Below are 130,983 nucleotides of genomic sequence, written 5' to 3'. Positions count from 1 at the left end.
ATCTTCAGCTCCTAAAAAACTTTCAGAGGTTTGTATCACATTTTTCCTCCACACTGAAGGGAAAAAAAAAAATATGCACTAAAAATTGCTTTCTTAATGGGACAGTCAGTTGCTTAAAATAAAAAGATCATGTTTTCTCATTTGTTCCCTCAAGATAGGAGAGCACACCCTGGGTTTTATAAGCTTTTCTAAGATGTATTCAGGAAAAGACCTCTCTCCAAAAGGCATTTTTGACTAGTACAGTGTTAACAGTTACAGTGTTAACTATATATACAGTCTACTGTATATACAGAGATATAGACAGACAGCTAAAGAATTAAGAAATGGAGAAATTGGTTTGCTTTGGGCAGTTTAAGTGACAGAAACTGTTAGCAACAAGCAAACTCCAGTTGCTCCCCAGAACAGATTTTGCTTGTCAAAGTAATCTTTGTTCTTTCCACTGCATCAGAAGCAAGTGTGCTGTGCTATGAGGGGTATGCAAGCAAAGCAGGCCTTTTCCCCACTGCTTCCACACGCACTGGGCCGTCATTTCCTCATTTATGTCTAGATGCTCTTTCTGAAATAAGTTTCATTTGTCAGTGACTTCAGTACAGTTCAAGATCAGGAGCAGAGAAGACATGCATCAACATTCATCTTCTCAAAGACATAATCAAATATTAATCCATCTTCGAATCCTTTACCATGCATTTCAGAGTTTCCTATAATCTATGACCCATACACACCATAAAGCCATCACAGAGGGGAAGCTGGAAAAATCCCACTACCTTTCCAAATGGAAATCAGAAGATATATTTTTAGCTACATTAAGCCAGCTGCATGCAGCTCTGCACACTTATGTAATTCCAACATAAAAATAATCCATAATATTCCAAGGGAAAAAAATCCAATTCTTAGTCACATATATAAGTCCATCAAAACCCATTCCAGAAGTGTCTCAGTCTCCAAGAGCTTGAGGTGGAACAAAAGAGCGAGTCCTTTAAAACACCTTTGGAGCTTCCAGAGATGTTAAATCTAATTGCCCTTAGCACAGCACCTATCCACAAAGGTTTAAGTCATGGAAAATGTATTTTACTTTTATACAAGATATACTACACAAAGTTTATCATGGCATAGTAAAGTCAAATCTAACTCACCTCTTGCATTTTTCAGATATAAAAAAGTTAACCTTTGATGCTTCACCTGGATTAATTTGCCAGGCCAGAAAAAAAAAGTGTCTTTCCCTTACAGGAGAATTGTGCCATATAACATAATATTATATTCTCTGATATGATTTGACAAAATATATATTTGTGCACTTGAGTATATATGTATATAAATATCCATATTTATATTCATAGATATTTATAGCAGTGCATCCATGCTCCAAAGATGTTTATATATAAATTCTACTTTAGAGGATAAGCAGGAAATACCAATGAAGAGGAAGGAATGGACAAAGATTGTGTGCATTAGGAATAAGACAAAAACAGACCAGTATTATTAAATCCTTTCAAAACAATCAAATTATTAGAGCTAAAATTGAGCAAAACTTTTCCTGTAAACTGGTTGTTCATGTCAGAATAATGATTTGCTAAAACCAACCTTGCAGAATCACAGCTAGGGTAATGTTGGTAGCTACAAGTCTCCCAGAGGGCTTCATGGGGCTTTGGCAGCCCAGAGATTTTCCTGGGAGCCTGGGAAATCCTTGAAATTCAGATCAACCATCTGTTCCATTTCATTAAGACAAAATAAGGACTAGAACAGAAACCTTCCTGTTTTTCCAGGATGAATTTTCTTTACTTATCTTTCTACATGAATTTCTTCATTTTCTCATATCCATCCAAATCAACGATTCTGGAGTTTCCCCAAACTTTTCCTATTTTGACTGTCTGCAATGACTCCATTATGATCCGTGTTTTATAGTCTTGGGGGGAGACTGCACCTGGCCCAGAGAGCTGATCGTTTTAAAGACAAAGTATATGATGGTGCAGTTTGCAAACAGGAAACTCGGACAAAGGGACCAAGGGTGTATTTCTTCCTCCAAGAACTTTATTTCTTAGCTTAGGAATTTGATCTGCAAATACAGGTGCCCTAGGGAGAAGTCATGTTTATAAAGCAGCCAGAGACACAGTTCCCCCAGTTCAGTCCCCTGGTGCACTCAAGAGTCTAAAACCTTTTTGGAGGGAAGCGTCTACTTCGAAAGAGCCCAAGAAAACTTAAGCAGCCTAAAAAAGGATTTGCAATGGCACGTCTTCTCAACCAGCATCATGGAAAAGTCACGCTGCTCTGTATATAGCCTTCAGGATTGTGTCTGTAACACTTGAAATCCTGCCCAAGTCTGGCTTCGCTCGCATTAACAGGTACTCTGTGTGCTTCTGCATCTTTTCCTACAAGCAAATGTTGCAACTTTCCTATTGCGACAGCTGTAATAGACATTCACTTTACTCTGTTTTTCCTTAACAGATTCCTTTTATATCTAGTTGGGAATACACTCAAGTGCTAATGGCACTTGTTCAGCAATCCAGAGAAGGCACAGCTTCTCCTTTCTAACTACTTGTATTTCTTCATTTTGAAAGTTTGAACTTTGCTCAGAACCAAATGCCTGATATTTGACTTAGAATCATCTTTCTTAAGGAGGAAAGGCACCATTCAAATTATCTGCCAACACAAGATCAGCATCTACTTGGAGAAACGGGGGTTTAAGTCTGTCATTCTTTCCTCTTAATTCTGTTTAGGCAATAAAAGGAGTCCAGGTGCCACATAATTAAGTCACCTCTGACAGATGAGACAGATGATAGACCTGTATCCGTATGGTGCCACTTCTAGGTGGCTTCACATCTGGTAACCTCAAGGGATGTGGCTCACTCCCCAGGATAGTCACCCACAGCTGTCGGTGGTTGCTGATCAGTGAATACAGCTCCCATCTCCACTACCTGATAGAAAGTCCCAAGGGACTGAGCAGAATTGTTGCTATTAATGCTCCAAAATATTGATTCACAGGAAATATCTTCCTCTCTATAGGTGCCTCTTGCCTGATGTGAGGTTTTGAACTATGTCTACATTTCTGCTCAAGGTGAATCACTGAATCAAGGCAATCGTTCAGGAAGCAAAAATAATCAAAACTGCATCACTAACCACTTATAAATCCTTCAGTTCGTTCAGAAGGAGTGGACTTGAATAGTATAAGAAGAAATGGTATTAGTAAACCTTATGAAACCTACTGGTAAAGCAGAGCTAAGAGTTGCTGGGGAATTAAAGGAGCGTGGTGGCAGCCAAAGAATGTAGCAACTCCTTCAGCAAAGAGAGAGACAGACACACCACCACCCAGTCAGCTCTGACATAAGGGTTTTGAACAGGAGCCTTCAAAGTGTAATTACTAGGATCCTTTTTGTAAGTCAGGGCACAGCAAATACTCCATTTAAGGCTTCTGTGGAGTAGAACTCAAAATATCCAGCCTTGCAAATATCCTCACCAGCCAAGCACAGAGCTGAGACATGCAAAATGAGCGCCCGTCAGCTCTGTGCCAGCACAACAGAAGGCAGAAGTGCTTCAAGGAGCTTGTGACAGGTTCTCTGGATGCACCAATTTGAGACGGGCCAATCCATGCTTGAAATGTGCAAACTCTCACACTCCTTGGCATGACCGCGCAGCCAAGGCGCACATTTTTTAAAGGAATCAGAGAAAACACAACTAAAGGGACAGGAACGTAGAAGAATTTGGCAACGGAAAGCACATGCTTCCTATGCAAGAGATAGGACTTAGTTTGAAAGGGGGTTGAAGAAAACTTTATATATAGCAATGAAAGTTGCCAAATTCTATTTTATTGCAGGAACGGCAAAATTACAGGGGCAGTGGGGACATCTAAACAGACACACACAACAACTCCACTGGGGCTCATTCTGGGGAGTGAGGCAGCTTAAGTGGTATAAATACAAGCACTCTGGTTTAACTTCAGCAACTGCTGCTGGTAGACCCTATAGAAACCAGTCACAACTCATGTTACCCCACATTTGCCATTTATTGCTCCATGCCAATCCCTCCAAAGCCAACACAAGACTAGGGAAGAGAAAGAGGGCATCCAAAGATAATTAAGGGACCCCAGGAAAAAAAAAAAAAAAAAAAAAAAAAAAAAAAAAAAAAAAAAAAACAGCGCAGAGGCTTGGGATGCCAAAGTTTCTGGTAAGAAATAGAAAAATGTAAAATCTCCTTAATCAAGGTTCACGTTCATTCGGCTCACTCCTGGCTTGTAGGACAAGTTTTAGATGAACTTTGACAGAGAACAGTAACAGTGCAGAGAACTTAATCCGAGAGAAAATAAGGGATAGGCTGAAATACCAACGGAGTTACCTACCTAAAGAGAGAGGAAACTGGCACTGTTTCTTCTGGGGGGGTGTGGAGGGGCGTGTTGGGGGAGAGGGGGTGGAACAGGAGAGGGCAGGAAGTCAGAGAGTAAGACAAGGTCATACTTCAGTTAAAAAAATAAAATAAGGCACTTGCATTTCTCAGGGCTTCAGTCTTTTCCATAACAGTGTTAATTTTATTTTTCAACCTGAACTAGATTGCTACTCATTCATATCTTAGGGCCTCCTTGTAAAATTAACCTGGGAAAGCAAAACTATTGGACTAAAGATTTTTGGACTTGACTTTGGAACACTATGAAGAACCTTATGTTTCCTTGGAAATCCTCCCCTTCAACTGAACTGATCTTGCCCTACTTCCGCTAAGTACACGAGATTTGGGTCCCACTGGAGGGAGGCACAGAGTTTGCTTCCTATAAAGCAGAGTTTAGAGGCCAGCTGCACTCCTGAGGCTTCAACAACAGTCCTGCAGTCTCCAGCAAACCACATGCCAGAAACTAGGATCTATACAGGCTCACAAAGCCTGTAAAACATCTTGCGCGGAATGGGAAAAAAAAATGCCAGGGAACTTTGCCAAACATTTTGTGCTTATTTGCACCCATGCCAAGTGCTTTACTATCTCTTTCAGGGGACATCTGAAAGTTACCCAGCACCAGCCACTAGAAGAGGGAATGTATTGCCATGGGGTCATCCCCCTTGTCCACATCCTCAGAGAGGGACCTGGAGCAGATGTCTCCAGGTTCAGAGGGGCTATGGTAGCTTGAAATGTTTGCACAGAGATTAGGCTTCTAATGCCCTTGCAAAGAAAACTTTCACATGAAGCACAATTTACTTTCTCTTCTGTCACATCACTGATGATGCATACAGGAGTCCTGCCTCAGCTTCCCCAAACAAACAAGTCTCTGTATCACCTTTCACAGCTCTTTTGGGCCCTGAAGGGAAAACCACTTCTGAACTATAAGGTTTTCAAGATGCAACAAAAGGAGGAAAACAGGAAAACACAGGTATATTAACTCTCCTTACTTTGGAGGTGATGTGGGCTTCTGCAGTGGCAATACACAACTGTTCTCCATGGAGTTGGGAGAAAAACTTCTCCCTTGACCTGACACAAAACTGTGACTTCTGCAGAAGCAGCTTTCCTGGTGCAAGGTGCAGGAACACATTGCAACAGGATACAAGCACGAGGAAGCCCTGACCAGTTTTTCTTCCCTTTCCAAAGGGAGGAAGGCTGGAGAGAGCACGAGGTGAGGCCACATCTGGCTGGGTCATTCCCTACACTTCTTTAAAAGAGGTTTTATGCAGCAGAGAAAGGGCACCATCCAAGCCAAGGGCCCCAGGAGAGCACTAGGAGGGCATCCAAAAGCCATGAGGAGCTACACAGACATCCAAGTAGATATTAACTTGTTTGGAGGCACTCATAACATAGGAAGGCAATATCAACAAAAGAAAAGCTATGGGAAAAGGGAAAGACAAAGGGATACAGGATCCTCTGGGGTTCACACAGCCCAGTAATTAATCCCTTATTACAGTGAGCTTTTGTTATTCCTCCACATAATCATGCTTTTAACCAGCTTCAAGTCTCTCAGGCTGTTTGCTCATCATAAGGCACCATGTAAATATTCAGCTCAGGAGGAGAAACACATAACAACAACATACCTTAATATCTCAGTGTACACTTAGGCTCACTTAAAGAGCATAGGCAGAAATAACACAGCAGCCATCTCCCCAACTTGCAGATCAGTCCAAACCCATCCTCGCTAGGAGACAGCTTATTTTGACCTAGGCACAGCTGTGCCTCATCCCCAGCTGATGGGGATGGCTGATGGGTGCCAGGTGAGGACCTGATCCTCTGCCCTTGCTAGCGTCAAGGATTGCCCTGAGTGCAGGAAGATGTTGCTTGGTTTGGGAGCACCCTCTCGTCAGCATGTCCTAGCTTTTCCCCTTTGCCTCCTTGAGCCCTGGGCCAGGGAGGGTCCCTGCTGTGGGACTGCAGCCCGGCAGCTCGGGTGGCACCGTGGAGCGCGCCGGCACGCGATCCGGGACCGGAGTGTCTTGACACGGGGCTGACTTTTGTCAAAACCTATCAATAGGCCTCTGTTTCCCCACTGTTTTGAATCTCCTTACGTACAACATTGAAGTCTCGGATTTGTCAAAACATGCGAAGGTGCTGCCAGAGGCTGAGCAACTCATTTTAGTCCCTTTACAAAGCCATTTTGAGGGAAGAAACAACATGTCAGGGCGATGCCAACAACTGACTGTACCAACAAGGAGAGATTTGACGTACTTTTCTATGCTGCAAGTGACGGTTATAATAAAAGACAGCAGTGCATTAGCGAAAGATTTATGCTAGGATTTCAACAATGGAAAACACGAGCTTTGCTGTATTCCCATTCACATGGAGACAGGCAGCGAGGGCATGTCGTGTAGCAATATTTCCAGGAATGATGTTACAATTTAAGAGATGCTGATTTGCCGGTGCAGGAAGCTAATTCCTGGAAGCAGAAGAGACCTCCATTTTATTGCCTGCTTGGGGGAAGCGCTTTGCGGTGCAACCCCTCATCCCAGAGGCTTGCGGAGCGGCAGCTCTCCAGCTCCCAAAGGGAAGGAGGAAAAGGTGAGCCAGGAAGCCAGGCTGCCTCCGAGAGCTCCCGCTCCTCCGTGGCCCCCTCTGAAGCGCAGCAGCCGCCTTGGCATCGCCTTCAGAGCCCTCGATGCCAGGAAGCAGGAGCGCCAGCTAATTGAATTTGCTAATGATACATTCTCTCGAAAGCCTTCGCGCGGCTTGCACCCACCATTTTGCGCTTGCAATTAAAGCGCGAGCAGAAATGCCATGTGGTGTCATTTGACATTTAGATGTCAAAGGAACTGATTGACAGGGGGGGAAAAGGAAAGGAAAAAAAATGAACCGCGAAAGGCCCAGCTCGTGCCAAAGCCAGTGGGGAGTTTGCCAGCGGCGCGAGGAGGAGGAGGAGAAAGAGGAGAAGGAAGATCGGGATCCTCATGGGACCCATGGCAGGAGGGAAGATGGGGTGAGAGAGAACAGACAATTCCGCTCTGAGCTGCCGCTTCCTTGCCATCCTTGGCAGCCAGGATTTGGGGACGAGGGGTGGGATGGGGGAGGAAGGGGATGCCCAGCCCCTCTATGGGAATGATGTTGGGGGGCAGTGGCCACCCGGCCATTTCGCGTCTCACAAAAGCTTCTCACATCTCACTAGGGGTTTTATTTTCCGTCCTTGATCAGGAAAAAAAAAAAAAGAGAGTTTGAAAAAAATGGTAATTTCTGAGCTGATCGGGGGGGGCGGGGCAGGGGAACTCAGTAAGAGCAAATTATTGTTTTCATCATTTTGAAATGTTTTCCTTGTTTTTTGCCATATGCTATTCTTGTTGGTTTTAGCCTGAAGAATAAGGTCACATAAACTTCAAAATGCATTAGGATTTTTTACTTTTCATGTCAAAACCTGTGTAATTCTCAGAACTCCAAAAATTTTCTAGCCACAATCTTCTGGTGCTGGAGAGCAACTTCAAGGCAAAGCCCTGTCCTGCAAAAACCCTCCCAAGAGGTGTTTGGGAAAAAAGAGGAATTTTCCCGACAGGAATGGAGAAAAAAAAAAAAGAAAAAATAAAGAACTGCACACGCAGCTTCTCTCCAACCCAGTGCTGACCCTTCACATGGGATGGGGAAAGTATTGCAAGTCAAAGGAGATGTTTGGGGTCACCCGCTGCCAGGAGCTCTCTGGTCCATCATCCATCCATATGGTGCTGAGGGATGTGTAGGGACAAGAGAAGAAGAATATTAATAATACAGAGCAAAAAACATTCTCGCAGGCTCTTGCTTTCAGCCAGCGTGCCAAGTCCTTTGGTGAACTTTCTTGTTTTCCTCCTTCCTGCCTTCCCATCCAGGTTCGCAGATTTTGGTGGGCTCTGGATCAGCCCCTCATAGAGCCCTGCACTGTGCAAACAGCAGGAGCTGGCACTTGTGTGTGTTTTAATGGAATGGGCTAGGTATGTTCATGGAGTTAAAAATAAAGCTTTAGGCTTTTTTTTTTTCCTTCTCTTAAATGCAGGTGGGGCTATAAAACCCTGCTAGAATGAGTCAGAGAACCAGACTTGGCAAAGCTTCTCTTGCCACTTTAAAAACAGAGCACTAATTAAATCAAGTAACAACAAGGAAAAAAATATCTCTTTTTTTCCAATAACTAATCCAGCCTGAAATGAATTAAAAATATTTTACCTGGACTCTATTCATGTGCAGAATAAAGCAAAAAAACACAACTGAAAAAAAAAAAAATCCCTTGGCAGAAACGTAATGTGAATTGCTCTAGCTTGAAAGTAGAGACTCTACTTTTTTTAATGGTTTAGATAGATTTTATCATGAAGCTGGAAGCCAAGGAGAGGATCAGCCCTTTGCCTGGGCTGATCAGAACTCAAATGCAAAGACCCTGCGAGAGACTGATGCGGCCCCAACATCACCCCGCTGCGGTGGTGCTGAGCTGGTCCCTGGGCACATCGTCCCGGCACAGCTGGCTCTGGGGCTTTAGCAGCACTTACAGCACTTTTGTTCCTCCGCGCCCCTGTTTTCATACAAACATTCTGGAAAAATGCGATCCATTTTGAACTCACATCCATGCGGAAAAATGCTCGCCTTTCCAGTGCTCCACATTTCCTTGGCACTGCGCTTACAGATCATCTTCCAGATTTCCAGATCTTTTTTTTTTTTAAATCGTATGTTGTTTATAGAAAAAAAAAAAGAAATGGTAGTATCAGTGAGACACTTACTGCAAATTAGTGCGAAAACTACTTGGTAAAAATACCACTAATGTGGCAAGAAGTAATCTATATTTAAAAAGCAGCTAATTCCTCATGCACTCTCCTGCTTTGGTGGAATTAGCCAGTCCAGCCCGGCACGGGAGCCGCGGCACAAAGCTGCACAGCCCGTGGTACCCAGCTCATCGCAGGGCCGGGCACTGCATTCACTTGCCTATAAAATTCCTTGGGACTCGCTGTGCACGGCAGTATCAGTGTCACCTGAGACTTCCCAAGTCCCATCCATTGCATCTTTCTACCGAAGGCATCTTTTTACACTATTTCTTTTTCTTTTTCTTTTTTTTTTTCAGAGTGCTCATTTAAATTACATTTAATAAGATAGGCATGTCAGATTTTGTTTACAGAAGTTTACTGTTCAAGTCAGTAGGGAAAATAAAAATCTATCGACTGTGGCTTTTAAACAATAAGAACGCAGATTTTTTTTATTAGCTTTTTATTTCACTGCAGACAGAAACATCACTGACTATCACTGTTGTTTATTGTTGAAGGCACAGCTCCTACTGCCTTTCCACACGAAGAATATTCCCATGGCAATCAATGGAAGTTTAGCATAAAGAGCAAAATATACTCCATCATGTTGTCTCTCTATATAGTAAATGCTAATTTCTTGCCAACTATAAACTTGAAAATTTCTTGCTGTACATTGCAACACAAACTTATTCTCGGTGAGTAATTTGAATTTGCAAGATGTGTACATTCCCAGTGGAGAAAGATTTGTGCCTGTGTGTGTCTGTGTATGGAAGAAATGAAATGTTAACAACTTCTCCATCTATGTTTCTGTACTTGTTAGCTTTCCTCACTAGTTTTCTTTTGCCCTTCAGAGTGCTAATTGTGCCTGTAAAAGTCCAGGAAATTTGTGTCATAAATAGTTTCTGCCTATTATAGCCAATGAAACCCATATTGAGACAAATATACGGGACTGAATCTGAAGTTATTTCTCTGAAGTCAACGGGGTTGCTCTGCATTTTGAGCCTGATTTGGCAAAGCATGTGGTCTAAAGTTAGTCTTGGAGACAGGAATAAAATTAAGTACATGCCTACGTGCTTGTCTGGGGCTTTCTTTTTTTTTTAATTGGTTCCATACAGGGAGTAGAATTTAACTAAATACATTTAATACCATTTCCTTCTGATTTTCATCACTACAGATAATAGCTTATAGTAAGAGAAGTGTGCCATAATACCACAGATTTGCCTGAGTTCAGGCAAGTAGGAATTACTGATGCTGTGTTTGAATCAGCATATATAGCTAGTGATGCTGATCTCAATGGCCAGTTTATTGCCATCTGGCCATTAATTTCGCTGATAGGCTGAAATATAATATGCTTTTTCATATTAACTAATGAATTCTGTATCCAAGAACTAGAAAAATCCTTTGGTTTCTCAGGTGCTCAGGGGTGCTGCTCTTTGCCCATCCTCCTGCATTTTGGGTGCATTATCTCCTGGATGGGTGAATTTGACTCTCAAAATTAAATTGCCCATTTTTTTTTCAAATAGCGAGGAGCTCTGTGTGTGCCTGTGTGTATGTTTTTAAACAAGCGCACCTGTATAAAAAATGTCTATCCTCATTAGATCCATTTTTTCAATTAAATTCAAGTTTCTGTGTCCAAAAGGCATAAATCTGGGTATCGATTTAGTCATAAAATAATGAAACTCCCAGCAGTCTTCTAAACCCATTTTACTTGGATGAGTGTATAAGCTTTTAAAATATCAAGTTATTCCAGTATTTAATACACATAACTGCTTCCAGAGGTCTTAAGGCAATAAGGCATCTCTCCCCACTCCATTTGAATTGCAGCAGTTAGGGTTAGCCAGTGCCTTACTACTGTTTTTAAAGCTTTTGACTATTTTATTCAGTGTGAGTTGGATACTTTCTGAACAGGGGTATATACCCGAGAGCCAAAATCAATAACCTATCGAATCAAAGCTCTATAAAGTAGCAATGGGCTCTTGCTGTTTTCCTCCCATAAATACAGTTCATTCTAACTCAAAATTTATTGGCCTGTTCCAGCAAGTTAACTGGATAGTCAACATATACTTCCAAAACAAAAACCTTTTTAGGCAACAAAAAATGACCCATTCCTGCCAACACAAAGAACCAAACCCAATTTCACTTGCTTGTTTTCAGGGGACAACTCTGAATAGAGTAAGGACTAGCGTACCTCACTAAGTCAAACATACACCATATGCACTTCATTTCTGCAGCCTTATCAAACAAAGCTGCCCTGCATAATACAACAAACAGGCATCTGATAACTAGGAGCAATGTTGCAAATTCAGGGGTGCTGCAGTTTATTTGATGTGCTGATGCCAGCTTGCCTTTAGCACTAGAAAACTCAATTTGCTATCACATTATTCCAAGCTTTGTGCTGCTGCACCGCTGAAGCAACGGATCCTTCTGTGCTGGCTCTTTTCAAATAATTTCAAAGGACCGAAGCTATTAGGTTTCACTGCAATCACACAGTTGTGAAACCAAAGCAACGTAGGGATGAATCATGTTCCAAATACTTATATTTTGATTGCTAAGGAATCTACAGTCAAATTATTCCAACAAGTTTCTCACACAATCCTGATTCCTTTTCAGAGACTAGTTTCTGAAAATAGTCAGCAGGTAAAAATGCTACGTATGACCACATTCCAGTTCTGTTGTATATCCTAATTCCAAAGTAAAACCTGGAATTTTCACTCAAATTAGTGCATTTTAGTTCTGCCACATCTCTCCTCCCATACGTACAGTGAGCGAGTTGCAAGTTTTTTATTTTTTATTATTTTTTTTTCTGTGAATGGCACTCAGGTAGTGCCACTACAGCAAATATCCCAGAAACTAGTTTATGTATTGATATCCAAGAAAACAATTCTCTCATATTGCATTTCTTAAGCAGGGCCCTTATATCCTTGACTCTCTCCTGAAAAAAATCAGTAAGTTTGATTTCTTGAATTAGCTCTAAGAGCAATTCTTCAAAGCCAGTAATATCATCTGGAAAACATTACTTTCACCATTAAATTCATCTTTGCAGTTACTCAATGCAATGTCCAGTTTCAAAGGGCTGAACAGCTGCCAAGCAGGAGCACGACTTTCTCTTCATGAAGCCTCCTATTTTTACCCCTGCTTTCTGGTCACCCACGGGATGATCAGCTCAGTGCTCAGCGAAGTCCATTTTTAGTATAGTGGACAGGAGCGCTGCATGACAAACTGTGATGTCTGAGTTTCGTGTTATACCATCTGGCCTGCCATTGCCAGAGCTGCATATCGGAGTCCTGATGATGTATGTTTAAGCTTTGGCGCTATCATTTATCTTGTATCTTGTGGTTAAACAGATGCAAGCTGAATATAACAGAAAAGGAGACCTTGATGCAGGAGCTGTTGCAGAAAGTGATGCTCTTGAGCTGTCTACAGACTCCAAGATTAAGTGTGAAATCTGACAGGGAGGATATGTATTAAAAAATATGTGTTGACAGAATGATTTAACTAATATTTTAAAGGCAAAACATCAACTGCATTTCCACATCATTTATAATGTTAGTGAACAAGGTACTACAAAGCAGGCTATCCCCTCCTGTCACCATCATCTTATTCGCAACTTAATTTTACAGATCAGGAGCGTTTTAATAAAAGGAAGCTCTAGGGCCTGATTTTCAGCTGCTGTAAATCAACCTCACTGCGTGGATACCACCGGGGTACCCACGTTAATGAAGCGATGTTGATTTACATCAGCGCAGGATCTGGTTCCTAATTCTGATGCAAGCCCTTTTCATGGAGATAACTTAATGAATCATCAGGAAAACATCAACAGGTAAGACAAGCCCTCCAAAAGCTATTTACGCTCCATGGCTGAGGCTGTGGCACATCCATCAGTCCAGGAAGGAGGTGGCAAGAAGAGGGTCTGTCATGTGCCAAGAGGCTCTGCAGTGGTACTGGAGGTGGTATCACTGCAGTCCTGGTGGTGCTCAGTTCTTGGTCTCTTTTCTTCCATCCTGCTCTTTGTTATTGCTCAGACAGCTAAGAGCTGACACCTGAAAGAGAAAATACCCCCAGAGGAACAAGCTTGTTGCAAATAATGCAGCAAGTGGGAACTTCTTGGGGGAGCGACTGTAAGTGCAAGGGGAAAGAAGACATCATGAATTGAAGAAAATAAACAGATCGTAGAGATGCAAACAATCTGGGAAGCCTCAACTGAACAAATGTGGATTTTCTTGTTTTGAGTTCTGCAATACAGAACTAGGTACATCTCCCTCTTAGTCTGTCAGCACTGCTGTAAGTGGCTATGCCACTTCAAGTGGTGATATCCGTGGGTCACTCAATGCCAAAACCAGAGCAGGAGGAGCCACCACACCAGGGGTGATCAAGGCAGCACCCACCAAGTGCCATACACCCTGCTGCAGCGCCTGAGTTGAAAACTTTCAAACCATACTAAGTCATTAGCACTGTATTTTGTGAATGGAACGATACTTTTATTGCATGCATAATTAGCCTTTCGTATTAACAACTTCCTAGCAACTCTGTTGCTTAAAATAGGGACTTACAGTGCAAGCTTTTATCTTATATAATCCTTTAAAAAAAGATAGCTCAGACACCTTTTGGGGCTTTAAACATCAAACCTTCAGCTTGAGACCTGTCTTTATCAAAGGAACTAGCAGCTCTATCTAGGGTTTATGTTCTTTAGAGGAATTCCAAATTGCCTGTTTTTTATAGACTACCTATATAACAACCTCCTACAGTATTTAAATTTTTGTAATTTTCTACTCTTAATGTGATCTTCACATTTAAATGCACACAGAGTATTTTACATTTATCTATTTAATATCATAGTTATGTCTTTTTTTAAATGCCTGTTATTCAACAACTTATTAATGGTGAACTGTTTTTTTGGAGCAGAAACTATTTAAATTTTGTTAGTTTATGATGATTTCCTGTATCTTTTCAGCCAAGAAAAAAAAAGTCTTAATAGCCTAGAAGACCATAATCATAAAACCTGTTTGTCAATGCCAATGCCAAGTTACATATGGACTGAGTATGGCTCAAAGGAACGTCCTCTGGGTAGCAAAGAGTTTGTCAGGGAAGGATAAGGTGAGTGCAAGCTAGTTTTGGTGAGATTTAGCATCACACGCAACCCTGCAACCTCATTGTGCAGGTAAGTCACAATCAGGGACAACACTTTTGCACGTATTTTACTTCAAGGACAGAAATGTTCCCTGCATTTCAAGGGTGTCACTAGACTCTGCCCAGAGCAGAACCTTCAAAGCATGGAGCAGCAGGGAGATGATTTTTCTGACAGACTCCAACAAGCCAAGCAACAAAGAGAATCTGTCTGGGATGGAAATGCTGCTCCTTACGGCAGCACAGAACCAGGAACTTGGCTACAAGTTGCTGTTTTCCTCTCTTTGTTGTGTCCCACACTGCCAACTCTGGGCACCCTGTGCAAGGCAGATGTGTCCCCATCTCTTCTGATAGGCAGCTCAGCATCTTGCATTTGAAACTGGCTGTGCAGAGGGACAACTTGTCTCCCTGAATTTCCTCTCAGATCCCAAAATAGACCCCTGCTCTGGCCTGCCCTGCCATCTTGGGTCTCCTCTCCAACCACAACCAGACATCTCCTGCATGGAGGGAGGCCAGTTCCTTTTCCCCAAACAGCTTGCACAGAGGCCATGGAAGGCGTACTGAATATTTAGGCTTTTCCTTCAGTAGCTGGTTTATTCAGTATTTACTTCTCTTGCAAAGCCCATCTGTGGAGCACATTTCAGCTTCCACATCCTACCACATCTGGATCACACAATCTTCCTCTCTTGCATGCTCTCCGTCTTCTTCTTCCCCAAGTGTGCTGTGAGATGCAACATGAATGCAGGCCATCCTCCCCCTAGGTAGTGTTATCTAACCCCAAAACTTCAAGGAGCCCTTTTTCTCTTTGTTTTTTATCCAACAGGCATCCTTTGCAGAGGCTAATTTATATTTGAACAGCCGTGTGTATAGAGGTCTATGTAAGGCAACTCAGCCACCACAAAAGTTGGTATGTGCATTTCCTGTCTGTAATTAGAGGAGAAAGGGAAGGAAAGGAGGCACAGCTACGCCTGCCTCTGCACGAGCCAATTTGACTATTGCAAAGCTAATTAAATATGTCTCCTGTATATAAAATATATCAGCTGCAGATAACAGCATACCGTTAAATTCTTCATCTTATTAAAAGCTTGCATTAATGCTTTTCCAACATAAATTTTAGTTGTGGACAGGTACTATTTGTGGAGCCTGACAATAGGACTGACCTAGATTAGGCTGACAGTGCCAAAAGATATATCACCTCTAGCTGTCTGGGAGAAAAGAAGGATGAGGAATACATTCTCCATTATTGCCTAATGCTGATGTACTGGCATTATCTCCAGAAATGCAGTGTTGCTTCGCCTGCTGCTCTCTTGGTACAGTAGGTACTATCCCATGCTGAGGAGTCATATTCTGTGCTTGCCATCTCTTATTTCCCATCTTATAAGTCAAGTGCAGGGGGATTTAATGAGGCATTGGAAAACGTTTTTAAAGCCATTGATAAGTCCTCCAATAGTTTACAAAATTACAAGCGAAGTCAGATAATTCCAGGTGGTTAGGCTTATGCAATGGGTTCTCACAAGCTTTTAGGTCAGGGCTATCATCTTTGAAGAAGCAGAATAAAGTTGGCTTTGCTAACTCTCAGCCCTTGTAAACTGAAGAATCTGTAAGGCCTCTTGGACTCTTCTCCTGCTAGATCCTAACAGGCAAGGAACAGTAGCGGTTGGTTTAGAAACCACAGGGAGAATCACTACATAGGAAACAATTTATTTGCACAGATCTGATCAGAGAGGTTTTCAAGGCATCCTTGATCACAAAAGCACCAGCCAGCAGGTTCATAAAAAACCCTTTACTGTCACACAACTTCTGATGCACAAAGCAAGAAGATTACTGAGGAGCAGCAGTATTTCTTACATGCATTACTGAATATTCAAAGAATGTGAAAATAGCTTTAAGAGTCTAAGAAAATAGAAATTCCAAATATTAATAGGAACTCTGCCATTGATTTTAGCACAGAGCTTGCACTGACATTGCGAGATTGCTCAGTCTTAGACACTTGATTGACATGGTGATGGCTCATTCAAAGTGTATGCAAAGTCAGTGCAACTCTATTAGGCTTTTTTCTTGACTTCAGATTTTTTAACTTTTCCCATTGACATCCCAAGGGCCATTTTATTGACAGAATAATACTCTGTTACAGTGCTGGAGGATGAGAGACTTTCTTTTTTGTGAAGGGGGGACTCTTCCATTGCTACCCTCCTGGATCAAGATCTCAAGATACAGTGAATTACTGCAGAAGCGGAGCATTGTAAGAGAAATATATTCAGGAACTCAGCCATGGTTCAGAGTCTCTTGTCCATAAGTGCTGTGAGAGCTAGGGAAAGCTCTGGCTACAAAGCAGCACCTCTGAAAATTAGACCTTATCCTGCCACTGGCACTGGCAGGATAAGGCCAAGGATATACTCTGAAGCCAGAAGAAGGAAGACCTTGGAAGGATCTGAGGATCACATCCCCAGTAGATGAAGACGGCAGTAACTGCAATGGATTCAATATCAGAGAAAATTCAATAACCGTGAAGAAAATGACACGAATCTGTCAAAAATATCTTACAAATACGTATTCACCTATGCAGAGAAATGGGCAAGAGTCTCAGTTGCCCCAAATCCCTTTCATACTTATCTAGATTTATACCTATCATATGCCTTTTAAAATATTAGAATGATGTCAAACCGACTTCATGTCCATGAAAATCTTATCCTAAATTTTTACAGGGAAACTTTTACCCAGTGGTTTCACTGGCAGTGGAAATTCACTCCCTCATTTTGGAAGGTTTGCATAGACATGTGTCTAACCCAAGGAAGAAAAATGAAAATTGACAATAAATCATCATAATCTGCTTGATCAGCTGGAGCACAGAAATAAAAAAAAAAATGCTACTTCTTAAAAGAGCAGTCTGAATTATCTTGATTTGTCCATGAAATAAGTGACAACAACTTCTAGATAACACCACTTCTTATCCGCATATATAAATGTAAAGTCAAAGTTGAGTGAAAAAATATTACTGCCTTGAAAGATAAATATATTACTTATATTAGCTATAGCAGGAATATGTGCTACTGCGTAAATATTTAAATACAGATTGGGAAACTATATATTTTGAAGAAACCAGGAACAATAAATATTGGATTACAAATTCATATTTACAATCTCTTTTCTAGGAAAACTTGTGATTTTTGTTTCACTGAACTGCACTGAACTGAGGCGGAATAATGTGCCTATGTTGTACAAATGCTCAATTTGCACTCTATTTTCCAAGCTAACCTTTTCCCATTTTATTTTAACCACCAGAAAAGTGAAAATATTGCCCTAAAATATTTTCATTCAAATTCTGTAGATTAAATCATATGCTTTTAAACTTCGCTCAAGGAGCAAGATGGTTTTCCTACAGCACTTCAGCATAGCTAGTCTGGAGGAATGAAAGGCAATAGAGTTGCAGTAAGAGAGCAATACTATGTTGGAATAGATAAAAAGAAATACTACAGTATAGTCAACAATCAGACCTCACTGCTACAAGATCTCACTGCAAGAAGGATCTTGGGAAGCAAAAAGAATAAAAACTAAAAACGGAAGAAAAAATAAAAAGGAAAAAAATAAGAAAAAAGAAAACATTGCACCTAATTAAAACAGAAAGAGCTGGAAACATCTTGTATTTTGAGACGTACTCCAGCCTGTATCGAATGTAAGTTAGGAGGAGACATTTCATTTGTCCTGCTCTTTTATTTTGGCCTGCTATAAGTGTTACTGCATTTGACTCCCAGGTAACTCTTACTAGTAATCTCTACCTACAAAATTAGGTATCCATATCCTGGAGTCTCATATGAGATGATGATTCCTGCATATTGTATTAATTAAAAAGGACCAGGTTCTCCCTTTTTTGCTTCACTAAACTACCCTCAGGGGGCTATACATCAGAAACGAGCCTGGAAATGATAAACCAGGACAGTAATAACAAAATCAAGAATGAAAATGAGCTTGGCCAGTGCCACAATACTAACAAATTAAAGGATTTTTTGCATAAATTTGAGAGGGAGAGGAAATAAAATATTTAATGGCCTTGATAATAAAACCCCCAAAGAAGAAAACAGCCTAGTCATCCCATCACACAAACTTACATCCATAATTGTTCATTTTGAGTAAGACACAAGAGGTGATGGAAAATGCCATCAAAACTTGGAGAGTCATATCCAACCCCTGATGGAGGGAGGCGAGGATGCCATTCCTGGCAGGAGAAGAGGGCTCCATCACTCCATAGAGATGCTTGGTGCCTGGAATACTTAACCCACATGGATGAACCCCAGCTGGATTGGGAAGATCCCCTCCGCAGCAGTAGGGATGTGAAACTCCATCCTAGAGCAGTTGCTGCTACGAATTGCCTGTTGCTCTGTACTTCCGAAAATGACTGCAGGCTTTAGCTGCTCTTCTTGGGAGGATGCCCAAGAGGATTGATTATCAGAGAGCAAAGGCTTAGGCTTCCTGTGAATCAGGAGCTAATTAAATATCCTAAGGGAGAGGTGAAGGCATGCTTTTTTAAAAAAAAAAAAAAAGTGTTGGCTTTTAAATATGACAAGAAACAAAAAGACAATGACGACAACAACAACAACAACAACAAATAGTTTTGTACATAATCAGCAGAAAAATATCAGATTTCAGTGGGAAAGGAAAAGATGGATCTTCTTTCCCAATCCAAATAGATATTTTTTCACATTCTTCTCCCTTTCATTTTACAATCAGCTTTATGGACATAACTGTCACCCATTACTAGTCTATCAATGGTTGAACAAGAAGAGCATGCCACGTATAGTAAGTGCCTTAATCTAAAGGGAAGCGTAAATGACAACATAGTTCTAAGGGGCCCTAAGGTAAATTCAGTTTTCACTGAATTCTGAGCTTTAGCACCCACTTCTTATTTCCAGCAAGCTTACCTCTGCACCAGCAACTTGTCTTGTCCTAGTAAACTGTTGTTATCATGTCCACAGCAGTAAAACTTTGACATGTATTCTTCTCCAGGACTTGGCAGACTAACCATGAAGTTGCCAAATTCTGCCTTTCTCAGGGAGTTTTTATACTTGCTCATTAACATTTAGCTTAAAGGGCGATTTGCTGCCCACCTCTGTGTGGACAGCATTTTTCATAAATAATGCATAGTGTGTAATGAGGACAATAAAGGCCAAGGTAAAAAATGTGAAACATTTTAATGGGATGTCTTTATGAAAGCTTCCCATCACCTTCTCTAAATACTTTACTAATGATCTTCTAGCTTGGAGGGTTTTTTTTTTTTCCTTAGAAACAAGTTCTTAATGTACTACTAATATACTGCTAATTGTTGAAGTAGCAAAGTTCAGATGTGTTATTCTAGTTGTTCTCACTGAGCAAATGAGCTGAGGTCCCACACTAAATGCTTCAGTAGTGTGTAAGTGATATGTATATAGGGTCTTCTTCAGGTTTGCTCTGCCTAGGAGAACTTCAGCCTCTTATTGCAAGGGCGGATTCCAATTTTCAAGGGTGGAATATGAAATAATGAAGTGAAATAATAGCATTAACCAATACCTAATTAACACACAATCTATTACATTTCTAACTCCGCCATTAGGTTACTATTAAGGTATATTTAGTCAGCCTGTGTAAAACTGTGCATTATGGCACCTTTTCAGAGTCAGGCTATTCACAGGCCATTTGCAATTTTCATCTCTCTTCTCTCATTAATGTCCTAGACCTAACTCCATGAAGGTCTAGAGCAGGTTAGTGCAGAAGATTGACGATTACAGCCTAATGGGTTTCTTTCTTTGACCCTGCATGGAGGCAGCTGAGGAGTCAGAGCAGAAAAGCTCAGCAATGGGTCACCTGCTAGCCCCCAAGCTAAGTGGGAGCAGCATTTTGGGCAAGAAAAACAGGGATTGAAGGCAGAGCTCCATGGTTCCCCTAGGCACCAAAATGTTAAGTATATTTGGATATTCAGACAGGCAAACAGGACCAGTGAACACGGAAGGGCTGAGACCATAGGGTCAGCCCTGCATTTCAAATGGGATGGTGCTGGAGCCAGGGTCCAAGCAAAGTACAATCAGCCTATCAGCAAGAAATTTCCTCTCCTTAATTTATGGGCCACTTGCATTCACATTCAAATGCTTTCATTCATACCAATCCTGACGGCAGTTACAAAAATTATAGTCAGCATCTGAGTCCTTGGGAAGTCACCATCACCTCTGCATTCCTGCCAAGAGACCTGGCAGCGATGGTCCGTATAGTTAACTGCTAAGTTTAGTAAATTGCCCAAAACGCTGCCTAGCCCATAATATAAAGGAAAGATGTGATTTAATAAGAGTTTCAGGCTGGGCAGAACAGAGCTGCCTGTGTTACCTCAAGCTAGAAAAGGATGAGATTTCAGCAGACCTCCTCAGGATATTTTAATTTGTGCAAGTGCATTCAAAGCATGAAAGCAGACGGACAATATGTGAATTATGAACTAATTGGGGGAAGATGGAAATGAGAAGGTAAATTTCATTTACATTATCTCCCTTTTTACGCTTGCTAAGGTCTAAGGTAAAGGCTTGGTCTCTTTCTGGTCCATAAAATATGGATTGCTATTTTCAAACTACATCAACACTGCTAATAGCCATTCCCATTAGTCAGCCGTATAATAGCATTATGATGCTATGAAATATTGACATGATAAAACAATGTAAGCCAGAGGTTACTGACAGTGCACACTCTACTATTGACAAATAAATGTAGAATTTTTAATGCACTCCTTTTGCCACCTTTCTACCTGACTGACAGTATATATAAAAACATTTTTTTTCCAGATCCATCATTTGCTATTGCTAATGCCAGCTGATGGACAGAGACCCATTGAACTTACTGGGAGTATTCAAGCCAATGCTTTCCTCAGTGGAAAAAAGAATTCAAAAATCTGGCTAAAATGGAGCCAGCACTGAAGATTTTACATACTAGCTAGTGCAATTTGAAGGAGGTGAGACAGGGTCAGAGGGTGCCGAAACTACATATTTTGGAAACATGAGCACTCAGATACTGTCAAAGTAGGAATATATGGGCTGAGAGACAGACTTGCTTGCTCCAGCACCTCTCTTTTGTACTAACGTGCCTCAGGTGGAAGGGAGTTGTGGAGCCAACCCTGTTTCATCTCTTCTTCACCAACTAGCTGCAAAGTGATCTTTGCACAATGCATAAAATATACATAAACATCTATCCACCTACCTCTACTCTGTTAGACGTTTTAAATGTCAAAATTGTTTATAACACCCGTTTGACGCTGTGCTTTGCATCCCAAATCACGCTCGCTGTACACTTTATTTTGGATTAGACAAATTTCATGTGATACTTGATACAGTATAGAACAGAGGAGGAATCCTATCTTTTTCCAAAAATAATGATTACTGATCACCTATTAGAATATCTTCTGGGAACATTAAACTAAAAATTATACCTTTAATGGAAAACATATCTTTGTCCCAGAAGCCTTCATTTTTTTTTGCATTATTTTTAGTGCATTTTTCTCCCTCTCTAACAAAATACATCCCCACAGACTTCAGACCCAGCCATTTGCATTCCTCCAATGGCACCTCCACCTTTACAGCTCTATGTGCCATCATAAACTGTGTTAAAAACACTTATACTACATGATGGTGCTTAGTCCATTGGTGTTTTGTAGAGCTTTTGGACGTCTTCAGGCACTGAGACTAGAGGCCCTGAACTGCATGTGGAGTTTTAGCCCAGGAGGAGCCCAGAGAAGCATTTCTCCTGGCAATCTGCCCATCTCACACTCCAGTTTCCAAATAACTGCCCTAGGACTGAACTCCCCTTTCTCTTCCTCCTAGCCAATGTGTTTTAATTATCACTAATTTCCACTGCACATAGTGGAAATCACCATTGCATCCTCATTCTCCTGAAGGCCACACATCTCTTTATCTGTTTATGTAACCAGCTGTCTCTTCCTTTGATGGTTGCTGTTAGGGTTGCTACACACATTGTCCAGGCTGCATAAAACCCATCCCATGCATTGTGTTATTTTCACCACTGGGGTATCCAGCCCGATCCTGAGATGACAGGACCCTAGGAAGGGTCCATAACAAGCATAGGCTTTGATGTTGCCTTCCCACATTGCCTGTCACCTTGTGTCTGAGGCTGTACATTCTGTAGAAGCCTGCAAGGGCAGCCTGAGAAGTGCTGGTTTGGTGAAGGATCATTCCAGGAAGGTGAGCATTCCTGGTTTACATTATCTGCGGGGATCGAGCAGAGGACATGTGAGGTGATCTAATGGGTAGTGCTGAACTAAGGAGAACGCACTTGAGTCTGCACCTGTAGAGCTCTTGTGTGCGTTTAGCAACTTAGACTTCACACACAACGTCTGGATTGCCCAGTAAGTCCCATTGCCAGATGCTTTCCACTCAACCTGCCAACACTGATCAAACATGGGAAGGGAACTTCAAGCATGAAGTGCTGCTTTTGCCTATGGTGTGACAACCAATTTTCCTTGACCTTATTCGGGAGGCAGCTCTCCAGGAAGGGACTCAAACATAGGTAAGCCCACAAGACTGAATCCCACTGGATTTCAGAACACGTTTAAATCCTGTCATGAACTCAGATAAGCTACATGGAATACGCTCTCAGCACGTTGTTGGTTTCATTACTTACCTGAGCAATCTTTAGTAGCCTGGAAACAACAGAAACCCTTCCAGTTGGGTGTTGCATTGCTGAGGTGGTGGGCAAAACCCTGCAGTCAAAAGCATGTTGAGAAGTAAGTTTTCAGTTGTAACAGATGAATGAAGTAATATGCAAAGCAGCTGCTTGTCCTTACTATTTACCTTGGTTTAGAAGCCGATGGCAGCCCTCCAAGGAAACGAGTTTAAACTGAACACTGAACTCAATTTAATTAGTTTTAAGGTATTGACACTGCAGTGAGAACCATCAGACAAAACTTCAGTGCTTGATCAAACATGTGGCTTTATCTGTGTCCAATGTGAGGCTTTTGCTGCCTAAAACTGAAAACTTCTTATCACTTAATGGCTTGGCTCGAAAGAAAGCTAATTTGGGATGGTAAGTGGATTGACTGACCAATTTGTGTTTTAAGGCTAATCCACATGTGCTGTACTTCACAGTGCTCCTTGGTGAACTCCTCACCTTGCTCTGAAGCTTTCTATACGAGCTATCTTCCGTGACAAGTGCAGAGAGATGCAGTGAAGAGTTAAAAGTGAATCTCCTGCCTCTTTGAACTGTTTTCTCAGTACTGCGTGTACACAGATACACTTTTGATGTGTTAACTAGAAAATCTGACTGAAAAAGAACAAAGCAGCTGTCACTGAAAGGAAGACACTGACGAAGAACCACACAGCCTTTTATTGAAGAACTGTCAAGATTGATCCTACAGCACTCAGTTTGTCTGTAGTATTTATCAAAGACCTAGATCAGATGAAGGAAATTAAAAAAAAATAAAATTCTAACCACTGGACACTTATTAATGGTATCTGAAAATGCATTACATTTAAAACACCTATAAGAATGTATTTTGAACAGTTTGGGGTCTGAAATGTAAGCACACTGATGTTTCTCATAAGTCTTGAAAAATAATAATTTGTCGTTGCTCTAAGCAAACCTACTGAATTGCTCGCAAAGTTTTAAGTAGCAAACTTGATTAAATAAATAAACAAATGCATGAGAAGCTTGAAATCCCTTGCCTTTTAAAGAAGAGCATGCAACATTTTGCTTGTAAGTACTTACATACATATTGCAGCTGCATCACACGAGCTCCACTCAAGATCAGGACACTGATGTGCCAGGACCATCCCACACATCTGGGTGGGATACAAATGACCATGCGAGCAGAGAGATCAAGTCATTTGCCCAAGGTCACACAAAGGGGCTTTTGAACAGCCAAATCTGAAACCTTAAGAGGTTCAATCCACTACTACAAGGCCAGATAGCAAACAAACATCCTGGTCCTTTAGTGATGAAGTCCATGATATGATGATAGGAGCTAGGATGATGCATATATCACGGGACTGGCAATGATTACCAATAAAACAAGATAATTGTCCAAAAGCTTCTCTAGATTAATATCACAGATCACAGTCCTGTGTTTAGCTCCATGGGGGAACTAACACTCCCTGATGAGTAGCACAGCAAAACCTGTGGTTACTGTGTGGTATCTCTTGGCAAATGTTGACAGTTTAATGATGAGGACTCTGGAGATATGTCTGACACAGAGCCAACAAGACAAGTCTTTTCCAGCAGCATTTCTTTAAAAGTAACAAAAATACTGTCCTTGCTTCCAAAGAGGGAATTACTGTGCAAAGTGCTCTGAAGTACTGTGCAAATGTTGATTAACATTCAAATTCTCCCACACACATCTCCCTTCCCCCACGCACTCACATTGAGAAAGGAGGACGGATTAGATTCCCGGTGAGGGAAGGAAATGGAAGTTGCAGAAAGATGTGGGAACCGATGCATAAAGCCACTTCGTGACATTTCCCTTTGTGGAAAAGTACCAGTAAACAATAGAAATGATGGTGTGCTGCTCTGGAGCACTGGCCATTTCAAGTAGTGCTTGCATTTTCACTACCAAGGCTGCCAACATTTCCTCTTTCAGCGTTTGCTGCACCCAGACTTCCTTAACCAGAGCCACCTAAAGGTTTCTTTGCATTTGCCACCTCCCCAGAACTCCCTTCTAGAGCTCACCTTGCCTGGAACCAGGCCAAGCCAGCTCCTTGACATGCCTGACACCACTGGCCTTTGCTGCAAACCCAGACTATCCTGCCAAAAGCAGCTCTTTTTCCAGCATACTGAAACCACGTCCCTGAACAGGCTAGGGCATATGGCCAAAAAAGGCATCTATAGGGTACATCAAAGGACTGTCCACAGTGGGTTCATGTGCACTCTCTTTGCACCGGTAAATGAGATGCTTGCTAACAAGTTAGTAAGGTCTTCATAAGTAATTCATAGGATTCCAGCCAAACATAGTGGGCCCTTTCCGATGAGAAACAGCCCTGGAAGATGTGACAGTCAGCAAGGCAAAGTAGGGGTTAAAGAGTTGGAGCGGGAATAGACGTGTGTCTTAGTTTGACAGTCACATGCTAACTGGGGATGGCTGAACAGATGCTCTCTGAATACTAATGTCACTCATGGTGTTCTACTTTGGGCAGGCTTTCTCCAGGAGCGAAAACCGTGTGAGAAACGACTGAACTCTGAAGGAAGCTCATGGCTACTCCCCTGGGCAACTGGGAATCAGCCCAGCTGAGAGTCATCCCAGCGCACGTGGCCAAGCTAAAGGCCTTTGCTGAGAGCTGGTGTCAATGCTGTATGGCATCAACCACCACTTTGTACTACTCCTTGACAAGTGGGGAATTTCTATAAATAATGTCCAAGACTTTCTCTATAGTCTTGGGGGGATTAGGAAAATATATAGGACTTGGTATGTTTACTATTAAAGGATGTTTATCAATCCTTGGCTAGCATAATTTCACCGATTGAGGCACCAATGCTATATTCAGACCAACTCCGACTCACCAGTGCGCTTCTGAAGCACCTTTTGAAGCAGAAGGGTCTGTGTTATCAAAACCAGTGTGTAGTCAAAACCTCCAGCCACAGAATTCTTAGATGAAGGAAGTATGTTGCACTAATTGGACCTACGACACCGTAGAGCAATCTTTAACAAGACTTCCTTAAATTGTACTTGGAGAAAATTCGTATTTATACAAACTTTGGGTGGAAGACCCTGGAAATTTAAAATCACATTGGAGCTGTCCATTTTAAATCAAATACCTGCATTTTAATTTAGTTCTTACCCATGTAAACTTTCCCTGAAGACAGTAGGCAATTTGTCTGGCTGATTACTGAGATATGGGATCCTGGATGTACAGGCAGCAGCTTGCTCGTGTAGGATGCTCGCGATGGAGTAACACTGGTTTACGCCACAGAGAATCTGTCCCAGAGATTTTACTTTTTCTGAAAAACACTTCCCGCTGTGGCAGACATAACGCCATATCAAAGGCATTTGCTGCAATACATAATAAAGATATAGCTTTCATAATTTTCAATTACACTTCCTCTGCAATGATGTTAGTGAATCTCACCCAAAAGTAAGTTATTCAGTGCAGATGATATAGAAATCTTTTGATGTGTGTCAGTTTTCCATTTAAAGTTTTACCAAGATCTTCTTGGATAAGGGGCACTTTTTTCAAATGACATATTTTATATTTTGTTTCTGTCCCTCATTCAGCATGCTGTTTCTACTTTTTAATATATTTCTCTAACAAAACATTGAGTGGCCATTCAAATAGGTCTATTCAGAGGAAGTGCTCATTCATTCAACCAGAAATACTGATATATATGTTTTATTTAGTTTTTAAGAATACTTTTTTTTTTTTTTAATTTTCAGAACATTGAAAGCTGGAGCCAAATATGACATGGAAATCTTCTTTCAAGGCAGACTTGGAGGGAGAGGTACCATGGGCTGCACTGAGAATCCTTTTCTTTCATGTAAATAAATAGTTCATTTACAAGAGCTTTTTAAATGGAAAAACATATCCAATACACCAATACATTTAAACTCAATCATATGGTAAAATATAGCAAACTGAAAAGATGAATTCCAGAATGTTTTTATCTTTCTTTTCATAAAGTTACAGATACATTGGGATCTAATTCAAAAGAAATTAAATTAAATATCCCTCTAACTTCATAGCTGCGTTCGGTTTGCTCTATTTCGGATGTATAGAATAATTAATTGTTTTATTTTTCCATCTATTCCCTGTTTTCTGTGAAGTTACTAAGAATCCTTCCTGCATGACATGATCATTAAATGATGTCTTCAATCTATTTTTATACTGTACCAGCTTCTGCTTTTGTGCCTAGCTGTTTCATACATTCCTTAATACTTCCTCCAAACTGGCCAAGATTCACCAGTTGGCAGTGCTGCAAGGCAATTATTCTTGCTTGGAATAAGATTAGGTAACATGCATCTCTAACCATAACTACTTTTGTAAGCATGGAAGCAAAACAGGAATCTGGAGGAAGAAAATGAGCTTTGTGGATTGCAATGGAGAGATGCACCCAAACATGGAGAATAACCATCATTATCAATTGGAGGTTGAACAAAGAATAATGAAGATAGACCAAGAAGAGCCTTGAATATGAAAATCAGAAGCTTATTTGAGATAACAAAGAAAGGGAGGACAGACAAGAGGGCAGAGAAAATGATTTCTGTTGCACCATCCTGATAGCATACAGGAACAGAAAGTTCACGTTGGTCAAACACAGGCAAAGAATGTAGAAGCAATGAAGATAAAAGATTACAAAAGTCTGACAGAGATTTAGCATTTACTGACATACAGGAAAAGGCGTATATTAGATATGATATGAGGAAAGACAATTGTTCTTCCTTGTTTTTCTTCTGCAGTCTTAGAAAAATACTGTGTATATTCATATTCCCTAATTCTTTAAAAGTGCACGATCTATCTAGAACTCATGGCACATGTATATGCATATATACACACATGTGTGTGTATGACATACATGTATATACACACACACACATATACATATATATATATATATATATATGTACATATATATATATATGTACACCCATGGAAAATCCCAGGTTCCAGCATCTACCACTGGACATCTGAAAAATGTAGCGAAGTGTACTTGCTTGTGCTGGCATTTACCCAGTACTTGTTTTTGGCCAGTAGCTTGTTGTAAATAACCTAAAATCACAGGTCAAATGAAACCTCTGTTCTGTGCATCTTATATCCTAAAACCATTTTCTTGACACTCTAGAAAACCCCCTTGCAGATTTTTCCTCTTAGCCTGAGTTAGACTTCCTACTATTGCACAGACGCACATAAATTCTCGTCCTTTGCTAGCAATAATCTAACAGCAGAAATATGTGACACTATCTGAACAAATGCCATCAGAATATTTCCAGTGTGAAAATACACAGCTGCATCACATTGCTGGACTCCCATAAGCCTGACTGAAGTTTTACATCTGAAATTGAAGCTCAGCCTTTAGGATAAGAAGCCACAAAATTTACAGAGTTATAAAACTAGTGTATGGACCAGAACTACTGTGTAACAAACCAGTATTAAACAAAATTGTCTGATATGGCACCGCCCCTCAGAGATATTTCATAGAAAAGTAATAGAATAATCAAAGTTATGGAAAAACCCTTATGTGAAGAGTTGGAAATGTCAGGGATGGTTTATCTCAAACAAAAGAGCATATGAAAGAAGCAGATAATAGAATTGACTGGATCTTCTGGTCTCCTTGACTCAAGACTCGGGGGAACATTACAAGATGGGAAATCAAGAACTCATTCTTGTTTATGTTTTCCTTATTTGTTTAAATGCAGCAGAAAGCCCTTGAAGCCTACAACCTTCTAATGTCCCAAAAGCCGCTGGTCGTTTATATAAATGTCAATATCCAGAGATGTTTTAACTCTGCTCAGCAGCCATCTGTTAAACACAGTACAGGATGATCTTAGGCAGTCTTTGATCTTGAGATAGGAGACTAGTGTGGGAAGAAAAAAGCTTGTATATAAAGCTCATTGTTGTGTTTTACTTTATAAATGTTGCTGTTCCCAATCTTTTGGGGCTTGTACATCACCATCAGCCCGTAGACTTTGCTATCAATTTTTACCATAGCAATGGAGAACTCATTATATTGCCAAAATTCTTGTCTCCAGAGATCCACTGCAGACCATTTACCCTTGCTGTATGTGCAGAACCATAATAACTGGCAATGTGCTCCCTGTAGAGACTGCAAGTACATACAGTACTTGAAGGAATGACACCACAGCTCAAAAAACAACGGGACACCCCTTTTCACAAGCCAGCCTTTCTCTGTGTAAGCCAACGATCTATCAGAAACGTTATTCCTTACTAGCAGAACCACTCAAATCTGAAAGAAAATTTGTGATTCTCGTTCTTGATTTCCTTTCAACCTGTTTCTCTAAAACAATCTTCCCCTCAGGCAACGTGAGTCTCCAGCCTTTGTTTGGCTGAAGATGTAAATATTTGGGCACTCACAGATTTGATATATATATACATATTTGTTGGAACATTTACCACCTGCTATTCAAAGTTAAATCCATAGATTACAGAAAACAAGTTCCTTATCACTTTTTATCCAATGCAAAATTAAAGACAGCTGAGAGCCTACAAGCTTTTTCTTGCTTGTGAGTTAGTTCTAGCCTAATTACGCCTTTAAGGCTAAAATGGCAGCAGAACACCAGACCTCTGCAAAGGCCCATTATCCCAGCCAGAGCTCTGGAAACTTCTGTGCTCTTGAGGAGAAGCAGCAGACCAACAAAAACTCCTCACCTGTTTTCTCTCATCTGTTGGTGATGAAGGCCCATGTGGTTCTTGGAGGCAGGGAGGCCAGGTCTACCCAGGAAGCACTGTATGGTACCTTGTGAGCCCACTGCAAATCAGACTGTAGTGATGCATGTCACAAGGGTCTTCTCTCTTCCAGAGTTTTTTTTTTCTTTCTTTTTTTGCAGGTTTGTAAGATCCTTATACAGCCAACACTTAATATGAACAAACTCAAGTCTACCAAACCTACCTGGCATTCTCATCATTAGGAAAGGAAACACTGCCTGGAACAAGGACCAACTTGTCTATGACTATTTCTCCTCTCTTGAGGCATCTTATATTATATAGAAACTAGTTCAGATTAATCTAATACGAAGCTGGGCTTGATTCTTAGTACTACATACAGGTTCCTTTTGGTTATTTCACTTCTGTGAGTTTCAAAAATATACATGATTAAAATGTTCTCATTTAAAGACACTGGATTTCCTTCAGACATTTCGGAGTTTTCCAAGCCTCTAGTAAGCACTTTCAGCAAAGGAGTACCAGCATGATCTCCAAACCAGCACCCACTGCTCAAGTTTGGTCTACAAGCAGCAAACCAAACTGTTTAATGACAGCTCTCTACACACATATATATGTTCATTTCTGAAATATACCTAAGTATGTATATAGTATCTATATAATGCACACATAATGGAATATACAGCTTCCTCCAACCAAGAAGGTTTGGAAATCTGAGATGCAGAAGTACTGATAGCTGGTCATTAAACTGACTGTTTTGATCTGACTGTTATAGGAAATGAAAGGTATGCCTCTACTCCCTAATGAAAAGGATAGACAGATATTGAAGAACAGTAAGTTGGACTTTAATTACTGTTTTTGATGTTTGATCTATAACTCCCTAAAAGTTCTGTACAGGAGTAATATGGAAGCATCATAAAATTCCACTGGGATATAGATGAGGTCCAGTTTGCAAAAATATCCTCTTCATAAAGAAGCTTAGTGGCCTTCTTTGTTTGGCAAGCCATCATGAATTTATGATGCATTGCATTTGGAAGGCATCACAGTGCACAGCTGAGGCAAGTTACTGAAATGCAGGGAGAGTAAAAGCAAAATGTTCTGAGAGCGAGGGTGCATATGGGGATGTATTTGAAAAAAAAAATTATATATATATAAATATACACACACATTTGCTAGAGAAAATGTATATGTATTTATAAAAAATTCTAAACTTCTCACCAGTCAAAAGTTAGAAATGATGCAAAACGCATCTGCTTTGATGAGCCTGTTATAAATCTTACAGCCTGAAGCTTTTAACTGACCCTTTCCAGTTCATGAATATTTTAAGTGAACCCAGTTTAATTTAAAACAATCCTCGATCAATATATGCATTTATTTTGGCACTGTCCAAATTTCGGTTCTTTGCATTGTCAAAAGTTATATTGGGTGTCCCCAATTTGCCTTCAAATCCAGGGTCCATTTAAAGCTGGAGCCCAAATTAGAGAAAAAGTCTACATGAAACAAAACTTTAAAAAGGTCCATGGAACTTGGCCAAGCAAGACAATTTGACTAACTATATCTAGAGCAATCCCATGACACAAAATATTTGCTATTGCCCCAGTCTGACGCTCATACACACTCACATGCCTGGGGAATGGAACATTTCCACTTTGTAAGGGTATTCAGGGTGGGATATCAGCAACGAGGGGTTTTGGCATCCTTGGGAAGTCCAAACCACCTACAGTAAACACCTCTACCTTTTCACCCAATCACCAATCGTGAGAAGAGTTGACCTACAGGCATGTCCCTTCCTCAGGGAAAAGGAGTTTAACCTACCTCAGACCGATACTGTCCTGAATATCCTCTGGCATAAGTCCTCTGTATAACACCTTCCTTTCTCCATGCATGCAGAGAGAGTCAGAGACCGAGTACATCAAGCCTGACAAATTATTCTTTAGAGAATTTTAAGCATTTGACGCACTCATAAAATTTTGCAAGATTTCCATAGGTCTTGCAAACAAATAAAAAAAAAAAAAAGAAAAGAAAGCTACTTACTGAAATAACTCCAAACATATTATCCAGTTTAAAACTTAATGGAACAACTGTCCACTGTCCCACAAATCAGCGTTCTTAACATCTCATTCTCATGACAATGATATGTATTTATTAATAACCTCCCTTTAGAACTGATGTGAGCTTTGCTATGAGTCATAATTTTTAAGTACTTATGTTTTTTTCCTTCCTAATACTGTTCATTGTTTTTCAAAAGTTTTCTTGAAAGACGCTAAGATATACTCTATTATACTAAATATGCTTTTCATTTTAAAAGCTCTCTTTCAATAGATCTCCATCTACTGCAAAATTCATTTGGTGCCACTAACATAACGCAGATCCTATTAATCCAGACAATATGATTCTAAATGCTGTTAATGTTCAAAGTGGTGAAGACTGGAGTCATCCTGGTGCTCCCTGGCAGCAGCTCCCTGGGGTACTGGGAAAGACTTGAGAGCACAACACATCTCAGTGTCTCCCCGTGTGCACCAACATGGATTTACAAATATCCACTGCAAGGGCTGTCAAGGATCCCACTTCTGGGCATAATTTTGTGCCCAAAGAACATCCTGTACGTTATGAAGGTCAACTTATATCAGATTCCAGGTGCTATGATAAAGAGGAAAGCCTTAGTCATTTTAATGAATAACAGAAAATAAGATAAAACAGCATGACAACACCAACATTTTTGGTGTTGCAATGCATAAAAAGGCAAAAGCACCAACAAGTTTTACCCTGGAGATATATTTGGAGGGTTTATTCAAAGTATGGATTGCCTGCATAGCCATCCTCTAAGGAAATATACAGATAAACATCCAGCCTGTGACTTCATTAAGATGCTCTCTGACTCTATGGGAAGTCCATAACAATCTCTATAGAAAGAATGCAATCAATATGTTATCGAGAAGATAAGTCAGTGTCAACTCTAACGTTTAAATATTCATCTACTTGTACCAACATCTTGTCTGTTACTGAAACAACAGAAATATTCAAAGATTAACTCTACATAAAAGACTCAGTAATTTTTTCTCCAATTCCTTGTTTTTCTCTCTTCAGCGCTACGAACAGTTGTTAAGTAGAACAGGTTGGCATTTTTTCATCAAAATGTTACTTATTTGAAAAATGGGTCTTGGAACAAACCAAGACTTTTGCAGAAAATTTTCATTTTGGGGAAATTTTTCAGCTTGTTGTCAAGAAAAGTGAAAACTGAAAAGAACTCATTTTCCAGGATACACAATAGTTCTGAATATATAATCAAAAGAGCTAAAAGAACCAGACGGTATTTGTTTTAATCCAAAGAATTTGAAAGGAGAGAATATAAAAGGACTCATATTAACTGCAAGCACATTTATGAGGAGCTTCGGAAGAGAGAAGATTTCCCTCTTGATTCAGGACCGCAAGACTAACTCCAGAAAGTACCAGAAGAGAGAAGGAGAAAGGAAAACTTCCTGGCATTTGTGACCCACCAAAGCCATTTGTATGAGTCAGAAGAAACTTCCCAAAATTTCTGCAATGAAGAGATTTGGTTAAAATTAGAAACAAAGAAAACTTGATGTAAAAGACTAAGAAGCTTGTGAAATTCATGAACAGAAAGATGTTGAAGTTCTCTGAAGCTTGTATTCAGCATCACGGTCCTCGGAGGCTCCAAGTGTAAAGAAAATTTTTGCTACAAGAGACAAAAGTAAAATTGCTGAAACCATTGTAAAAGGGAGAAAATTGGTCTCCCATGCCAGCTCATTCGTCTTGGAAATCCTGCTGAAGAGTACTGATGTAGTTTCTTGCAAGATCATGAACAAATTTATGGGATATTTGGGGAAAAAATATATTTCGGTAGCGAACAAGTCCAGAAAAAGTCAATTTATTGCAACACAGGCATTATGTAGCATATCAAAAGTAATTCAACATTTCAAAAAAACTTATTTTCAGGTAAGCATTGAAGTAGAGCTGGCAACCCTTTCTGAGGTGGGATCCGAACATCAGAACTGGATGAGTGCTATGACAGTAAGAGATGCCACACAGACAAACCATGCTGTCATCAGGAGAGGTTTGTAACGAAATAGCGTTGTATTTGCCATTTTGCTATTTACCAAAAGCCTTGTTTTAATCAGGACTGTAATTAAAGTCCTTAATCATTCTGAACAGTTTCAAATGAATGGTTTCTCTCGTGCATTAACATATTATTTTTTCAACAACTGTATATGTGCATGATAGTGTCCACAGTCTGTCCGGACAGGGGAAGCAGCCTTTTGAAATACAAATCTACTTGCTGGTGTTTTAACACAAATCCGAAAGCTCTACTTCACATGTTTAAGAAGCTGTTACGAACTGTCAAGCAAAAAAATATGTGTCTTGTGAATTAATGAGGCTTCCTAAAGACACAGACTGTGTCTGCACAGAGCACACTCTGCTTGTGAATGGGGAGCAAATAGGGCATTGCAGAAAGCATTTGCAACTGTAGCATGGGACTTTGTCCTGAAGGGTATCTCCAGAAGAGGGTATGTTGTCCCCATGCTTAAACCAGCATGGACTGAATCAGTCCTCACCAAGCCTGGGTAGAGGGAGGAGCAGGAACAGAAATGGGATGGAGGGGCTATACCCTTCCCTTTTCCTGGATACTTTTTCAGACTATCCCTCGATTTAATGATGGAGCATATTTTTAGGTAAAGAAAGGGACTAAAGTAGACATGGCTCCTACTCACCCATGAACCAGAGTCTTCCAGTGTTCATTACCACCATGTCACCCAAATCAATTTTTGGCACCACAAACTTCATGGGCTGCAACTGAGCATGCAAGAGGAAGTCCCATGTCACCAGGGTGGCAGGTAAATGAAGGCTAAACTTGGGGGTTGGTATTGAGAGAGATTTCTATCTAGCCCATGTGCACCATCACCAAGTTCAGTGGATCTCTCTCTGCTCCATAGTAAATAGACAACGTGGGTAATGATTTACTGGTAAATGCTTACCATGGTTTGAGAGTTTTGAAGAATTTTGACCTATTCTCAGACTCTGCATTGTGATTCTCTAAAGAACAGCTGCTTTAAAGAGTTAACAGTGTGGGAATTAATACATAATCAGACTTATACTCACAGTGTAAAACCCATATGGTATTAGGCAAGGCTGAGAATGGTATCTCATTTTCCTTGCATTTTCCCTCCCTACAACTGTTTAACTTTCTCTCTTGAAGATCAAAAACTTCTTGTTCTCAGGTGCTAACTCTCCCTTCTGTCTCTCCATTTGCTGATTGGGAAAGCAGCAAGACCTTTCCAGATCTTCTTTCTTGCTAAAGGAATAGGAAAGGGGTGAAGAGGAAGGTGAACCTAGCCTAAGGTGAACAGGAATTAGTCACAAACCCTTTTTCTCTAGGGAAGCTGTTGATTTCTTTAAGAATAGGTTTAGAAAGAGAGTTTGGTGAACTTTCAGCAAAACATTGGCATGTTTCCTATGAAGAACCGACGGACTCATAGCACTAGAAGGGCAGTGTGCTGGAAAGGGAGAGTGAAGAGATTTGCACAGGGAAGCCTTGGAAGATGGACAGATTTCCAGAGCTGAGAAGTTCAGGACCTGGGCCTCACAGAAAGTAGAAATCCATGAGGATGTGTCCCTCATGGGACCTGGAAAGATCCGGTTTCCTTCATGTGTAGCAGACAGCTCCAACAGACATATCTCACGATGAGGTTTCCTCACCCGCTCTGCGCTCAAATTGTGAACGATACCTGATGCATTTGCTTCACGTATATGTTGAAACAGCTAAGGAAAACTCCCCTGTATGAAATGCTTTACTGACCTGCTGCTCTTGGCGTTGCACACGCACACATGCTTGAGGCATTTGTCACTCAGATGTCCTCCAAAAAGCAGAACGCGCACGTGCACTTCAGGGTCAGGGTGCAGACTGCCATCAAACGGGTATGGTGGTCACCAGACATCACCTGCAGCACCTGCACCTTCAGAGCTCAACACGTTTCATTCAGAGTGACCAAAAATGGGTGGATGAGCTAAAGGTATAAAGTCCCTCTTTGTCCCCAGAGCCCATGGTAACATTCAGTCCTATTTCCATGTCAAGCTTAAAGCTGCATTTTAACATATACATCGAGGAGACTGTATTAAAAAAAAAGATCTAATATTATGCTTTTGAATAGAGAATTTACCTAAGTAAATAATTATTTTTAAACCCAAGATTTAGGCAGCTTTAGTATTCCACATTATGCTAATGTTTGACAATTACTAAGTGTGGGTATCAGCCAGTATTTTTTTTTAAGTTTAATTTAAAGCAATTTGACATGGAAAGGTTATTACTTTAGTTGCCAATAAAAGCTGTACTTTTAACATAAGTGTACACCAAGCCCTAGGGTATGTGACTATTATCTTTTCTGCAATTATGTGGTGTTCTACATAAATGTTAAAAAAAAAAAAACTTAGAAATATCAAAAGTACTAACTTAGATACAATATAAAAGTTGAAGAGATAAAATGGGAAACTCAGCTCCTGCAGACACAACACAGGTTGAGGTTTCCTCCTAGAGGTAGTCCTGGGAATGGCGCCTTCGGGCTTTGCCCAAAAACAGCAATTCCGGCACTACCTTCCCCGCACAAACACCGTGGAGGCTGAATATTGATTTCTCTTCTAAATATTCCAGCTAAATACAGATGTTTCCATTTTTCAACTTCACCGTCATTTCCCAGAAAGGCATCTTCTTTCAAAAGGTTCTTTTTTTTTTTTTTTTTTGACTGTGAAAATAATTTGCAGGGAATAATTTACAGGGAAGAATCCTTCTTCAGCTTCAGGTTTTACCTGAAGGATCTGAAGGAAAATAGCAACAACTCGCCGCCCACTCGATGGCTGCACGATTGAAGAGACCCCTCAAGTGAGAGACCCCACAAGTGCCAGTGAGTGAGATACAAAACCCAGGGGAGCACCCAAATCGCTGCCCCAAATGAAATTGGTGCCTCTAAGACCAAAGTCCCCAGACCAATCTCCAATACCCTCTAGCCCCAAACTCCTGCCCTTGGTGGCATGAGCTAGCACCTCTCCTCCACCCTCAACGGCAGAGCCCAAGGGGTCATAGCTTGGAGCTAGACGAGTTCTATTCCAAACACTCACAGCTGCTTGGTTAAGAGACAGGCTAGATTGTTTTTCCCTTGTTTTTAAGACAGTCTGCTTTTCTTTTCTGTCTGGGTTTTGTTTATAAAGTTAATTTGGAGCTTGTGAAAGTCACAGTATGACCCTTGCCGACGGAAAAATCTTCTTCCCCAAAGCGGCGAGGCAGTGAAAGCTCAGGCCCCGCAAAGCCCTGCCAGCGCATCGCGGCGTTAACGTGCAAGTGTCCCGGGCCAGAAGTGAGTCCAGCCCCAGCAGCCTGCCCAGCCCTTCATCTTTCTACCGAGAAAGTGAGAACACTGGTTGTAGCTCCAGTGCCAATTGCAGCTCGTGTTTCAAATTAGCTCCAGTTTGTTATTTTACACTTTAGGTAGGAGCTGCAATGAACTGTTCACCAGTGACTGCATACAAGCCCCTCTAGGATGCCTTGGAAGAGCTCCTGATGAGTTCACCAATGTTTGCACATTAACCTCAGGAGGCAATGGCAGCCAGGGGGATATGAGAGCTGCGCCGAGCCCTCCAGAGCATGACACAAAATGATGCAAGTGTGGGAGCTAAGAGAGAAGAGGTTGTGCGAGCCCAGAAAAATAATAAAACATTTAAATCCGTAATTGTTTTTCTTGAAGATTTATCCAAAACTGAGCTTTCCGTAAGCTTGTGAGCTTGCAGAGCATTGTCAATAAATTAGATCATGCACACAAGGCTGTGATTTTAAGCCAAAAAGCTCTAGCCATGAGTCGCTTAACAGCAACACTCCCCAGAAAAACGGCTCGAGATGAAGCATGAGATAGGTATTAATTATCAATGGTCTAATAGAAAATTTAATGAAGACAAGTATCTTCTTGCACTTTATCCATGATAACGATGATAGCACGTCAGTGAGATGCATACCTTACAATGTGGCGGTGAATGTCAAGTCTGAAGCCATTATAGCAATTCACCACAATAATGGCCAGCCAATGCATGGGCTTGTAGCACTTAATCAAAGTAACGGCATTCATCCACAATTATTTATGTTATGGTAACAAAGAGCTGCCAAATGCAAAACAAATGACATGAGGATTTGCAAGTGGATTCCTTCCCGTAAATTCTCCTTAGGTTATGCTTAAGGGCCCTCAGGATGGAAGACTGTATAAATTCAGAGTTATCAACGGTGTTGTTATTGTGCCACATTTTACTGCCTATAAGCAATGAACTCGGTGGCTGAAATGAGTTCTGTAGTTAGGTTAGTATAACCTTATTGAGATCACTGGGATTGGTCCTGATGTGCACCTGAGAATGTTCTTCAAAATTTTACAGGAAAAAATAAAATTAAAAAAAGATCTTTGCTTGCTTCTGCCTATGGATCTGCCTGGAAACAAAGGCCCAGTTCTACCAACACTTATATATGCATTTTACTTAAAGTATATGAAAAGTCTCTATTCACTTCGATGGGCTTTGAATTAGAGCCATTATAATTACTAAATACGATTTTCTGTTAAATGCAGTACTTTTCTTTCAGGGGCATTAATGTGGGTGTTTGTATAAAAACACTGTCAAAACCTAAGAACAGCAGTAAATATAAAACGGCAACATTCAGGTTCAAATGCAATGAACTAATTTATTTTTTTTAACACTACATTCAACTGCTTTTCACCACTCACAGATGTCACTGAAACAACTTGAATTAAAAAAATAGCCTAAGAACAATACACCACACAGACCAGCTAATATTCACTGCTTTAAAAGTGCCCCCCGTTAAACTAAATAATAGTCAAATCTTACTGCAGTAAATGTGCCTTTATATCATTAAATATTAATTTAATAGAAATCTGAACACCTAGTGAAAAACATCAAAATGTTTTAAATGAAGGATGGCCCTCTTTTTTTCTTTTTCCCTTATATGAGTCTCCAAAGCAACATCTGAAAGAAGAAAATAACCACTTCATATTAGCCTGTCGTTTATCCACATGGGCCCAAATTGGTATATATAAACTCATAGAAACTCTATTAAATACTTTTCCAAAGTGAATTATGCAATGATACCTTTTTATATATAGCAGATAGCAATCACCATGCTGGGAAATGCTGGGCACCTGGTGGGAAGTTAAAGCAATTCAGCTTAGCTATTGAGACCTTTTCCTACCTACTCCCAAAAGCCTAGAAGGTTTTGGAGATCCTCTGGAGGAGAAAAGCGTGGTGATGACTCTCACCACAGGCTCTGCCCACCCTCGATGACAAGGTTGTGGCCCGTCATGTAATCCGAGGCTTCAGCAGCCAGGTAGACCACGGCAGCCTGCAGGTCTGTGGCCCGGGCCAGCCGTCCAGCGGGGATGTCCTCGAGCCAGCGCTGCAGCAACGGCCCCAGGTCCTTGGAGCGGATGAGCGGCGTGTCTACGATCCCCCTAGGAAGAGGGCACATGTTTTATCTTATGTTAGTTTATGTGCTTAGAGGAGTGATAATTAGGAAAGAAATCCCACAAATAACCTGAAGGGAGAGCCCCAAGCTGGAGCTCTTCTGTATCTGCTAAAAGTCACAAATTTGAGCAGTGATCCCCTTTTGCATGGCCTTACACCACTGCTAGACAGACAAGTTTTCTCTTAAAGTCAATACCCAAATATTGGGTACCCCTTGGCATATAGAGGTGCCCCTCTATCTTTAGTAGAGGGGCACCTCTACTTCAACCCTCAACCTATTTTTAGGTTGATAATGCACTATCCAATTTCCCTTTCCCAGAGGAAATGAGCACATCACAGGAACAAGCGCGACAAGAACCATTTTGGTGGCTGTGCTTGGGAACCTCTTCCTTCTCCCAGTCTCTTTTTCAATGCTTCACAGAACAACATTACACAGCATGTTTGAGTATGACTGCGCACTGAAAACTGCCAAACTTCCCATGTGTCAATAAAGCAGCAAAAACAAAAGCCAGCACCTTTAACAGCCCCAGGTTACCCCTGCAAAAAGTGCAAACAAACACCTCGACAAGTCACAACGCATTTACCTGTCTTACTGGGTTTGCCTAAGTGAGTGACTGCACCATTTATTAAGAATCTGCTAAGTTCACTTTCTTTAGGTGCACTAAAAATGAGTGATGCTATCGAAAGCACAGCACAGGACTAACATTTGGCTGGCTTTTATGACTTTAACCACGACTGATCTGTCATACTCCTCCCTAACAACATATTTGTATTTTGTGAAATGTATAATTTTTTGCAGCCCCTGAACAAATATATTTACATAACTGTGTCTAACGAGAAATTACATTTAACTTCTCAGAAATGACAATAACTAAAACCTGAACTGCCAATTCCACTTCATTAGTGTGGTAGAAATGCATTCCAAATGTTAATAAAAATTCCAACATGCTGATAAATTAGCGCTTCTAAGGAGCATGTGACACCTTGGTTAACATATTCAACCTCAATTATATTTCTCTTCAGCACCCTGTTATCTGGAACCTTTGCTGGCAATCAGAGGTGCTGTTTTTCAGCGGCCAATTTTCTAGATAATGTAGCTTATCAACACTGTGGGTAAACTTGCCAATGAAATCAGGCTGCACTGAACCACACACACGCTAATTGCATCTCTTTTTTATGCATATTTACAGACTGTCACTTCAAAGAAATCAGTGGCCCATTGAGGCAGCCAGTTAGCTGGAAGAATTGCCTCTTGCAAATGAAAATTAGCAAACAAGCTAGTGATAAATATGAAATGAACAAAGTATAAAAATACCCGTTTTGTTCTGAAACTTCATCGGCATCCCAATTTATACTTCCAAGGATTTTTTTTTTTTTTTTTTGAGGCATGCTGGATTCTGGGTATGAGATTTACCTTTTGTTTTAAATGAAGTCTGAAATCTTGTATTGACTGTGGGACAAAACGGAGCTAATTCAGACTTTCCCCCAAACATTTCTGTTTCCACTAATCGGGCAGGATTTAAATATCAGCTTTATTTTTTATTGTAATTATCAGTAAAAAACAAAGCAGTGCAGGAACACTGAGTGGCACAGCTTGCTCGCTCTCTGGCAATGCAGTGAAATCAAATGCTTTCTAGAAGAGGTCTGCAGACAGTTCACTTCTTTCCCCTAAGCACAGCCTCCTGCTCTTTTCCTCACTCGACCAAACTCCTTGAGAACTGTTTTCCCTCCCACACTTTTTTTTCCCCCGCCAGAGACACACATGCTTTGAGCAGCAGAAGTGAAATACATTGGACTACTTTTTCTCAAATGTCCTTCTCCATGCCTACAAAATCACTGGCAGAATCATTCTGGCTTTATGCTGTCCGAGATCAGAATAAGACCCATCCTGTGATCTTTTTACATATATGCTTTAATCCGAAGGGGAGCGTGGATTAGGAAATATGACGTGTTCTTCCAGAACAACAAGTAGAAATAATATAGGTTTTGCTAAAAAGAGGATTGTTTTTCATCTATTTGGAAACCTGAACCTTGTTCTAAACGTCGTCTATAAATCACAGGACAATACTGGTGGTGGACCTTTCCTTAATTTTCCTTCAGGTGATAAAAATATTGATGACTAACAATAAATTTCCTCACTTTTTTTTTTTTTTGCTCTATAAAGGAGGAAAAAAATATAGCGCAAAACTTAAAAGTTGCAAACACACATACTGATGGCACTATAAATATTAGGCATGTCATTGATACTACACATCTTCTGGGAAAGCTTCGGTGCCAAGTTGGGCAATTTAATGTTGTCGAACCCTTTTAGGCAGATTTTAGTTGGCTTCTAACCAGTTCCAGCAAAGACAACTGCCAATGCATTAATTCCCTACCTCATCTCGTATGCAGTGCTGAGCCTATCAGTACTTTCTGTTGCATGTCAATGTAATATCAAACTGCTGGTTCCTTAACATTAGATCTGAGCATCAATATTTCATTATTGATATACAGGACAATTTGCGCCATTAGGAAAAAAAAAAACAATTGCCTAAAACATTTCCACTTTGAGACACACATTAGGAAAAATATCACTTACCAGATACTTAACTGGAATTGTTACGTGCGCTCAATCCCCAAATGAGAGCAAAAAAAGATTCCATCTGTGCGTAACTTGATTTCTTTCAGATGAGTTATTAATTTGAATGAGTTAAGTACACTCCACTTAATCAGGAAGTGTTTAATCAAGAGATCCACTTAATTGGGACATCTCCCAAGGAATTAGATTTAAGTCCGAAGACGCTCGCCAGCAACGACTGCTGCTTAATGGGGATAGAAGCGCTGCTTAATTGGGACACCTTCAGGTGCACCCAGGTCCCTCAGGGAAGACTCCACTACCCTTTTTACTTTGCATGGTATCAGCAGCACAACCATCTACGAGGGTGATGGGCAAGGTGGGCACCTACAGTGGAATGCAACCCAGCCAAGATTTGATAGAAATCTGATTAAAGTGTCACATCAATAATAAGCAGGAGAGCATTTGGCCCTCAGAAAACACTAAACCAAAAAAAAAAATGGAGCTGTAGCGGGGAAATGGCCGTAGCACATGGCTTACCCTATTGGCAAGAGGAGCCCACAGGTTCGATTTCAGGAACGTAGTAAATCGTGCTAAGGGCTCTGCCGTAACATTTACGCGTTCATAACTTTTATGCATCGCTCTGCATAAGTTTTATGCACTCATTAAAAAATTAAGTTGATAAAAAGTGACCGGATAGGAAGAGGGAAAAAAAAGGCCAAAGGTTTGCATGGTGAAATAATGTGCGAGGCCAGGCTGGAGTATCTGCAGCCGGAGGGAGGAGTACATGGAGAGGGCCATAAAGCATTGAAGCAGCAGCGGGCTTTATGTATTTTATTTATCCAGGATCACTCTTAGGTACCACTATGCCCTATATCTACATCTGGGCACTCCATAAAATCCCCCAAAATCCCCTGCAGATGCCCCATGCTAGGACGAGACACGTTCTTGTCCTGTTCTGGAGACATGATGCAAGACTTCAAGGTCTTGGCGGAGTCCTGAAGATGGCCCAGACCTGCACTTCTTATTTTTTTAATTCAGGGCGGGATTGAAATGCATGTTCACATCCCACGCAGGGTAAATATTTAATCAGTGCAAGGAAGAGGCGGCGTTCGCTTTCGGTGCAGCCACTGCCCAGTTCCTTGCTTTGAAACCCTCCGCAGAGCTCCCGGCAGCCTCGGCCAAAGCTTTGAACTACTGGCAGGAAAAAGCTGCCTGCTTCCCACCACCCCTCACTCTGCATCCCAGCTGCATTAGTCAGAAGCACTATAGAAAGAGGGGCCCTTGAAAATAGTAAAATCCTTCATCCTCTGTGCGTCCTGTCAGGCTATTCATCCACATGCAAAAATCCCACTTCCTCTGGTAGGATTTGGGGCTCAGAACTGGAGGTTAAGGCAGTTATTTTGGCTTGGAAAGTATTCTTCTTTTGTTTCTCCATGCGCTGACTCCCAAAACATAACTTCATCAAATATATGTTTATAACTTATACAGCACAATGAGTTTTAATCATTCATTTCACATTTTAAAATTTTATTTACCCCTAAAAACACCCAATCATTTCTCACCTAAGTGCCTTCTAACCATGGTTGCTGTGAATGCAGCACTCCTGCACCAATTCCCTTCAGCAACACCAGCTCCTAAAAGCCAATGTAAAGTCCTACTTGTGTGAACACTAGTGCTGAGTTCTTAGCCTTGACATGGGGAAAACTCAACCAAGAAGTCAGATGACTTAAAGACCCTATGGATCACATAGGGCAGAGGCAGGAGTCACTGTTATAGTTAGCATTAAATAACTACAAGGAATGAAGAAGTGGAGAACAGAGCGAGAGGAAAAACAGTCCCTGGCCATTGAGTTTAGCAATTTTTGTTATTATTACTATTCGACTTTGTGGATTAAAATGTGTAATTTGTTTTTCCTAATTTGCTGTATATTATATCTTCATTATTACAGCTTTCAGCTTAGCTCCCGGGATAGGATCCTGCTCTTGTTGCTAACTCTGATTGACTCCAGTGGTGTGCTGGACGTGACTGCTTCAAATTAGTGCTCTCCACTTGGGCTTCTGCACTGTGCTCTCACGCACTGTTAATTGCCTAATAACATGCCCATGTGGTGCATGTGTGAGAGACACAGCGGGAGAAATGGTGCATGTGGCAAAAACTTTGCCCCACAAATTAATACCACAAAATAAAACACAGATTCTCCTCAAAATCAGGAAAACGTAATTTGTAACGTATACATATATATTTACAAAATTACACCTGGACTCCTGTGATTGTCAGAGCTGAGCCGTATCTCAATTACAGCAGTACAGCGTGGCTTGTAGAGTGCCTATATATTTGTCTCAAGTTAAAAAGGGAAAGAAGTATTGTCTATTAAGTGTCAAAAGCCTTTTCTTTAACCACAGAAGGCTTGGACAGACTAAGGAAATATTTCATCTGGAAGAGAAATGCTAAAAACTACCCTTCATGTTATTGGAAAACCTATTATCAAATGCTAAAACCTCTTCTTAAATCCCTGAGTATACACAGCAACAGAACACACTCGGCTCAAAGCGTTTAAACCTTTGTTAAGGAAAGACAACGTAAAAAGGGATGCAATCCACCTGCTAATTAGAAACTTTATTTTCCAAGATACTGCTCATTTGAGCTTTTTAGAACATTTTGCTTTCTTTGTAGTTCCAAAATGAGACTGTGCTCTACTTACGGGGAAATGCAGTTGACTCTTACTCCTCTGTCAATCCATTCGGTTCCTAACGTCTGTGTTAATTTTACGACCCCGGCTTTGGAGGTGTTGTAGGCAAGCTGCTTTTGCGGATGTGGAACTAGGAGGGAATCAGAAACAGAGAATTATTTAGTCTCCACAAATGAGTACATGCCTGGAAGCTCAAGTGCTGTGTGGCCAGTTCCCTATACTAAAACAAAGCATTTGCCATTTACCTCAAAGATTGTCAGGGAGCAACAAGAATTTAGCCACCTACCACATCACAAAACTCTAAATCTCTATTTTCTCATCTAATATTTTTGCCACAGCAACTGAGCAGCTGAAAAAAAAAAAGGTGAAAAAGAAAAGATAGAAATTAAAAAGCTCCAAATTTATATTTCTTTATAAGTAATATTATTTAATTATATATTTCTTTATAAGTAATATTATTTATATTTCTTTATATTTCTTTATAAGATAAATAAATAAAATACACATGCCAGCACGCGTGCATATATTATGTGTATAATATATGCACATTTATACATGATACTTATGTACATTATAATGCTAATATAATGTAATAGAATATAATGTGCATGCATAACAGGTTTATGTAACATATTATATTATATATAGCTCCCTGGAACAAATTATTCTACTTAATTTTTAAATTAGCCACAATCTGAAGCAAACACATCACATTATCTGCTCTGTGTTTGCGTGGATGTGAGCAAACGTGTGTCCCCTGGATCCAGAACACCCACCACAGCATTGCAAGTGCTGCCTGCAGCCTTCCCGGGAAGTTGTCTGGGGACTTGTCCCCAGGGGGTGTCCCTGTACCCAAAGGCACAGAAAGGGCGTTTGGGTCTGGGGCCACAGTAAGTATTTCTGCTTCTTGGCATGTGCCCGACAGGGAGACCTTGCGCTTGCTGCAAAGGGAACGTTTCCCAGGGCGTCCTCTGCACTGCTTTTCCCTTCAACACCTGAAGATCCTCATTCCTGTCGGGAAGGCTGCCTTGCCCTCGGCGCGTGTCTGTCACCCCGCAGATGTGACGCTCTGCGTGGGCTCTGCGAGGCGAGGGGAACACAGTTTCTTGATTAATTGCTCTGCATCAGCTCCACGTTATGGACAACTTTGGTAGTTAACCCTGCAACCTCCCCAAAGTAGTTCTTTGTTAAACTTTCCAAATATGTCTGTTTGTGATAAATCGTTCAGTATTTGCTAGGAGGATGAGAGTTTGGTGCCATCCTTGCCCTCCTAGCACAGCTGGGGAAAGCGTCAAGACGTTGCTAGGCGGGTGCTCCAACAGCATTTGCAGGAGTCCCTCCATGGAAGTGTCTTAGTCTTCTTAGAAACAGCTAAGCAAAATAATTCAGAAGATGCAATTTTCACCTCCTGAGTTATTTGGCCCCTCTTAACTGTAAAGACTCCAGAAGGAGCCAGAGGGTGTTTGGAAGCTCTAGGGCTGGAGAATCCGTTGCTGCTGAGCACCCAGTGCCTCATCCTCCTCCCTATCCTTCCAGCTGCACTCTGAAAGATGAAAAACAAACTCTCCGAACTTGCATAGGAAGCTTTGAGTAAAGTCACATCTCCAGAAGCATTACAAAAACTAAAGGAGTTTGCAAGGGTCCTGGAAAGGGAGGGAAGGAGAGCAGACACAAATGCTGCCAGCATCATCTGCATTACATTTTAAACACCTGACACGAGGTTTTTGCCATGGTGCATGAGGCTCCTAGCCTGACCTTGAAGCAGCTGTGTCATGTTAATGAGAGCAGATATGGGAGACCAGAGCACTTACAGCTAAAGATATTCACAGTGAAAACGAGAGATCTGAGTTACACCTGTACAAACCACACAGAGCCGCAGCCGTCTCATCGCCGCAGCAGTAGCGCGCGCCTGGAATCGTTCCAGCCAAATATCAGAATCAAAATGCACATATGCAAAATATAGGCAGCTTATCTTCAATTAATTAAAGCTGATTTGGAGCAGCGTATCTGAGAAATCACAAACAAATCTCTCTCTCCTGCTAAGAGACTCCTCTTTTTCCTGCCTCTCTCAGGAAGGACTCAACCTACCAAAGGGAAAAAAAAATATCCCCTAACTATTTCTAGAAACATTTCATACTATGCCAGTTGGCCAACATACTTAAATAACCAACCAACCAACATATTTATTTAACATTCAGCAGATGGACATGATATGAACATCGTGGTTTGCAGTTGTAGTTTTATAACTACTAGAGTTTCCCCATGCAAAGATGGAAACAGGTTCAGGAGGTAAACGCATCCCTGCCTCAGCTCCCAGCTGGACCGTGCCCAGGGGAGCTGCCCATGCTGATGCTCCAGTGCTCTTGGGGGTGTCTGTCCCAGGATCACCGGAATGGAGCATCCCGCTGGGCTCCCATCCCGCGGGCCCAGGAAAAATGCCCCTCTAGCAGCAGCATTCCCGGCCAGCAGCTCTCCACTGGGGCAAATTTCCAGTGCTCCATAGCTGTTTCTCCAGCTTGGAATACCTCCCCATAAATTCTGCTTTATTACACCGGTGTGGGCTACAGCAGAGCCCTGCTGTGCACAGCACAGCACCAGGCACGGGCAAATTTAATGCACTACATTCTTCCTTCAAATTACTTGTGTTTGGGCCGTTTTGTAACTCCACAAAGCTGGGTGGAGGGATGGCGCCTGCGTTGAGCCGTCAGTAAAACAGCTGGTACGGACACTTGAAAAAAGATTAACAACAACATTATAAATGCATTTCTTTTTTTGAAGAAACATTTAAAGTTACTGGGTAATAAACTGAGCAGAATGTCAGAGAATGTCAAACTGGGCACAGTAAAAATAAATGTTATTCCCAAGGAAAATAAAAGACCGCATATTTATGTAACATTCAGCAGATGGACATGATATTAATACAGGGGTTTTCAGTTGTACTTTTATAGCTACTAGATTTTCTTGCCTAACTTGGCAACCCGAGGCACCATTTGATTTTTGGATTTGGACAATACTGCAACAGATGTCCAGACCAATAAAATAAATTCCTAAAGGGCTATGCTTAATTTGTGTAATTGATCAATTTTTGCTGCACGGGCCTCAGCTCACCAGCATGTAGCTGCCTTCCAGATTAGCTCAGCAGCAGGGATTTCGCTCCATATGCTGCAATGGCTTATTGGTGCTTTCGACGGCGCTGCTGATTCAGCAGCCTTGCTGCAGGCACCTGTTGGCAGCGATGCCACAAGGAAACCTCGGGGCAGGACCAAAACAGAAGTTTTGGGGCCCTTTTTTGCATGACAAGGGCAGACTTTCCTATATTGCCCCCAAACAGGAGGGAGTGCAGCAGCACCTTGGCCAGGCGCTCCGAGGCGCCAAGAGGCCTCCGCCTTTTATATAAAAAGTAATAAGTGCTCTAAAACATCGAGGACGGATAAATGTTGAAAAATGATATCAATAAAAATTTTGTAGTACATTTCCTCTAATACAAAATGTCAGTGATTTACTCCTTCCCAATACAGGTTTAATTGATTCAAATGGCATCGGTAGTAATTAAAATATGGATTCTGAAGCACAACTGTTAGCTCTCATCACTCACCTATTAAACTTGCCATAGATGCTGTGTTAATTATCTTCCCATATCCTTGATTCAGCATAATGCGGCCTGCAGCCTGTGACAGAAATTAAAGGAAAGACCAGTGACCCTTTTTGTGATTGTGCTAATAATGACATGATAATAAATTAGTCTTCACTTTTCAGAAGAGTTTATGTGCGAACACTTTTTTTTTTTTTTTTTAAGCACTTGATATAAAAACTTGGTATAAAAATGGCTGATGCAGGAAAAAAATTCCATTGCCATTTCAGTCCTTCCTTGGGGTTGGAAACATTTTTCAAAAAAAATGCTAATGGTGGGAATGGCCCCCTAAAGATTTCTGCTTCTCGAGAAACATTGAATACTCATCCTTTAAAACTCCAGCCAATCCGAAATGTCTGAGTTTGGGCAATCAATAATTATCAGTTACTTTTGAAATCATTGATTAAAATCTGTAGCTTATAAAGAGCTAATCTCTCCTTAACTCCACCAAAACTAGGATTTTCTTGTGTGACTATTATTAAATCTTGGTAAATGCTTAGAAAACAGTTGAACTTGTGTAAAAACAAGTGTCACACTTACTTGACAGCACAAAAATAATCCTCGCAAGTTAACATTAAAAGTTTTGTCCCATTCCTCTAGCGAAGTGTCTTCGCTTGCAGAATTCATGTTGATTCCAGCATTGTTGCATGCGATATGGATTGTGCCCCAGCGAGCTACAATGGTGTCCACAACCCTTTGCACATCCTCAGGTTTGCTTACATCTGCTGCAAGGGCAATGCTTTTGATCCCTGCATTAAAACACAATTGATTAATTGGGTACAGAAATTCACAGAGAAAAGAAATCATGGTCTATTTTATAGTTCTTCAATGATTCACACACACGTGTATATATATCATTCTTTATTGGTTCACACGTATTTACACACATATATACACATTTATATATATAAAAATATATTTATTTATATGCCACCTTAATTCATAGCTCCACAAATAGTAGCAAATTGTGTATCTTATTCTAGTACATTTACTACTTTTTTTTTTTTTTAAGTTACTAACTGATGTGAGCTTTGCCTATTGGAGGCTAACATAAAGCCAGCACCTGCAAGGGGAGTTTGACGGTGCACAAGGACGAACCTTTGAACACTGCACCATCTTCTGTCCAAAGCTTCAACTGCAGCTTCCCACTACAGGAGTAATTCCAGCAGTTGGCCAGACACTGAGGGCAGTAAAGACCATCATGGGCATTGGTTTGTCAACTGGATAAAGGAAAGGACTCTTGCACTTGTTCTAGTGCGAAGGAAATGGCCACAAACTGAAGCACCAAAAGTTCTGCAGGAACTTAAGAAAAAACAGGTTGTCAAGAGAGGTTATGGAATCCCCTTCTCTAGAGACATTTAAAACACTCTTGGATGCAGCCCTGTGCCACGTGCTCTAGGTGACCCTGCATGTGCAGGGGGGTTGGACTAAATGATTTCTAAAAGTTCCTTCCAACCTTAATGATTCTATGATTCTGTGAAGTAAATACTTGTGAAAACTTTCCTCTCCTTCAGAGCTGCTTGGAGTTACCCAGACTTACACACTTTTGGCATTCAGAGTAATATAAGAAGATTTTGGGCTTACTTCTATTTAAATGGAAATGTTATTCTCCACTTAGCCTTCTTTCATATCATTCTAATTAAAGGTGGGGAGGAGGGTGAAAAACTGGCCTTGAACCTTCCTTGGGAGAAGAACTTCTCCCAGACTGAAGCTTTTGAGATGCAGGCTTTCATGGAAGCAATGCAGAGCAATAGAAGTCTAATGTATTTGGAAAAATAACAGGAAAGAAACTTCTAGATAGAGAAGCTCCTCTTGATGTCCGTTGCCTTCTGTAGCACATCAGAGTGCATGATACAAGGTGTTGCTGGTCTGGTCTCCTCACACCAGCCTGGGGGACTAATGGTCCCTTCTGGCCTTAAGTCATGCAGGGACTTCCTTGCTTCCCACAGCAGCAAAAAGGGCAAAAAAACAATGCAGCAACCTGTAGAAATGACTGCACATTTTTGCTGAAAAACAAGCATTCTTATTTTATCACAGGTTATGCTAAAAATATTTTGAAAGAATAAGAAAAGCCAGACAGTCCTTGTAGCTCCTCCTAATTGTTATCAAGACATGTAGACACAGGGAGCTGCTGCAATTTTTCTTATTCAATTTACAGACAAAATGGTTGCAGGCATGTAACTAATGGTAACTGAATGAGGCTCTTCACCTGCCCTCCAACTATCACCCCATTTATGGCTTCATCTTACACAACAGTTCATAAAAACAAGACAAAAGGCGCTGCGTGTGAGTATCTAGCAAAGAAGCAGTGAAGGCACTCTGGCTTCAAAACCAGAGCCCCACTTGACCTTAATCAATTCAGCTGATATCCCCACAGTCTGAAACAGGAAAAAAAAAAAAAAAAAAAAAAAAAAAAGGTGTCTCTCCACAGTCCTTCCAAACCATATGCTAAAAAGAATCGAAGAATAAACTTTGGAAAAATAGCTTTAAATCACTAGCATCACTCAGAGGTAACAAATCCAAGGCAATACCCTGCTGCTGCACGTGGCAGGACTCTGTCTTCAGGATCGTTTTTTGGTCTTCAGGGTAGTTTTGCAATGCTCGTGGAAGCAGACTGGGAAGAAAAAGGGGCAAGAGAGGGACCCAGGAGCTTTGTGTAGGAGAGGAGCAAGGAGAAGGGTCTGCCCTTCTGCAGCACAAATCTGCATGGCCCCTTGACACGAGGCCCCCTCTCTGGAGACAGTTCTCTCAATGGTCCCTCAATATGAAATAATAAATAGCACGTGGACAAGAAGATGACAGGTGACATTGCAGACAAGACATTTGCATAGTTTGCAGTGAGCATGCCCATTTTAAAAATCCCACCAGAATAAATTTCCCCTCAAGGTAAAGGCAGTAACTCCCCCTAAAGAGAGTGAAAGGCAACCCTTAGGATTTTTTGGTTATGTTTCATCATTTTTGGTTCTTCTGTCAGGATCTATTAGCTGCCACTGAAAAAGGTATTATTCACTTAGGATTCTAAAAACAAAGACCCCTGTGGTCAAGGGAGATACCCCCGAGCTGTCTAACAAAGATAAAGCTGAGATCACAAGGCTTCTGATCTTTAAAACTCATCATGAAATGATGGCTCTATCTCAAAGGACAAGAAAGCACTCTTTGGTATAGGAAGCAAAGTGGGTTTAAGAAAGCTACCTAAAATGTTTTGAAAAAAAGTATAAGGATAGGAATAACCAATAACACTGTATTTCCAATTTTGAGTAAGAGATGATTCACAACCCAAAGAGGCAGGGTGGGGGGGTGGCAGGAGGGAGGAGGACTGAAATCACAGCTCCTTTGTAATTACTATAGGTGGAAAAAATACGTATTAATACTACAATGATTGCTTTAATTTACCTACACGCTTTTTTCGAGAGTAAAGGCAACTGAGCCTTTTCATCAGACTGCATTTCCAAAAGACTACATTACTTCTTTGAAGACAAAATATTTCATGGAAACATATCGATTTCAACAAAAGTTTCCAAGAGAAGGCTTCTGAGGTCCACTAGTCACTCCGGTTACCTCTGCAGAGAAAGAGATTGAAAACCTGACCTTTTCAGATCCTTTCCAAAAAATTGGGCATTTGGATATGATTTCCTTTCACTAAAGCATTTCAAAGTTTGGGTTTTGTTCCAGTGAGGAATGACAATAAATTTGAAGCCTCAAAAAAACCTGTCAAGAGGTGGAGTAGATGTGCCCTGGCCAGCCGCACTGGTCAGGGAGACGGAGAATATTTGACCTTGAAGAATAAGGATGTGAAAAGACTGAGAAGTGAGATTTTTCTTTCTTTTGGACTGCAATAATATTTGCAATGCCTCGTGACCCTTACGACTGCATTTTGTAACCACCCCATCTCCTCAGGGCTTGCAGCCCACCAAAGAAGCGGAAATATAGGACATCCATTGAAGAATGGATGATCAAGCTCCTACTGAAAATGCCCTGGAGAAAAGTTAAGTTAGCTTTCTAATAGACTACTGGCATCCATCGTCTCATGGCTCTTTCAAGTAGCCCATTTCTTTCTGAATAGCTCTACTTGATATGCAGGATCTAACTGTAAAAAATGTCCAAAAGGCAAGTTAACTTGTAGGGCACAGCTATTGTGTGCCAAGACCATATGGCTTCAGTGAATAAGAAAATGAAAAGCTTCAGGGAAGGAGGAACTGGATGACTCAAGAATTTGTAATAAGAGTTGAAGACACTCTGTTCTTGGTCATTATTGGGGATCAGCCCAATAAAGCTTTTACTAATTAGACTAATATTCAGTACAAAGTGTCTCACAGCGTTTACCGGAAGTGGGATTGTATGGATTGAGATTTTTAATTTTTTTAAAATATTTTCTGAGGAGGCTTCAAATGGTACCAAAACCAGAACTGAACATTCCTTACCTCTTAGCCTGGAAACCAATTGAGGCAATAGAAATAAGTGAGCAGGGGATGGCTTTGCTGGAGAACATGGACTTCAACAGGAAAAGTCTGGCACTGGCTTGGGCAGAGAGGAAACTCCAGGTCTGCACCAGCAGACTGCAGGTCTGCACCACTACTCCTGCAGTCCCTTTCTGTAACCGTGGTAGACAAATACCACATCCAAATGGAAACTTGAAAATTTCCCGGATAGAGATCCATCTTTAGTGGCAATGAGGTATCGCACTAGTAGGGTTAATTGTAATCTCATGAGAGAGATTATTATATGAGTAACACTTCCTTTCTTTTCTCATTAAAATTATATTTCCAGTTTTCTTTTTTTCCCTTTACAGTTGCAATTTAGCATGACTCTTGGGGGAAATTCAATTTTATGTTACATTTTGTGGTTTTACTGCTAAAATCGAAACATCTTGTAGAGGTTTTTACTTCTTATCTGGGATTTTGTAATATCTATTACTATTTTGTTCCTATATCTGACCTTGCATGAATACTTGAAAGAACTATGGACAAGGCTTTCAAAAATGATTTCGTCTACCTCAGTTTGGGAGCACAGTGTTTAAATGTTCCTGACTCCCAGAAAAGGTTAGGAAGCATCCCCATAAAACACTAGTTCCTTTACAGTTTACAGGAGGGACTGTCACTGATTCTCCATCAGCTGCACCAGCACTGGCAGTGGTCACTTATCATGGTAAAAAGTCCCGAGTGCCCTGGCTGCTGCATAATCTCCTCTGAGGGACACCTCCTTTTCCATACATATATATATATATGTATATATATGTATATATACAGGATTTATTTACAAGAGCTAGCCCTCTCCTGTCCTCATCAGTCATGGCTCATTGCATGCTGTGTTTCTTTCGAGCACTCTTTGCAAGAAATTTTATTTAGATCAATTTGGCTCTCTGATTGAGTTCATATGCTACATAACACTAGCAGATGATGCAATATCAGTGACTGTTTGCTGAGGCAACACAAACATCAAAAGATGCTCTGTGACCATGGCATGTATTTGCTATTTGGAAATCCTTTGCTCTGACTTATTCTCTATCAGATCTTGCTGAAAGATAATTGCAGCAAGGAGAAAGGATCAAGTTTTGAGGTAGGAGATCAGCCGAACACTTACAACATTCATCACTTGTTCATGTACATTAGCAACCTGCAGATCAATGCACAGCTTACCTTTAAGGCTCAGTTCATATGCCACAGCTTCTGCCTTTGCAAGGACCAGATCCACAACAGCTACTTTAGCACCAGCTTCCCCCAATGCATGTGCAAAGGCTCTTCCAATTCCTTGCCCTCCTCCTGTCACGTAGGCCGCCTTCCCATCCAACCGCAGTCGATCAAGGATGCGACGCCTGTTATAACCCCAGAAGACATCATCCTTCACTACTTCTTTCTAAAACAAAAACATATACACATATATAAAATAAGGTACACATTTCAATAACACAATATCCCTTAAAGTTTATGCCTGTGAAGAAGAGGGGGTGGCATGCACAGGGAGCCGTATTCTTTTGACTCATTATTTAATGCAAAAAAACCAAGATTAATTCAGGCTGAAAAGCATCCTCATCCCCCATCAATATTACTCTTAACAGTGGCAAAGTGGAATGCAATGGAGCAAAACAGCTACGATTTGGGGAGAGTCGCTGAATACTCCACTTCCATGAGCATTAACAGAAGGTACTCCTGACCTAGCTTCCATTGACCTCTCTCGGAGAGGCACCAGATACTTCATCTCAGAAGACAACTAGTAAAATCTTGCAGATCCTGAACAATTTAGAAATAACTACCTATTTCGCCCTGCAGGCCAAATCCTGCCCTTGAGTTCGGCTGGCTCCAGGAAGACAGGGAGGCTAGGAGCAAGCTTCCAAAGGCAGGATTTGGCTCAAGCTGAGTGCAATCAAAATATCTTCACAAGGCTGGTGCGCAAATAAAGATAGCAGCCAATAACTTAAACCAAGCTGTCATCTGATCAGCTGCCATACATCATTTCCCCCCAAATGGAATCAAAATGGAAAATACAAGATGTCTATAGTATTGGTTTCAAAATGCCAGGAATTACCAGTGGGTGCAGCTTTGAGAACACTCAGAAACAGAAAAACACTCAAAAAGTTTGGGTCTGGCTTTAGAGGCTTGGACCATTAGAATTCTACATGGGAATTCCCTCTCACTGGAGTATGTCTATTGCAGGGAACAGGGTTCCTATCGAAAAAAGATAAAAGCAGCACCTTTCCCCAGGACAGGTGAAATCTAAAGCTTTGAGTACATGAAGCCCATAGAAACCAAACTCTTGCACGTTGGTATAAGTAGAGTCTCCCACTGTTTAAGAATTTGTCTTCCACTATGTACGGAAATCCAAAATAGACACTTTTAAAAAGATAAAGCCATCCAGAGAAGTTTGGAGCCTCTTGTGGCTAGTCTATAGCCCCATACTCTGCTTCCCAAGCTCAGCTTGGCTTTTCCTCAACTGTGTGGTCTCATCTATAGGGAGAGAAACAGTATATTACATACCTCTACTATAAAGCTGTCCAAGGCAAGCAAAAGAAAGCATTCACGATAATGAAAGCATTTTTCCAGTGTTAGCACTGATAAGCAGTTGCTGCAGTGGCCTGTCTGGATATAGTAATACTCTGCTCCATGAGCGTCACACAGAAAGGCGTCACGGCTTGACTTCGAACAAAAGCAGCATTGCTTCAGAAACATCATGCTGATTTGATGCAGATGGATCCAGGTTCTGCCACCTGCCCTACCTTGATATGAAAAGTCCCTGAGAGCACCAGGCAAAGACTCCAGCTAGGACTGTGCTCAAAGCCTTTGCAGAGAATCAGTATTTATTAGTCTGGACTAATGAGGATAATTTCGGTCATCCTGAAGCTCGCAAGTCCGTGCTGCATCAGACCACACAACAACAGAGGATGAATTTGGACCTTCCGCACCAAGTCCAGACACTGTTTTTTTTTATTGTCCTCAGCAGAGTCAAAGTTTAGCAGACATATTCACAGAAAGGAAATACAGACCTTAGATCCAATCACTATATCTGGAGGTGCAGGGCTCCTTCGAATGATGCTCAGTCCACTTCGCACAGGTAAAATAACCTGGAAACATAATACATACATACACAGGCTCTTCATTTGATTTTTTTACTTGATGGCTCATCCAAATTCCTCCACTGCTAATTGGAGTCCTTCCTTAGACCATGGTAGTTTTTCTTCTGCTCCTATTATTTGGCTGAAACTCCTTCCAGGCCCAAAATGTCAGGCATCTATATTTGTTCATATTCCTGTTTCAAACTCACTGGTCCCACTAATGCCAGGAAAAAATGAAAGTTTGTTTCTTGGTTTTCTAAATATATGTCAGCTTCTAGGATTTCTGGTGCATTGGGTTGCCACTTTCTGGCTAATGCTGCCATGAAGATACTCTGGTCTCATTCTTGGAGTTTAGCAAACAATAACAGTAACACTTCTATGTTCTTCAGCATGTGCTAGGACATTTTTCCTGCACCTGCCTGTGAATTCCACCTCCCAATCTATGATTCAATTATCACACTATAGTGAAAGCCCGGTAACATGCCAGTATTGGAGATTCAACACTGTTATCATTTAATTAAGAATTACATATGGAAAAACATACTGTTTTCATGCATTAGTGCCTAGCAGTAAAATTCAGGCCACAGAAAGTTATGTCATTTGTGTTTCCTTCTGCTATAGCTGAAAGGTGTTGTTTCTGACTTATAGTTGCATTGATTATATATAGAACAAACACAAAATCACAGGAGGAACCTTAGAGACTGTGTGCTTTCCTATGAGGGATGAATCAAAAGCTACTGGACATGAGCCTTGCACTCCCATGCCTCAGGAAAGTAGAGACCTTTCCTGAATCTAGCAGGTCATGCTTAGAGCTCAAGTAAGGGGAATTATGTACCCTGGACAATAGTGCCAACAAAAGAAAAATTTTAAAGGATACTTTGCAAAATCCATGGGTACTTAGAGTACCACTGGCACCGTAGCCAATTGCATTGCACTCACCTGCTGAACACGAGGATCTGAATTAATCACTGTATTTAATTTTCTGACAGCTAGTACATTTTCATCAGATATGTTCTCCAGGTAGACTTGTCCTTTTATGAGTGTATTCTCCACAAAGATCACCCCATCCATTCTCAGCAAGTGGTTATCCATGACAAAGCTGTAGTAGTTAACAGCATTCCTTTGATCAGCATCAATAAAAATTATATCAAAGTGCTCATCCTCAGCATGCAATTCCTGGAAAAAAAAAAAAAAAAGATGTTGGAAAAAATGCTAATCATTTACCTGCAATTTGAATGTCTTGGCCATTAAACCATTTCTTTTACAAAAACTCAAATCAGAAGAAGCCACTTTTAAAAAAAGTAAGAAAGATCCCTAGAATTACTTCTTGAGATCTTAGGAGCTTACTGTGCTTTAGAAAGAGTTCTTCAGCAATGATTGTGCCCAAATCTCAGGGTCTCTCAAAGAGGAGCCTGGATATGAAAGTGGATCATTTACCCCATTTGTGGTATTCAGAGACCCAGCAGAGACACCTGCGCATCTAGAACCAAACGGAATTGAACCATCAAGGCAAGGGGAAGGACATACATTCAATTCTTCAAGAAGATTTCTTTTTTGAAAAGAGTAATGATCAACAAATTCAGAGTAGCGATTGCTGCACGAATCTCTAGGAAATAAAGGCATAAGGCTGATCCTAGGAATTGCAAACTAGTGAGTCGCGCTTCAGTTGCAGGAGAATGGTTGAAATCCCAATTAATAATAGAATTATAAAGCACATAAAAGAACAGGTCACAATAGAGATAAAGCAGCACAGCTCCTGTGAAAGAAAATGGTGTTTCTTAATCTAAAAAAAAAAATGCTTTGGATGGCTCAGCAACAGAGAGGATAAAAGAGAACTGGCTGCTATCATCTAATTGGATTTTCAGAAATGTGGCACACCTTTTCCTCCAAGCAGGCTGCTGATGATAATGTATAAAAGTGTTGATGGATGACCAGATGGGAGCCTTTACAGCCTTCTCCTGTGGCAGTTAATGCACTCGCTGCCCAAGAGACTGCTATGGAATATTTCAGATTCCATCTGGGACTATTTAACTGCATCTGTGTGTGTTTCAGTGAAACAACAGGTCATCCACCTATCTTGGGCAAGCACAAATGCTTTCAAGACTTGGCATTTCGAGTGAAAAGAGAAACAATTACTTTTCCCAAAGCTCACTGCTTCTACTACAACTTCTAACACTTCTTGCGTCCAGATTTCTTTTGTGTTTGGAGACGTTTTGTACAATGAGTGATCCCCTGAGATGTGTAAGAGAAAACATCAATAACAAATAGCAGCAAAATATGAACAAAAATAATTTGTTTTCAGAACTGAGGTTCATACCTCCCAAAGAGAGATTTCAGAAGCCGTTCTAAAGCAGGGAACATGCATTTAAGAGGAAGGGGGATACAGAAGTTCATGTTCTGCTCTACTGTGAAAACCGGCTTCATTGTGGGTTTGCTAGTGGTTAGGAAATTAAGCATGCCTGAGCGCTTGGACAAACATGCCTAACTACAAATGACAGCACATGAGCTCTGCATTCATTAGTCTGCATTTATGACACTTTTTGAGATGATAGCATAATGAAAAGAGACATTAAGGCCAAATCTATGCTGGTTTGCAATAAATGTAACAAAAACTGGGATGCTTCTTTTCCTGAGATTCAACTTTTCATTTCATGAGCAGCAAGAAAATTTTATCATGGCTCCTTCTTGGGCTGCATTTGTGGAAGGCAACAGGAACATTTCTGCTACTGTGCAAAAGCATCTTATACCACATTGGTGCTCAAGCACTCTATCAAGTTCAGATAGCTCATGAAGGGACAGAACAGGGAAGCTAGGAGAAAACTGCTAAGAAAGGGATATGAGAAGTCTCATTCTCCAGAGCTAGGAGCCAAAGGCAATTTCAACTAATTACCATGACTTATCACTACTTTCTGACTTATAACCTTCCCGGGTGGAGGAGGTGAGGGGTAGATGTTCAGAAGCAGATGTGGCCATCTCTGAACATATGTTCCTACTGCTCCATGGTATGGCTCCCTAATGAAAAAGAATCTCACTTTGTGCATCGGCTTCATTAGGTCCATATGGGGTTGTGTAACTCTTTGGATATTAGTTGGACTTCTCCTTTCAGTCCTCTCTACACACTGTCTACCTGTTGACAGTTTCTCTACTTCTTATCTATCTCCTGTTACAGATAAACCACCTGTTAATAAAATAACATTCAGCCCAGGACAGCACCGGTGTCGTGCATTTTGCCTTTCCACCATGTGTGTGTGTGCAAGGCTTCTTTTTGGAAGGCATTTCTCTTCAGCCAATTTATCAAGTCCTCAATGGCCAAGCATGAAGGTCACTTGGGTGCCTTTCATTTCCTCTAAGTCAAGGGCTTTGAAGTATCCCACCCTGATTACTTTCCTTGTGTTTTGTAGAGTTTCATGAGACATTGACAGCTGCCATGAGGCTCCAGGGGTGGGATTCAGATGCCTGAATGGTCTACAGGGTCATTTTAAATACCATAAGGTATACACCACCTGGCTTACACATGCAGCTCCGTGGGTCCTATTTCATATCCACCAGCTGCATATGGAAATCTCACATACCTAAGGGCAGCTAAAACAGTACTAGACATCTATACAGAGAGGCCAGAATCACTCCCTTGCAACTCGTATTGGGACCCTGCCGTCATACAAGTTTTGCAGCTTTAGGATTGCTGTTACTTTGTGCGTGTTTAGTTGGAAACAGCATCTGACTGGTAAAAGGAAACCTGAAATTTCTTAAGACCATTTTTTTCCAGCAGTTACCCTGCTGGTAATTCTGGTTGCAAACTGAGTGTTGGAAACATTGGTGCAGTGATGGAGGGAACAGGCTAACATAACTCACTGCTATGCCTCAAAAAATGGGTAAAAAGGGTGAGAGAAGGGCTTGACCCCCTTCTGTTCTTGGTGTGATTGAGCAGACTGGACTTGGCCCAACCCAGGATGTCACAGCATGTCAAAATGCCTGGTCCTTTACTAGGAGAGAAGCAGAGCCCAAACGTCTCCAACTGTGGGGAAAGCTGAGATTCAAAATAATCTGCCTGCAAAATATCCTGTTGAAACTAATTTCCTGAATGTTTACAGTGAAATCCCTGCTCCTTGCTACAGAGGCATTATAGATGGTAACAGATGGCAACAAGAACTGTCTTAATTCAGAGCAAACTTGGCTAAAATTAATGTTTTCACTTATAATGAGTCACCAACTTCCTTTTGGATCAAAAAATATAGCACTGCAGTTACTAGAGGAGATGCACCAAAAAAGAGCTTGAGAAAGAGCATAGCAACACTGTTGATGGCTGCACCAAAAGACCGGGCAGAGGACATCCTGAATAAAAACACGAATGAAGTTTCTGCCAAAGCACAAAGAAAACTTGAGCATAGTCCTCCTCAGCAACAACACTCTCTCAAAAGGCACATACAAACTGAATCACAGTAGCTGACTGTCCACTTGCTTTGAAATGGATCACAGAGTCAGCATATTTGTAATAAAGATGTACTCAGAACTTATTACCTTTCCTATGTCTTGTTCTTGACCTAAATGTAATCGCAATCCATCCTTAGGGTGCACAGAATACATGAAAAAGTACAGCTTCCTTTTAAACACCATTAGAATATTTTACTGTATGTGGACATACACTCTTGTTGCTCCTAAATGCTATTCTATTGAGTACAGTTTATATTCACCAGCAAAGCTAAATCTCTAGGGAAGCTAGAGAGGGAATGCAATTTCTAGTAATAACAGCTCACAACAGTGAATACTATCCACTTATCCCCACAATTTCCAGCTATTTTGGACTCCTTTTTGAATTAACCTTTCATATCAAAAGGAGCAATTCTGCACACTAGAGACTCCGACACAATTTCATGCATAATTTATTCACTCAGTTCAACATTAAACGCAGAGTCCTTGACTTTGTCAAGGTGGATTCTGTTGGCAGACTTCACAAGCAGCAAAACAGGAGAAATGAGATCTGCAACTCAACCTCTTCACCTAGTCTGTCTGCTAAAAGGAGGGAAAAAAAGAAAAAAGAAACCCCCTACATGCTTATACAATGCCCTGCAATCAGCCGAATCTGCTGCAAACATGGGGTTATTTTTTTTCGTGCAGCATTTTCCATTTTTAAATGGAAGGATCGGAATCGCGAATATGAATAATTTCCCCGCAGTTTGCATTCCCACTGGGCTCAATCCTGCATCCATTGTTCAACCAAAAGTCCACTGGGAATTAAAGGGGGGACTTTGTGCAGGATCAGGGCTACCAGCAACAGCTGAGGCTGGGCAAAGCCAGTTATTCAGGCAGAGCACAACTGAGAGGAGTTTAGACTTAAGGAGCTTCTTAGGAAATGATTTTAAACACTGTGGCAAAGCATGGATTTGAAAGGGAGCTAATTCCCACTGAAAGCAAATGGTTTAAGCTCTGAAGGGTACCTTGAACCCAAGGAAACGGTGCCCTTGCTCTGTGTTGCACAAGGTTATATCAAAACTACTGAAGTCATGGGGCACAGAGGCATGTGTATGCGAGCAATGTGCTTTGGTTGGGAAGGGAGACCCATCTTAGCTTGGCAGCTGCTGTTCTGCAGCCTTGGGAGAAGCCCCATCCTGCAGCACCTGGCAGGTTGCTGCTGCACAAGGACAGCTTTACACCTATGGACATGACCATTTCATGCAGCAGAAAGGGCTCTTCCCTGCCAAGAAATGCCATGGATTACACAACCTTTGGTGTGTTGAAGGAGTCAGTGCGCCAAGGCTGCTTCTGTGAGTTGGCACTGCTGCCAAGGCTTGAGAAGGAGGGCAGAAAACCTTCCCTATTCCCCTCAGTTTGGAAGCAAAATTTAGGAAAACTGCACAGCCATCGCCAAAGAGCCATATGTTCAAAGAGTGCTTATGAAGCCCTGGGCAGCCCTCTCGGTCCTCCACCTATGCTAGTGGGACAGGAGAGAAAACCAGCACTGCAGATACTCTAGATGGTACAGGCAGATGGTACCAGGGCTTCTTCCAGATCTCTCTGCATCTTGTCACACTCTTCAGCATGCCAGGGAAGAGCAAACGGCTTCAAACAAGACTCACCAGAGAGGCCACCCAGACATGTTCGTAAGTAGCCATCCAAAGTCACTGCCTGTTATTGCAAGTGTCCCGAGAGCACCAACCATAACACTTCCGCATTTGCTTATTTTTGAGCATATAAATAGGCTCACTGACCTAGGAATATCTGAGCGTTTGAGCTCACTACAAAATTTCTGTCATCCTTTCATAGGCTGTAAGGATCTCCGCTGCCAAACACAAGCATTTCAATGTTCGAAGGCCCTAGTACCTGCAGAAGCAGGGTCAGGATATGCCCTCGCTTTGCAGTCGGAGGATATAAAATCAATTGCAACATTCTGTTTTAAGGATTTAGTTTTCATGTCTTAGCTCCCTTCTTTAATCTCTACACAGCATGTACTCTGCCTGCCTCTAGATATTTTAATTCAGTCACAGTAAGTCAGTTGCACAGAATGGGCACTAGAGAGCAACAGCAATTCAATTAATTTCACACTCACTGCAGGGAGCTGGGATTTTAAATGCTGCACATTGCAGGTGATCTGTAACATTTCGCTTATTCATACACTTGCCAAAGCTCTTTGTTTCCTTCTTATCAAACTTGGAGGTCAGGAAAGCCAGAGGTCGGAAAGCTCCCAGCCATCTCATTTTAGAAGCAAATATGGTACCCGTTAATGCAAATAAAGTTACAATCAAGCTCACACTGACACTTCCAAATTGAAAATGGAATCGGATCAAATTGGTTTGCATTAATAATAGAATGGCTATGCGTATAATGAACCTATCATGGATATCAGCTGTTAGAGCGCTGGACCTGCGGTAGCAGCATAGAGATCCATAAAGTGGAATTGAAAGTTCAACTTCTCCAGCTGCTGCCAGCTACAAACTTCTCTCCTCCTTGGAACAAAGTCACTAGTCAGAACAAAACTAATCTGGCTAGAGCATTTGCACATCTGAAATTCAGCGTATTGCTTTGGAAAGGGAAGCCTACGATCTAATTCCATGAGGTAATATCAGCAGAAAAAATAGTGACAGACTGCCATTAAATTGCATACTTTGTGCATTAAATTGAAAGATTTTCCCCAATCTTGTCACCAGTGGGAACAAGCAATCCTTTGCAGGGGCTGGCCCACAAGGGCACACACACAACTTTCCAGTTTGCTATTTTTGGCATTAGAGGCCCTGACCCAGCCCCCACCCAATGTAACTGAAACTCTTCCATTAAATACATGACCCTGCACATAGGGCTTTGGATTCCTCTTGTCAAAAGCTTTGGTATTTTAGTCATGAAGGAGTGAAACTATCTTGTGTGACAAAGCTCTCCCATCATATATTACCTTTAGTAAGAAGTAACCCTAGTCCAAGCTTTTGTTTACTTTTGCAAGCAAAATAGGATTATCATCCAGCATTTTGTGCGCAAAAAATAGGATAAAATATACCTGCCAGAAACAGTAATCAGGAGCACCTAAGTCCACCTTCGAAATGAGTTTACCTCTAAAGTGTCTGCTATTGGTCCTGCTCGCATGCTAATCTTTTTACCATCTGAAGAATAACCAAATGCTTCTTGGCTGTTCACTCCAAGACAGGGCCCTTCTGCACATGCAAAGATTTTCCCATCGTCTGACAATTCTTCTGCCATAGCAAGGATATTGTAACCTTTAAGCTTGCCAATTAATAAAATCTTCCTGGCTCTGATCATATGAACAAACATCCTAAAAATTTGGCCTGTTGAAAGACGAGAAAGAAGTTTTAAAAATAAAGCCATAGGAAAGACTCTTCATAATGAAAATTAAATGTACCTTTTAACTGATCATGTAAAAAAATCCCATCTTAAAACACTTCGTAATAGGAATTTAACAACAGAATCTGACAAAATTTCATCTAAAATGCAGCTAAAAGACAACAGAATAAAGGGGCTGGTTTTAAATGTAGAACCTTTATCATCAATGCTGCTATTGTTCAAGTGCTTGTTAAATAGCGCTTGAAATATTGCATATTTTAACATTTCCCCCATATGAAAATGGCTTTAAGATGTCTCCATATTCTTTCTGGAACCAGGCAAAAAAAAAAAAAAAAGAAAAGAAAAAAAAAAAAGATCACTACATTACCTTGCATTTGCTCTTAGAGTCATTATCCCTAGACAGCACCATCATTTAAGAAATTTATCATCAGTGGTGTCCTTCGAACAATGTATTAGTGTAATACATTATAAGAGTACTTCACTGTGATGATATATTACTCAAAAGATGGGAACATCTGGGAAGAATGAATCTAGGAATAGATTTAGTATAATAGGCTTTATATGCGAATAAAAGTCTGAGAATTGCTACTCTAAAAAATGTTCAGTATTTGGCCATAGGCCACCTCTACTGCACAAACACATGACCCTCTATCAGATGGCCACAAAACCAAAAAAAAAAGTCTCCCTTCTTCCAGTGACGATGATGAAATTTTGTTGCTTATTAAAATTACAGAGCTGGGACTATCAATTAAAGAGAGGAGGAGCGGGTGAGCACTTGTGAGCATGTGTGTGAACAGTCATGAAGGCAGGAGTGCTGGGAGGACAGGTAAAAACAGTACAAAAGGAAGATCCATGCCTACAATAGGATCCTATCCCTCATTTAAAATTAATTTCCAAAATTCCTTGGCATTTCCATGGCATTAATCCTATCCCCACTCATGATAGAGAATGAGGAATTTCACTGACACCATTTACTCCAATCTGGTGCAATTTCATCATTTTGATTGACCAACTTACCATTCGTATTGCCAGAGACGAGCAACCGAACTTCAGCTCCTTCAGCATCTCCTGTGCCTTGTTCAGGTGAGGTTATTCTGAAATAGGAGAAAAAGTGAAACATTATAGTCACAGCCAAAATCCGGATATCCCACAACGAAACTGACAAAAAAAAAAAAAAAAAAAAAAAAAAAAAAAGCAAAATGACATAAAAAAATGGAAACTGAAAGTTTTTGCAGGTCTAAAAAAAAAAAAAAAAAAAATCTTTTCTTCACAAACTGATGAGAAAAACAGCATATCTCCAGATGTTATTTCACAGAAACCAAGCATGTGACAAGGAGTCTGGATGAAATAGGATACTCTGTATTAGGAAGAGAAAAGAATAGATCAGTGTGAGAGGTCCATAGCCTCCAGACAGGTTAGATTGCTGTGTCTGAAGAAAGTAACCACAAGAAATGGCTGGTGATGCTTCTGCAGGCCAGAATTTAGAGCCATTTGAGCATTTTTCCCCCTCTTTTTACTCCCCCCACCACTCTTCAGTAAAATGAGAAAGAATTCATAACCCGTATCAGACACACTCAGATAATCCAAGACTTAAAGACTAGAACATTTCATCTAACCTCTTTTCTGCCCCTCACAAATGCTTTAACAACTTTAATAAGATAATGTATAGCTATTATCATACAGCTAGCTTAAGTCAAACAACTATCAGCTATTATTTCAGCAACAGAACTAATGCTCAGCGTTCCCGTAATCCGTAGCCTGGAACAGTTTACACATTGTCAATTTTAGACAGAATTGGCTTTTTCCACGTATCAGAATTTGCACTGATAAATGGGAATTGTTTAGCAGACCCCACATGGCTGAGTAATATACTGTAGCTCAAAAAAGAATAATGAGGGTATCAGTTGGACTTCTGAATTAATGATACCTTAAATTAGTTTAATTAATTAGTTTAGTTACTAGAGTAATTTAGTTAGCAGATTAATTAATGTTTGTTGAGCACTTGGAGATAAAAGCTGCATATAAAGCCTGTTATTAGAGGGTGGATCCAGAAGTCTTTATGCATTTTTTCCACTCTTTATTTATACCAGCACTGATTTAATCTAGGGGTTCATTCTCTGAGATCTTAGAAGGGAACTGTGTGGAGGCTGTCTCATTTTTCAGCAAAATGTGATCCAACACAACCATTGGACTGAAGAACATTGTCAGTAGCCATTGCAAATAAAGTCTTCCATAACTGAGAGTTTGGACTTTTTGTTCTTTCCTCCTCACCTCAAGGCCTTGCAAGCACATGGACCCTCCGACATACCTGCCTGTGCTCATGTCCCTGTGCATTTCTGGGAAATAAAGCAAGGTAAGGAGAAGGTCTAGTCTTTGGATGCAGATAATGCTCATTCTTCCTCATTCCACTGGTCTCCATAGCTGAGACCTCTTCTGAGCAGAAACTCTAAGAACATATTCACCACCACAAAAAATAAAATAAAATAAAATAAAATAAAATAAAATAAAATAAAATAAAATAAAATAAAATAAAATAAAATAAAATAAAATAAAATAAAATAAAATAAAATAAAATAAAATAAAATAAAATAAAATAAAATAAAATAAAATAAAATAAAATAAAATAAAATAAAATAAAATAAAATAAAATAAAATAAAATAAAATAAAATAAAATAAAATAAAAAATAAAATAAAATAAAATAACGTGATTACACAGGAGAATCTGTACCTCTTTGGAGTTGCCATTGCATCCAGGTAAGGGTCTAGTCCAAGAGCAACATCAAGAGCTTTTTGTAAATAATTCTTCAGCCGTTCAGGAACACATGAGTTGTCAAGGGCTATTTCTTTGGCTTTCAGGAGGTTCTCAGCAATGAGTCCAGCTGGGGTTTCTGAAATGGAAAATGTAAGGAAGAATGGGGATTTCGTAAATACTCAAATCGGCAGAAGTTCAAGTTAGAAGAAATCAGACAAAAAAAATCATAGAGTTTGTGATGGAAAACTTTTAAAAATGAAAAATATTATTCCTATTTTTTCAATCTCCTATATCTTCATGGTTTTTCCCTTCTCACTGCTGATCCTTTTCTGAAAAGAAAGGGATTAAATTGTCGCAAAAAAGAAGAAAAATCATTTCTAAAGCTCTAAGACAAATACTAAATGCTCAGAATAACTGCAAATGAAACCAGCTTCTTTAGGTTGTTTCAACTTTTCTTTGAAAACCACAGAGCATGTGTCAAATCACTCTTGCAAAAGCAGGCAGATCTTCTCAACACGAGAAACTAGGCACCACTAATCTGGAAAAAGGAGGCTCTCCACTAACTGCATGCAAACTGGGTGCACATCAGCCCTGTGTGCGTTTGCACCACAGAGGCTGCTGTGCACATAATTTGCAGGGGGAACCAATCATGCTCATGCCCAAAATATCATTTACACCTGTCCTAATGCAGGCAAACCAATGAATGCTCAAATAACAGATTTTTGTGCCTAATCCACGGTGGCATAAAATCAGAGAAACTCAATTAGGAATGTTTTTAAGCAGATGACACAGAAGGAACGCTGGCAGAAATGCAACCTCCCAAGCCTTTTTCTGACTTGAACTTGCAGTAGTGGCTCACAGCAGTCACAGAGCATCCTGCTTTTCAAGGCAGAAACAACTAATGAAGCTCAAATCGGTTGGCCTCACACAGCAGATATCATGAGAGCAAAGGACTAGCCCATGGAGTGTGCTCACAGATCCTTCTCACAACCTGGATGCCACCAAAAGACAAATTTTTTAGGTAGGAAGTCATGTACCACCTGACAACACATTAGCACTTCAGAGCCTGTCAAAGCATCTCAGAGCTCACTGGAAGCAATGCTACCCAATATGCTTTACCCAGTGATGTAATATCTCAAGACTGCAGAAAACCTCAAGGCCTCACACGACACATACTGGAATTGAAATGACAGACCCAGGCGAGGGGAAGAGCCCAGCCCCTGAAACACGTTTCAGAAAAGCTCTCCCCACCTTCAAGTGTCAAAACACGTGCTACATTATGGAAGCACAGGATGAGAGCAGATTTCAAAGGCACAAGACAGGCAATTTGTACACATAACAGGGTGGAGCAGATCGCTTGCGGCACTATTTTATCCCCCGCAATAGAAAAGCTGCAGAAGACTGACAAGGGCAAGAAAAATGATAGTCAAGGACATGTTCTGTCTGGCAGACCAGTCTGGGCTAGCCCACGCTGGGCAGGTGCTCCTGTGGGCACTATACGCCCCTGGGACGGGTTTCTGGAAAGGTCTTTGATGTGATACAGAATATCTGGATGCTACACATCCTCCTGGAAGACAGCTCCTTGCAGCCCACTACTGGGAGAGCCTGTGCTGAAGGCAAATGCAACAGGATTTTTCATCAATAACTTCTCATCAGAAGATCATTAAAGGATCAGTTTGAACTGGATATAAACACATGACTTCTCCTATTCTCGCTTTCTTTCCTGTCTACTTAAAATAAAATGCCTCCTTGAGCATATTTTCCAAACAATGGGTCCTACTACTATCCTACCAACATCTTGACAATATTCTGGCACCAGCTTCCAGACAAACATGACAGAGTGGGAGTTTTACATCTTCTCTGACTGAACAGTTTGGGGGCAGGACTGAAACAGATACATAAAGTCAGCATAGGTGGATGGAAGGTGGCAAGCTGGACAACACATAGCCATAGGGGACTGGGATATTTACAGGACTACATTGAGTGCCTACTCCTACAAAAGCCCTCAGCGCACAAAGGTGAAGTTGAATAAATAACATGGTCATCAAGTGAATACTATAGTTTCCAGTTGCTGGGGCCCGCTTCTTCCCTTGTCACCAAGAGGTGCTACATGAATAAACTTATCTCTTTGGGAACTGGAATAGGGTTGTTTCCCAAAAGGTGTGTTCTTCAGAACAGAGTATCTGAACTTTCTGTAGCTACTAAGATGAAGGTGAATTCCCATTGCTGTTTTTTCAGTCAACTTTGCTGATTTTCATTATCCAAACCACACAAGCAGAAAAGACAGGAGAATAAAATATATGTATATTTTACATGGGAACTGCAAGTTGGGACCAGACTTGGAGGTCATTTAGACAGCATCGTGTCTGTGGCAGGAGCCCAACCAGACATATGAGGTAGGCAGATTTCGGATGGATATAACAGTCCCTGATTTACAACTCATGCTGATATCTCACCGTCAGGGGCGGCTTAAATCTCTTTCAGCATTTTTATAATTAATTGCAAGTACAGAAATAACTAACCCTTTCTTGGATCCTGTTAGTTTGTTGACATCAGCAAATTCTTCAGCCCAGCTACGTGTTGTGCAACAACACGTTGCCTTTTTGCAGCCAAGAATTCACCACTTCCCAGATGAGTGTCTCCTTATGTCAGGAGAGTGCAGAGGGTTATGATCTGCCTCTCCTAGAGTCTGTGCTCACGCTTGCTGCCAAACACACTAAGTGTCTGTTACTAATGCAGGGGGGGAAAACCAGCTTATAATCCATGTCTGATTTTAGTAATCAACATGTTTCACTCCTGCGTGAGCAACAGATAAGGCTGCCCTACCAACCAGGAAATTAGAATCACAGAATGGTTGAGGTTGGAAGGGTCCTCTGGAGAACATCTACTCCAACTCCTCTGCTCAGGCAGCATCACCTGGAGCACATTGCCCAGGATTGCACCCTGGCAGGTTTTGAATATATCCAAGGACAGAGACTTGCACAACCTCGTTAGGCAATCTATTCCTCACAGCCCCGAGCTGGCTCACTTCAGTAACTCCATGTTTTTTTAAATATTGGGAAGCCCAGCACTGTACACAGTGCCCCAGACACAGCCTCACCAGGGACAAGCAGAGGAGGAAAACCACCTCCCTCACCCTAATGCCACCCAGGACACCGCTGGCCTTCTCATCCACAAGGGCTCATTGCTGACTCATGGTCACCAGGACTCCCAGGTCCTTCTCTGCAGAGCTGCTTTCCAGCAGATCAACACCCAATATAGGGGTTTGATGTGTGCAGTCATTTCCCTGTAGATCCAAGACCTTGGACTTGTTGAACTTTGTGAATTTCTTCTCTCCCCATCTCTGCAGCCTGTTGTGGTCCCTACTAGATACAGGCTTCCAGCCAGACTTTTGCAGCACAGATCACAACTCCCTGAGCTCTCCTAACCCTCTGGGCCATTCGGCCAGTTTTCAGCCCATCTCACTGTCTGCTTTCCTAGCCCAAACTCCTCTGCTTGACTATGAGAAAGTTACAAGGTGTCATCAAAATCTTTACCAAAGTCAAGGCAGACAACATCCACTTTTGTAATCTGTGTTATAACACTGATCGCAGGTGCCAAGAACCATGACTGTAGGGAGGTAGCATATGAAACATGCCAAGATCAACTCTACATCAAAGACTACATAATCCTTGCAGGAAGCACTGCATTTTTAACAACCCTGATGATGCATCGGGCCAACAGCAGAGGTCAGAATTGCCTTCGTTTGCACAAGTATCTGACAAGCCTCGCAGGTCTGGGCAGGCTTTTTTCAAGGATGCAGGGCTTTGTAAGGTGAGCACCAATTTGTCTAGCCGCTTCTCTTTTCCTCTTTGTTGCTCCCAGAAAAAAGAGGTGCTTTATTTTTAGTGCCTGTGTTTGTACAACACCAGCAAAGTGGCTCCTCTGGCTTGGTGGACATTGTAAGCACTAAACTAACTGCACTGCCTGCTTGCTTCCCCATGTCTCTCTTGATAACAGCAGTTCTCTCCCCCAGCATACCTATGTATGAATCTTCCCTGAAGATTTGTCGCATTTCCCATTCCCGTCTAATCCTGCATTGTTTTCTTTCATGCGTATAGTAAACAAACAAACAAACAAAAAGAGCTCACATAGAGCAGGAAACTGCTGTCAGGTCCAAAGGAGGCAAAAACCTTAAGCTCTACAGTTAAAGAGCAGAAAAGGGCTGCCTTAACCACCCCCCAGCTGTTTCATATAAAAGATAACATGCCAATTATTCAAATGGATGTCAGCTGTCAGGAGGATGGTCCCCAGCACCTTGCTGTTTGGATGCTGAGGGCACAGGCTGCCTGCTTTACAAGGAAGCTAAAGAGGAGGAGGTCTCAGCTTCTGCTTTTCCCAAAATGCTAAGCTGCATTTTGAGCTGAGAGCATCTGACAGCAGGGCATGCAGCTCCAAAAGTAGAATTAAAGCTTTGCAGCCTACATCTAATATGGTATTTCAGACCTTCAGATGGGAAAATGGACTCCTCTAAAAATCTGGAAGGCTTAAACTGCCCCCCTGCCCCTCAGCTGCTGAAGCAGGCCAGGTCAGACAACCACAGGGATAAAGAAAAGGTCAGCCACGGTAGCACAGGGAAGGTGATCAGCTTTGAGTATCCACATCTGCTTTGCAGCAGAAATAAGGCGCAGAAGGGGTCCCCTCCTCTCGGTCAGGGCCAGAGCATCGATGCCCTCATGTGGGTTGCTGTCACCAAGCTGTCACACTGCTCAGCAGTTGAGCACAAGTGTTTTGGTGGGAGCTGCTGGGTGCTAAACCCTTGCAAACACAGTCTGATCAAATCTCTCCAGGCTGCCAGACTTACCAAGGCACCGACAGGAACTTATTGCAGCACTCACCACGTTGTCTTATGGTGTGAACACACCTCAGCCCTTGCGTTTTGCCTCACAAGCCTCTTTATGGAAACCGCAAAGCAACGTGCAAGCTATTCCCTTCCCCTGCCAGCACTCTGCAAATGCAACTGCAGCCTATGAGGAGATGCTATATGTTACTGCTTGATCCCATATGCACTGAACTCCAGCCATGTCATCCTCTGGGCAAATGGATAAAAAAATAAGGAAGCGGTGGTGTGGTTTGCACACACCTACGCTGCTCAGCAACTCCAAACCCACCACCATAAGGTGGTAAAAGCATCTGATCTAGGTCCTTTAAAGGCAATAAAAGCCTTGGATGGGCTCCATCAGACCAAGTTTATGATTGTTGCTGCTCCTGCTCCCGGATGTACCAAGGGGTGACCACTGCAGAGCTGAGCTTGGACACAGACATGCCATAATGCCTGAGGGTCTGTGATCATGTGGCAGCGTGGACCAGTGGCAGAGGGTATGGGAACCACACATTTATTTTCCTACATAATTAAGGACATTTTGTGTGGCAGGGGCAAACACTGACAGTCTAATCCGAAGTCCAGGGCAATTTAAGAGTCTTTCAGCAGGCTTCAGCGAACTCAAGAGCAGGCAGTGCAAGAACAAAGTTTTCTACACTCAGTTAGAGCAGCCCCGGTTCTCACATGCAGTTGCTTATTTTAGAAAACAGGCAAAAGAAGCAGCAAACATCTGTGTGGATGCCGCATCAGGAACACTTGATTGCCACGGAAAGCAAGGAAGCAAGGGTAAGGCTACAGAAAAAAAAAATTATAAAGCATGCATTTCAACCCATCAGAAATTACCTACATCCACTCACATTCATTCCCTCTACTAACTCCTTTGAGTTCCTGTGGATTTAGGAACCAATGTCCTCACCACCACCTCCTCCTTAATTTGTCCTCCTTGATTTGTCTCCCACCTCCTCTCCTGGAGCTCCCCACGTGGACCTCCTGCACCCCTCTGCTCTACCCCATTTCCAACCCAGACGTGCACCCTGGCATTGCACTGTCCTGGTGCAATGCTCCTGGCTGCAGCTTGCATTAGCCTTCCTGAACAGAGGAGATTAGAGAAAGCCCAAGACCAGGCACGGAGAGGTAGCACCAAGAGGGGAGTTTACCTGTGGGGTCAAGCATGTTGTTTTTTGTCCCCAGGCTCCGTGGACACGTCTGCTGTTGCACCTAGTGAGCGGGCTCCTTTGTTTGGGATGCAGAGCCGCCTGTGAATACGCGGATAGAGCAGCCACCCCAGGGACACGGCGGTTATGGAAGATCGCTGCGGGCTCGGGCTGGGCTCCCCTGTCCAGGAATGCATCCGATACACATGCAAAAAAAAAAAAAAAAAATGCATACTTTCGATGCCTTCACTTTACATAAGAGCTTGGGGACCTGCTGCCTCTCAAGGAGATCATGGGCAGTTTCATAACCTTCCAGTTACGCAGCATGGGTGCATGTCCCAGCCAAACCACCAGATATAGCACCGAATAACCAAGAACTTTGAACCCCGAACCCCTCATTTCCTTTCCTAGATGGTCTGGAGCTCTGAGAACACCATCTGCTCCACACAAAGACTTGGCAGTTTCTGCCTATCACAAGGCAACAGACATTGGAAAGTCAATGTACTAGCTTCTAAAAGGAAACAAAAGACTTTTTAATGCCTCCCAGAATAGAACGGGAAAATATAAATGGAAAACAAGTAAATACTCACTAAAAAAGAAAACAAATAGCATATGTCTCAACACTCCATAGATTACTATTAATCAAAACAAATAAACAAGACAAAAACGACAGACCTCCCTGCATACCTAAGATTACTCCAGCATATGATTTAGTAAACAACAAACTGAATTAGACCCTGCAGCAGCTGTGGAAAGCAATGCAAATTGTGTTTGGATTAGGAGTTAAAATTTTAGATGAGTATTTGGTTAAATAGACAGGATAAGAAGTTTACTATTCCATCTAATCCTCCCACCACTAGCTTTGGAGGTGACTTTGGATAAGTTCCTTCTGCTCTGGTGACTGTATTCTCCCTTCCTGCAAAATGGGGATAACAGTCCATCCTTTTGGAAAGCACTTTGCTCATTACATCGCTAGACAGCAATGAGAGCTAGATGTTAGGAGTTATAAATGCTGATCATCTCTCCCTGGAGCAGGGCTAAACAGCTTTAGAGGAGGCTTGTAGCTTTTTCTTGTAGTTTTTTCCTGAACTGCATTTGGAATAAATCTAGCTTCCTAAATGAGCTCACCTTCCAGTCTTCAATGCAATGAGAGCTCTTGTTCTATGGACTCTGGAAGAACATTTTTTCCATTCTCTGATTTTACACGTGTTTTCACTCTTCTTGATCTTGTTTATGAACAAGAATGGCTTTCAGAAAAAAACAGCCAAGAGAAAGGCAAAGATGTATTTGTACCTTCGATCATAGCTGATTAAATCAGAGGAAGATCTTCCTCTGTGCTTAGCAAGAGCAGCTTTATGGCAAAGGAACATTTGATGTGAGCAGATAAACCCAAGACCTGGGGCCCTCTGCATGTCCTAGAGGAAAGATCATAGAGAAAGGTGAATGGTGCATTCCCTGCAAGCCATGGGGATCAGGGTGCTGGGCTGTCCTCAGGGTGAAGTGTCCAGTCCAACAGTGCAAGGAGCTCTCCTCTGCTCGCCTGCACCTTGGTGTTTGATGGGGAGGAGCGAATCTGTCCTCTTTATGTGAACCCAACCTGTTGTGTCCTTGTACACCAACCCTGAGAAAGCCAGTTCAAATGGACCTCAGCATACTATAAGAGACTATAACATATGGCTGGTCCCTGCATGCTTATCAGTGGAGCTATATATACAAGTTACCTAAGATAATAAGCTTTACTGTAAGATAATATGTATCTATAAGATAATGAGTTTTTTTTCTTTTTTTTTCCCCAGTAGATGCAACAATGTTTAATGCAATAATTAGGTGAAAACTGCAAAAAATTTAGGGAACGTGGAGGCAGGGAGAGATGAAGATCCCATTACCTAAAGCACGTTGCTAATTTTGAAACAGGTCCACCGTAAGAAAACTTCAGCATTTCAGCAAAATCCCACAGGAAGATGTGCCTACTAGGCAAAACTCTACTGGTGCGCGGATCAGTGGGATCAGGCCATGAACTCCTTCAGAGGTGTTCTTTTGATAAAAAGTTTTTAAAAATCATTGAATATCTCAGCAAAAGCAATTTGGGAACATAAGCTCAAAAGAGTTTTAAACTACTTATGTCAAGCACCTTCACATGCCTGATGCTGTCTTACACTTTTAAGAGCAGGTTAGAGCCCAGTCACACCTGAGATTCCACATCGCGAAGGAGCTCCTGAACAGCCACTGAGATTCACACAAATTGTCTTTCATAACATTAAATTTCCTGTAGGGCATCACAACGGAATTTAATTCATGCACTCCTATTGTATTTCCTAAACATTATAAAACTAACTGGTTATACAACCCTAGCCTGGGTCTTGCACGTGTCTTCTAATAATCTTACCACCCCTAGCTTACATCCCTCGATTAGATAATCCTGGTTTTGTAATTGTCTTCCCCCATACAGATGAGACCTCCCCTTCCAAAGTCTGGTCAAACTGGAGCCTTTAAAAATCATCTCAGATGCGCCCAGCTAGGTGTGCTTGCTTAGCACAGAGATTCCTACCTTTGAGAAAAATGCCCGTGTCTGGAGAGGTCTTCACAACAACTGCCCCGGCAGCCTGTCCAGAGAGGCCCTGTCGGACGGACTTCCAGCTGGTGCGAGTCAAGAGCAGGTGGTGCCGGGTCAAGAAGGGAGAAGCCCTATCCGACTGCGACGACGAGATAACTCTCTCTGAAGCTAAGATGTAAGTAGAGAAGCACATGGTTAACTCATAACTAGCTGCATGGCCCTAGTCAGCTGTGTTGCCTTCTCTCACTGCTGGGCCACATCTCAGGTGGAGGATGCTCCTGTGGCTGAAGCCCACCTCCATTGAGCGTGCGTTCCCAGGAGCAGCTCATCTGCTGCAAAGGGGCAAGTACGGCAGCACAGGTGCCGTGACTGCTATTCTGCTTGCCTCAAATGGGGTCAGTTACAGAGGATATTTTATCAACAGCATGATTTTTATTCATAGGGAGCTCTTTTAAAACTCTGAGATACCTGTGTGGAACTTCTGAGCTTGAACTTTTTTATTTTCCTTGTGAGCATGTATATTCTTTACATGTGAAAGTTCACAAATGGTTGCATGAGAAGGATGTGTTGATAGAGAGGCAATTGCAGCTAAATGAAATGCCTAGATGGGAAAAATAAGCACAAATAAGTAGTAAAAGCCCCTGTAGAAGCCTAATTGTAGAATTAATCCAACCCTACTTCAGATAGAGGAGAGAGATGAGTTTTCCCCCAGAAACAAATACAGCTCTTTGAGATATTACATTCCTCCAGGTAATTACCCTTTAATAATGGTATCCACATTTCAGTAGAACCTGGTGTCCCCATTGGTGATGAAAGCTCCTTAACATGACTGCATTTTGCATGTATTTTTTCCCAGTATTTGTAGCATTCATGGTTTAACACCATCAAGTCTAATTGTTTTCTCAGTCAAGTCAGTGGGTTTTTCGCCCTCATGGTATGTTCAGACTCAAAATTTCCATTGCTTTGTCATACAGCCAGTGTGCAGCAATAGGTGCTGGCTGCTGTGCCGCCCGATACACAAACCCCATTCTGCCAAACAACATTCCAAGTGATCCTGTCTCTTAGGGGTTACTTCCTGGAGGTGGATGCATGTACCGTTAAGTTAAGCTGTAACAAATTATGATGTATGCAATGATGCTTGTTGTAATGGAGTATTTTAAAAGCCCAGAAAAAAAAAAAAAACAGAAGGCATAAATCCCCACCTTTTTTATTCAACCTCTACAAAAATTAGGGACAGATTTAAAGACAATTTGGCATAAAAGAAGTCATAAAAATATCTATTTAGGCCTATAAGAGGAAGCTGAGGTGTGCGTAAAAGGAAATTTGATTGCCAGCAAACCATCTTTTTATTCAAAAAACAAGATGAAGGTTCACAGAAGTTTTCAATTTTTGTCTAAACACAGCTCAAGATGAAGTTTTATATAAAATACCTTCAGGAAGTGTGGGATTTTTTTCTTTTTCTTTTTTCCTGTCTCTTTTCATTTTCTTTCTTGATTCCCAACAAAGTGAAAAAGCCAGAAGAAATCTACAAATAGTTTTTCTCTGGCACCCACCTGCCTACAGGAGAAGTGATAACCAGACTGCAGTGCAGTTTCTTCTCTGTTTTAGCCATATATTACATGCCATCTTTAAAAGATTTTGCTTATCCTTCAAAAGGCCAGGGAGATGGATTATGGAAAATTTTCCCCACTCCCAAATCACTTTATTTTCCCACCTGGGAACACTTCCTACTTCTACCATGTCTCTTTTGAGATAAGGTGACCCCCAGTTCCAGATGGAGGGTTGTTGCCTGGAGGTTAGCGAAGCGACTAAGCCCCAAAGACACCCTGCACATTTCCAAGCCCCAGCAGCTCCATCGTTTAAAAAAATCCAGGCATATTATGTACAGAAGGGAAAGGCAATGATTCCGAACTGCATTTTCTTATCCTTGGCAGAGGAAAATGTGTTTCCGAAGGTGGGATTTCCTGGACCGTTGAAGCTCCCATCTATTTTTGCTATAAAGTGGTAGAGACGTATAACATCCTGGACCCTTCCAACACCACGCTCCTTTGGGGCCACATTGCTGACCACCAGCAGCTAGAGCTGGCCACCAGCAGTAAGAGAAAGCTGAGGCGTTTTATTGTCATGGATGAAGTGGTCGATGAACTCTACGGCTCCAAGGTGAGAAGATACTTCGAAGCGAATAATGTTCAATACAAAATCCTCGCCCTGCCTACGACCGAAGAAACAAAATCCATGGATCTGGTCTTGAGCATCTTGCAGGAAGTCCAGGCCTTCAGCATCGACAGGCGAACAGAGCCCATCATTGCCATCGGAGGAGGGGTTTGCCTGGATATCGTAGGACTAGCAGCGTCGCTCTACAGAAGGCGCACGCCCTACATTCGCGTCCCAACCACCCTTCTGTCCTATGTCGATGCCAGCGTGGGGGCAAAGAATGGGGTGAATTTCCTCCAGTGCAAGAATAAGCTTGGAGGCTACACTCCCCCCGTGGCAAGTTTTCTGGATAGATCCTTCATTCAGAGTATTCCTCGGCGACACATCTCCAATGGCCTCGGGGAAATTTTAAAGGTAGGAGCCTTTTGCCACTGCAGTTTCTAAAGCTAAAGCATTAGGAAGGTGACCATTGGTATCCATGGCATTGTATACATTTCCATATAGACCCTAGAGGTGAGTCTGAAGGGCTACGTTGGTACATCGACTCTTGCTGAGCTCACATACACATTTTACAGCTCCTAGACTTGTTAAAATATCCCTTATGTACTGTCCTTAATGATAATTCTGTAGAGGAAGCACCAAAACTCAAGGCCAGATACAGGTAAAGGGCAGAACCAGAGAACAAAGCACCCTCCTCTTCAGAGCAATCCACAGCACACTTAAATACATTGATGTTGGATAATTTGATGCTTTTTGTACCTATCTCATCAGGTACCTTAAATGTGGTCAATCTGCAAGACAAATATGTCTTCCAAAATATCCCTGGATGAGCACAGTAAATGATTTTATGCCTGAAGAGAACATTTAATAAATCAGGCTTCAGGTTATTGAAATGTATTAAATATAAATGAATTAGTAGCACTTTTGGATGCTTGTACAGTAGAAACTCCCCAGGATACCTGTGATCTGTGGGAAAACACCAAGAAACTGGTCACTGTTCCCCATTGAAAGAGGGATCTAATGCCAGAGTCGGAGGGTGAACAAATCTGTTCCTGCCTCAGGCATTTGCACACTCCTTTTTGCTTATATCTTCACTTACCATAGGTGACAACAACATATATAACATTACCATGTCATATTCTCTAGAGACTCAGAGGAGAGAGGCTTATGCACAAGTTACCATGTCAGAAAGCAAGAACACATTGAATCCCCTATAAACATGCTAAAAGACAAGCACAGAAGAAATACTCATGAACCAAAATGCAAAATAGTATCTACTGAATATGCCACAAATCTGAACTTCTTACCTCTCCTGCAGCCCCATACACACGCTAATCAGAAACTCTGCCTACAGAAACACTAATTACATAGGTAGAATTTACCCTTGCACCAAGCAAGCACAGGTATTTGCTAGTACACATTGATGTATTACGGTCTAATCCATTGAAACGCTCATCAACATGTACAAGGTTCATATCATTATTTTTAACTATGTTTTTATGCACTTTACCCCAGATGGCACTCATGAAGCACAAAGGGTTATTTGACTTGCTCAAGAGCCATGGAAAATACTTGCTGGACACCAAGTTCCAGTCTTACAGTGACTCCACCAGCCCTGGGGATGCTGCACTCCAGACTACCCGAATTGCCATTGAAACCATGCTGGAAGAGCTGGCTCCCAATCTCTGGGAGGATGACCTGGACAGACTGGTTGATTTTGGTCACCTTATAAGCCCAGAACTGGAAATGGTGAGTGTCAGACTTTGTATTGCAACACCTGTCAAAAAAAAAAAAAGTTTTCAATCACCATGACATGACCAATGACATGAGCCATAACAGTGCAAATATTGCAATCATTAGGGCTATAACGCTGTGTAAGAAATCACCCCTGAGGAACAAAAAGGAGGACTAGACTTCATGCAGAATCCAGAGCTTCTTTTCTCCACCCCGCTGTGCTCTTTGGCAGCAATGTGAATGAGAGGAGAATTAGATTCTGGATCTCTATGGGAGATTTTCTGTGCAATTAATCATGTGCAAATAGATCTTCCTCTGCGACCCATAAATCATAAGATGCTAACATCTAGGATGGCTCTGTTCTACTGCTGTGAGCTGAATAATAATTTGCATGAGTAGCTTTAGGGGAAAAAAAAAACACTAATTATTTACTGCCTGCAAACCTTTCTTCCCTCCGTACCCATTTTCCTGCGTTTCAGCGGGTTCTGCCGTTGCTGATGCACGGCGAGGCCGTGACCATCGACATGGCGTTCATGACCTACGTGGCCTATGCCCGGGGACTCCTCAGCTGCGGGGAGAAGGAGCAGATCATCCAGTGCATGCGGGCCCTGGAGCTGCCCGTGTGGCACGGCGCCTGCAGCTGGCACCTCATCCAAAGGGCCCTGGTGGAGCGGCTGAAGCACGGCGGCGGGCGGCCCCGCATGCCGCTGCCCACCGGCCTGGGGGTGGCAGGTACGGTGGGATGGGGCTGCCCACGTTTGGGAGGGGGACTTGTAGCAGCAACCCAATGGGCAGGAGTTGGTCCAGCTGGAGCATCTCTCCAGCTCTGGAGGTCCTGCATAGACCTGAGTATCAGCGAGCTTGCCCAGAGTCCTTTCACAAATGGCAGCAGGCTTGGGGGCAATTCCTTGCAATAGTATTCTCAGGAAAATATCTTTTTCCAACCCTCTCTAGAAGTCCATCCTTTCCTGGCTGTAGTTGTCCCAGAAACTTTCCAGGGCGCGGGGAGGAGGCAACAATCTTCTAAAGGAGCAGGAACAGGATAACCTGCCCCACGGTCCTGTGGTCCTACCTTTCTGGACTTAATTCTGCCAAGGCAGGATGTTTCTCCTGGGTGTAACCACCAGCTAGTACTTAACCAAGACCTAATTAATGAGTTTAAGATTGACTGGTTCACTTATCTCCAGTACCTGGGATGAAATGTTATCACAGGTGAGATGTAGAAACCTAAAACAAAAGCAACCTCTAAGTCCAGGCTGCAATATCTGACACTGGGGTCCATCCAGACCATTTCCAGCAGGTCCGGCCCCAGCTTTCACAGGGATGCAGCTCCCTGCAAACCGCTCCTGCTAAACCCACATGCAACAGCAGGGAAAGCAGCTCCAGAGGGATGTCTGATTAACTGGAAATCTTCTTTTGCAGAAATATTCAATGACACGAGTGAGGAGACCCTGAAGGCAGCCTACCAGCTGTGGGTGGGCGACTGCAAGGTGGCAGAAGCGCCAGCCGCACGCTGAGCGCCCTGAGCCCAGGGTTGCTACCGCCCCGCACGGCCCAAAGCAAGCGGATGGGATGACACGCAAGCAAAACCAAGAGAGTAGCACCCACATAAACCCCAGGGCTATTAGGAAACAGAAAAATATCATTGCCTGACCAGATACATTTGTTCCAAAGGGTCTGTTTGCAGGGAAATGCATCAGTCCCGTGCAGTCTGCAACAAGTCAACGCTAATGAGCAAAATCACCGTAGTGCATCTCATAGGGAGCAATAATTTCTTTCCATGCTATAGCAAAGTATTCCCCCCCACCATCAGCAAATACAACATAAAAGCTGTATAAAAGCCATATGCTATTTAGAACAGCTAAAGCAGGCAATGCACCTTACTGCCTGAGTTCCTGCTCTGTCTTTTAGCTCATGCAAACCAGTGAAAATGGGGGCCCAGCCACTGGCTTTTTCTCTCAGGACAGGAGTGACATGGGAAAGACTGTGTCACTTCAGAGATGACCTGGACCAGCTTGCGGTGGGACACACATCAGCTCTGAAACTTAAAGGCATCGGGAGCCTTCTCCCTGGAAACTGTGCCAAAAGAACCGCAGTGATAAAGGGCACTCAAATCATTTATAGCCTTTTTATTAGGGTGTTTATTAGGCCTAATGTTTTTTGTTTTTCTTTATGTCATACCCATTCGTCCTGACACACTGGCTTCTCTTTTGCTGAAGGAATAAAAGCTGTTTTAAAAGTTTTATCGTGCCGGTTATACCTTGCTGTGCGCAGCACATGAGTGAGGAGTTAGGAAGAGCCGCCCGTAAATCCCTTTTCCCTTTGAGTCTGGAGAACATTTCTCCCAACCCACCTGTTTCTCCAGCTTCATGTGGTCTCCCCAGAGCTGCTCTCCCAGGATGCCAGCAGGAAGGGGGAAGGTGCCCTGGGTTTTGCTCACTCGCTTCAGGTCCCCTTTCTGGCTGCTGTCCATAAACCATCACAAACCACAAACACCAGCTCCAGGCACAGCCTTGCAGCCAGATCGCCTTGTGATGCCCAAACCTCCACTTTTTCACCCATTTCTGGACAGCTCAGCAACAACCTGGAATGGCAGCCAGCTGTGGGGGAAGCCAATTGGTCGGAGGGATATTTTTTTGGAGGGATTCTTTTGGGAGGGACCTTTATTGGGAAGATTTTTTTTCAGGAGGGAATCACTTTTATTTTCATTGCCCAGGCAATGTCCCAGCTGGAGGAACTGATGCCTGTAAGAGCAGATAGGGGAAAGTGAGGCACAATTAAGACAGCAAAGCAACCTCCCAATTATTATATTTTTTCCCTCTTCCCTCTAGCTCAGGTGACAGAGCACGATCACCCTCTGACACGCTTGGTTGCTTAGTAGCAGACAGCCTCATTTTTAATTATATATTAAAATATGCTAAAGAACATAAAATGGTGGTGTGACTAATACATGTGTATCAAGAAAGGCATGTGACAGCACCTAAATTGCCTCGGTGTCTGATAAAGATGCCTCTGCCAGGCTTGTCAACAGCAGATCAAGACAAGTATTATTAATAAAACAGTGACTTTTTAAAATACACCTCATTGTTTGCAGTGCATTTTTTGTTAGACATCTAGTTTCATTCTTTTCCGTTTATTCAGCTTTAATTCCTTCTTTTCAAAGGGAGCTATTAGCATTATGCTGCAACTCTCTGCTTATTTCCTTATTGCCTCCATTAGAGTATTGCTCCAAAGAGAACACTGGAAAGCGGTGCGGGATCCAGCGGCGCTCTGCACAGCACAGGTTCTTCATGGATTTGTCCAAGCAAAACCACTACGCGATAAGAGAAGCGATGAGAAATGGTTTTATGATTTGCGTGTTTTGAAGTTGCTTCTTCTGCAAGTCGCTGCTTTGCAAACTGCCTTCCAGTTGCCTTTAGGGAAGAAAAGAAGAAAAAAAGAAAAGAAAGAAAAAGAAAGACATAGAAAAATAATAAAGGATTACAAGCTCTGATATGTTTCAGTGACAGTATAACTACTAAGCAGTTACAATTTGCATCCAGTCAACAGCAACTTTCAATATACCTACATTGCATGAGAATAAAACCAGTTTTGCATGAGAATAAAACCAGTTTAGCAGACATAACAGATTCTGCCTGGATGTATTTGAAGTGTCTAACCAAACCTCATTGAAGGCAAGAGCAATTCTGCGTATTATGCAGCACATGCTGAACCATTCCCTGCCTGCTGGGAACCCTTCCCAGTGCCAGAAATTACAGGCTGTGCCCCGACCCCCCTGCAAATTGCAGTGTTAAACCACAGTGCGCGTGAAAGCAGCACCAAGAGCCTCGGCGCTTTCCCAAGCAAACGAGATCCCAGCAGCTACTAAAGTCTCCTTTCCCTCCTCTCCCTAACCCTCCACAGAAAGTTTCAGGCACGTGGAAAAGGAAAAAGCTAACAAGAACTGCCACTGCATCTTCTCTGATACAGATCGGAGAATTTCTTACAGTTTTTACGCCCATGTTTGATTTTTCTTCCTGCTTTTCACCCAGTTTTGCAATCCAGCAAAAAGTAGAGAAGAATCTTTCCCGCGGGTCTCGAGAAATTCACCTCCACAAATATAACACCAGCAGCGCCAACTGCAGAAAGGGAAGCCAGAATACAGAGAAAGTCAATCTTAATTTAAAAGCCATGTCCTGAGCTGCTAACAACGAGAACCTTAACGGTGTGTTAAAATGCCACATTCTAGCATGGATTTAGATTTCTCAAATAATAAATAGTGCTTCACAGTGACTCCTAAAAGCATCTACCAGGTATTAACTCAAATATTTTCTATAGAGGGATGGAGGTCTTTTCCTCTGCATTCATAGCAAAGTATCTCTTTCCAGAATTACCTTTTAAATTGATTTTTTTTTTAAATGGAGCGATGCAGGACAGCTAGTGCTTTTCAACTGCAGGCTTCCTCCTCCCCGTTTCCTTTTTTTTTTTTTTTTTTTCCCTTAATTAACTATTTTAATTAATAATTTAATTTTCTACCACTATCAAAATGAGATTTTTAAAAGACCCAAGCCAATTCCAAAGGACACAAGCCAATCAAACCTTGGTTGCAGCTGAAGATGCTGAGGATGCATCAAAGCCCTGCAGTAGTGCCCGCTCCCCAGCCCTGCTGCTGCAGCAACGTCCATGGACAAGGTGAGGACTCCACGGCATGCGAGGACACGACGAGAGCGCCAAGGAACAAGACTGCAATGGATGAGGACAACAAAGAAGCAGAGATAATACAGGGGGGAAGACAAAACAGGCCCCCAAGCAAACCAGAACTGCTTGCAAATGTTCAGAATAAGGTTTGGGCTGTTGGGATGGATGGCAACCTCATAGAATGACAGGCTCCCTGTGTTGGCACAAAGCAACCAGAGCCCTGGGAGCAGCCAAAATCATGGGCTTTTACTCCAGGTGAGGGACATGGACAAGGTCACCAGCAAGGCACAAACACGGCAGCGCTGCTGGGACTTTAGGGACGCACACGCACAACACCGAGAGTCACTTACACTGGAAACGAGTGGCTGACACACACGTATGTGAAAAACCAAATGCTTTAATCCATCTATCAAGAACAACAGTTCAAATTATTTCATTGGATACATTAATATTGATCCATAATTTACAGTGCTATGGACCATACACAAATTATTGCTGCAGTCAACAGCAGATGAATATCAACATTACAGTACCAAGCATCATAGCAAGAGGCAGTAATTAATGTCACTTTTTCAAGAAATATAGGTATTTATACTATTATCAACATCAGCTTCCCCCCCAGTGCATTTTATGTCAAACAACATAAACGTAAGTGCATTATTTTGTGCTTTGTGCTTTCCTTGTGTACCTTCTTTTTGCTTTTGCAGGCTGTAAAGTTTCATATTGCTCTGTAGGCCAAAAGCAGTAAGGAAGAACTCCATGGTACTCTGCACATTCACATCTGTTGCGTGGTTTTGGCAAAAGTGAGCGTTATTCAATATTCTACCTAGGCCGGATCAGGCCCAGGGTCAGGCAATGGACCCCGCCATTCAAGAGCTGCTGTGGTCAACATTTGTGTCCTCCTCACCGTACCTTGTGCGTGCTGCACCCTGTCCCAAACTGCTGTCCTGTACATGGCCACCACCCCATGTAACCACTCCGATACACAAGAACCGTTTGCATCTCCAGGGAGGTACCATCCACCACACCAGAGCAGCTCCTTGCTGAAAGCAGCCAACTTGGAGAAAGGCCATGACTTGCCGAAACATGGGATGAGACAGCAAGGGAGCCACAGGAGCACTGCAGGTCACTGCCCAATGTAACCCACTGGGCAGCATGCAGGACCACAACGCATGGCTGCTATTGGCCACCAAGCAGCCCAACTCTTGATAAAACATCATTTTTCTTGCATGCTCAGCCACCTCTGCTTAGCACATAGCCAAAAATGGGAAGCTGCGGCCGCCAGCAAGTACCAGTGGTTTCACATAAGCTTGAGAAACATTCACAGTCCAGACTTAGCTCCTGCACAGACAGCACAGGCATCACACCCCCTAAGTCAGTGGTTCCCAGCGCAGCTGTGCGCACCCTGATCCCTCTGTGCCACGCTGCCGAGCTCACCTGTCCAACGGGAAGGGTGACACCACCCATGTTACAGCTACCAGCACTGTACAGCCCTGCTCGTCTCTGCCCATCACCATTAAGACACATTGGGGATGCATCTTTGTCAGGGATGGGAGCAGAAAACCCCTGCCTGCCCTAGACAAGATGCTAGACCATGGTGCATCCCAAGGAATCACCTATCCTGTCCCATCCCGGCTCCATCTGACCTAGCAGGGATGCGCTCCCAAAGGCTGCCTGGGGCAGGCGGAGGGAGAGACATCATCATGAGCAAACTCCTGCTCTTCCTTCCTTCAAAAAGGAAAAGCAAAAATCCTGCAATTGCACCAATGCCACCGGTACGACTCCAGCAGATGCCACAATCACGGAGAGCAGCACTGCCACAGGGGCACCCAAGGGCGACCAACCTCCAAAGGCCACCGCAACCTGCTCGGGAAAGGTTTCAGCTGCCCCATCCCTACCCAAATCACATTGTGTTTCCAAACACTGTAACCATTGTGACCAAGTTTCCTTATATAAAACCTGCCAACGCTGGCACTCAAGTCCCTATCTGTTTTTTTGTTTGTTTTTACCATTATTATTACATATATCTTCCAGTGTAGCACACAGGAGAACGGGGAGCTCTTGTTTTCTCTACGTAGGCACCATGCCGCACTTCAACTTCCTAGAAAAGGTCACCCGAAAGCTTTCTCCTATGCCACACTTCAGTCAGTGCTAGTCCAGGAAGACTACAGCTAGAGTTTAAGGCACTTCATTCTGAACGAGATACGCTTGCCTGCCGCTTGCAAGTCAGTTGTGGGCTGCTATTGAGAAATCCATTCAATCCGTCTAGCTTGGAACACCGTATGTCATCTCTGTCAAACATCTAGGCTCGATATAATACAAGTAAAACTACTGTTATTGCATAGGACTACACTTGAGTAGATAATGCACCAAACTACTTTTACAACATTGTTGCATGTTAAAAATTAATAACATTGTTATCAAGTAACAGTTATTTGCAGATACAGTAATTTAGTCTTTTTTTCTTTTTTTCTTTTTTTTTTTCTTTTTTAATGTCAGCCCCAGTGCTGAAATAAAACACAAATTACTATAACGGGTAGATTAACTACATATTTATGTTTTCAAGCATATTACTACTTTTTCTGGATCACTAAAAATAAATATGTAAGTTCAGTTTTTCTACAGAGCTGTTTTGTTTATTACCTAATCTAAATTTGTACTCACTCTACCTTAAGTGTGTTTAAAAACATTTTCAAAGTGAGACTGTAATATACAAAATATTCTTAAAATCTCTCTTAAAACACAGAACCCTGCATAAAAGCTTCCTTTCAAGTGTTTACAAAGAACACAGAAAACTTCCAATGAGTTTAAAATGTCAAAAAATTGTTGCAATATTAAGAGGCAAATTCTTACAAATGAAATACAAATATATTTAAAACAAAACATTGAGAATAACTAAGGAATTCATGCAAATCAAAATAAACTGTACAACGCAATTTAAAAAAAGAGTAAAGCCAATTAGATATGTACAATGTGCCCAGTTGATAAAATGTATCATTTTTTGTCCAAAAAGTAGATACCGATTTACAGTGTTCCTTCTTCATTCATTGGCAAACCATCATTATATGTTACAAAACAAGAAAAATCTAAAACAAAAACCTTCAACCATGATCCAAAGGAAACCCGAATCAGCTCAGAGTAAAATTAAATGTCACTCTGAGGAAGAGATTCACATCTCCCTGCAATTTCTATTTCGTTCTCAGCAATAGCATCAAGAACATTTTATATCAGAATGAACAATCAGGGTGTTTCAACACTTTTTTTTTTGTCTGTATTCAGTGGAATAGTAATTTTTGTTTAAACACTTGTGATATAATGACCAAAGGTTGAGGGACACTGTATCTTTAAGGCAGTACTATTGAATCAACATAATTACAAAGTGAACTCTCTCTGTTTTGGTTTCTTTACATTCTTTATCTTTACATTTTGTTTCCAAGGAAATGGGTTGCACAGAATTTACAATTCTGCTATGCTCCCTCCCCGCCTGAGTAGAAACAGACTTTTCAGATGTAATTCTATTGCTTTAAGTAGATTTAACCAGTTCAAAGTTCTTGGCTAATCCAGTTCACAGATAATGTACATACGCTGTACAATATTTTGCAGGCGTTGGTAGTTTTAAAATAGAATATACAAGCTTTTTTTTTTTTCCTTCCACAAAAGAAAAATCTAAAAAAACCTCTCTATATAATATATACACACACGCGCACACACACTAGGCTACTGATGAAGCACAAAGGAAAAAAATCAAAAAAAAAAATCTACAAAAGGTAAATTATTTAATCTACTGATCAAGAAAAAGCAGTTTATGAAAGGCCATGCAGAGCAAACATCTGCTAACAGGGATGATCGGTGTCCTCCATGCTCACGCTGCTCCGCCTGCTACTCGTCTTGGACGCTCCAGGAGACACTGAGGAAAGCAGCGGGTCAGTTACCCCAACGGGGGAGAGGGTATCGTCCATCAGGATATCTTCCAGTTTGGATCCCATTTTTGCGGGGACACCGTAAGTGCCAGTCGGCTCAGTCACATTTCCCAGGTTGTCGCTGAAGGTGATGGTGCCATCGGTGAGATCCAGGGTGGTGGTGCACGACAGGTCGGCGTGGTGCTGCAGGAGGTCTTGGTTGCAGTTGTCCAGGACGGGCTCTTGCTTGATGACCCGGTTCACCATATCGGGGGAGCAGAGGCCCGTCGACGGCACGAGGGAGAGGCCGTGCGCCCGCGCTTGCATCTCAAGTTCCTGCCAAGGAGAACAAGAGGTTATTTAAAAAAAAGCACGAATGCAAAAACTCATCTCATGTGGCTTGTTGTGACTATGGCAAAAGCAGAAGGAAAAAGTTACTACAAATATGAAGGCCCAACGCCTACATGATGCTAACTGCTTCCTGCTGAGACAGGGGAAAGGACACTTCCCACGCTAGAGCTCTGCCAAAAATGTAGCTTGTTTCAAGCCAGAAGACAACTCTACTCCTGCACTAAGATTCAACCAGAAACACACACAGAACTTAGAGGAAGGCACTTCAGGCTGTCCACGCAGACTCTGCATGATAAGTTTAAATCCCATCTTCAAGTTTAGTCATGTTACAGATGCATTTGACTGAAGGCTGGTACAAGATGACCTTATTGAAAGGCCTTTTTCCAAATACAGCAGTAGGAGAGATGTTTTGATTCTACGTACGCATTAAATTAAGCAATCACTGCAGTGTTGCGAGTTCTTGAATATTCTTATCACAGAGCTTGATTAGAAGCCCTTTCTCCATTTTCAAACTAAGACAACAAGCTTGCAAGGGCACAGGGCAAGAAAATGGAACAGAAAGAATTTCTCCCTCTAGCCAACATGTCAGAATCACAGTGCCCCCTACTATGTACTTAACCAGAATAAATACAAAAAATGAAAATACAGACTTTAGGTTATTTGCTCCTAGATGTAAGGTTCATTATACAAAAATCTGAGTTTTGTTATGATGATAGAAGATGATGAAATACTTCAGAAGCAATCTGACCTAACTTTGGAACAGCATAGCTTAATGTTGCTCCATCTCTACTCTGGCCAACAGATTGCTCAGCACAGCACAAAACCTGCACCAAAGCACATTCCGGACTACTTATTTTAAGGCTATTCTGCCACGCTTGACTCCGGTCTTTCTAGCTCCATTAGGGAGCACCAGTGTAAGGGTGCCTGGGACCAGCAACCTGCTCCATTACAGCCTTCGTGGTATATGGTCTTGCACTTGATCCTGTGAACTCTTCTTGCATTACTCTTATAGAGGGGTGAATAACATCCAGCTTGTGTTTGCCGTCGTGGATAACAGAGCCAAGAGCCAAGGCTGCTTAGGCTGCTATGCTGGATAAGGCTTCCTATACAGTTTGGGGTGGGAGAACCCACCTCGCCAAACTTCACCTTACAATCTTACAAACCCTAGAGACTTCACCCTACAACAGGGAACAGACAGTAGGAGCAACCCTCGCTCTGTGGATGGAAGAGCTCCATAGCCAGAGCTCTAGGCTATCCTGCTGGAGCCCTTGGAGATCTTGCATTCAGCAAGCTTCTGATTATGATCAGGAAATACTCCAAATATACGTGGTGCTACTCGGAGAAAAAGTTTTACCATATATATCTTTATTTACCACACAGTATGGTTTGCAAAACTATTTTGCTACAGAAGGAGAAAAAAATATCAGCTCCAGGTGCTTTCCTAGATTGCAGCGGTCTAGTGATACCAGCGTAACTTCTATTTTTCTGAAAGAGCCCTGTTCACCATGAATTAAAACAGCAGTTTTCCCTCTAGCACACATTCTGATCATGGCTTCGTGCTGTGACACCACAAGCCTTCACGGCCTCTCTATGGGCAAACCTGTATCCGGAGCAGCAGGTGCCTGTTGGCGTGTTCCAACTTCTTCTGCCTGTTCTCAAGCTCCTTGGTGCGCTGCTGTTCTCTCTGCAGCTTGCGGATGTAGTCAACCGAGGCTTTTAAAATAGTTCCCTTATTCCAGCGCATATCCCTGAGAAATCAGCACAAAAAGAAGTTAGGGATTCCAGGGAGGGTTTGCTTTAGTCACCACCACCATGCCAGCAGCTGCAATTACATCTCGTGTTATCTAACACCCAGGTAAATTATTTTCTTTTTTTTTTTTAGGCTTTTGAGATGCGCTAGAGGGGGCCAGAGCACAGGCTGAAAGGGATGATGCAGTGAGCATCGTCCTAGCTGCAGGCCATCAGGCACAGCAGCAGCTCCCCGGTGCCTCCAAGACTTCTCAGAGATAAGAGTTAGCTCCTAATTTCTGCTGCGTGATTAAAAAACCTGTGAGGGAACTAGAATTCACGAAGAACCATATGTGACTTGGTACTTCGGGGAGGAAAAGACAGGAGATTCTTCAGCTCCCAGGAAGGTAAGCAATAACCTCTTGGTGGCACTATGCCACAGCTTGGTGACAGTAAGGAGGGGAAAGCCAAATACAGCATTGTATCTTGGTGTTTTAGACTTCTCCATGCAGACAAACTTCTTAAATTAAGAAAAAAAAAAAAAAAGAAAAAGAAAAAAAGAAAAAACACACACAACATATACACACACATATATTTAAAGAACTTCTACTGGATGAAAGATCCAGCTGTCCCACAGTTTGGGCAAGGGCCTTAGAGAAAACCAAAGAGCCCCTTCTCAGGAGCTTTTACAGCCTGCCACTACCAGAAAACAATGGAAATTCTCCCCAAAAGAAAATTGCTGCTTTCATCCAGGCTTAAGGGAGACTTTCAAGCTCCAGAGCAAGGAGCTTCCTTGCTACGCAACCAGCACTGGATACACATTAAGGTGTGTTCGCAACAGTGAGATTAGCTCCCTTTCTGAAAAATCACCACAATTTGGGTAAATTGGCAATGAAAGCATACACATAGGGGAATACAATGGCTTTCCAGGGGACTGCTCTCCATTCTCACAAAAACAGGCATAGATTCTGTCTTGTCAAGCAAGCCAAGTATCTACAGAGTTAGCTAAATTGAGAGATTAAAGGTTCACATACGGGTAATTTTCACAAAACTCAAATAGAGTTTTCAAGCCTTTCCAGAAAAGTTTTAAAGTGCTACAAAAAAGGCAAAAATATTTCATTCCATTTATCAAGGGTTTGTTTTTGTTTTCTCCTTTGAATATCTCACTCCCACAGTCTGCTTGGACACATTATACTTACGGGTCATTTGACTTGGGTATCAAAGTGCCTAGTTCTTTAATACGATCATTAATATTAAATCTTCTTCTTCGTTCAACTTTAAGAAAAAAGCAAAAACAAAACAAACATTACAAGCAATATTCATAATTGCAAATTATTCAGCTCCTTTTCCCTACTAATATTAAAGAACCTTAAAAATGCCCTTTCCTATTTTAAGTCATAAAACATTCATCATTTTAATGTTTGTTACTCAGAGCTAAGTTGTTTCTTAAAAAGATGAAGTTCATTTGCTTATAAGTTGTCACACTACAAGTGTATGATGACATTTAAAGCAAGTCATAGATTGAATAACTCAAGTTTTAGATTCAAGTTTCTTTCATTTTTTTAAGCAAAATTTTGTTGAGTTGGTTAAACGAACTGGATCAAATATTGTTCTCAGCAATTCTACAGACACAATGTCTAGGAATGCACACTAATATTCCAACAAGTCCCACTAAAGAGAACACTTTTGTTTGTTAGACCACTTGTTTACTTTGCTTTGGGGAAAAATAATGATCAATACTAGATTTTAGTCGCCAGTTCAGGAGAACTGGAGATATTTGATCTCTTGGCATAACAGAATGAACTACTGCAATACATTAAATGCAGCATCTCACCCAGAAACTTAACACACCAGAATTCCAACACTTAGAAAACATCTAAAAATACTAGAATTAGTGAAAATAGAGAAGAATCAACTTACTCAAGTTGTGATTGTCTTTCTTTTGCCTCTCCTTAGCCAATGCCCTCGCTTCTGACTCTGTAGGAAAAATACATGCTGTGCATGTGAATTAAGTCATTAGAATTCAAGAAATTCAAACGCAACATTTTCAGTTTGTGAAACTTTTGCGCAGGTAGTCTGATGAGACCCATCACATCTAAGTTACTACAATGATTCCAAATAAGTTAGTACAACCATTGCAAAAAAAGAAAAGGGGCCCCAAACATTCACTGAGCTCAGCAAAATACAGTGCTGGGGCTCAGCTCTGGCATCTTGTACCTGCAGAGTTACTGCTCCCATGCTTCCTATATTGATTTTTGTGCCTACAAGGTTTCTCATCAAGGCCCTGACTCAGCAAGATACAAACCACTGAAACATTCCCTCTCCTGTGCTTATGCACGGGGTACATATGTACAACGCAGAGGCTGGACCTGAGGAGCAACATGCCTGTTGCATGGCTACCTGCACAGGATATGAAGCAGGCAGGAGTCAGAGCTTCAGCTCACTGGAATTCGGGCTATGTCCTTTTGTGGCAATGTACGTAGAACACCACAAAATTCAATGCATACCTTAAGTGACTTGATTTAAAAAAAATTATTTTTATCTACTTTTTCCAGATATACCATTCACTCATTATACAGAAAGAAAAATATCAGCATCTTTAATAGCAATATTGTTAGAAATCTGTGGTTCCTGACCCTTCTCCACAAAAAGCAAAAGAAATGTAATGTTAACCATGCTGCACAACAGTTGTCTCAACTCAGAGCTGATCTTAACTTTGTTTCGCCTATTTATTTTCAGGCTTTAGTATACAACAGTTCAGGCTAAAGCACAACTAAACCTGTTATCTCAATTCTTGTTTGAGCTTTCATTTCTGAAATAGTTTTACATGTTTTCATGTAAGTTGTCTACCTTTTAAGCTTAAAAAAAGTGGGGTGAAATCGTTAATCCTGTTGCATTTGAGTCTAAACACCAGCAAGTGTCAGCTGTGCAGCAAGTCTGTGGGGAGAGACAAACCTGTGAGTCCCTAGCACGAGCTCCACTATGGAACCCACCCTCCCTTCACTCCAACAAGTCCATACTAGATTATCTACAGGGCCAAAAGAGCTTGAAAAATCACTGCATGTCCAAACAAGTTGTGGGTTCAAATCTGACCTTGCATTATGCAACAGATACGAAGTTTGCAAGGCCCAAACCAACAGAAACTCTATTTGCATGTGAGTAGGATTCCATTAAATATTTCAGTGGCTGACAATTCACAACTCTCATCATCACAAGAAGGTGGGATAGTAGATCCGATTTTTCTTGATTCCTGATCATTTTGATATTTATGCAGCAGGATGGGGACAGGCCTGTGACAGACGAGTGCTAGATTTAAATACAGCAAGCTCTCTCTAGCCCAGCTCCAACAAAGATCGGGACCCGCAGGACCAGAAGCTCTTCTGTGCTGGTATATGTAGAGATCAGACCTCAACCTCTTAAAGTTTCTGTGACTGCTATAGAAAGCCTTTCCCAGCCAAACTTCTGTCTGCAATAACAACATGCCGATATTAAACCGCTGGCTGTCAAAGTGCTATCCGCAGGATCCGTGACCAGGAGACCAAGCAACTGACGTCAAACAGAAGTTTTTAGACTGCATTAAATGCAGATTTCATTTAATGTCGCATAAATCTGCATAAATGCAGCAGTTAGACTCATAACTTAGTACAGGCTAATTTTGACTTACTGAGGACTTCTCTCCAAGACCACTTCGCTAATATCCCCTCTCTTTCTGCTGTCTTTGCCTAGAGTCTTTCACCACCATCTTTTGTGACTGTGCCAGCCTATACATTGTGCAAGTAGTGTGCTTAGCTTGCAGTCTAGAGCCACCTGTAACATTTTATAGTTTGGGCTATGAAACCATCTGCAATTCAAGACCTTGAGTAGTCACATCTTCCCCTCCCTTCTCCTCTCAGTACGGTTCAAAATGCTGCTCCAGTTTTTCCAGCAGCCACAATGAGCACTTTTGGTGCTTTCATTTGCCGCTGAAGACAAATTTTGCAGAGTCATATAAAATGCAAATACGTGCCAGCTTAGAGATGTGGCATTTCCTCTGAGAAGCTGACACCTCAGTTATTAAAAATAGTGCTCCACTTAACCTAATGCCTGCCCAGGACCTGTTTTGCAACTGAGTCAGCCTGCGTGTTTTCATAACAGAAATACAAAAAGGAGAAAGATGAGACAGAAATGAATCATCCACCAGACCTGCACACTGTGCGTCCCCCAACTGGCCTTAGGAACAGTCAGTTTTGGATCTTGAGGTGTATTTGTCTTTGGTTCTAGGACCAATAAGTAGTTATTGGCAAGCTTGCCTTTTTACCATGTCCTACGTGTGGCTAGGCCCTTTCAGATAGAAATGAAGAACAGAAAAAAATAAAATACACTTGAAAATCCTGAGCTCCCCTTATAGACCTTCAAATTATTTGAATTCTGCACGTGTGTGCTTGTGGTGGGAGGAAGAGGTTAGGGCTCCTTCTCCCCAGTCGCTGCCAAGAGTTTGTTTTATAGAAGGCAAAATTTCATTGCTGAAAAAAAAAAAATGCGACGACACCTTTGAAGGACACTTTCTTTTCATCTTCATTTAAAGCAAACTTTATCCCTCTCTATTTGGGCTCACAACCTGCTTGTCAGAAAACACACATGCTCCCAAATGACAAGACTGTATTACGAGCTAATGTATTTTCTATAAAACAGACTACAAATCAAAAATTAAGCTCTTCATTCAAGTTTTCATTCCTCCCTAGAAATTATGTCCTATATTTCCTTAATTCAAAGTAATTGTGGCATTACTCCAAGGTTTTATTTAAAACATATTTACCTGTGAGCTCCCTTTTTATATTAGGAAGATTAGCTGGACACGAGTTGCTGATGTTCAGCCCTGGAGGAGGCATGCTCTGGTTGCCATAAAGGTCAATCAAATTGCCAGACACAGGCAACTGGAAAAGATAAACAAGGAAAAAAGATCATTCATGTTGCCCCTTATGAAAGACTTGCAGAACAGTTAGCATCTGCTAGGAAATCTGTACCCTTTTCTATGTTCAAAGAGAGCTTGCGATAATGTCACCACAAGTTATGCGTATGCATGGGGAAAAACACCCCCACCAAGAAAATTTCGGCCCTCGCTTCTCAAGAATGTGCATTTTAAATGCACAACTCATGGTGAGAAAGTCTTTAGAAAGATTTAAACATTTTCTTTCTTTAGAAAGAGGTAGCACACTGACAGTAATCACAGTGCTAATCTTGCCTTGTTTTTTCAGTGAAGCATTTACATATGAATTTCCCCACTTCTCTTGTGCATGCACACGCATACACACAAACCCTGAAATGGTCAGCAAAACACTCACAGGATGAAGCCCCCAATTTTTGAGGAATATTTAAGCGTGAGAATGCTTAGCAAGTTATCAGATGTTTGAAGTAGAACACCGCATTAATCAAAAACATTTTATGTGACTTGTCAAATGTTTTCCATTTAAGTAGCTCTCGAGTTTAGTATAACTTGGTTTTTGTTTTGTATAATAAAAATATTCCAGGAGGAAGATTATTTTGGCACTGTTTCCTCAAGTAATCATTTGTCCTGCTACTCTTACATACATGTTTAAGCAAACAGATGTGCACAGAAATGAACACATTCTAACAAGACCAATAGTTTTACCTTTAAATTAAGAAGTATTCGAAGAATGTTACATTTATCCTGTGGATTATTTTACCCATTCTTTTTTGTTTTCAAACTAAGTATTGACGAGACTACTATAAAAACAGATAAGATATAAACTGAGTAGCAACCAAAGATAAAACCTACCCCTTCAAGACATGGATGCTGCAGAGATTAGAGGGAGCATTAGCTTTATATGCCTGGCAGAATACAATGGGGTGACTCACAGCATGGACTGTTAAGTCTCTAGGGACTCTCCTTGCTTGGCTGAGACCTAAGAAAACTTCTGCTAATGCAGATAAGCAGCCACTTAAGCACCAGCATTTTGAAGCCATGCTCAGATTTTTCAGGAGAATTCTCTAGTCTAGCAGGTGGCTGCCAAAAGAAATGAAGTCTTGGACAACCTCTGAGTGACAGGGAAACATCACTGAGTTGTCACCATGACCAAGCCCTCTGTGTAGCTCCTGAATACAGTACAAAAAAAGGAACATCTATAACACATCCTAGGTCCTAGCTACCCTTTACAGACAGGACCCAAGTTAATCTGTCCACAATAACTCGTCCCCAGGGACACAGCCCCACAAGGGTGACCCTGGCATCTTCTGGCCCTCACCACATCCCTGACAGACGCAGCGCTCGCGTCACGCACCCTTCTGACTTGGATGTGCTTTTTCTATTCATGCTCCCAAGCATAGCAAGAGCACAAAGGGCTTGTTTGTAGCCCAAGGACTTGAAGTTCAGAAGCAGGCATGTGAAATCTAATTAGGAATTTCAGAAAGATTTTTTTTTTCTAGAAACCTAGAAACTAGCATCTCCAGGCTTGGGTAAAGTTGCTGGGTTATAATCAAACACTGGGAGTAGTCAAGGTGACAGAGTTGCTTTACTAAAGCCAAGACAAAACCCTGCTTGTTAAAACAGGTTTGATTTTATTCTGAAGGTGTTAACACAGGGCTGGATTTGCATGCAAGAAAACTAGACCTGTGTAAGCAGCCACCAAAGGGGAAGGTGACACAGGCAGCGGTTGCTGACTGCGCTCACTGGAAGCCCTGCAGAAATTGCAAGCTCTAGAGAAACTAACTGTCGTTTCCTCCGTAAGAGGACTTTACACAGCACCTAGCAATTCAATTACCAAGTTATATCCAAGCACAACACCCTCAGCAAACTAGCAATCATTCTGTGACATTTTTCACCTCAAAAGCAAAGGCAGTGAACTTGTGAGCCAATACCAAAGTTGACAAACACTTTATAGCCTGTTTAGTGCCATGAGCCCTTTTCAATTAAGAGGTACTTGGAAACCTCCCTTAGCTTGTTCCACACACAAGCCTCTGATTTTGCTTATTGTTGACGCAAGTAGCAAACTGGTCCTTTTATGCTTTGTTGGTTAGGGCACAATCGCAGCCTTTGTTGCAGTTTCAGCACAGCTATTTATAGGTCGTGTCTCTTTAGACATTTCCTCTTGATTTCTTCCACCTCTATTTAGCTCAGTCTACACATATTTGTTATTTATTAGTAAAACTGTGTGTGTTTTCAGAACCAAATTCTGTTCCAAAATAAAAACATCTGCTAACTCAAGTCCTCTTTTTTTTTTTTTTTCCCTCCCCTAAACCAATCAGTGAGATGCATGGTTCCATCTACATTACTTCAGAAGAATTTCAGATTCATTCAGAGACCAAAATATTCTTTCTGACCCTAGTGGTTTGAAGTAGGTCAGTAAGAAAGTCTTAATTCCACTACTTCAGGTCCTTATTTCACCACGTTATGGGCACTTTCTGAAAGCCTGACTAATCTAAACAAAAGGCATAACTTTGTTCCTAAATGACCTGCGTTGCCCATCTTCGCTGTTCAAGTTTAGAAACACTTGCATTACTTAAAAAAATGGACTTGCATCTCTTCTAGAAATAAACAGCTTTGGGAAATAAGGAGGGGAAAAGGTCCGACTGGAAAGTCATATGTAGATGGGTAAGGTTTTACAGCAAACACTAGCCTGACAGTTTACACAAGGTTTGCTGTCCTGCAGCGAGCAGGAAGGAATCAGATGTACTCGATCGGCTACACGAACTCCTTGTACCACAAGAGCCCAATTCAGTGCCTTTCTGGACACAAACAGCTGGGGTCCCTGTGGAAGGAAATAAGAGTAGCACAAAAGAGACGAAGTCCTATATCATCCCACGTGGTTCCATGTGGGACAGTGGAGAAATGACTCCAGAAGAATCTCAACCCTTAATAAGAACACTTTGAAGATTCCTGTTAACTTTTTCATGGGCTTTTAAATTTTCTCAAATTCCAGGGCAGATGAACTTTTGGGGCCTTCTGGGATTGCAGAAGTCATTCTCTTTGGCAGGAGCCTGCAGTTACTTCTCACCCTACTCAAAGGGCACTGCTCATGCGGGATGCTGGTGGCCTGTTTCCTGCGCAACTCAGGATGCCTCCAAGAGGGCTGTGGGAATCTGCAGGAGCCTAAGACTAGGCTGTACGACACCAGACAAGCACTGTAGACAAATGTAAACCTACGCCACAAGATCTATGCTATGTGGTGAGTGGTAAAACTTGGCACTAGATAAAAAAGAGCCAGACGCCAGCACTGGCAGACATCTACTCGGCCAGATCTAAGAGCACTTAAGCCTCAGGCAGAAAATTCACTGGAGCTACCCTCCACAAAAGATCAAAATAAGATTATGGCAGAAGCACGATTATATTAATGCTCACAGCAATGTGAACCAGCAGACAGAAACGGCAACTCAAAAGTAACATGCGCCTTCCCTTACTTGTTTATTCTCACATATTACGTCTTTTCTTCTATCAGAGACTTTATATGTACCCTTCTCTTCCTTTTTGTTTTTAAATTGACCACCTCATTTCTTTTCTTTCTTTTTTGATTTTCCCCCAGAGGGAAGCTGTTGAGTTTTTTGTTTCATTTTCTACCACTTCCATTGTTTTCTAGCTTGCGACTTGTCTCCGATTGGAAATTAACTTAGATCTACCTAGGTTAAATAAAACATGCTAACATACGTCCTAGCATGGACTAAATTGTTTACTTGTACATTACACAAATACGGGAACGTGGAGTGCTACAGACTTCTTCCAGGCTTTCGAAAGCTTGAGTTTAATGTCCCTGGCTATCTTTAATAGGTACAGGCTTACTTCTGTTAAACAGTTTCCTTCGCTCCTCTGTTACACCAACCAACTTGACTTTGAAATAAGAAAAGCAAAATTACCTTTTGTATTCCCTCAATCTGATGCCAGCTTGCACTTTTAAATCCATGGCAACTGCATAACTTAAGCTCTTACCAAGAAAGCCTAATTATTCTCCATAGGACAATACAATAACTACTTAATTGTTAGGAGACGAAGTCAGGCTCCAGCTTTGAGGTCTCAGAGAGGCAATGAGACTGCTAGCAGGGCAGAAGGAAAGGATCATTATACCGTATTTGCCATTTGCAGGGCAGGGTCCATCAGGCCAAGGATTTCTTCATTGTAACTTGACTCCAGACTAATTATGTCATCAATCACATCATCCATCTGCAGAAGAAAAGGTGGACATGGAAAACACAGTTATGACAAAATTCAGAGTGCTAACAGAGCACTTTAGACACGCATTGCTGCTTTGCAGTACAGATGATCTGTGATTTTTTTTTTTTTTTTTTTTTTTTTTTACACCATACTTCAAATCATAGTTGTAGTCTTCACTGTCCAGCAAGTACAGCCTGGATACAAAAACCCTTGAAGCTTCATCATCTTATGCATTCCTCCCATTGAATCACTTTGCAATAAATCAAGGACATTGCTCCTCTTAGACAAGCAGTTTTGAGTCTACACTCTTCTCTTGCATCTACCTATGAGCTAAAAACCTGCAGCCAGACAGATCTGCACCCAGCAGGGCCAAGACAAAAAGTGAAGGCAACAGCACCAAGGACTGCAGGTGAAAGACTTCCCCAACAGGGAAATCCATAGAGGTCATTTCCCCACTATGCCCTCCCAGGAAGCATCATCCAAGAGTATCCCAAAGATAAGTGGTGCAAGCGATCTTGTTCCTGGGCTTTCACAGCCCTCCAGAAGCTCCTGCACACTCAGGAGAAATGAAGACCTCAAAATCATCCAGTTAGACACTCTGAACTGTCCCGTAGGACTGCCTGTTTCTCTTCATTGGCTATAAGTAGTAATTTAACAACAGTAACCAGCAAAATCGAAGCCTGAAGTTGACAGTAGAAATAGCAGAAAAAGGGATTTTCACTTCAGCTCAAGAAAGCAGAAGCCTAGAAATAAAACAACTACAGCAATGGCAAGAAGGGAACTAGCAGTTATAGCCCAGATGCTAAAGACTGTTACTAGGAATAAAAACATTTTGTTAAAAAAAGAAAAGATGACTACCAAAGACAAATTACCATGGCTGTACTATAGCCTATTCAACTCTGTTTTAAACACAAATGTGGTCTGTCTAGAAACTCTAAGAGAAACTCTGAACACTGTATTATAACAGCACATATATGTAGTCTTAAAAGATGTAGTCTTGAGGAAATTATATTAGAAAAGATTTCCTTAAAAAGGGATCTTAAAACATGGTCGAGATGATACTCTACTATCATGCCACAGTTGTGGAAAAGCATTTGCCCTTTTCAGATTTTTAATGCATTTTTTTCCAAGTCAACATTGATTTGCAAGGTCATAGCAGATTTATAATCCATGGTTTTTTTTTCAATCCAATTTATACTTAACTTTTTAAAGATATCATAGGGTAACTTTACGCAGCATGATTTCAAAGAAATATTCTTATTAAGAATGGGTTCTGCGTCCCAAATCCTGTGTCATCCAGTACCTGCATGCATGATGTTCGTGAGTGTGTATTCAGAGCTGGGCACTCATTCTCAACCCTGCTTTGCTCTTCAAATTTATAAAATCCCTGCAGAAATAAGAAGGAAAGGAAAAAAAGAAGGCAAAGCATGGATCTGAGTTCATGGCACAGGCTCTGTCCCAAAAGGAGCAGAAATGAAACAGGGTCATGCACACACGTGGCTGATGACACAGCAAAGTGAAGCTGTAAATATCCTGAGAAAAAACGCTTGGGCACAGCTGGGATCAGAGGATGGGACTATTTGATTTTCATTTATTTTGAAATTATGAAGCACCAATAGCTTCACGTGCATGTATAAAACCCAACTTGTTACAACTGTTGCTCAAACTAAGTTTGATAAAAGTTTCCCCTAGGAGTGCATCTGTTCCTGTGTTAAAAAAGTACCATGAAAGCTGGTGGGGGAAGATGAAGAAGCTCTACAGTTCTCTCCGAATTGTCAAATTGCAAAATTTTAACCTCATGAATCTCACTCTTGTTAACATCATTCGAATAACCTCCCCTCTGTACCTGAGCCCACATCCTCATAGCAACCAACTAAATTTTTTGCCAGAAATATTAAGACAAAACTGCAAAGCGCTTCTACATATAGACTAGTAAATTCTTCATTGATAATACTGAGCTGCTACTAGGAACAGCACTTACTAGCTGGGACAATCTGGAGTTCCAGCTAAGCAAGAGACTCAGATTTTACTGTAAAAACATCTAGAAATCTAAAATATCTCAAAAAGTGTTGCACTTCTCAGTTATTTTTGTTATGCTCTTTGCTCTTTATACAGTGAATGAGCCATAAATAACATTATTCCAGAAAGCTACAGCACACAAAACTGCTTTGTGTACTCCAAAGGTCAATTAGTCACTGTGTGCATTGAGCAAGCAAGCAAAAAAAAAAAAAAAAAAAAAGAAGTTTTAATAGGCATAAACTAGCTAAAATAGTTCAAAAGAGGAAGTTACTGGGACACAAGAGCTTTTTTTTTGCCCTGATTATTTTATGCAAATACAAAATCATCAGGTAAGCACAGAGGTAAGCAGCTACAATTTTCAAGTCAAAGGTTCAGAAAAGATAAACTTAACATCCTAACAACAGGCAAATGTGGTTGAAAATTATTAGCAGGAAGAAAGCAGAGATGGCAATTGTATTTTTGTGAATACAGATAGTAAGATCACCTTACCTCTTTTTCACAGTTGGAGTTGAGGGTGAGCATGGCCATGGGACTGTTGGGTGCACTGCTTCCCGTTCCAGGCGGCATGACATGATCCCCAGGCTGGTTTGGGCACGGCAAGCTCAGAGCTTGGTTGGCATGTTTGTTTGCTAGAGTGGTGGAGAGGTACTGCTTCACCTGCTGCCGCTGCGCCTGCTGAATGTGGTACTTGGTTGGGTTCTCAAGGTGGGTCTGCACCTGTAAGCAAAGCATTAAAAAAATAAATGTTTTAATTGTTTCACAACATCATTAAAAGTGCTATCAGTGAGACGCATACACTTGTGTATATTGAGCATATTAACTAAAGATTCGACTAAAAGGGAATCCGTGTGCCTCCAGGGAAGTCAGCGGTGCTTCACCAATTCACAGTGGGGAGCAAGAAATGGTTTGAACTAACGTTTCAGTAAATGCTACTTCATCGCAAGGCCCAATAAGTTTCACTTTGCTACAATCAGATTTTTTTTTACTTGAAATCATTACTCAAGTTTTTCTATTTACACAGATAATGTCTGAGAATATTTGAAAATAAGCTAGACAAAATTGAATTTTCCCTTAAATGGGGAAATAAGTCGCACAACAGCATTCTTTTTTACTTCTTAATAGCTATCAATTAAAGCCAAGTAGCATAGATTGCTATCCTCTAGCAGATGTTAGGTACGGGGCAGAATAAAAGATTAGGTAGTTTTTAGTTAAAGGTAACACATCCTTTAAAAAAAGGAATACGCCTTTTTTGCCTCCAGAATATTTATATCTTCAATATGTGTGGCCTAAATCATGTACAAATAAAAGCCCATTTAAAAACACATCATGCAAATAGTAAATGTTTCAGTGCAGACCAAGCAATGTGATCACAATTTGAAATTTCCATATTTAAAACAACCTTTTCAGAACGACTAGATTTAAAAAAAAAATTACAAAATACGAAGAATTCACTGAATAAACACTAGAACATTTTTTTTCCACACAAACTTTCACCACTCCTCAAAGTTTTTTGCCACCTTCAACTTTAGACTTTTAGCAGAAGGTAGGAAAAAAAAAATATTATAACAATCTTTTTAAACAGTTCTATTAAAGTGACCCTTACTGTGGTTACAAACAACTCCACTTATTTTTGCGGAAAAAAAAATTAAATAAAACATTTCAGATCCCTTGCAGATAAAAAAAGGATTTCCAGGATACCATAAGACTTTGCTGAAAAGTTTATTTTAAAAAAAATGTGCAGTAACAACTCACCTGATAATGATTATACTCAAGCATTTCCAGCATAATGCTTATAAGTTGAACGAGAACTGCCTGAAATATCCTTAGTTTTACACAATCCCGGTTTGGAGAGGTTCACGTATGGACACACCATAAACAAGCTACCCCAAAACTTGAAGAAGTTTGAAGGCCACTGCCGAGACTTATAGCAACCTAGGCTAATTAGCCACGCATGTAGAGAAACAAACAGTTCACACAGGGCCTCTTCTTGGAAGCTCTGCAAGTTTAGCCCTAAGTATTGGTATTATTTTTTTCTCCCCCTGGCTTTGACGTCATGCTTTTTCATAAACATAAAAGGACCTTTTAAGTGATGGGCTATCAAAGTCAGATTGACAGTTAGCTCAAGGCTAATTCACTATTCATCTTTCGTTCCAGTCATACTAATAGACAATGGTATTTTTCTTTAGCAGTAAGGTTAAAAGTTTTTAAAGTACAGAGCAAGGAATAACTGAGCAAAAATCCTGCAAGCCCATTACAATCTTAGGTCTTTGCAGCCCGTGCTAGTCGGGCGCTAGCACGTCAAAACTCTCCTTTCCATCCCAACTTGCTCGGTTGATTTTGCAACATCTCTGCTGCACGGAGCAGCACCTGTGCAGATCCACAACACTGTTCCCATGGAGCTTAATTTGTGATTTGTTGCACTATCACAACAGATCTCTGCATTGTATCATGATGTGTTTAAGTATAGCATTTGCTTTGTCAGTCCCAAACTGATCATCAGCTTCACTGTCACCAGTAGTTAAGAGTGGTTCTGCTGCCCAAATAAATCTATTTTCACTTAAACTTCTATCCTCCAAGTAGATAATATAGCTACCAGCAAAAAAGTTGGCGGACGTTTAAAAATAAGTGTTTTAAATATTGTTTTAAAAACAAGCCCTATTTATCTGACAGACTTTGTACAGGCCATTTCCCTTCCCAGGCATTAGGTCCTTCAACGCCACGAGTTCTTCGGGGTTGGAATGACTTGTCACTTCTGTCTGCACCCAACACTTATCTGTCCTCCAGCAAAATACCGAGATCCAGATCTCCACGGATACAAAACTCCCTCACGCTATGCTTGAAGCAAATGAAGGATTAACCAGAGACTAACTTCCCTATCAGTATTTGCTACGCAAATGCTTCTGGGGTCCATGAGTCCTCGCTTCACTGCTGCGTATCAGGCAAGCTGCCTTTTCCTTTACCTTCAGGAGAGAGGCCATGAGAGGAACTAGGATTTTTGGCATGACAGAGGCCCAGAGAGGGAAGTAAAGCCTGACGTGCAGATCTTGCAATCATAATCATGCTCAGCAAAACAGATCTATGCCAACATAGTAGAAAAGTTTGTCATTTGGCAGTAACATCTGCATATATAGTCATTGTTATATGAATCTGATTACAGCAAAACTTGCAAAATGCTTGTACATTTATCAGCATATTTTATAGATTTATCAATACCCAGAACAGATTTCACTACATATGAAGTTTTGAAACACTTACAGCCTAAGCAACACAATCTTTGCTGGAATAAGAAAACACCCATCACAAAAGGACACACTTCTCAACAACTTATTGCATCATCCTACAACACCACATTTTATCTTATTTTACATTCTTTTCTAGCTTATGAAGCAGCTCCATTATAGAATTACTCCTTTTTGTTTGTTTTTAAGTGGACTTTGTTGCCTTCTGTACACTCCTAGGAAAGTCAAGGAAAAGTTATTAAGCTCAAGTAAAGCTTATGAACCTTCTCAATCACCAAAGGCAGCAGGCAGCTTCTCTTGCATCAGATACCAGGGTATCATTTCGTAATTGTGCCATTCAAATAAAATATTTTCTCAAAGGATAAAAAGCTCTTGAAAGAATAGCAAAAAGAGCACAGAAATGCCAAATTCTCTAGGTGGAGCACATTAGATGAACGACTTAAGACTTCTTCCCATCAGGAACTGTGAAGACATTCAGTTACCGTTATGGAAATATTTCTGGAGCAATGTTATCACCATATACTACATATGCACTGCTCTTCAAGGACATTTAACTGGACTTGTGAGAGAATGACAAGACATCCATGATCAGGAGGACACACAGAACTGCCTTTTCTGTCTCAAGTTGCTCTGAAATGATGTAAAGGAGAGATTCAGGGACCAACCACTTCCTTCAAATCTGTAGCACATCAAATACCCTCCCACATTTAAATATCAGCGGACACAGTGTCTCCAGAGTCCCACAAAGCTGTTGCACAAAGCCGTGTGTGTCAGTGCAACCAGGGCGGGAGATCCCACGGGGTTGAAATGGTTTCACCACATTTTCTGTCTTGGACGGATGTCCAACTTGCTCTGCACGAGGCCCAACAGGCTACATGGACGGCATTCAAGAGACATCAGACATTCTTCATTGTGTCACTTATTGCCCTCTTGAGTTGCCTTACAAACTCTTCTCACGTTTAAATCTGGCTGGGCTACATCTATAAGTTCAATGCCTTTTTTTTTTTTTTTTTGACTGTCTCTGTGTCTTTGATCTTGTGCATCATTTTCTGAAGTCCCTATATCAAATATTTACCCAACTAAGCACATTTGAACTCTGTCCTATTGAGGACTCCTACTAATAAGATCTGTTAGTACAGTACAATCAATAGCCAGGCTGTAGATAGGTCAAAAGGCAGCATTAATTTTTGTGTGGACAAGTGACACACAATCTCACAAGCAAAGAGCTGCAAAGCAAATCCTAAAAAAAGAAATGTAACTACCCTGGATCTGAAATTATGAATAAAGGCTTTGACTTCTAATTTTGGTCCTCAGCCCCCTTTTGCCTCTGGGGTGAAGAATAGTTCTTGTTGTTCTTCCAAATTCATGAGACGAGAAGTGCAAGAGCAAGGCAATTTCTTGTTTTGGATAAGAAATATCCATGAAAAGACACTCAAGAAGAACAGACGAATTTTAAACTGATCCTTTGGATCTCTTGCTATCCATCTCTAGAAATGCTAACCCAACTTTCATTTCAATATTACCGGACTAAGTAGAATAATGATCTGGGTTGCTTGGGATCAGCAGGCAAGGAAGACGGAAAGTATTGCCTCTCTCCTCTAAGACAGTATGGAAAAACACAGTTACAAAGCCAGAATTTCAAGACGGACAAGAGTTCAGCTGCAAGGAACCACAGACCCAGACTAGCCGAAAGCCCAGAAGCCCTGGCCTCAGGATTTCCTCTACTGCCTCTTGGGCATCCAACACTTGTCATCTCCCCTTTGGGGGCAGATACCTTGCTCCCCCAGCAAAGGGCAGCTCTCCCAAGCCCCGGCCACCACGGTACCGTGGATGCAGGCTCCCATGGGGAGCCAATGTGGGACCGGCACCGCGCGACTGCCACATTCAGCCCCGGCTGGTCAAAGCAGAGCTATTCATGCAGAGAATCACTAGCCCAAAGAGCATCCCCTGCTTTATTCCTGCTATTTGAACTCATTGGTTACAACGCCTGCTTCTTGGAATAAAAGTGATGTGACAAAAACCAGGACATGGTCCTCCGGTCTGCACTAACTCCTACACGCGCAGAGCTGGAAACACGTCGCGCCAAGCAGGAATGGAGACACTGGGCAAAAGGCACCTAGGATCCCATCCAGCTGCCACAGCTCCGTCCCCACCTGCGCCCCGAGTGAGGAAGCGACGTGCCCAAGCTCTCCGCATCACCCTGAAGAAAATGGTTCTTCTCAAAAACATCACTGAACCCTTCTGGGAAAGTAAAGTCCAACCACTTAATGCTTCATTGAAGTAGAGACAAGCTTGAGCAATGGGAACACACCAGAGACAGAAGATAGCTAACCAAACGGAAGGAAGACTTTACCCCCCGCCACCCCATTTCTTTTTTTTTTAATTTAAAAAAGGCCATTTGTTCTAAGCAAATTGCCTTAGGACTTACAGCTTATAATTACAAATAAACTACTTTTTGGTCAGCTTTCTCAGTTCAATAGAACTTTTTGTTGCTTAGCAAACTAGATGTCATGGGATTTTAAAAGAAAGGTTAAAATTCTGTGTCATATAACAATTAATGGTACCCAAAGGAAAAAACGAAAAACCCACACCCACTGGAATGTTTTGCAAGGCTGTGGGCTCTGCGAGGGCCCCTGCACCAGAAAGCCCGTTCAGCAAGCAGGGCCAGGAGCACGATTTCAAAGATGCTTTATAAACTCAACCATTTCTAGGATAACAAAAAGACAAAAGCAGCAGCATTATTTTCTAAGACCTTGATTGAAAACTGAAAGCCATAAAATTCCTGTGCTTTTGATAGGTGTGTTTCTTTCAGGCTTGAGAAAGAGAGAACAACATAGTAAGAGATCATCAATTAGTGCCTCCTGCATTGACAGACTGCAGTTTACTGTTAAAGCTGGTGTATATTAACTTGATTTCAAGCAGCTGGCCAGTGAGGATTAGTCTCAAGCTCAAGCAGCCATCCAAGAGGAATTTTTGTAATATGAGTTATATTTTCACCTAACTTTCAGTCTGAAGTTTGCTAATCCAGCTTTGAGAGCCCAAAGGACTGTTCACTACCATTGGATTTACTAAGCCTGGAAGTACTAAGCATCATCTGAAACCTTTAATTATTTTGTTAAAACACTGATCATGGGTTTCACTGCAATTCCAGTAAGACTCCTCACACAATCCCATTCACAGTAATTCAAATAGCTTAGTGGGACAATGGTTTAACTCATCCTCAAAAGCCATTTTCCCACATGTAATACTCAAATGTTAGGCAACGGCATCACATTTTTCCCCCCTAAGGACGTCAATGGCCTGAAGTTACTTTGCTTTAGAAGTTCAATTCTTCTGCTGGCTGAAACCTTTCCAGACCTCCAAGATTAAACAGGCACCGCATTTGAACTGCGATCAAAATTACACTGATTGGGTTGTGCTGTGTTTATTGTTCCTCATAGGGCTACACTGAAGTCAGTAATGGCTAAAACTGTTCAATAATGTTGAAGCTGCTCTTCTCTCCCTCTGCCTGTCCTCCATGTCTTTAAAGAGCATTTGCGCCCTTTCAGTGAGCCCATTACCCAAGAACTGTGACAAAAATAACACTGAGCAGAAAGCCCCAGAACAGGAACAAGGCGAAAAGTTACTTTTGTTGACAAGGGAATGACACGCAGAAGTCTATTTTTCAGAGAAGTCTATTATTCAGAGAGGCTATTGCAGCAGTTTATTTTAGGACATCGACAGGGCAGGGAAGTGACATCTGTTAAAACTTACTGGAACTCTCTGGTTACTTAATTCATCCAAAAAAACCCCAAATGTGAAAATCAAGGCAGGTACAAACAAACTATATAAGCAAACTATTTCAGATCCAGCAACACGACTGCAGCTCTAGCAGATCTGATAGTCATATTTAAATACAAAACAATCATGAAAAAGGAAAGGCAAGTTCTAAAAAACAAACATCATTTAAACACATAGAAGCTGCTTCACCCATCACCAGGGATTGCTACAGGGAATTCCTCTTCAGGGAAAAGATATGGAAACAGGCAGAAAAAGTTGTGATCTAGCTCAAGCGGCATGTAACAACAGTATCAGAAGTTAAAAACTGGTTCTTCAGCTTGAGGAATTGATGCAGGTTGCACAGTAGCGGTGCGCTCCGGCCCTCTCACAGCCAACACAATATTTACCACCCCACTCGCCCCGCTCACCGCCGAGCTCAAAGGGTCACTCCGGACAGGGAGCAGCAGTTGTTCGGCCTCATCGTCCTCCCAAGGGTGCCCAGGGCGCTGCTGGCCAAGGGCAGCTTGGACGCGGTCACATATTTACAGGCTGAGTCTGACTATCGGTTACACTCTGCAGGAGTCACTACTTCAGCAACTGTTCCTGTCCTTGCTGACCCCTGCTAGGCTTGGATAATAAAAACTTCCACTTCCAGATCTCTGGTCCACTTCTAGACTGCTCTGAAAAACAGTATGTTCAACAGGTGACTCTTGTTCCATTTCTTCTAGTGAGAACAGCAGAGCATGGCCTTCACCTCCAACAGAGCCTTCACAGAAAGGTTCAAGTTTGGCTTTTACACCGGATCCATGCATTTTGTTCTCCCGAATTCAGTTCTACAGTAACAGCAAATTTGTCCTTCAGCTGCTGACTTCATTCCCTATCACTCCCAGGACATTAACTATCATCTGCACCAAGGATGTAGAGATTCTGGATACGTTTCTAGAGGAAAGGAACAAGTACTCAGCCAGGCCAAAGGATGAACACAGATTCCCTCAAAGCCTCAACAACCTGGCAGGGCCTCACATCACTCCAAAGCACAGAGGGACGGCACCAAGTTACGGAGCTGCCATTCACAGAGCAGGCTGTTTCCTTCCACTGCCTCAAAAATAAACAAAAGAAAAAACTTTAAGTTTTCTCCCTCCAGATTTTAATTCACTTCTTTAAATTTACCTCTTCTTAAGGTAGGGTCATCTTTACCTCTCAAGACTTGCCTTAACAGCGGGATCATGCAACACTGAGTTTTACAGGTGAAATTAAAGCTAGGATAGGTTATTTTGCCAACAACATTGCTGAGAAGTGTAAAAGAGCAAACAGAAAAGTTACTTGCCTTAGGTTTAAAACCCACAGCCTCAAAACTGCTCTCAGCTGTCACTCTGATGTTCACAAGAGTTTTACAACATACAAGACAGCCTTGAGTCAAAATACTGCCAAGTATTGAGGAACCTTAAATCTTAAGCACTGTTGGGTTAAGCAATAAGTAAAGACTTAAGGCATTTTGAATCCTCGATGCTAGTCTGGGAGAAAGAGCCATAAAATATCATGTGTGGGCTATTAAAGAAATCTCTATCTACAAAATTCAAACATTCAGCAAAGGAACAGAAGATAGGGAGAGCGACGTAAAGACAGTACTAGATCAAAATATACAAAAAGCCACAAGTAGAAACATTTTGTTTAAGAAAAGCTATCTGCGTGCTCCAATAAATTCTTGGATTATTAGATTCAAAGAAGAAAACACTACTTTGGAGGCAACATTGCACATCAAAAGGGCATCCAGACTTGCTGCACACTTGGTCTAAAAATGATTTAGGTGAAATACTGCTACACTCGTTGCTTGCATAATTGCACAGGGCACTGCGAGCTGGCCATGCTCTTCAAGGTCACTTACACAGTCAAGTCAGCACGGATCAAGAATGTGCCACAAATCAAACCAGATTTTGAAGCAAAACAAGACAAGCAAAACAACCCACCCCCAAAATATCAAGCGCAACCCATGTCACACAACGCACTTTGAAGCTTTGGCCTACATTCACTGCTGATACTATTCAAAAATGCACCCAAAAATAAGAGTCAATATAATTTCGAACGGGCCATTTATTTTAGCCCATCACTTGGCAACATGCTGGCCGCCACACAAAGGACACTTGTTTTAGAACATCTCTGTTTGGAGGCTATATACTTTATGACAAATACATAGTGCCACGAGAAAAAAATTAGCAAAAGAATGAAGATTTTGTTAATTCAAAGCAGTTTTGCGCTGTTTAAGTGCCCTGAACTTTTATACGTCACAGTTAATAAAGCATTAGAAAGACTTAGCCCAGTTCTATAGTACTTTGCCTACAGCCTATAGTGTCTTATGTCAGCCCAGTATGGAAGGCTTGAATAAGCTGAAGCACAGAGCAGTTTACAGACAACCATTTTATTCATGCTAACATGATCATTAGAAACAGCCTAAAATAATAGTAAATCACTGACTTCATCCAAGGGAAGGAAACACAAGCTGGCTTACCACTGAACTGCTTGATTTTTATCCTTCTGCTCAACGAGCTGCGATGTTATTTATGATGGTATTAAAAATCTACCGAGCTGTAATAAAACAGCTCTGGTACCTCTTGAGCACTTGATCACTATGATCTCTTGTGTAACATAACCCAAGTCACCTTCATGCAAACTCAACTGGCCGCAGTCTGAAGCATTCTGCTAAATACCAGATTCGCATTTTTTCTTTTTAAGGAGTATTTTGGCAGGCTGCAAAGGTGTAGACTCCTTCTATAGAGGGCTAAGCCACCATTTGAGAGGCAGGATTTACAGCCAGAAGGTCCAGCTGATGCTATAGAGCACTGAGACTAAAACGCAGCACTTCTGCTGCTTCTAAGTGGCAGCAGCTTCTTGCACCTAGCAGAACTGTTAAATTCCCTGGCGCTTCCATCAGGCATCTCTGCTTTTATTTCCCAACACCTCACTCTATATATAGGTGCTACAGCAAACATGACAATAGCCACAAGACAGTGAAGGTAACAGCAAGTAATTAAATGCATGTATTCCACTCTAATTTTAAAGCATGGAAATCTCATTTAAACTTAGCATTCTTGCTTCTTTCTCAGAGCCAAGAACAGCGTTCCCAAAATACTTCTGCAACACAAAGAAATATTTAAGGCAAATAGCCGTTATGGTGCACGACTATTCCACAATGGTATTCCTGTAAAAGCCAGGAGGCTCCAGGCTCTCAGGAGGCACAACACTCACGTAGCCTCATTTACTGGACAGGATGGCAGCACTTCAGCATTTGGGAGATCTCAGGCCACACACACATAGAGACTTAGCATCACTATATTTTGTATTCACAACAACAACACCTGGCCCCAGTCCATTTTTCATAACCTTCCTCACACCTGCCCCTCCGTGTCTTGCTGATACGAGCTGTTGAAAACCCCTCTCTGCTTTCACACACGGCAGACAAATACTTAGTCAAGCTGAGAAGTGAGAAGCTCCCACCCAGAGAACTGGCCCCTGATCAGGCCCAAGGATGGGACTTGAACACAGCCACATGAGCAGGTGAGATCTTTTGTTTTGATCCAAATTTACTTAGCTGTCATTAACCTCGTTTATCTTGCAGGGGTAGCCAAAAGCAATCACAGTCATCACTGCAGGAGATGCTGCACAGGCACATTTATCAGGAAAACCTAGGGACTAGGTAAAAGCTTGAAAAAAGTCATATACACACACACCTATACAAGCATATTACATAAACATGTGCAAAACTTCTTCCACGCTGCATTTCTACCATATACACATACCCTTGTAGCATCATTTCAGCATGTGACTACCGTTAAGCTCTACGTGCTCTCGACACACTACTGCGCTGAATGCTGCCGAGGACAGGGTTAAAACTCTTTTAGCAGGACTGGAATCACATTTTTTTGGATGACACCAGGCAAATTCCACCTTCCCAAAGACTCTACAGAAAACTCTTTTCAATGGCTTCATCTGAACATTTAAGAAAAAAAAAAAAAAAAAGAAAGAAAAACCAAGCCACCAACTCCCCAGGAAAGGCACATTCACAAAATACAAAGAAGAGTGTGTGTTATCATTCCAGTTCTCCAAAGGTTAGCAGCAAATAAGTATTGCTAAGAAATTCAGAAGTAATAGTTTTGTCAGAAGATCAAAACAGCTTTTGAGAAAAAAATCCAGGGCCTCCAGGCTTGGTCTCAAAAGAATCCTATTTTAAACTGCACTTGACCCACACTAATGCAACCCTTCAAATGCTATTATGAGAACAGGACTGTGCTCACAAGGGGAGACGGACCTAATATCTTCCAGTAAAGCTGCATTTATTTGCGTGAAAGAATGCGTATAACCTCTTACCACTGAGATATACATAAAATATTGTCTTTTTTTAAAAAACTAAATACCTTTTATCATGATAGCTTATATGAAGTTTTAGCTACCCAGGGAATGGTAGGGGAACATAATGCAATCCAAGCCAAGCTGATGTAAAGCAGTGACTTGGGTCTAATTAGACTTAATCCGTATCTCATGTCCAAACTAGTTCACTCTCCCCACTTTCCTCGCTCCTTTTTACAGCTCAGTAAAAACCAAATACATGCTAAGAGCCAAAGAAGATGGCAGCATGTCTACAATAGCAAACAGTTGGGTTTAACCAAACCAGATCTAGTAGCAGCTGGTGTGCAGGCTGCTAAAGCTAGACACGCATTAGCAAGTAACGCAAGGCGAGACAAGGGACTCTGCAGGGAAACCAGGTTATGCACTCAAAGCAGTTTACGGGACTGGCTCTAGTCTGGTCCCACACACCGAACTCCCATTAGCGGCTGCAGCACATGACATTTAATTTCCTCTGACAAGAATCTAATTAGCACTCATCAACAGCACTGGGCAAAAATAAGCTAATATGTAATAAATGAGGACCACAGGGAATTCACTTCAAAACCCCGGCTTAGCTGCTCCGTGCTAAGAGGCGAGCACCGACCCTGCAAGCAGCACGACCCTCCAAGAGCACCAGCTACAGCACAGAGGGCGATCCCAAACTTGCAAAAACAACATTTCCCTCCCCTTCCGCAAACCATTTCAGTAATGATGAGTGTGTTGGTAGAACCAAGGGGACGGCAGCTACCAGGACTGGAAGGAATGTCTTCAGCCAGCTTCACTGTCCGAGCCAACAGCCCATGGAACCATCACCTCAACAAAAAGCACGAGGAAGGAACTGGCTAAATCACAGCCAAAGCTGTTCCTACCTTACCTCATCTGGGAGCCTATTGCTTATAGCTACCTGGTAGCAAGAGTTAATTTAGTCACGTTATCAGCTGAACTTGCAATAGAGAAGAAAACGCCAAGTTAATTAACTTTGCTCCTCTAATAGCTCTGTCTTTTGTTATTCCCCGGCCGGGCAGCCGTCAGCACATTCCTCACTCTGCATTCAAAGCGCAGTGTCTAGACGAGGCGGGCGAGGAGATCGCACAGGCTGCGAGGACGACGGGATCCAGTCATCTCAGCTGGGCAAGCAGGTCTCACCAGCTGGAAACTGAGTGGACAAACAGCATTAGCAAGGTCCTTGGAGAAGGGGAATGTTGGGAGAAAAAGGCTTTCTAAGGATAAATGCTTGGAATGGACCGAGCTCCATCAGAGGCCTTGGCTAGAAGATTCTTCCCTTGTTATTTACATTAAATGCTGGGGGGAAAGGCAAATGGGAACTGCAATCCACACAGGAAGCTGCGCTCAGCGCCCAGCAGCCCTGTATTTAATAAGGGCTGCAGAGCAGAAGGCACCACTTTTCGCCCATCAAAAAGCCTAAACACTTTAGAAAAGCACAAAGAATTTTGTAAAGCCACATTATCATGATTAAACACTAGTTTTCCTTTCACACAGCAAAGCACACAGGGCTGCAGCCTTAAGGAATATATGAACTTTCATGTGAATGGAGCCCATTAACTGCTGCAGAAGGAGCGGTGCCTGTGGTCCAGAGCTCCCTTCCTTTCAAGCATGGGGAGCTCTCAGTCTCTACCACACAAGTGCTGACTCATTTATGGTCATTTTACCCCTTTTCTGGAAGAATGGCTTCTTTTGGACCCAAGTCAGAGGGCTGGGGTTTCTGGGGAGTCAGGAAGCAAAAAGTGATTATGTCAAACTTACAGGTGCTCATAGACTATTCCACCTCAAAAAAAGCCTGAAGGAATAAAAAATGAAGAAAAACATGCATTTATAACTTAACATTATTTCAAGTTTCACTCCCCAAGTTTGCTCAAACTAGAATTTATTCAGAAATAAATATCTTTTTTTAGCAGGGTAGAAAGAGGGAATTACACTCCACAGAAGTTTGGGTTTTTGGGTTTTTGTTTGTTTGTTTTTTTGAACAGGACTGTGCTTTTACTTAAAGCCCCTAAAAAGTATACTTTGTGCAGATTTGTCACATCTATACGAATATGACATAAATTTCCAGAGGCTTAATCTGCATTATGTAGTACTAGACCGCTCAAAGCAATATTGTTCAAATACTAAGTTATGATAATATTGGTGAGGGTCACTTTAAAAAAAAAGTGAGGCCTAATTTATTGGAAATCTTCTCTTAAGAGGACAAGAACCAACTTTAAAGCACTTCTTGCCCTGATAGCAGAGTTCTGCAATACTTGAGCAAACCCGGATCGTGAATTCTTCCCCTAAAATTCCCGCTGTGTTTCAGTTGCGTTTCCCTTTCAACTCCAAGTGCTTTTTCTGCACTCTTCTCAGCTACTCTGTGCCACCTACTTCAAACTTCCCCATTTTTCTGTTTCCAAAACTTAATTCTGGAGCTGGGAATCCTTCTATGGAAGGGATTAGTCTTTCTGCCAGAAAGGGTTTTTTTTTTTTCTATGAAAATTAATAACTTTTTGCTTTTCAGTGTCAATTACTCTCCCTTAAGCACAAATATAAATGAATCAATTCAGGATTTAGTACTTATGTGAAAAAGCTTATTTATTCCTAGTGTGATTTTCTTAGAGAATAACAAGACAATACCCGGTTCTTCCTTTCTAGTAAGTTTTTATGACCAATAGCTACATAGAAAAAAATGTTGGCAGATGAACCCTTTTCCTAAATGGATACAAGCAGTCCCAGCTAAGGCTGCATATGAACATCTCCCCCCTCCAGCCCCAAAGAGGGGCACAGATTTTGTAACTCAATTTCCAGCTGCTTTTCCAGTCCTCTGTATCACACTTTATGCCACATAGGGTTCAATCCACAGCATGTTCTGAAGTTGCTGGATTGAGATGCACACAGACTTTTGTACAGCGTGGTTGAATGCTACTACTGCAGGTGAATTGGGGAGGGACTAATCTAAGGGCGAAACTTGGATTTCAGAGCAACGAAGACCTAAGAAATGGTTATTATTCCCAAATTAATGAGCTGTGTCAGAAGCTTCTGCTTTAGGGCAAATGCTAAGAAATAGAAGTGCTGCATTTGCCTTCTACATAGGAAACTTCTGGCACAGCAACCCAGCACCCTCCCCAGACAGATAGATAAATCACTTGTTCGTGCCTGTCTTGATAGATACCACGGCTCTCCTAAGCTGCATGCTTATCTATACCATGCAACAGGAAGAAAAATAATAAAAATAAAGAAAAAAACCCTTAATTCAGAGTAATTCAGAGGATGCCCTGGGTCCAGCCACACTGCCTCTAACACAGGCTGCACAACTCACATGGCCGCATGCTCAAAGGCATCTCAAAGGATCACACACATTTCCACCCACCCCGTTCCCAGTCCCTCTATACTTCATAAAATACCTAGCATTTTTTCCTGAAGAATTCCCCACTAGCTACCTCCTGCAGCAAGAGCACAACCACAAACTGTGCTGTCCTGCGGGTTCGTCTGAAGCTCCTCACAGCTACATGCACAAGATCAAATACAAACATGATCAGGGGCATTTTGGATTCTTCCAGGGCTCGCCAACACCAAAGACACCAGGGAGAAACATATGGTGATAAAAAACAAACAGTGGAGCCTTAAGGCAGCCATAAAGTAAATGACAGTGATAAAGATGCAAGGAAAAAAATGCACCAAACAACAGCAAAGAGAAGACAAGGCCTTAGGCTGCTAGGAATAGATGTACAAAAGACTGAAGTTGTGTTGCCTTTATGTGAAGGCCTAAACTAGGTAGGCTTTTTTCTTCCTCAATCTTGAAAGGAAGGGAAATGACTATTTTGCAAAAGGGGCATTTCCATTAACTGCCTGTTTATATTTTCCTCTGAAAAAGAACAGAAAGTGCGGAAAGTGTTGCTCCATAAGCAGCTGTGAAGCCCCTAAGGTGAACTTTGATGGTTCAAGCCAGGAACTCCCTGCTGTTTTTCAGGAAAAAAGATGCCTAAAATATGTGCTTGATTCACATACCTTGTTGTAAAAGGCTCCTTTCCATTTCAGAGCTAGTTTCTGATTCCAGGTCCAAATAACTCCTATAAAGACTAGTATTTTTATACCATTGCAAGGGTTATTACAATGTAGCAGTTTTCCAGCTAGGTCTTCCATTTCCAAAAATCAGTAATTAAACGAGAGTTAAAGAGGGAAAAACAGCCTGAAGCTACAACTACAACTGTAGAAAGAGGTTGCAGAGTCCAGCATGAGGTGCAGTTAAGAGAGGTGAGAAGCAAGGAGGAAAGACACAATCCAATTTGGAAGGGATCCGGAGACCACATTTAAAAGCAAGAAGATGCCTCTCATCTAGATTTAGCATCACTCCTGCCACCAGAAACAGAGCTGAGATGTATCATAGAAATCTTTACCATTTTCTCACCCAAAGGGACTCTATAATTTATCAATTTTATATTCACACCTTTTTAGCTGCATTCCTCCAGCAAGTTCTCAACTTCTCACTTAGTTTTCCCTGGTCTTGATTCTTTATCCTTAAACAGAAGTGTAAATGAAAACCATGCACCCAGCAGTAGAATAAGAAAAAAAAAGTGGGGAAAAAAAATGACACCAGCAACAGCTGGAGATTATAGGGCAGCTGGGGAGAAAGAAAAAAAAGACAGCTTTTGCAAAAGCAAAAAAGGAGAGCTTTTGCAAAAGCAAATATAAAAAGCAACCCAAATGAAAAATGCACTAACACTGGAAGCCAGACAAGAAAAGGTGCAACATCCTGTAGCAAACCGTATGTGAATCAATTTTCAAAGGTCAAACTAAATATATTAACAGTTCCCACTGTCTACAAAAATAAGGGCTTATAGCACAAAGCCAGAAGGAAAGCAGAGTTTAACACAATGCACTCACGCCTTAGCTTCGTAGCTGAGAAGTTTTCAATGGAAGCATACTCCAGTTTTACCATGTAAACTTCTTTCCACACCAGGCTTACTCGCTAAACACATGTATTCTATCCACTGGAGGTGATAATGGTAAGTTGATTTACAAAAAATGGCCTGCCTTCCACTTCACAGGCAATACTTTTTTCGCATATAATAACTATTGCATACCACAACTGGTTAATAGTTTAAAGGTACCTCTCAGTCATTAGTTGGTAGAAATAAGGCATGACAGTACATGCAAACAGGATTACTTTAATAATGTTGATGTTTCAGTATTATCCTTGCACTAGAGGAAGGAATGGTCCAGAAAGACGATTTTCTGCAGCAACCGAACGCTTTCCCAAGAAATACAGAAACTCTTGGAAACTGCAATGCCATCTGCTGAGATATTTTGAAAGTGCAATGCAGTGAATGACATACGTGGGAATGCCTGCCAGTGCTTCAGAGAATTTCATGCACAGTTTTTGTTATTTGAATATCGATATTGAAATGCATTTCAACTAGCAGAGACTTCAAGCTATTGATATTGACTCGGCAAACTGAGGACACTAAGTCACAGAGGTTCCCTGGAAACAGATATCTTAGATAACTGCAGCATCCGGGTAACCCAAAGTTGTTCAGATTTTTATGTATTTGCTCATTACAAAACAACTTAAGGCATTAACTACAGCAGTATCTGTTTTAAGGTATGCAATTTTGTGCTCAACATCATTACAAGGTTGAAAAAAATGCAACTCAAAGGCAATTAGATGCATTATGTAACTTAAAAGTGTATTAACAAGCCTCAAAATAGCAACAAGATACTCTTATAACAAGTGACAAAGCATTGCGGAGAACTAAAAACTGAAAGAAAGTTTCACAGAGCTTCGTAGCTCCGAGGGTACCAGAAACTGCTCTGAAGGCAAATGTAAAACCTACCGAAGGGATGCACAAGGGGCACGTGGAAGGAGAGCAAGGAAGATGTTTCCCCTCGTTTGCATTAAAGCACTGTATTCAATTACACCCTACAATGCTGATGAACTAGAAGTTTGGATGAAGTGTTCTAAGAGATTCATACTGTTAATTTCTGAGTGAAGATACTCTTATCTATAAGGAAAGAGGAGGAACTTTAAAATCTCCCCCCTTTCACTAAAAAAGGCTAAAGGAATATCATCTTAAAAAATCAGACATTAGACATGTTCTGTCCTCAGCCCCAGGATATTTTCCACTACAAGCACTAAACAAGATGCATTACTAAAATGACCCTTTTGGTCAAAGGAGGGGCCATGAAGCTGGCACCCCATTCCTGAGGGATAAAGGGTTAAAGCAGCACCCATTACCTCAGCTGGACCATTCCTATTCTCCAGTAAGAACTAAGCTGGAATCCATCCGGCCGCGCGTTCCTAACGCAACCTGACATGCGCCTCTACAAGATCCTGCCATTTGGTTCTCCTCTCTGCCTCTTAGTAGGAGGTACTAGAAATAAGCACACCCCAAAAGCTAAAATGTAATTCGAACAAAGTAATAATTAATTATTGAGCTAGGGGAAGGAAAAATTGAATAACTTCTTAAAAAAACTAAAGCGAACAAAACCCACCAGGTCCTTTGCAGACAACACAATCTTGTTTTTGTTTCAAGTTCATAACTTGGCTCTTAAAGTAGTTGATAATGAACCAGCAGGCATTATTTTAAATCATCCAGTTTTAATAAATGAGCCAGAAAGGAAAGAGGCAGGGCTAATTACCAGCATTCCTTGATGAATTACCTAGCGGTGTGTGGTAAATCTTTGGGCGTCTTTGTCTTTATCCCCAAATTTATCCCTTACTTATTTCTCAAGAGGTTAAAGGACATGGGACTAATTAAGGAGCCAATCAAACGACAGACAGAACCATTCAAGGTAAGGCTGGCTTCTACACTCACAAGCTTTTGCATCTCTGCCTGGTACTTCTTAATCTATTTTTTTTCCTTTTTCTTCTTTTTTTTTTTTTTTAAATATATTACTGCTGGGGTGGTGGGGGAGGCAAAACGCTAATCTCGTCACAGTCAGGAAGGTTGAAATTGCCATGCAGTGCTGGGCAAAATGCTACATATTTGTAATTTAGCCAATAAGAAATTCCTTAAGCCTCTCTTGAATGGCAGGAATGTCTCTGGCTTGTCACTTTTAATTCATTCACTGCACAGGTCCAGCGTCTCAGGGAATAATGCTGGCAAACACAAGAACTGAAACATTTCTGAATACATGTAATACCCAAAGATTACCTTGAACAGAGCTACGTTTTCACATTTTTATGTTCAGCTTCTACCAGAGCTGTCGACTGCCCCATGCCTTGGTGCTGCATGGGGCTCTGGGCAGTATTTTCAGCTGAAGGAGCACATGGAGTTTCAGTGACCACCACTGACCTTTCTCCTATGTTCTTGGCTCAACCAGGAGAGTATGGTTAGACTTTTTTTTTTTTTTTTAATTAAACATTAACTGCAAAAAGGGCCTAACACAACCCACAGGTGGATTGCAGGATCCCACTGATGCTGTCAATGTCCACAACCACCAACACCTCCAAACTTGCAGATTAGCTGCTGCTTCTGTGAAGTTTATCCATCCTCCACCGATGTGGAACAGCCTCTGGCACATAGTGGACCATCTTTTTCCCAAGTCTGATAGGTAGACTGTAAGAAATTGATGCCCTGCAGGAAAAACAGGGAAAAGCCAGCAAGCTCTCCTCAATTTCACAGCTGTCACCACGCCAGTAGGACAGCAAGTCCTCAGATGAAACCCCTAAATGGCACTCAAAGACAAACACTTTCCAGATAACCAGGCAATTTTGTGCCAGTACATCCTTATTTCCTTTTTGCAAATAAATGCTACTTAAAATTAGCAGATGAATATGGCACTTGAGTAAGCTCATGTGAAGGGCCACCAAATCCAAGCCGTGGAGGTACCAACAGTGGCAGGGGGGCAGCAACAGGATAAATGCAGCAATCCCTGAGTTCCCTTCGCTCCATGCTCTGCTCCCAGGACTGCATAGCCCCTGGAAACATCTCAGGCCCCAGCAGCACAAGTGAGCAGGGGCCCAGCCTGTCCTGCGCCCCCTCAACACTGAAGCTGTTCTACACCACAGGGACCATGGCTGAAGTGCCAACACAGAGACAGACACCTTCACCAGGCACGGCGTTTGGCCCAAGACCTTTGCATCCATAGGAAAACAGCAACTGGAATTAAGGATGCAAGCAGCTTTTTGCAATCACACACAACATTCAGATACTTCTACACAGAACTACATTTCACCCTCAAATTCCATGCATTTTTTGATGTCTAATAACCTCTACGTTTGGCAAGAGTTTGCTTTTTACCTCTGCATCTAACCACAGGCATCCACCACCAGTTCATTTCAGAATGGCTTACAGCAAAAGATTTAAGGTCCCAGCCAATACTTTCAGGTTATCAAGGCTTAGAGTTTAAGTCTAAAGCATGTACTTCATACAGGAAAAGCTTGTATTTAACTACAGAACCTCTGCCTTAAACTACAATACCAGAGTTTTAGAGTGGCTGAGTAGAAATAATCCTAGTTTGAAAAGTGCATTTGTAACTAGCAAGACCTGGGTTGGCAAGGTTCTTCTCCAGGTTGTCACCTGCAAAGACATGCCATGCTTGCTAAACAAACCAGCACCCATCACTATCTAGCTATTGTCTAGGTACATTAAGTTAGCTTTAATGAGATAAGAGTGGCCACAAGCATACATTTACTGTAACATTCACTGCCACACGTTTATCTTGACAGCCCGTTGCTCCTGCTCCTCGGGAGTGTTCAATAATCCTCCCTGACGTTTTCTCATACTTCCTACAAAGAAAACCATTTCTAACCACACAGGCTTCTCCAGCGAGCAGAGGGACCACGTTACCACCACAGGTCGCTCTTCGTGGCAGAATGCATTGCTAAAGCACCAGGAGGTATTTTTTGATATGTGCCCCTAGTTGTTACCATCACTCAGAAGGCATTCATGGCATTTCACAAATGAAGAAATACACGGTATCCGCGGCAAATAACTTATTGGGCTGGTGTATTTAAAATCCAAACGAGCAATGACACGAGGGCTAAAGCAGGAGGGCTGCTGGACCCCTGCGTGGCTCCAACCTGCTCCCTTTGCTGCAGTTCTGTCTGTTCTGGAAAAGCTGCAGAAAGGGGAAGGTAGGTGCAAACCACAGCGATTGCAGGGATGCGTCAAGAGATGAATGGACCCACTCTGGTGTCAGCAGTGACCAGCCTAGCAATCAGTATGTGGTTCTTGCCCTCAGAAAGCATATATAGAATCACTCTCAAAGAAGAGGGACACGTAACTACAAGCTATAGCAGAAAGAGAAACTTTTTCTTTGAGGGCATTTTAGCATGTGATCTGCTGTTTAGGAGTCCTGCTTATATCTTATATCACTAAAACACTTGTTCAGTATCCAAAATAATACCTGCACTGTGTAGAAACAATTCCCAGGAAGAAACAGACCAAGTGCAAGTCTGCAGCCCAACCTCTGCAGCTCTACACCAAACTGCAGCAGCGTCCAATGCTACCGTTGTGGGCTGGCAGCCATCTCATCTCAGCTGCACCAAGCAGAAACCACGCTCCAAAAATCCCTAACGCAGGGAGCGAGGGATGGAGAGAGATGTGGGATGCCCAGCACTTCTCATGCTACTCATGAAGCATAAAAGTCACCAAGTCCTGATCTGCAGGACCTAGCAGCATCTTCCAAGGAACCAGATCTGCAGTTCTATGAACAGCAGCTGGCCCTGAGTCCATTCCCCAACTCCCATCTGAGAGGACTCCAATGCATCTCCTCACTTGGAAGGACCTGCATTTTGGGCAGGCAGTCCAACGCATCTAAGCAATTGTGTCATGGTTGTTCTGGACAAACCTCTTTATCTGGAAATCAGGCAGAACAACACAAATCATGTGGCACAGATACAGCTATATTTTTTGTACCATCCCAACAAGCAAACAAGCAAGTCTCCAGTTCTCCACCCTGCCCACTTCCCCAGATTTCCACAGGAAGCTTGCCTTCTGGACCTGTGAGAACATGGAAGCAGAGCCAATGCAAGTTCTTTAATAAGTCCTCAAAAAATGCTTAGAAATAAAAGGAAATAGAAGTAAGTAATCTTCAAAGGAAAGTCTTAGCAATCTACATCTCAGTTCAGACTTCTACTATCTGCAGAGCATCTTGAAGACTGCTCAGAAAAATAACTAGAGGAACTTGCAAGTCTATTTTGGGAGAAGGAAGCATGAGGGCCAATAATTTCAGCAGAATTTAGAGCAACTCCTGTATTTGAATCTCTGAATCTTTTAAATCCTGGGTCAGGGGAAATCTGGGCCTCTTCAAAGCATGCAGAAAGGGTGGTGAGTCCCGTACACGCGTGTTTGGGTGCTCAGCTGCAGCAGAGGCTGGATCAGCAGCATGGACTGCTAGAGAATACTGAACATTACCTTACAGACAAGGCCAGGCCACCACTGCCCCTCACGAAGGTGGTGGAGGTGACACGCTGCAGTCAATAAGCTGGCCAGCAGGTAGATCCCTCATTTTACAGGAATCCCGCACACCGTTGGAGCGGGAAGGGTGGCAAACAGCCACGACAGCCGCAGTTGCTGGGCTCTGCCGATCACACAGCACTGAGTGCCACAAAGGGCCGACTGCCCGAACGAGGAGGAAAACTAGTTGTCCATTATCAAGCAGGGAGACAAAAGGGGATCGAGTCTCTGACAAGCAGGGAAGACTTCTGCTTCCTCAGGCAAGGAGACCTGGCATATGTGAAAATGGCTGCAGACAACAACAAAGGGCCAGTTTCTTAATAGCAAGTATACAAAACCCAAACACATCTGTATGGACAAAGCTATTCCATAAAAGAGTCAAACACTCCATAAACCAAGACATTTTTAAGAAGCTGTTTTTCCTCCCCTCCCCTCCTTTTTTTAATACAAAGTAGTTAATTCTTTGTACCTTAAAAATGTTTTCCAATCCAACATTAAACAAGGCTTGGATCTACTCCAATCACCAATACATTTTACATTACACTCTGCTATTTACAAGGCACAGCAAGAAACTGGACTGGAGCAGAAGCAAAGAAATTCCAACATTTCAGCAGGTTTAGTCCCCAAATGCCAGGAGAAGGACAAGAAGATGCCCACAGCTAAACCATCATCAGTTTTGCAGAAGCGTTCTGTGAAACCCTTAACATATCCTCCTTTTGCTATTAGGCCCCAGGAGTTGCTGCTTCCAATGCTTTAGACCTGGTCCTAGCACACTACTTAATTACGCTTCACAAAGATACACAAAATGCAAATTCCAACAGGTCATTTCCTACCATGCCAAGCTACATTACTAGACAGAATAATGATGCAATTAAAGTTGTTACTCAAGTAGATGAAATCCTATTTATTCATATGGCCATAAACATACCACATTATGTAATTCTGAGATTCCAATGCAATGTGACATAGATTTGTATTACTCTTTCTTTCAGTATTGTTTTTAAAGGGACATCTTAGACATCTTAAAAACAAACAGAAACTGCAAACTCATTAACATTTGTCTCCTTTGCAAGCCAGCCATTCCTAACTACCCTCCTCAGACACCCAAGTATTATTCTCACACTGCGATATAAGGGAGAAAAGGCAAGCTGCACAGGGCACTTACTAACAAAATATTATATTAAAAAAGAAAAATATTATATAAAAAAGAAAAGAATGTGCCCACTTTGAGTATTTGGGTATTTGGGGGGCTTAATGTTTATGTAAAAAAAAAAAAAAAAAAAAAAAAAGACCAATTACTAATGTAGTTCCCTATTCTCATGTATAGAAAAATCTATCCACAACTGAAAATAACCCAAATAATTGATGTACAAAAAGCAGTTCCAGGGAAACAGAGTTACTTGAGGCATAGCTGCCTGTCATTTCATCTTCACTAGGAAGATCTTGTGATTTAGTGCAAATATTATCTTTCCTTTGTCTCACAGAAGCACAATATGATCAAGATGTAAACCCTGAAATTTAACTCTATTTTGTGGGGTTTTTTGTTTGTTTCTTTTTTATTTCTTAAGATTTTTTTGATTGTTTTTGTACAGAACTAATTAAAGTCTTTCTGTGAATTTGGTTTGAAGTATTGTTTTGCTTTTTGCTGACCTCCTCTTTCTGCCTTTTCTTTACGGGTAAGAATAAAAGAAGTAATCTCTAGCAGTTTCCATCCATCAAGTACACAAGCAGAAAAACTACCTGTGCCAAAGTCTCTTCTCTCATTTTCAAGTCAGAGAGTAAAAGGACTTTTTGGTTCATTTATACTGCAAAGAAGGATTAGGGAGGTTGTTTTTTTTTTCTGTTTTCCTTTTTTTGCTAATTTTATCAATATTTACATAAACACAGATGATAGGCATAAAGATGTCATTTGCTTCAACTCAACCTTTAAAGTAGCTCCTCCACTGCAAAAAAGCACTCAGTGCCAAGTAGTACGAGCCAGCCAAGCACTTAGTGCTTTGCTCTCGTGGTTAAGCAGACTGGCACTTGGGCCAGGGAGAGCACAGAAGTTCTCTTTTCAGGAGTTTTTCTGCTCTCAGCAAAAGCTGGGGATGCTTCTTTTGTGATTCTGAACGAACAGGATCGAGATTCATGTCTTCTGCAGGAGGTTCCCCAGCGATGCTCCAATAGGCCACAGGTCCACTCAAAAAAACCTTATGAAAAGCCAGTTCCTTGTCACTGAGTGTGCAATAACTGAGCATCACCTTTAAACTGCAGCTTCTTTAGCAATTTATACCTCAGAAATATAGGACTGCCTCCCTTCCTCTCCCTCACATATAAAAAGGGTTATAAAAAAGTCAATGCAGAGATCATCACTAATGATTCCTCAGGACTGCAAGTTTTCCATAGTCATAAAAAAACTCCTAAAGTAAAATATTTTACAGCAAGTTTTCTGAGAATAAAACAAACAAAAAAAGCCAACAAAACCCACATACAACTCCATACAACGTAACGGATTAGAGCAAAAGTGTATTTGGTCTTTAACTAAAATACAGCAATTGCTTATTTAACCAAGGTCATTACAAACCAGACTATTTCATATCACCTCTGCAATTTGTTAAATCTGAATTATAATACTTATAATTAGTAAAAACCTGAACAAATTCGAGACACGCAAATGTTTAACAAAGAACAGTTTGTTTCACAGGCACTTGCAAAAGTATTTCTTATTATAGGCACGCACACTCAAAATATTTTATATGTGCATTTCCATTCAATATTAAATAAGAAATTCAAAGTTCATCTGCCTACTTTTTGCTCCTAAATCAGTCTAACATTTTACTTATGCTTTTGGTATTCCCCCTTTTGCATTAATTTGGCACGGTCAACACAATACCATAATGCATAAAGCAGTCACACACAGATTTGCCTTGAAATATTGAGCCTGCAAATCTGTCTCAAGACTAACCCCCTGAATGCATACCATTGATATACAGCAGCACGAACAAAATATACCAGGCTACTAAAAAACAAGTTCAAATAACTTATTTGGTAAGAGCACGCCTACCAACAGAATACAGTTACTAAACATCATAATGTAATAAAAATATTTATCAACAATGTAGAATAGATAACTTTTCAAAACTTTGATGAAATAATTATTCTTATTTTTTCAGACACATTTTATATCTTTTGCTAGCACCTTTACCATTGCTTTCCTCTATTCAGACTTACCCTCTGTATGAAATTATCTCTTTTCTTACAGTTGTTCAAGTTTTTCCCAGTAATTAGCAAGCTACTTCTCCTTTGACAGAGAGATACTAACAAGCTCCTGCAGCTTCCAGTAGGGCAAGGAATCCAAAGCTACTAATAGCAAACAAGTCATTTAAGCAAAAAGGATTACAAAGGCTAGTTGCAAGAGGCTCGAAACTCACCCGTTTTTCAGATTAAGGCTTTCTGAGGAGGTCTTTTGTAATGAGTTTTGACTCCATTTTAAGAGACTGTTTCATTATTTACTTTAAAAATGGAATATTGATTTGAATACTTAGTTTTGTTTCTTTTTGAAATTAAAAGCGCCAGAAACACTCTGAAGAGTTTTCCAAAGGGAATACAGGAGAGACACCCGTTTCATAACAAAACCTCCCTCCTAAGATCAAGAGAGAAGGGAGGGAAAAGGAGAAAAAAAAAAAGAAAAAAAAAAAAAAGGTAAACTAAAAAGGCTTTCCCATTCTTTGGTACTAGGACACCAAATTAAGTGAGAAACGAAGCCAGACTGTGGCTGACTTCCCAAGTCGAGCTGCCGCAAGCGCTTGCGGCCGCATCGCTGTGACACAAAGCGCGTGCGACGAGGACCCCGACGTACCTTGAGGACTTCCATGGGCACCTGGGTGGCAGGGGGCAGGCTGGGGGGGACGCTGACGTTGATGGCGGGCGTCTGGCTGACGGGCACGCGCTGCTGCATGAACTGGGCGGCTTGCTGCTTCTGCTGCTGCTCCCGCCGCTCCTGCTCCTGCATCTGCTCACGCATGAGCTGCTGCCGGAGCAGGATCCGTGAGGTCATGCTGGAGGAGCTTAAGGGAGGCTTGGAAGCGCCAGGATGCTCGGATCTGCTGCGGGAAGAGCAGAGACACAGGGCTTAGGGGCCGCCATCAGGTTGAGCACCCGTGCGTTTGAGACCCGACGCGTCGCAGGACCGAGCCAGCACAGACGCAACGCACGGCAAGGCGGGATTTGGAGGCACATTAGGCTGCCTTAACTTGATCTAAGCATTTTCAAGAACCATAAACTCTTGGAAGTGAGGTGCTGCTTTCAAGTTTTACTGCAACCATCCACGAGAAAAATAAATAATTCCCATATTCCCATTTACGGACCGCTTCTGGTTGTTTCTGACTTCGAAGAGCTTCTAGATAAAAGGCTGCATCAAGTCTTATGATAGGCACAGCTAACGTTCCAGGCCAATGAGCCCACTCGAGGGAATTTTACTACCTCTTCTAAGAAAGCACATATAACAAATATCCTGTTATTTTCTCCAGAAAAGTAACTGCGAGCAAATCTGACCATGGGTTAGATCATTCACAGCTAGAAACCAGATCCAAAATGGCGACTCACTTCAGACCAGTAAGAGCAATGGGATATCATCACCAGCAGGATAAACAACATGGGCTGTGTATAAATTATATTGAGCTGGCCAGAATATAACACACAGCACTTACTAACCATGCAAGAGCCACGTTTCTCTTGATGGCACATGTGGAAGACGTGGCAGAAAACACCAAGTTGGCTATGAACTCCAGGGACATCTTCTGCAACCAACACTGGGCCCTCAAGAGCATGAGCCAATTTCTAAGACATTTTTATTGTGTCATTAAGACAGAACAATTAAGCTACTTAAATAACAAGCCACACGCTCACCAGGGGAAGTAAGGACTTAGGTTGGACGCTGGTTGGAACATGCAACTCCCTATGTCCACATGAGAAAGCTACAGCACATCTGGTTCAAAAATACTTGGTTTCTCATCCTGAACAGCTTCATTTGATTGGGTGGGAAACATATGAGAACATCAGCATTCCTACAGGAGGAAAGGGTATATTATGCTGTAATGCACAGCTATGTCTGTGAAAGCAAAGAAGAGCCATCGCTGTTACAGGTTCACCAGGTTGGTCAAGGATCAAGGTTGGGAGCAATTCATAGTAGAAATTAAAATTAACAAATTAAACATATGTCTATTTGTATAAATAGATATCTAAAGGAGCACACTTTTAGAAGTGACCAAACTCTGCTTTTCCAGAGCATACATGTTGGGGGCAGGGAAGGCAAGGGAGGGAGGAGACAGTCTTGCTATTTAAGACCTGTCAGGTTGAAACATTCACAGAGACACTGATCCTTTTGATAAAACAAGAGAAAACCTTTGTGGTGAAACTAACGCAGCTGTGGAATAATCGCACTAATTAGCTGCTCAAGACAAGTCATTGACTGTGATACTTGCAAAAAAGCACCACACTTGCAATTAACAGCAGCGCATTATCACATCGCAACACAGCGCGCAGAGCTCGGGGAGCTCATCTCACCCCACAGCACATTTCCACGCAGAGCAGGTTACCTATTCCCGGCACTGATTAAGTTACAGATGGGCACAGAAAAGGACCAAAATGCTGCTTTTAAGCAAGCACTGCACACTGTTGGCATCGCAGTAGATGCCTGATGGACCAAGCTGGCAACCAGGCAGTGCCTCCTGCTTGTGATCATTTTGGGCCATTTCTCCTCCTCCCAAGGCCAAGCATGCTGAAGATGATGCCAGAAAGATTCTTCCCCTGTAGGAAAACGTCTAGCCCTTTCATCTGCAGGAATTTGATCCCGGAGCGCATATGAAAGGAAGGTCTGAGCACAGGCACTCGCAGCAGCACGGCTGGGCAGCCAGGCAAGGAAGGTGCCGCAAGCAGGAAACCTTCATTCAATCTCCTGGGTGAGCACTGAGCACACCGCAGTCTTCCTCGTCTGGAGGAGATCAAGACTGTTCTCCTGTACATATGCCAGGCCACACTACCTAGAAAAGTGAAGAACAATCAGTGCTCCTTTAGCATATTTAATGCTCCTTGCTTGCTTTTCTGAGCTATGCAGAAATCTTAGGACACGCTCACAGCAGGGACACAGAAGCCTTGAATAGAGAAGTGCCCCTAGCAACATGCTATCCGCTACCAGGAGAGCTATCTTCATTGAGGCATCCGAGTTCGAACAGCGCTTTTATCTACAAGAAACATGTTCTTGATCTGCTATTCAGTGCCTCCCTGCCTGATTAGATGCTCATTGCACCAGTGCAGCAAATGCAGCTGCATCAGCAAAGAACAGTTCTTGACGCTCCGATTTCCTGCTATTTATCACCTGGAAACTGTAATGCCCTTGCAGAGAGCAGGACGTCCCACCACACTGAGCACTAAAGTAGCATTCCTTCCATTCGCTGTAGCTTTCACCAAGAGTGGCACGGATGAAACATGGAAATAGAAAGCTAGTTGAAAACTCCCACAGGTATTTCATCCTCTAAGGTAAAAGCTGCACTGTCCTCCCTCCTAATCTCTGCTCCTCATCCAGCTTCTCCTGTCAACTGCATGGGATTTGCTGCAAAGCTCTCTGAGATCAAACAGGAGACAGATAGGTTTAATCATCACTCAAAACAATCCCTTGTCAGAAACACTGTTTTCCCAGAAGAAAAAAAAAAAAAGCAACTAAGCTTTAGATGTAAAATATTTTTAATCGAGAGAATATTGAAGATTGTAAAGTCTCCTGGTCTTGCAGCAAGACCCTGAAGTGCTGCTGAGAGGCAGATATCTCATTACTGAGCAAGCATGATCCCAAATCCAGGCACACAGATCCAAAGCTCACATGTAAACTGATTCACCGCGGGATTATGTAAAGTCAGCAACGACACATGCAACAACAGCTTGATACATGATGTGACTTAGATACTTCCTGCAAACACTGTTTATGGATATCATTTAATTGCTATAAATGAAACCAGCTCATCCTTTTAATTAACATATGATTAAACCAGTTATCCATCAGTCTAATAAGCATACTATAACACAGAATAAACGTTATTAGTTATGAATATCATGTGCAGATTCGATTAATCACTAAGTGATAACATTTTATTAAAGAAATTTAAATTACATATTCTCTACACAGATGCGTGGGAAATATTAGTTACTGTACATACAAATTATCATGCAGATGGTTGTTGCATAATAAAAGGCAATTGATTCATAGCAATATCTTGATTTTGCAGCTATCAAATGAGCAAGCCAAACATTTTTGGAGCCTAATCTACCTTTAGAGACACGTAGAGATGCAAACAGCCAGCACCTCGTTTTACAGGCAGGATCTTTATCCAGTCCATACAAAGTCTTGCCTAAAGGAAAGTGAAGTAAAAGCAGAGATTTCACCAGACTAGAAGGGAAAAAGCTCCCCCCTCCATCCCTCTGCCAAAGCTCTGTTATTGTGACGAGATCTACTGCTCTGCTACGGAGCGGAGAAAGGGTCCACCAGAGGAAGGCACAGTCCAGAGGGCAGAAAAGGGCAATAACACCCAAACAGAAGCAAAAGAAAAAATAATTGCAAAAAGGAGCCAGATAATAAAAAATAAATAAATAAGCACATACACAGCCCTTCACCCCTATCTTCAGGGAAAACAATTCGGTGCACAAGAAAACTACTACAGTGTTTTCCCCAGAGCACTTTGTACTTCATTCCTAAAACTTAATCATTGATCGTGGGTTGCGGTGACACTTCCCTCGGCCACCCAGTTGGCTGGCACAGCTTAAACTTTCAATGTAAAAACCTGCTGGCTCCTCTCATGCCCTTTCCTGCCAAGGACGGAGCAGTAAGCCGCCAGAATTACATAAATGGCACGGAGACCTTTATCAACCTCTATTACAAAGTAAATACTTCAGGCTTCTGTATTAAAGGAGGCTTCTGCTTTTGAACGCTATGTGCTGCCTGCTAATTTACCTGCCTTAGCATCAAGCAAACATTTCTCCACTCCCTCCAACTTTTCTTACCCTGACCTACCCCAGCTGGGCTCTCCTCTCCTGCAGCAGGACTGTCCAACCTGGGTAAAAATGCACCCGCAGAACAACTTTTGGTGCAACAGGAATATCTACCTGAATGAACAGACAGCATCTGGTCAGGAGGGAGGGAATAAGAGATGAGCCCTCCAGCAGCCACCATACAAGTCTTAAGTAGATCAAGAGATCGTGTTAACAACCCAGGAGAACGGTTGAATGGGGGGCAGGGAAATAGAAAAACCTCAAACTTAATTTCTTAGCTATGAATTTTCAGCTCAAAACTACCAGGAAGCACTAGGTAGTATATACTTAGAAAAAAATAAAACTCTCTAAAACAGTTATACACCATTTAGTAGTTTTCCATTTTTTTTCCTCTCTCAAACACACCTTCAGAAGCTGCGGAACCTAATGAAAACCACTCTCATGACCCAGGAGCACTTGGTAAATAATTATTAAGCTCTGAGGGTGGCTTCTGCATGAGGTTTGACTTAATAAAACACACGAGTTGATTTGCTTGAATGCCCCTTTACCTGGGGAGGCTGCTTGCCAGGGTGCTGGGAAAGCTTCAAAGCTGCTGGGTTGAACAGCAAGGGAAAAACAAGGAGGTTCCACCTGGAAGCTGCAAAGGTCACATTTTACAACCCTTTACTACTTCAGAGCAGCACGAAAAACTGCAAACCTAGAATACCATCCCAGACCTCTATATATACACGGGCTAAAATAACTACCATGATGCAACAAGTATTTTTATGTCGAGCCTTAGGAAGCCAGCAGAGGAGAGAGACCTAGCAGAGCGGGAAAGGAGATGACGAGGGAACTTCTGCAAAG

The 130,983-nt window shown here is 41.7% G+C and overlaps 3 protein-coding genes across 6 annotated transcripts; 1 reads left to right on the top strand and 2 right to left on the bottom strand.

Annotated features, from left to right (window-relative positions):
• Positions 1 to 38,583: 38,583 nt before the first annotated feature.
• LOC104568936 (uncharacterized) lies at positions 38,584 to 63,312 on the bottom strand. Its single transcript, XM_088534332.1, has 8 exons — positions 63,078 to 63,312; positions 56,481 to 56,717; positions 55,473 to 55,550; positions 53,632 to 53,848; positions 48,536 to 48,744; positions 47,960 to 48,032; positions 44,377 to 44,494; positions 38,584 to 39,105 (listed from the first exon to the last, which is right to left on the bottom strand). The coding sequence occupies exons 1-8, from the start codon at positions 63,294 to 63,296 to the stop codon at positions 38,910 to 38,912; spliced, it is 1,347 nt and encodes a 448-aa protein (XP_088390458.1). The 5' UTR covers positions 63,297 to 63,312; the 3' UTR covers positions 38,584 to 38,909.
• An 11,341-nt stretch (positions 63,313 to 74,653) lies between these two features.
• Positions 74,654 to 80,053, top strand: LOC104568935 (uncharacterized). The gene is made up of 5 exons (XM_010215868.2): positions 74,654 to 74,823; positions 76,583 to 77,216; positions 78,318 to 78,551; positions 79,016 to 79,268; positions 79,959 to 80,053. The coding sequence occupies exons 1-5, from the start codon at positions 74,654 to 74,656 to the stop codon at positions 80,051 to 80,053; spliced, it is 1,386 nt and encodes a 461-aa protein (XP_010214170.1).
• Positions 80,054 to 85,257: 5,204 nt separating this feature from the next.
• Positions 85,258 to 126,204, bottom strand: LOC104568933 (melanocyte inducing transcription factor). Of its 4 annotated transcripts, none has more exons than XM_088534328.1 (9): positions 125,960 to 126,204; positions 100,839 to 101,066; positions 99,634 to 99,717; positions 98,244 to 98,339; positions 93,987 to 94,104; positions 91,112 to 91,186; positions 90,391 to 90,466; positions 89,064 to 89,211; positions 85,258 to 87,448 (listed from the first exon to the last, which is right to left on the bottom strand). In XM_088534328.1, the coding sequence occupies exons 1-9, from the start codon at positions 126,155 to 126,157 to the stop codon at positions 87,047 to 87,049; spliced, it is 1,425 nt and encodes a 474-aa protein (XP_088390454.1). In that variant the 5' UTR covers positions 126,158 to 126,204; the 3' UTR covers positions 85,258 to 87,046. The 4 variants fall into 4 exon arrangements, with proteins under 4 accessions (XP_088390454.1, XP_088390455.1, XP_088390456.1 ...); XM_088534329.1 differs by having other exon boundaries at positions 91,112 to 91,168; XM_088534330.1 differs by lacking the exon at positions 99,634 to 99,717.
• Between the last annotated feature and the right edge of the window lie 4,779 nt (positions 126,205 to 130,983).

The sequence above is a fragment of the Tinamus guttatus genome, unplaced genomic scaffold, assembly GCF_059628265.1.
Source record: "Tinamus guttatus ecotype Peru unplaced genomic scaffold, ASM5962826v1 Tinamus_guttatus_pri_ptg000547l, whole genome shotgun sequence".
Lineage (NCBI taxonomy): Eukaryota > Metazoa > Chordata > Aves > Tinamiformes > Tinamidae > Tinamus > Tinamus guttatus.
Note: the sequence above shows the minus strand (reverse complement) of the source record. Positions and strands in the feature narration are given on the sequence as shown.

Excerpts from the sequence above, each read along its gene's own strand:
- LOC104568936 (XM_088534332.1), bottom strand. The coding sequence starts at position 63,296 with ATGTTTGTTCATATGATCAGAGCCAGGAAGATTTTATTAATTGGCAAG. Across the intron at positions 48,745-53,631 it reads ATATGAACTGAGCCTTAAAG|GGATCAAAAGCATTGCCCTT; the intron begins GTAAGCTGTGCA and ends GTTTTAATGCAG. Across the intron at positions 44,495-47,959 it reads ATCTATGGCAAGTTTAATAG|TTCCACATCCGCAAAAGCAG; the intron begins GTGAGTGATGAG and ends ATTCCCTCCTAG.
- LOC104568935 (XM_010215868.2), top strand. The coding sequence starts at position 74,654 with ATGCCCGTGTCTGGAGAGGTCTTCACAACAACTGCCCCGGCAGCCTGT. Across the intron at positions 74,824-76,582 it reads ACTCTCTCTGAAGCTAAGAT|AGGAAAATGTGTTTCCGAAG; the intron begins GTAAGTAGAGAA and ends TATCCTTGGCAG. Across the intron at positions 79,269-79,958 it reads CACCGGCCTGGGGGTGGCAG|AAATATTCAATGACACGAGT; the intron begins GTACGGTGGGAT and ends CTTCTTTTGCAG.
- LOC104568933 (XM_088534328.1), bottom strand. The coding sequence starts at position 126,157 with ATGACCTCACGGATCCTGCTCCGGCAGCAGCTCATGCGTGAGCAGATG. Across the intron at positions 99,718-100,838 it reads ACTCCAACTGTGAAAAAGAG|GGATTTTATAAATTTGAAGA; the intron begins GTAAGGTGATCT and ends TTATTTCTGCAG. Across the intron at positions 94,105-98,243 it reads CCCTGCAAATGGCAAATACG|TTGCCTGTGTCTGGCAATTT; the intron begins GTATAATGATCC and ends TATCTTTTCCAG.